This window comes from Acomys russatus, chromosome 2 (assembly GCF_903995435.1).
Source record: "Acomys russatus chromosome 2, mAcoRus1.1, whole genome shotgun sequence".
NCBI classification, from domain to species: domain Eukaryota; kingdom Metazoa; phylum Chordata; class Mammalia; order Rodentia; family Muridae; genus Acomys; species Acomys russatus.
In genome coordinates this window covers 56899523-57021182 of record NC_067138.1, presented here as the reverse complement: position 1 = coordinate 57021182, position 121660 = coordinate 56899523, and the positions used below count along the sequence as shown (strand labels likewise).

The window sequence follows — 121660 nt, the reverse complement described above, 5'->3', positions numbered from 1 at the left end:
TCACTAAGGAAACAAGTACCCAGTCACAGCAGGAGCCAAGAATGAGCTCAGGAGCCTTGTGCCCAAGGCCCTATTCTTCAGGACCTGCATGCAGCAATTTGGAAATGCTGGGTTAAAAGGGGGAAAAAAAAGGGCTACTTTCAAAGTTGAATATCAGCAGGACATGGTGGTCCACGCCTTTAGGCCCAGCGTTTGGGAGGCAGAGGCAGGTCGATTGCTGTGAATTTGAGGCCAGCCTGGTCTACAAAGTGAGTCCAGAATAGCCAAGGCTACACAGAAACCCTGTTTTGAAAAAAATCAAAACAAAACAAAGTTGAGTATCAATTTCATCAAAAGCATTAATCAATGTATAATGTAAGTACTCTATCTGCCTTACAAGTTCTCATGTAACCCAGTGAGGGGTAACAACTTGCTTCCTGGCTTGTTTCACACTTCTGAGGTAGGGAAGTGACAGTTGCCAATTTTACTTACCCGTAGCCATTTACACCTGTTTAATAATGTTACCAAAAGGTACATTAGTGACAGCTGTTAGAAGTAACATTATACATGAAGAAAGCATCAGGACAAAGAGCTGGGCAGTGGTGGTGCAGGTAGAGCTCTGTGAGTTCAAGGCCAGCCTGGTCTACAGAGCTAGTTCCAGGAGCGCCAAGGCTACACAGTGGGAACCGAAAGAAAGAAGAATATCTATGAATTTCCTTAGAATGTAGCTCAAGTAGAACAAGTTGAGATGAGAAAGCATCACCAATGCCCTAAATAAACTGCTGCTTCGGCATGTGAACAAGAGCCATGCCTAAATAATATGTACCATGTTTAAGCAACAGCAAGGAGGCATACTCTTTAATTAGCCAAGGGGGCTATGCTTCATTTTGAGAAAAACCCAAGCTGAGAAAGAGTGGGCATTTTCATCCCTCAGATGCTTGTGCACCTCACTGTCCACATCAGCTGCTGCACATTATACTTGGGGAGAGGCCAAACTCAAGTCAACCCCAAAGAACGTGGGGCCATCATTACTGATTGTTCTTTGGAAGCACTCAGCAGAGAGACTCTGGTTTTCAAGGCTGGTATTTTATATGTGCTGTGGTGTTAGGGTTCAGTAAAATTGATCCTGAACGGGCAGCCAGAGGTGCTTGTAGAGAGAGGTTTCTAGCCTGATGTCAAGAGTAACTGGGGGTTCGGGCTGCTGCTAAGTATTACTACTGTATTGTGGGGAGGTAAGGCATTCCCGAGACGTGGATTTAACTTCCTGGCTTTGGACTTCTTGAAAGTTTTCCTGGGGTTTGCAGGACTGGAGTGAGCACAGTCATCTGTCAGAAATCTGTTGGAAATAGTTAACATGGTGCATGCTGTACGCAGTGTGTAGCAGCTAGTCATTAATGAACACTTACGTCAGGGCCTGACAGTGAGATCTGTTTATCCGTATGCTTCTGTTCTCTAGCTGTATTGATTGTTAGTCCTGGTGTCTAGATGTCAGGTTGGCAAAGGCAGGTCTCGCCTGTACGATACAGTGCTTAGGGAGGCAGCATCTGTCTACCTGACAAAAGCCTGTTTAGGAGCCATCAGCATGACTTCACAGAATTGAGGAGGCTTGCATGCAGTGTGACATGCCACCCCCCCCTGCCTGTGGGAGCATCACCATTCTGCTTTTTCATCTTTTCTTGTGTAAGATAATCTTTCCAGCTGGCAGACCAGGGTAGGGCAGAGGCACATTAATGAACAGTTTCTAGAGACCACCACCCGGAGGAGGAGCAAAAGAAAGGAAGAAAGCAAGTTCCTTTAACATGTAGAGCAAGGATGACTGTACTGCACTGTGCTTCAGCAAAGGCTACCAATGCCTCTGTGGTTAATTCTTTGGCTGCAGGGGGCCAGAGCCATTTCAAATGAATTACAGCGGTATAGATAAATAGTATATTTAGCCAAGTATCTAGATTTTATCTTTCTGAAGTGCCTACCATTTAACCTTGGATCTACTGAATTTAAATGATTAAATAATACTCCTGCTTTTAATATGCTATTTAAAAAGCTTAGGAATTCCTATGTATTAAGAAATTATATTGTTTTCTTTTTTGGTTTTTTGAGACAGGGTTTCTCTGTGTAACCTTGGCTGTCATAGACTTGCTTTGCAGACCAGGCTGGCCTCGAACTGACAATGATCCACCTGCCTCTGCCTCCAAGAATGCAGGGATTAAAGGCATGTGCCACTACACTCAGCTAGAAATTATATTCTATAGCCATTGAGATGTATCGTAATTAAAGACCCATATATCCAAGCAATCATAATACATATTTGCTAGGGTGTAATGTGTACAAAAAAATAGCAAATGCACAAAATTACTACCAGTAATCGTATCATTATTAGTAGATTTTTCTAAGGTTTAATGAGAAGTTAAAAAAATCCTAGAAATGTGGAATGTCAGGTAATTGTTTATGCATTGTTTTACAAAACGCTCCTTTCACTTTGCCTCAATAGGCTCAGGGATCAATTATCTGCTCCAGGACCTACAGAGACAAGGCCCAAGCCACACTGAATTCCAAGTCCATGTGAGTTCAGTCATCACCCATTCCACGTCAGCCTGTGGTATTACCGGATCTTGGGCAAATCCTTGGAGATGCAGGGCATGACAAGATGCTTTTCAACAATGGCTGCCAAACCTGCAATCACCTGAGAGGTAGAAAAACTGCTGCCAGCTTCATTATACCTTGAAAGACTGCAGTTTAAGATAACTTTCAAGATTCTGGATTGCTTTTATTTAGAGAAATTTGGGGATTAGTGCTAATAATAAGATGCCACTTAAAAACAATATTTGCAAGAGACAGCTTTGGATAGAGACTAAGTGCACTGTCAGTAAGAAAAGAGACTATGATGATAAATCATGAACACCAAAGTTTAAAAAACATAACTTCCATTTATTCCAGCCATGTTACCCAGGAGCAGAGGAAAACTAGGCTCCCTGGTGATAGCCTGGCGGCCACATCACTACTTTGCAAGCCTGACCTTGCATTTCACACACCTCAAACATGTTTTGAGCCCTAAGGAGAAAAAGTATCAAATTCATCCCAGGAAAGTTGTGCCTTGCATATGTACAACTCTGTGGTTACCATAACACCGCTGTCATAAAGCAACACTTGCCCTTCAGGGCGACGAGGAGTAGTGTCAAACTTCTCACTCTCCTCCCGTTTCCTTTAGGAGTGAAAGGCTACAACAACAAGAAAGCAAACATTCAAACCATCAAAAATAAGACAAATTATTTCAAGATAATAAAAAGAGAAAACGCGTGACTGTTAGGCCTGCAGAGCGCAGAACTGCTGGAACACAGCCAGGATGTGGGGATCTAACTCGGCAGTGAAGAGCAGGTTCTCCAGGGTCACCATGTACTGCTGGATTATCTGGTGATGCTGCAGGCACAGAAAAGCGGCTTGGGTCAGGAAACGAAATGCAAGCAACACTGTGGAACATTTTCCCCAAAGTCCACCCATACTGGCACATTCCCTGAGAAGCCTCAGCATTATGAGACTATGTGGGGAAAGGAGTGGAGGGACACACAAGCTAAAAAGCAGTTCTTACGGCCTTCACAGGAACCGGATCCTTGATGCAAGGCACGGCGAAAACACTGCCCACAGCTACACTACTGACAGCTGCAGAGAGTGTCCCGGAAGTCAGGACACAATATATTATAGTGTTTTAAAAACCAGCTTGACTAGGGAGCCAAAGCATCAGAAACTGGGAACCTTTTCTCTGTAGACTAAACCACATAGGACTATGGGCTCTTGGTAACCTCTTGAACAGGCTAGTAACTGCAAATGTATGGGGGAGATTTGGAGGCTTAAAGAGTTGAACTTTAAGAATAATTAAGTCTGCATTAGTCAATTTTCTAGAATGAAGACAGACTTAGGGAGTTAATGCCTGAGTGGGAAAAATGAACTTCAGTCCCCTGCATACCAGGATATCTAGCTGCCCCTGGGGATACATTTTACCATGGGAACACAGATGTTACATAACTTTATAAACCCTACTACTGTTGAGTGAGTGGACTTCTTTCCGCTCTGTATTTTGTGCTGGGCTCCCTAGCACAGAAATTGGCAACCCAGAGTCTGAGTGATATCAAACCAGCTTTCTGATAAACAGTAGTGGCAGCAAGTGGACTTAAATTAAAAGTCCCACAAGAGCTACAGAACTTCCTGGTAAACTTTATGAGGACTTTTTTTTTTTTTTAAAACAGTGGTAAGGTTCAAAATTTGTTGTCTCATGCATAACAGAGAAGTGTTTTTTTTATCACCAAGCCTACTATAGGTTTTTAATTGGGAAGCCTGTGTGGCTGAAGACAATGGTGTCTTCCATCTGATCACAAACCTGTAGGAAGATTTGCTGCAGCCTCTCTATGCAGTTCTTATACCATGGGGTTAGGATACTGGTCCCATCGGTTTCACATCGCACCAGGTGTTCCGTCAGGATCATGATGAAACGCTGGAAAGGATGGACAGGTTGAACAAACACTAAAGGAGAATCTTAATTTCTGAGCAAATCCAAATCAAGATTTCTCAAAAGTCTTGTTGCTTCACACGGTGTATACTCCTGACTTTCAGGACTCCCCCACGAACTGTCAACTTAGCAGGGAGAGATTTAGTGTTAAATCCTGTAGCTTCTTCTAGAAATATGACCCGGCCTTGTTCTAAGAAAACAGCATTAATAGCCATCTATGTTCAAAACGTTCACAGGAAAGAAAACAATCACCTAAATCACCAACCACAGGAACAAATGACATGGCTGTTTAAATGATGAGCAAACAGCAGACTTACGGTGGCCTCCAGGTGGTGGCAGTGACAATATTCTTTTTTTTTTCAGACAGGCTTCTCTGTGTAGCCTTTGCTGTCCTGGACTCACTTTGTAGTTCAGGCTGGCTCGAATCCACAAAGATCAGCCTGCCTCTGCCTCTGCCTCCCTGAGTGCTGGGATTACAGGTGTGTGCTACTGTGCCTGGCAGTGACACTGTTCTTTTGCAAAGTTCTGTATTCTTAATATTTTGTGATTGAAATGGCAGCTGTTCAAACTTTCACATTTCATACTCCAAGCTAACTTACCTGGAAGATGACCAGGAAGAGGTTCTTCTGTTCACTCTGAGCAGACTCTACCTTCTCTTGCAGTCTTTCTATTTGCTCCTCGAGGGCCCCATCCTTCCTGTCACTGCCTCGGTCATCATCATCACTTCGCTACAAAAGGCCCAGGAACAAAAGAACAATGTATAACATCTACCAAGAAAGGGGAATGATTAAAACAATCTAACACCAGGTTCTGCTATGAGGCCCAGGTTGGCTTTGAACTAGAACTTCCCTGAGTGCTGTGGGTGGGGGATGGGTGGTACTAAGACTCAAATCCAAGAGCTCAGAGATGCTAGGCAAGTAATTTTATGACTGAGCTATGCCCCTGCCCTGGGGAAGGATCTTATACTAAATCCTTTTACTCTTGTAGTGATAGCTGTAGGGTGATTTCGTGGTATCAGTGCTGATAGCAGCAGTGGGTGTCACTACTATGGCCACCTCAGTCATTAAACACCAGTAATGAAGACTATCTACTATTATAAGTCAGGCTCCAGCAGGCACACTGCCTCCCTTTAAACACAATCTTCGTTACCACGGGAATATTCTGTCAAAACTGGGACTTGAGACTGACTTGTCCCACCTCTCCACACAGCATCTCCAACTACATCTCCAACTGTGTCCCTTCTCTTTTGTGCCAGACTCAGAAATACACATACGTTTTCTTTGAGGAAAGCCTAGAGGTGGTAAATTAGGGGAAAATAGTTGGTTGTCGACATCAGTGCCACAGCACATGACAGTTTTGGATAACTTGGAATTGGGAAAAATAAACCACTGTCAAGGCAGCGGACTGACTTCTAAGCCCTCAGCTTACTTACTCGTTTGTGCTGCCTTGCCAGTTTCTCTTTAGCTTCTTCTAGCTCTTTCTGGATCTTCAGAACATGTTTGTTCATCTTACGAATTGTAGAGTGCAAAATTTCCCACACAAACAACCTTAAAGTAATGCAACATTTGGTTAACTATGTTAAGCACACTTTACAGAGGAAATGCCTAGCGTTTTTCAGACTGTCATTAAGGGCAGATGGGGCCGTCTAACCTCGGGGGAATTAGGCGTTGTTCTCCAGCAGCCCCTCATTCACACTGCAGTGACTGGGAGCACCTCTCTCCACTCGTTAGACTCGGGTGGGCGCCCAGAGGGCAGTGCCATGCACACCCTGTATTTGTCTATCCCTTAATAAAACACCAACATTAGAGTTGGCTCTCTCTTTCCACCATGTGAGTTCTGAGGATCAAACTCAGGGAGCTCAGATCATTAGGCCCTGTAGAAATCCTCTGATCAGCCAGGCAGTGGTGGCACATGCCTTTAATCCCAGTGCTCAGGGAGGTAGAGGCAGGGGGATCTCTGTGAGTTCGAGGCCAGCCTTTTGATCATGTATATCACCTCAGGGCTCAGTACCTCCCAGACCAGTGTGCTCTGGCAATAAGAGGTGTAGCGCAGAAGTGAAAGACTGCCATATAGTTTAGTTTTACTTCATTTACTTTCACTGTATGTCAACCCCGGCTGTCCTGGTCCTGATCATCACAATGTTCTAGGTGATGCAAACTATTCACATAGACCATGCTCTCTAAGCACTGGCAAACACAGGGTCTTATATGTGCTCTAAGTTCTGATCCAAACCTAGTAAAGTCACGAGACAGCTCCGATGAGAAGATCCAGTTTGCTACTGCGGCACAGTCCACAATCTGTGTACGAATCATCTTATCTACCAGTACAGCAATCATCTACGATGAGAAAAGACACAGGGTCAAGTTTTACTGATAAATAGGCATAATAATTGAGATAGATGCTCAAATCGTAATGATAATGCTATGAAAATAAAGAAGCCGGGCTATAAAATTTGATTTTAACAAAAATGGAATTGACCAGCTTAAGTGGTAGGTCACCTTTTTATTTTTTCTTTTAGATAGGGTTTCATATAGCTAAGGCTGGCCTTGAACTCCTGATTTGCTTGCCACTGCCTCCCAAGTGCTACAATTAGAGGCATATGCCACCACTCCTGAATTAACTAGTCAGTCTTTAGATTTATTCTGCCCTTTGCTAGGCTCTAATATTGTAAGAAATACTATAAGAAAATTTTTGTTGATAGCACCTCCATAAAAAGTATATATATACAATTTCAACTGAAATACCCTCCAGGTGAACAACATCTTACGAGTCTTGTTTGTAGAAATAAACACACATAGCTACTTCCTACCAAATACTCCTGTCAAACAACACTTTCCTTACTTAGCGTCTAATATGTAGAAACACTACAGCACAAAACCCATCAGTGCCACCTGAAGAATGCTACTGAGGGCTGGCGAGATGGTCAGTGGGTAAGACGCTTGACGCTAAGCCTGATGACCTAAGTTCAATAGCCAGGACTCAACATGGTAGAAGGAGAGAACTGACCTGAAATCTGTTCTCTGACCTCACACAGGCCACAGAGCCAACAACTCAATGTAATTGAAAAGTTTACCAAAAAGAATGTATCAATAATTATTTACACGACACCCAGTTTACAGATTTAAAAGCCATTCTACTGGCGGAATCACATGTAATTAACCTCTCCCCCACGTATCTACTAACAGCTGTTACCTGTGGATGATTCCTCCAGACCTCAAACATAACTCTCAACACGTGCAGCTTCCCCTTGTCGCTCTCGGCAAGAGTTTTGAAGACTTCATGAAACCTTGGGAGAAAGGTGAAAAGTACAATTACTCAGAAGCCATCTTAGTGTGTTCAAAGCCCCTTTAATGTTACTCAATTTAAAATACAATAGGTAAATTAAGAATAAACAGAGTAGTCACTAGGCACATAAAGCATCGGAATTCACCAGCAGGGAAGCTGTCACTGGCTTATGAGAGCACTCTTTTCTTCTGGAGCCTCACCAAAGTTGCTGTCCCTTCAGGTGCCAACCTCCGAGCAGGCTTTCATTTCTGCTTACCCACTTGGGCAAGCTGTCTAGATAGGCTGGACCCCTCTGCCTGTGTAAACGACTGTCCCAAGGACCTGGGCTTGTACTAGTTTACCCACCACATGCACATCTGCACTGCACACACACTGCATTCCTAGGAAGCCACAGGAAGCATGTTAGCCACCGCAAACTGAATCTCATTCTATTAAATTATATAGTAAGATCTTCCTGCTTAGCAATTTTAGCCCAAAACTACTACAACATTGGTGTTCAAATGTGCATACTTACTTTGCAAGAGCACTGAAGGAGTGACTGAAGGATTTGGCAGCTAAGTGCAGCAGAGTCTGTACAAAGACCTCTATTTTCAATGGGTTAAATCTGAACCCTTCATCTGAAAAATATTTTACAGTAAGAATAAAAAAAAAATGTTAAGCATAGTAATTCCTTGGTCCTATGCTTTGGAATGCTAAGCTCATAAGACATTTATAACATGATCCAGTAATGGACTATTGTCCCAGTTCTTCTATAGAACTCAGGGTTGTTTCTACTTATGACAGGCTGTCACTGCACTGTGGCCAGCCTGGAACCTCAAACTTGTCTGGATTAGTAACAGGCTTACAGCACCACTCCTGGCTTATGACCCACTTCCTTAAAAGCATCAGACATCCTTCTTCCATATTCTGTCTACAAGATGTCAAAATGTTAACTAAATCAAAACCAGCAAATCCTTTAAACCTACAACATATAACTTTGGTCAAAGTCTAAACTTCCTATTGTTATGGCTGACGGCCACCTCCTAGGTGTCCTCTCCAAACAAATGGTTGTCTTTGTAGATGTGTCATCTGTTCTACTTTTGATGCAACACACTTGTTTAGTTATTCTAAATAACTGAATATTTCACAGTATGTCTTAACAAGTATTAAAACAACCCTTTCATTACTTCTTTCCTTATCCAGTCATAATTCAGGTAAACTTTTATGTCATTCTGTCAATTTTTCTATTCATACCAGGAAAATTAAACAAAGCTAAGATGCTGGCTGAAATATAAGGTACATACTAAGTAAAGATTAGGCAATAGTATCGTAATAGCTTAAAATTTGAAGAAAATATCAATCGTACCCCAAATATCCAACACATTCAGCCTTCCCATTCAGGAAGCCGTTTATACTAAAAGCAGAGAGATCTAGAAAGCCTTGAATGAGCACACATGACTTATTTCGTATGTAGAACATGGCTAATGTTCTTTTCCTAACTGTTGTTGTTTTTGAGACAAAGCCTCACTATGTAGTTCTGGCTGGCCTGACAGTCATTATATAACTAAGCTGGCCTGACTCATGGAGACCTGCCTGCCTCTGCCTCCCAATGCTGGGATTAAAGGTGTGTACCATACCCAGGATGGTTTGTTTATACTAATATAAGCTCCCACAGGAATCTCGGGGCCTCCTAGATGAGGGGTGATAGGCAGCCTTGAACAGAACTCAGGGCTCATCAGAGTTATGCTTATGCCTCAACTTGGCCCGTGCAGGTCAGCTGAAGGTCATTTTCTTACCGTCATCGTCAACCTGGTTAGGATTCGGTACGTCTTTCAGAATGCTGAAGATTTCGTCATTAGTCGCCTTGCTTTTAAAAGCAACAGATAAACAGAGTGCCACGGAATGTCCAGGAAGGGAATCTAAACACAGAACAGAGGGGAAGGGAGACCGAGCTGAAAGGCTGTTCTATCCTTTGAGAACACAGTGCTCCTCAGCCCAAGGGCAGCATGCAAACCATGTGCTACTACACATGAGGGCTTCTCATCGGGGCCAAAAGAGCTGATGCTCACGTCAGTATGCATGAGCATACCAGTCCTCAGGGTGCGTGGACATTTTAAACTCAAAACTTCCCAGTCATCTCTGCCAACATAAGAGGCCCTGTGCTTAAACCTTACATGCTCACTACTGGGATTTTTGTGAGTGAGTGCTTATGGTATAGATTTTAGGTTAATGTAAAGGCACCGTGAAAGCAACAGGAGATCTACTTTCAATGTGATGCAGACAGTGGTAACAAAAAAGGCAATCTTGACTAGGACCGCAGGACACGTGTTCCCAAGACCCGTAATGACTGATGTCTACCACAACAGGCCACGCAAGGACAGTTATATATATCTCGTATATCTGCTGTGAGCCTGTCCCTGAAAGTAGAAGAAAATTCTATGAAAAAAAAAAAAAAAAAAAAAAAAGAACCCTCTGTCACCAAGGAATTTATACACTAGCTGAGAAACTGAGAAATTAACTTTAGAAGTAGACAGAAAGCATTTTTATGAAACAGGTTTGTTAAAGGTTAAAATAACAAACTTGGGCCAGACCTGAGGAAGAGAACTGGAACTAGAGAAAAGGGCTTCCTCTTTTTACTGTGGCACTGTGGTAATGCAATGGCACACAGCAAGGAAGAGCAGCGTTCCCAGTCATAGGGAACTTCCTTGCAGCGCAGAATGGGAGGCCTGGGAATGGGCGGCACTCAGTGTGATCACAACAGCAGGAACCCTAATGTCTAGCTCTGACACTGTCACCATGCACACACTTTTGATTCGTGCTGCAATCCCAGAGCCCATGGGGCTGAAAGGCCAAAGTCATGGTTACAAATTTACTTCTAGAAGCAGACTGCCATGTGCCCCAGTGTTCCCAGCATCAGATGTGTGCTGGCTGGTCTTATGTCAACTTGACACAAGCTATTTACCTGAAAGGAGGAAACCTCAAGTGAGAAAATGCTTTCATAAGATCCAGCTGTAGGGCATTTTATTTTAATTATCGATTAATAGGGGAGGGCACAACCCATGGTGGGTGGTGCTACCCCTGGTCTGGTGGTCCTAGGTTCTATACGAAAGCAGGCTGAGAAGAGCAGGCCAGTAAGCCACACCCCTCCATGGCCTCTGCATCAGCTCCTGCCTCCAGGTTCCTGTCCTGACTTCCTTCAATGATGAGCAGCTATATGAAGTATAAGCCATAAAAACCCTTTCCTCCCCAACGTGCTTTTGGTCATGGTGCTCATCATAGCAGCAGCAACCCTAACTAGGACAAGATGATAGCCAACTCAAGAAGTCTCCATTGTAATAAATGCACACTTTCTGTTTCAGTACATCCTAGGAGAAAATTCATCTCACTATTCTTTGTACCGTATTAAAAATGTAATGTAAAAAACACCATGAACAATATAAAATAGGAAAACGCTATAAGCTAATAGTAACTAGTTAGATAACAACAAAATCCTCAATCTTGGGCTGATGGGTCACTTTTCAAGTAAAGAAATACAATTCTAAGAGTACCGTGGATCAGCACTTTGTAAGGGGAGATTTGTCGTTTCATTACTTACTGCTACTTTCATCTCCATACTTGTAAGTGCAGGTTGGGTTTGCAGGACACAGAGCTGAGAAGGTGGGAGGAACGATGTCTAATATATGCTGATGGTACGACAACCTGTAACACAAACCAGAGCCTTGGAAAAGGGCTCATGCTTTCGTCCTTGATAACACTCAGCTTGCCCAGAAAGCCAGATCCAACACCCTACACTCAGCAGACAACCAAGAACAAAGAGGGGACAAAGTCCTTCAGGCTGTTCAGTAAGTGAACACAGGTGAACTCAGGCCCGCTGCAAACACACTGACAGCATTGAGGTGTGGGCTGAAGGCCCCACAGTCTGCTGGTGGAAGAGGTGAGGTGACAGTGGGTCAGGCGGAGGAGGTAAGTTGGCTTGGCTGGGAGGTTATATGAGACGCACTAAAGAAATAAACAGAATAGTAAGAGCCAAGCTTCTTATTGCCCGACAAAGTGTTCAGACATCACAGTATAGAGGATGGCAAGAAACAATGTTGGGCACGCACGCGGACACATACAGACACACGGACACACGGACACACACACCTTAAACTCAACTACCTCTAAAAAAATACACATTAAGAGCTTAGATCAGTTCCCCAAAACATACTCTATTCTTAGAAACTAAGGCTTTAAAATAGAGGGGAGGGATGAGAAAACACAAATTAGAAAAAACACAAGCTTAGAAAATGAGAAAATGTATATCAGTGTTGGGGAACATTGAAAAAAAACCATAATAGCTTAATTTATATAAAACCCATATGGTACAGCCAATTGCAGTCCAAACCCTGATTCAAAGTGAGGTGGGAGATGGACAAACACGGAGACTTAGGAAAGAATCCCGGGACATGCTTTACACACGCAAAGGAGAGAGAAAGCCTGTCAGATAGCAACAAAGTCAAGCAGACTCCCCCAGGAGAAACTAAGAGACCTAAATCAAGGAGAACATGCAAAGCATTTACCTCATACATTTCTCTAGAACTTCTCTCACAAACTTTGGTTTGGGACTTTCCAGGTCCTGAGAGAGACAATCTGACCTACGAGGAAATGTGGTTTTGTTAGGGCCACATACACAATCTTCATCTCTTGCTTTATACTAGAGCTTTCTACCTATCACCTTATCACATATAGCAAATAAATATCCATGAAATAAATACTTGAGACAACAGAGTATTTTAAAGTGAATTTTAGGGGCTGGTGAGATGGCTCAGCGGTTAAGAACAGTCTCCTAGAGGTCCTGAATTCAGTTCACAGCACCCACAACGGTGGCTCATGACCATCTAATAAAGGGATCTGATGCCCTCTTCTGGCCTGCAGGTGTACATGCAGACAGAGCACATACATTTAAAAAGTGAGTTTTAAATATTAAGATTCTGCATGTATATGTCCACATGCTGCGTACATGCATATGATGCGCACATGTATGGAGGCCAGAGGATAACCCTGGGTGCTGTTCCCCTGGTGCACCTACCAGGGTTTCTCACTAGGCCTACAACTTATCCATTAGGCTAGGCTGGCTGGCCAGAGAACAGGAGGAATCTGTCAATCTCCGTGTCCCCATGCCTCCATGGCTAGCTTCAAAACAAAAACAAAAACCAGGGTCTCGTGGCATAGTGCTGGCTGGCCTGGAACTTCCTATGTAGGTCAGGCTGGCCTCCAACTCAGAGATTGGCCTGCCTCTGCCTCCTGAGTGTTGGGATTAAGGTGTTCACTACCACACCGGGCTCAAATGGGCTTTTAAGCATGAACCCTGGAGATCAAACGTGGATGTTTATGTTTGAGTAGCAAGCACTTTACAGACTGAGCAATCTCCAATAGTAACTGTTTTGACTAAGGACGGATAAAACATGGTACTTACCAATCTTCCCAGCTCCAGCGAAATTGAAAATTACTTAGATGATGAGAAAACCAATTAATAAACCTACATTGGGGAGTGGGGCAGGGGAGAGGAGAAAAGGAACAGTGCAATTTAGGCCAGTATTTTATATAATCCTTTACACAGCTAAACAGCTTTACACGCACAGCCCACTCCTGGCAGCTTCTGTAACTGCTCTCTCAGCAGAGCCCCTGCTGTCTGCAGTCCCCGGCTATACCAGCTCTCTCGGTCTGTGCTTCCTTTTACTCTTGTTAGGTAGCAGCATGATTTAAGCTCATAATGTGTGCAAATTGTTTATGTAATTCGCACAGCTATAAAGAAGCCTACTAGTTTTCTCATGTAACTGTTGATGATATGGAAGCAGTTAAAAAATTGTAGTTAAATGTACACAAATAATTTACAAATGGCAGACCCAAAGCAAGCCTCTCATGCTTTGCTGGGAACCGAGCATGGGTCCCTGGGACAGCAGCCATTGCTTTTCGCTGCTGAGCTTCTTCTCCAGCTCTTAGTCACTCACACTGTGGTCTCTTCAAGACTTTACTTCGTCATTTATGTGTTTATGTTGTATGGGCATGTGTATGCAGCACCAGAGGTCAGACAGCTGTTAGGTGCCCTGGAGCTGGAGCTACAGGTGGCTATACAGCTGCTGGATGTAGGTGCTAAGAACCAAACTCAGGTCCTCTGGAAGAGCAGCAAGCACCTTTGTTGATAAGCCACTTCGACAAGCCCACTATGACCTTTTCAGGACAACCTATATGCATAAAGTTGCCTTCCTCAAAAATACACTTAGCTCTCAAGACAGGAAAACACCTCAGCGTGTTGAATAGTGTTGTGAAGGCCATAAGTATGCAAAAATGTTCACAGAACTGGTATTCTGATTAAAATGGAGACACTGAAGACACTTTCTTACACTGAAGACACTTTTTTAAAAATTTATTTTGGTTTTTTGAGACAGGGTTTCTCTGTGTAGCCTTGGCTGTCCTGGACTCACTTTGTAGACCAGGCTGGCCTCCAACTCACAGTGATCCGCCTGCCTCTGCCTCCCGCCCGAGTGCTGGGATTAAAGGCATGCAACACTACTGCCCGGCTGAAGACACTTTATTACAGCACATCCTTCAAAAATCTCTTGATTTCAATCATTTGAAAAATGTCAAGGTCACCAACAGAGATAGCATTCACTAATAATTTTCAGATACAGAATTTGAATAAGAGATATGACAAGCATTGGTGGTGCACGTCTGTAACCCCAGCATTTGGGGAGGCAGAGGCAGGCAGATCACTGAGAGTTCGAGGCCAGCCTGGTCTACAAAGTGAATCCAGGACAGCCAAGGCAACATAGAAAAACCCTGCCTCGAAAAAAGAGGCTGGGGGGGTGGGGGGAAAGGGGGGGAATTTTGGCAACTCTTGAATTCTAGCTCTAATTTGAGAACTACACAGAAGAAAAAAAAAAATAGTTGGTAAAGGTAGTCACACAGATTTTCACCAAAAGAAATGATCTTGGAATGACCGTACTCTAAGAATCCAAGACAGGTTTTATTTATTGATTTAAAAACAAATGGACTCTTACAGCTGCAGGTTAGTTTCAAAACAGATTATCTATAAATGTTCATGCATAATAAATGCAGTATTAGATTCATCATTCAAAGTAAGTTTATCTTCAGATGATGCTTAAGCATCAAGTGCTTAGGCAAGAAATAAAAGTAAAGAGAAGCAAGCCTTGGCACCACTAGAAACTGAAACAGATTAGAAGCCATGGTGTTCTAACAAGTGAGCTGCTATTGCAAAGGGGTTCTAGAAAATGGAACAGTTTGGAAACCATTAAGACAGCCTTCTGAAAACCCTTGAAGGCGATGACATGACCCTTAGTTCAGAAGCAGGCAGTGGCTGTACCTGTCTACACATGTGGTACTCATCGAGTCCAGGCGCATGTAGAGCATCTCAGTCGCCTGTGCAAGCTGTCAATCGTTAGATAAGGAAAACTATGTCCTACTCCCCTTGAAAATTAGTGTGACACACAAATGAAAAATAAAGCATATCCTCTAAGTCTTTATGACTAAGAATGCTGTGTCTTTTGACCTTTCACATAACTGATCTTGTTTTTCAAGTTTAAATTGTCAATGATGTACAAAAAATTGACTGCATTCACATTTGTAAAATCAAGATATTTTCATCACCTCTATAATTTCTCCAAGCGCCTTTGTAATCCACTCCTTTCCCAGTCATCTGAGACCTTCCCACAAGCATCCACTAGTCTTTTGTTACTAGAGGATCTTTGCATTTTTCTAGAATTTTACAAAGTAGCATCATGTTTTGTGAATCTGTTATCTTTCCTTCAGTATAAATGATTTTTCAACCTATGCTGTTCACTGCATTAAAGACAAGTCCTTTTTGTTGCTGAATTAAATATTACCATATCCATTCACGTATTGTTGGACACTAGGTTGTTTCAAAGTTGGGATGATCTTTTTCTTTTGTTTTGTTTTTGTTTTTGAAGACAGGGTTTCTCTGTTTTAACTCTGGCTGTCCTGGAACGATCAGGTTGGCCTCAAACTTACAGTGATCCTTCTGCCTCTGCCTCACGAGTGCTAACATTAAAGGAGTGTGCCACCACTGCCCAGGCTATGTACTGTGTAAAGATTGTCCTTGCTGGGCTGGAGAGATTGATCAAGAGGTTAAAAGCACTGTCTCCTTTTCCAAAGGTCCTAAATTCAATTCCCAGCAACCACATGGTGGCTCACAGCCATCTATAATGAGATCTGGTGGCCTCTTCTGGCAGGCAGAATATTGTTTATGTTAAAAAAATAAAAAAATTAAAAAAGATTGTCCTGTATTATTTGAATGCTGATTTCTGTTGAGTTGAGTTAATTTCAACTCTTCTCCAGAGAGTTGAGCACAGGCCGGACTTTGGTAATATTAAGCATCACCTGCCTCAGTATTGTAAACATTGTTTACAATCACCTTCTGATTGGTTGAATAAAGAGCTCTAAGGCCTGTAGCAAAGGCAACAGAGGAAGGCAGAATTCTGGTACAGACAGGAACTCTGGGAAAGAGTAAGAGATGGGAGGATTCACCTCTGAGACACAGAGGAATGAGGAAAGTGAAAAGCAGTTTCTCCGTGGAGTGTCACTGGGTATACCAACCACAAGCCAGGGCAGGCTGTGTGCAGAGCAGCTGGCCAACATCAAACAAGTTCCGTGTTTGTGTGTATGTGTGTGTGTGTGTATGTGCATGCACGTGTGCACTTTTTATTTTGATATTTTCTCCCCACTCCCACCAAATTTTTGTATACATTTTTTTCTTTTTTCTTCTTCTTTTGTTTGAGAGGCATTACATTGAGTAATGGAAAGAGTTGGGGAAGCTAGAATCATTTCAGAGTGGTAAAAGTCCATTTAGCAAGGACACAATGAATTTGAGCACACTTGTACCAAATATTGGTGAAGCAAAACTGACAGAACTAGAGAAATGAGCAAACCCACAGGTATAATGGGAGACTAGTACCACTCTAGTAACTCATAGAAGCAGTGTAACGGGGTGGCACGGGGTGAGGTGGGGTGTGGGCTGGGGGGAGGGAGACAAGTGAGCTACAGATTTGTAACTATTTATTCAAATAATGGAACTTATCTAATAGGCTTATAGAAGACCTGAGGTCCTGAGAAGGCAGAATATACATGCTCTTCACAAAACTATTTTAAAATGCAAAGGAATAGCTGGACATGGCCTCAGACCTATAATTCCAGCACTTTGGAGGCTCAGGCATGTGGATCAGCCTGGGTCTGAGGCCATCCTGGGCTACAGAGTACAACCCTGTCTCAGAAAACAAACAAAAGATACTCCCGGCATTATTAGTGGCATGAAAGTAGTAGGACCCTACCCGGGAGAAGGCACAGCATGGCTTCTGTTTTACAGGGGAGATGCTGTATGTTCTCTTCACAACATGCATCTCGTTCAAACTCTCAATTTACTTAAAAACAAAGCAAATGAAACCACTGTCCTAAAACCCAAAGCATAGAAACAGAATGGTGAGCCAGGGAAAAGATAGCTCCACAATGCATCTATAATGAATCTGTAACGCACAGCCAAAGGGTGTACACTTAAAAAGGATACAACTTGGGGCAGAGAGCCCGGCTGAAGTTTGCAGAGCTCGATTAGCAGTGTGGTGTACATCACGTCAATGTGAGGGGGCGCTGGAAGCTGAAACAGCTCTGCAAAGATCACCTGAGGAACAACTCACAGTCACAAACACGCAGTTCGTTATCTTTACATTTCTACTTTAGGTAGACCTACACATTACAACCTAGCCATAAACCCTGCGGCACCTACAATGGAACAAGAATTATCTTTTACTCTTGAAAATTATGCTTTCTGAGAACAACATAATGAGCACCCCTTTTCCTACATCAAGAGTCCACCAGATGAGGGCTGCTGTGACCCACATGCTCAAGTCTCAGAGTGGACTGAGGGAGGCACCATGTAGAGGGGCTCAGCTAAGGGAGCTGCATTCCTGTGGGTAATGAGAATGCTGAGTAGACCAGCGGTGGAGACAGCTGAGTGTTCTACACGGCCACTCAGACCAGATGCCAGATCTTTTTTGGCAGGCTACTTCCTACCCATTTCTAAAAGTCTGAAGTCCTAGTCTTCATTCTTTCCTTTTAATGCATGATGAATTCTACACACTTTCAGATTTAAAAAACTGACTTAGAGCCATGTGTGGTGGCACACGCCTGGAGTCCCAGCAGCTCAGGAGAGAAGGCAGAAGCCTGGCCGTGAGTGCCAGGCTGGGCCAGGTGATATGGCAATACCCAATCTTTTGTTTTGTTTTTGTTTTTTGTTTTTGAGATAGGGCTTTTCTGTGTGGTCCTGGCTGTCCTGGCACTCACCCTGTAGACCAGACTGGTCTCAAACTCAGAGTTCCATCTGCCTTTGCCTCACCAGTGCTGGGATTAAAGGACTGTGCTACTTAAAAAGAGAGAGAAGGCAGCTGAGGCCTGCAAGGGGACTCACCAGATAAAGGCTCTGAGTCTCATCTCCCTTTCTTCCTCTGCTAGCAAGGCTAACTGAGAACCCACACTGCTCCTCTAGTCACTCTCGGAGCCTGGGAAGCAGCCAGCAGATACCTTACAGTCATCAGACAGACTGGGCAAACCAGAATTAGTGCCACATGGAATGCATACCTCAACTATGTGGTAGTTCAAGGGGATCTTGTTCTTCCCTGGATAGCTCACCAGCTGGGCAGCACTGTAAAAAGTATGATTTAAGTGAGCAAGTGTACAAAGATATGCACAAACAGAACAGCTTCAATGCAGTGAGCTTAGTTGAAAACAAATCTCTGCTATAATGTTCTAGTGTTCAGTTGTTTGTTAATATGACATAAATTGTTTGTCTTGCACACAAAAAAGAAAAATCATCACCTGCAGATAATAGCACATTCTTAGGTAGTCAACTCCTAAATACAGTATTTCTCTTCAAAATCAAAGCTAAAGTTTCCTGGCTCTATAAAAATTTATTAACACTCAGGTTTCTAAATGCTAGAAAAAAAGAACAGTAGTACAGTAGTATACTTTAGTTCCATACAACCAAACTAAAACCAATTTTAGCATATTTGGTGTGTGTGTGTGAAAGAGAGAGAGAGAAAGAGAGAGAGAGAGAGAGAGAGAGAGAGAGAGAGAGAGAGAGAGAGAGAGAGAATGAATATGCCAGAGGTCAAGAGGTCAGAGTTGAGTGTCTTCGTCAATTGCTTTTCCATCTTACTTCTAATACAAGGCCTCTCACTAAACCTGAGGTTCGGACACCAGAGGGAGGGCTCTACTAAAGGCAAGAGCACTGGCTCTTTTAGACAACTCAGGCCCACTTCCCAGCACCCACACAGAAGCTCATAACTGCCTTGCAACTCCATTTCCAGATGACTCAAAACACTCTTCTGGCCTTTGAAGGCCATAGATATACATGCAGAAAAAATACCCACACACATAAAAAAATATTACAAACAAAGCACCTAGGGGCCACAGATTGGCTTGACTGGCAGGACAGCAATCCCTGAAGATGCTCCTGTTGCAGGGTCTCCAGAACTGCATTATGGGTGAGTGCCAACACTTGGCCTTTTCACATGGGTGCTAGGCACCTGAACGCTGGTTCTCACGCTTGCTGGACTACCTCTACAGCCTAACACCCCTAAATATATTTTGTTTTTATAAAATCATCAAAATGTTTTTCTTCCCCTTTTAAAGTACCACGGAGGGGATCTTACCAAGTTTTCCTTTCTTTCCAGTAGGATTCTATGATGCAATGAAGATTCTCCTCTATGACAAACCTCTCCACTGAATGACTCCCTGGCATAACAGGACCCTGGAAAAAAAGACCAACTGGAGTCACATGCATAACCACAAAACAAATCCTTTCATTTATTCAACCAATACTTGAGTCTAAGACTGAACTGTTGTGTTGAATACCCACCACAGAATTAAGACTTATGGTGCACCTGAGATATCTAGTAATACCACCAGGTCATCTTTTTTTATTTTTAATTTTAAAAACTCTTCCATCCATCATCCTTCTATCTGTGTCCATCAACCCATCTATCTATCCATCCGTCTCCATCCATCCATCCATCTATCGTGTGTGGGTATGTGTGTGCCATGGTGCATTTGTAGAGATCAGAGAACAATTTGTGGGGAATTGGCTCTCTCTTTTTATTATGCAGGTCAGACAATTATGAGAGAACTGTGGTGTCAGTTTCATGGCCCAGGTTTTTATCCACTGAGGCATCACTCAATTTCTAAATTTAATAAACACTTTTTAAAGACACTATTTTGGAGTATTTATACTCTCTGACAGAGGAAAATAGGCATAGTGTGTAGCAACAGCAAGGAAGTATAATTAGCACAGGAGAAATGAATTCGGAGGTAAAATTGTTATTTCTTTTGCTATAACTAATAGTAACTAACCACAAAGACTAAATGCCATGAACATAATCTAGATTTTCAGTTGGTTATCCTAATTAGGTCATTATGTAATTACGAATCAAGGTGCTTTCTTATTATTTTAATATAGCAAAGTTAGCAATCAAGTCCTCCCACCATACAGGGAAGGCCAGACTACTGAGTGGGAACCAAAGCCAGGCGTTAAACTGATCCTGACCAAGCCTTTGCCACTACTGCTCTGGCTCTGCTCTGCTCTATTTCTAGGCTGATCGAGGGAGCACGCAGATTCAAGAGCAGTAGTGCTGCTTGGAAAGGGGACAGTTGGAATCTCTGCTTTATTTGTTTGTATTCTTTAAAAAATATTAAACAATAAAGTCAATCCAAACCAAAGTCCTGTGCAATGGTATTTCACCCAAAGACAGCTGGTTTTGATTATATATACTTTATATTTCACTTGTGCTAAACATATAGACTTTAAAGTTCCTCTCTTGGAATGCATTTGTCTTCTAAGTAATCACAGGCAACCAGGGGTAGAGCCAGGCCAAGCACCTTATAATACACAGGACAGTGTTCATCCACAAATAAATACCTTGAAAAGCCCACTGGGCTGGGGTTGAGGTTGAATTGCTATATGCAACCGGATGGAGGAAGTAACAGTTTCGGTACTTTCGCTAGCTTAACTTTCCAGAAACAATTTAATAACTATGTGTTTGTTGCCCGGCTCCAAGACAGACATATACACACTGAGATATAAAATAATTGGTGTGTGCTTAAAGTGTTAATTTTCACATCCAATATTCACAACAAAATCATTTTCTCCTAACTGTTAAAAGGTTGCCAACAATTTGGCTTCATAATCAAAAGAGTATAAAAAGTATTTTGAAAAGTAGAAATGTTAAGTTGGGAGGTTAACAAAAATACTTTTAATAAGTGTACAATATGATTAACTTAACTTGAGTTGTTTAAAAATATGGACAATTTAGAAAAGGAAGCACTTCAAAACACATTAACCATAGCTAACTAGGACCTGGACTGTAGCTTGGTCAGCAGAGTGCTAGCTTACATGCATGAAGCCCTGGGTCCAATTCTTAGCAACACATAAAACTGGACATGGTAACGAGTGTCTGTAATCACAACAGAGGCAGAGGCAGGAGGGTCACAGTGAAAGGTCACCTTCAACTGCATACCAAGTACTGGCCAGCCTGGGCTACATGGGCAACAGACCCTTTCTCAGAGAATAAAATAAGCTAAAATGTTCAACATGGTGGTTCAGAAGTACTGCCTCAGAACTCAAGAGGCCATGGCAGGAGGATTGTCACAATCAGGACAGACTGGGCTACATAGACAGACATACACTGAACAAACAACACAAACTAGCTAAACATGGTGCCTGGGAGGTGGCTCAGTGGATAAAGTGCTTACTGTGCAAGTAAGAGGAACTGAGGTAAGAACCCCAGAATCCACTAAAAGCTAAGCCAGGTGGCATCCGCCTCTACCCGAGTGCTATGGGTGAGCAGGCTCAAGATAAGATTCTGTGGGGCCTACTGGTCAGCTAGTACAGCTACAGTGTGACCTGCACGCACATGTGTACACACACACACACACACACACACACACACACACACACACACACACACAGGTATAGAGCAATGAAAGATAATCTGAAATCAACCTCTGGTCTCCCCTGCCCCCTACACACACACAGAGAACACCCCCTTGCCTAAAAGCTAACATTGAACATTCATCATATGAGACATTGTTCAACTTACCTTCCATGTGATAACAACTGAATCTTCCTACAGATACCTACTATTATTATTCCTTTGGGAACTGAGGTATAGGAAGTAAATTACTTACTCATGCTCCTAAGGTAGTATTTGCATTAAAGGCTAACCAAATTGGCTCTCAACTTACCCTCTTGACTGGTAAACTATGTTGTCTCTCTTATTTATATGAGTAAAATGAACTTTTTGCATAACAAAGTGACATAGTTTGCTGAATTATCATATTAAATTAATTTTTCATCAATCTCATGTTTTAAAAAAAAAAAAAACAACCCTGAAAATTAAAAGGTTATTTCAGAGCTGGGCAAGGTAGTACAAGCCTATAATCCCAGCACTCGGAAGGCTGAGTAAGAAAATTTGTGAACTCAAAGCCAATCTGGGCTCCACAGAGAGAAACCCTGTCTCAAAAGAACCCTGAAGAAATAAAAGAAAAGAAAAGAAATCACCTATGACACAAGTTAAAGGAAACTAAGTCACAAGTAAAACTGCAAGCCAGGCCCTTATGGAACTCTGAGCCACTCACATACCTCTGGGTCATCTGTGTAGTCAAACATCCTGAAGATGACCCTGGGCATCGGGTACACGGAGTCCTCCGTGTGCGGCGGCGGTGTGAAAGGAGGCAGATTGTGCTGTAGTGCTTCACAGAGGATGCTGTCAAAGGCAAGGTAGGGCCTCAGGATATGCCTTTCCTGCCACCGGTCTTTTTTCAATTTCTGAATCTGGGCCCACAGGCAATCTAAATACTAAAAAGAGATTTTAATATTTAATGTACACATTTTGGCTAGACAGTCCAGAAAATGCCCACCCTCTAAAATACAGGACAAAGTCAACTAGTTTGGCATTTCATATAGAAGGAAAGAATCACATTAAGTTTTTGTTTTAATTTAAAAGTTCAAAATTATTTTAATGTGCACACACTAGCCACAGCATCACGTGAAGGTCAGACGACAACTTTTGAAAGGTGCTCCTCCCTTCCACTCTCTCGTCCTGGTGCTCCAACTCAGGCTCTTTCTCCTACTGAGCACTCTTACTCTACATTTTTTACTTTAGCAGCTTGTTTTTGGACGCACATTTGGAGTTGTTACTTCTGCTATTTTAAAATTGAGTATTTAAATATAAGTTTAGTCAAGTCTGTGAAAACTGGTATCCTAAAAGCAATGTAACTTTCAATTCCATCCTAATATATATTCAATACTCTCCTTGTGCTGAGGACCCTGAGGAAATGAACCCCTCACTGAAGTTTCAGAACACTAGCTAAGACGCGCAAGTGCAACAGTATGACCAATTTTTCAAACTGCAGTTTTGCTTATTTGTGTGGCACACGGGCCACAGTGTACTCGCAGAGGTCAAAGGACAACTCATAGGAATCAGTTTTTTCTTTCCACCAAGTGGGTCCTGGGAACTGAATTCCAGTTGTCAGGGTTGGTGGCAGCACCTTTACCACTGAGCCATCTCACCGACTCAGTCTGAGCATGTCACAGAGATAAAACTCCATCAAGAGCTGTGTTTGTATCAGGAGAGGAAATCAACTCACCTCCTCTTGTGGATGCGGTTTATCGGCAGTCCATACTTGCAACATGGGCACATGAGTCTTCTGGCGTCGTCTAAAGATAAAAATGAAAATCTACACTTAGGTTTTAGAAACATAAAGACACTCAATGGTTTGCATGATTAATTAAAGACTTGAAAAACATTTTATCCACCAGATCAGCAGACAGCAACACTTTTGATAATGGTCTACATATCAACAGGATGTAGGCATATCTGCACCTCAAACACCGGTGGCGGAGGGTTAGTTGGGACAACTTGTATTCCGGAAACTAGGTCTCTGGAAGATAGCGTGACTACATTTGTTAGTATCTCAATTGTTCTGAATCTTCACCCAACAATGCCATTTCTGTGAATTCATATCCCCATAAATACACCTGCTCACGCATGTATGAGCGCGCACACACACATGAATATTCTGATACTTGTTTATAGTAAGATGAGCTTGCACAAGCTGAATCTCCACAGCGAGAGGACTAATGAAGAGAAATTATAGCACATTAAAACCAAAAACAAAACCAATCAAATAGAACAACATACTTTTATACAATTAGTTAAGTAAGGAAAAAAGCATGTAAATAAATATAAATGATGGATTATCATTTGTTCAAAATCAAGCACACACACACACACACACACGCGCGCGCGCGCGCACAGATCTGTAAAAATGTCTTTAGATGCCATGTTTATTTGAACCCAACAAAGAATTATCAATGGTATCCAAAGAAGTATGATGAAAATTAATTTGTGAAAGCTGAGGGAACACACAAGCATCATCACCATCAGTTGTGAGGTAATTAGGCATGTTTACTAACACGGCAGATTATTTGACTGAATCTAATAAGATAAAGGAAAACAATAACCTAAAATCAAAAAACAAAAACAAAACAAGACAAAGCAAGCTTTTTTTACACTGGCGTGGGAGAAGGGCTTGGCTCAAATTAACACGCATGAAATAAGCCAGGGCAGTGCTCCTACTCAGAAGACATTAGTAACCACACGCCTGAACTTCTTCCAGTCAACTGAGTGGCCTGGAGGAAGCCTAACTGTAAGCCTCAAGTGACACTAGAGGAGCTGGCACACCATGGTGTCCTATGCCTTTCACAACCACATATGAAAGAAAATAACTTAAGAGACACGTTACCAACTTCTTGCACTGGCAGAGTACTGAGGTCTTGTGAGTTACAGCAACAGGAAGATGAAATTGAATAGAGAACATTCTCGTAACTTTATGGTTTTGTTTTGTTTTTTAAAAATGGAACTGAAATGGTGTTGTTGCTAACAGAGAACGTAAGACATTTACTGTATCAATAGGACATCTTTATGCAAACAACAAAGACCACTAAGCTATGCTCTTACTTAAGATAGCTTTCAGTGTTGGAGAAGATGCGGTCCATCTCTGCATCTTTCTTTTCATACAACTCTTTCCCAACCCAGGGCAAGGATGACAGAAATGCATACACATACCAATCCCGTCGCACCTAAAGAAGGTTTAGAAAGGAAAGTTTTAAAAAAGTATGTATTAATTATTCTTTCTTTCCAGTGTTAGGGCTCAAATCCTAGGCCCTACAGACGTTAGACAAGCACTCTGTAACTGAGCTATATAACTCCCCACTCCCATCTCTTTTTACTCATAAATGCAACACTGGGAAGGCTTTTCAATAGAGCTTAAGTAAAATATCTAGCACATCACAGAATTTCTAGATATATATTTCTAATCTTATCAAAATCATTTGAGTTAACACAAAGGTGTCAAGAGAACCCACAAGCAAGCCAGCCAAGCTGGCCTTCAGATATTAAGCAGTATGGTGTGACCAACTGTTGTATTTTGTTTATTGCTGCCAAAGAGTTATCAGCAGGAAATAAAACTCCAGTACAGTACTTCATAGGAAAGATTCGACATAAAGGGTAGCTTACTTGAGGCACATCTTCTTCCTGAGTTACACTTACAAAATTCTCAAACATAGCAACCATAGATGGGGCAGCAATCACATGACAATTCACAAGATCAGATAGAAAACGGACCTATGAAGGCAAACAATATGTGCTTTAAACAAATTATACAGACTGAATAGTTAATACAGATAACCTGCAGGCATGAGGTTACTATGTAATTCAAATGCTGATTTCTGTAAACCCCTCACCCTCTATCTCCGGTTACAGTCCTTGTTCTGAGAATCTGTCTCAATGTTATGTAAACTGCTCACCAGTTTTCCCCTGGCATGCCAATAAAGCAGCTTACAGCCTATCGCTGAGCAGGGGAGAGAATAGGGAGGAGGAGTTAGAGGAGGAAGTAGGCAGATAGAGCCAAGGCAGAGGTTGGGAGACATCAGGAGCTGGAGCAGGGAAAGCTACAAAGTACCAGTATCTCTGGGATGTACGCTGGGAGGAAATCAGATTAGCTTAAGGGTTAAGAATAGAATAATAACTGCTCATTTCTTGTGCTGTGAAGCTCATTATTAAACAAATATAAAAGAGTCAGTTATTTGTGTAATAGTTGGGTTAAGAGACAAACTGAGAAATACACAGTTTTATAAGAATAACTTTAACACCCGTGAGCCAAGAAGTCTTTAAATTTAACACAAAATAATATTCACCAAATAAGATGAATTTCAATTTCAGTGTCTACAAGCACACTTGCAGTGAAAGACAGTTTATGCCCATTCAGTTACTTTTTGACCATAGTTGCTTTTATGCTGCAATGGTAGAGTTAGGAAGTTATGATGAAGATCTTATGTTGGATAGGAATCTGTGACTTTTTCGGTTTCCATGCTATGCTAAATTAAGCACCCAGAAATTCAAATATTCTAGTTAATTTATTCTATTGAAGTGAATTTGTCTTTCTGTTTGGCTAGGAATAATTTTCGTTGAAATATGGAAATAGGAATTTTAAGTAAAAGGGAGATTTGCTGGGTGTCCTGTGTTCAAGGTACTGTTTTAGAGAATTCAGTCTATTTGTGGCAAACACAATCTCAACAAAAAGGGATGACACCTCCACTAAAAGGTAAATTAAATTGTGCCCTTGGGCCAGGAACAAGGAAAAAGACTAACAAGGAGAGAAAACTGTGTAAGGTTTGAAGGGTGAGTAATGCCCTCAGTGGGGAGCAGGGAAGGCATTAATGGCAGAGGGCCGTGTAAGTAATTTTATATAGCTGCAGAGCTTACAAGGGACACGAGAAAGCATTTAGACTGGGGTAATCACAAAAGACCAAGTCTTTAATTCTACATCCTACCAAGTGTCCAGTTTCCTGAACTTGTCTTCAGTAAAGAAGAACTTGATCCCGTGCTCTCCAGCATGTATGTATTTATTTATGGTAAATACTGGATTACTTACTACCAATCTATGCATTAGGTATTTGTAAGGCTTAATTCCATTTCCTTCCACTCAGGACATTAAGGTTCTAGACTGCAGAAAGAATCTAAAAGCCAGAGGTTGGGAGAAATCTGTGAAGTGCTGGAAAAGACATGGCCACAACTCTCATAATCTAAGAGCAGCTACACAAAACCTACACAAGAGCTGGCAGGTCAATGCTCCTTTATGGGTGGGGGTGGGGCTCATGAGGCCCCACCACTTCCTGAGGAGCTATTGGCAGTGAACAGTTTCTGGGGAAGGAGGCATTTTCCTCACTTGTGTAACCACTAGACTAGTAAGGTGCCTGTGCTCCAACAAATAACCTCCCACAGGTGTGTGCAAACAACTCCAAGCTCAGTGAGTCACAAACGTACAGAAAGACATCAAAGTAGAAAGGGAAGTAGAAAGTGTACAGCAAGAGGAGGTGAGGAAGAGGGAAGATAACGGGGACCAATGTTAGAGTATCTTACACACATACCTGAACCTGTTTTAAAAAAATGAAAAAGACAAAATTTCTAATATTTACTCTCTGTGGCCCAATGAATCATTTTTTGTATCAGAATTTAAGACCACCCACCATAAAAAGCAACAAGGGAATGCAGCTTTTAGCCAGTGACCAGTATGAGCAGAGCCTGGTTATACAAAGATCACTCTGCTGTGATTACTAAAGACAGACTCAAAGGCAGAGAATTTAGATGGGAAAATGTCAAGTAAGGAAGCAGCTAAGAACACAAAAAAGTTACAAATTGTGCCAGAGGCCATGGAGACACGGGATTTTAGAGATAGGATTGAGAGAGGCTGGAGACATATAAGGAGGCAAAGAAAAGCTAAAAAGTAATGTCAGATTTCTGGATGGCTTGCCCAGGAGACCGTGGCCACTATGAATAAGCTGGTGAGTACAGAGAAGAGGGATATAAATGACACATGAATTTCAGGACTTGCAGACACAACATCTCTAGCTTTATTTGGGACATAGGTTTAGAACTCAGGAGAGAGGCTGAGGTGGGAGATCGTTATAAATTTTGTTTATGCATCTATGAGGATGAATGAGAATGATTCAGAAGAAAAGCTGAAGTAAAGCAAAGACAGAATCATTGTAATACAAACATTTAAGGGACGAGAGATGACAACCTAGTGAAAAAGAGACAAGAATCAAAGACAGGAACAATACTGACATTGTTAGTAGCATTAGTAGCAGGTGTTCAAGAAGTTGTGCTACAGAAACCAAGAAAGGAGAAAATAATGTAAGGAACCATGACTGCAGGAAGAAGAGTCAAAGTAAACACAAGCACCACACTCAGCAGTACGTGAAAACGGCTTCCCATAAAACAGCTACAAATGAGCCAGGACTCCACTTCAAAATTAACTTATAATATATCAATGTGTTCTATTTATATATACAATAGATATCTAAATATATAAATATTATATATATATGACACATACATGTATCAAACTTACCAAATATACAGCTTCGTTATAGTTATTGGCTTTGAGTGATTCTTTAAGTTGACGAATCATAGCTTCTACAAATTCTCCTCCAAAGTTGTAATTTCTTGCATTCAGCAGTCCAACTAATGTTGTATAAATTGTCAACTTCTCAGGTAACAGACGTGCACTGATTTGAGAACCCATACAAAACAACCCCAAAAAAAGGTTTTATATTAAGCTGTTGAATTGTATATGAAGCTTTTAACATCAAATAACTTTGGAACAAAATTAACTTTTAACTGTGTTTTGAAAATGATTTTAGAAAAGACATATGTGTCACTGAAAAGTATGCAGACACAAACCCCAATATTTTTCACTTTAGTTAATCCAAGAGTTAAGGAACATTTATTTGTGAAGTTATCAACCAAAACTAATGCAGCTAATGTTAGACCAGTTTTTCTTCAAATGTGTTGAGTGGAAGTAACAATTCCACAGAAAATGGTTTCCATGGTAATCTCAGAAGTGTTCCAAGAAACAAGATTTGTTAATGCAGAATCATTAAGGGGGAGCAGAGCAGTCAGTTTCTAAACTTAGCTAGCCAAATGCCATCGGACCAGAATTACACATGGAAAAATTGGATTTCTTTTCTTTTCTTTTTTAGTTTTTTATTATTAATTTATTCTTGTTACATCTCAATGGTTATTCCATCCCTTGTGTCCTCCCATTCTTCCCTCCCTCCCCTTTTCCCCTTATTCCCCTCCCCTATGACTGTTCCTGAGGGGGATTACCTCCCCCTGTATATGCTCATAGGGTATCAAGTCTCTTCTCAGTAACCTGCTGTCCTTCCTCTGAGTGCCATCAGGTCTTCCCCTCTAGGGGACAAGGTCAAATGTGAGGCACCAGAGTACGTGAGAAAATCATATCCCATTCTCCACTCAAGTGTGGAGACTGTTCTGACCATTGGCTAGATCTGGGTAGGGGTTTAAATTCTACCGCCTGTATTGTCCTTGGCTGGTGCCTTAGTTTGAGCAGGACCCCTGGGCCCAAATCTGCCTATATGGATTTCTTATAAAAGATAAATTAAAATCAGTTTTAATCAAGTTCCTATAAGAAATGCTTAAGACAAGCCGGGCGTGGTGGTGTACGCCTTTAATCCCAGCACTCGGGAGGCAGAGGCAGGCGGATCGCTGTGAGCTCGAGGCCAGCCTGGTCTACAAAGTGAGTCCAGGATGGCCAAGGCTACACAGAGAAACCCTGTCTCGAAAAACCAAAAAAAAAAAAAAAAAAAAAAAAAAAAAAAAAAAGAAATGAAACGCTTAAGACATGCTGTGCTAATTGAGTTGAGAAGATGCTGAGGACAGCTAGATGACTCATGGGTTAAGGCTCTGGCCAACCTGAGTTAATCCCAGAGCTCACATGGCAGGAGAGAAAGGATTCTGCCAAGTCATTCTCTGACCTCCATATATACTATGGCACACATGTGTCCACACATGCACACACACACAAAATAAATAATAAAAGGGATAGTAAAGATAAGCCTAAAACAGAAGTCAATGCCACTTCCAGATTGAAGAGCCTTTAGCTATAGCTCAAAAAGAAAGGCAAACAAGTCACGAGGGTTCTATGGAGACCTCTCAGATTGCTCTCCTAAAGTACCTTGCCGAGTACAGAGGAAAATCTAGGAGCTCAAAAAAGATACTTGTATTGAAAGTACACCATGCTCCTTAAAGCTTTCTCCAAGTGAAAAAATTTAAAAGGACAATGCAGAGCAATACCCAGCCTTACGCAAACAAGCATAGCTGCCAACCACTTCGCCAGCATAACAATTCTGTAATACATTCTATCAAAACAAAGGATACATATGGATAACTGTAATAAAATGATTGTTTTCATAGTTTCTGAGTCTAGATACACATTTTTTGAATTGGTTGGATTCCTTTGAAAACAAAATTTAACTCAGGGTCTGGAGAGCTCAGTAGTTAAGAGCAACTTGTTCTTGCAGACGACTCAAGTTGGATTCCCAGCACTCACATGGTGGCTCACAACTGCACATAACTCCAGTTCTAGGGCATTCCATGCCCTCTTCTGACCTCTACAGGCACGCACGCGCACACACGCACGCGCACACACACGCGCACACACACACAAAACACTCATACAAAAAAGGAATCTTTAAAACAATTTTAACTATGAGAGGCTAAAAAGGGATCTGCTTTATATGTATATTTTTAAAGTTAAAAAATGAGCTGCAAACATTTAACCATTATTTTAAAATTGCTGAAATGATAACTACAGCATCAGGGATGATTATGCTCATTAGAAGCCTCAAAAGCGTCCTCATTCTGAAGGAAGGCCATTCACTTGATTTATAAGTTTTCTATTACATCTGGCCTTACTGATACACACACACACACACACACACACACACACACACACAGCTAAACTCTACTAAGTATGCAAATGTACATTCCTTGGTAGTGGTGGGGATCTCTAAATGAAGACATCTGCTTTCTCATTTGAATTAAAAAATTAACTCAAATATTTTAAAATTCTAAGAAATAAAAAAGAAGAAAAACACTTCATTTTAGTACTATTTGTCCCTTTAAAAAGTAAATTTAGCTAAGGAGGGCCCAGATGAACATTTCATGAGCACGGGTTTCAGGACAGAAGGACAGCCAGTGACATTTAACATAAGCACGTCCTCTGAACACTCCCCAAAGCACGTAAGAGTAGATAACACATCATCACCTGGATCCACAAAGCTTTTACATACATACACTGTACAAAGTAGCCTTAAGATCTTGCTCTTGTAGTTGGGCAGATCAGCTTCCAAAACACCAGCCAAGCTTTCGAGATTGCTCTCCAAAGAGCAGGCACTCTGCAGAGGACATCATTATTAATTATCTGTTACCACTCAAGCAATCTGTGAGTTAAAGTTAAAATTCCTAGATGACCATAAAATCATGATGGTCTTCTGTAAGGTACTAACATTCTGTGGGAAAGAAAACAAAAACTAATGATAATTTCATGGAGAATTCCCTTAGCATCAATCAATTCCAGTAGTTACTGTTCTACATAAAGAGAGTCAACGAAATCTTCAAAGTAGTCTAAGCAGAATGTGCATTCTAAGTGGGAGGAGAGCATGGGCTGCATTCTGCCTCTCTCAACTAATCTACCACTGACTCAGGCATCCAAATCTGCTTCAGGCCAGCCATGTTGAGAGGACTGCTCCCGGCTCTGTTTTAAGACTTAGCTAAGGAAAATTACTAACTGAAAATTCTTAATCATCTGAATCCCAGGAGTTTCAAAACACTTTCACTTCAGGATACGGATAAACAACAATAATAATAATAATAATACAAGCTTTGTCTAAATCCTATATTGCACAGTACAACTAAGAATTCATCAAAGCTGTCAGTCACAACCCTAACCCTGGGCTTGGTACACACCTTTTCCCCTAATTTGCATATTAAAGATTCCAAATGATCTTCAGTTCCATTTGCATCAGAGGTCTTCCTCCTTTTGTGAGGCTGTCCACCTATTTCAGCAACATTAAGGGAAAAAAAGCAACATTACACAATGAATATAGTATGCAAATTCTGTCATCTTTTAGCCTTTAATCCCTTTTCTATCAGGCTGTATTTTTTAGAGTAGCTCTTAACCAATACTGTTTTAACTAGGCTGGGTACCTGGAAAATATCTATCCTGCAGTATTTTAAAGACCTGTCTGTGTGTACCTGTAAGTGAATGCACACATGCGTGCAGGTCCCTGTGCCAGTGTGCTCACATTAAAGCCAGCAGAGGGGTGTTGGGTGTCCTACTCCACCACACTATTCCTTTAAGGCCAAGGTCTCCCTGAACCTGGAGCATACTTTTCTTAGTGAGGCTGGAAGCCACCAAGTCCTAGAGATCCTCCTGTTCTCACTCTCCCTAGTAGCTGGGGTTAAAGGAATGCATGCCATGCCCAGCTTCTGAGCATGCGCAGAACCAAACCCTAGTTCTCAAGTGATTTCAACTGTTGAACCATCTCTCCAGACTCCAGTCTCTCTCTTTTTCGCATACCCTCTACCCCAGATAGGCTAGATATAGACATGTAAAACTGTGTACCACTTGTATGCCTAAAGCTCATGGAGGCAAGAAGAGGCCATCAGACGTCCTGTGACATCTGTGATACACAATGTGAGTGCTGGGAATTAAACCCAGATTTTCTAAAAGAACAGCTGGTGCTCTTAACTGCTAAGACACCTTTCCAATGCCTCACCCCTGTCTCTATTATTTGGGTCACTATAAACAAATAATGCCAGGAGACATTATTTCAGTTAAATTTTGTATATATAGTGTCCAGGGAACTATGTCTATTTCTGTTACTACACTGAAAACGTACCAACATATTAAACGCCAGTGATCTGAACACTGCGGCTCCTGTTCTTTCAGCTTGTTTACTGACCCTCAGTTGCTGGCTCCTAACCCTGAGAGTGTCATGAGTACTTATTAATCTGGTGATATAAGTAATGTACTGTGTAAACTGATGAAATGAGGCTGCAAAGCCATGTTGAAACCTTTGGAAATTCTTTATTTAAAATATGCTCCTAAACATTAACAGTGCTGATGCTGAGAAGGCTCCAGAATTCAAAATGCACCAACTGTGTTCTTCATTATTATTCAGAATTCAGGGTGAAAAACTAGCTAAATGAGAGCAGCTGTTTTCTAACCCTTACCGAGCTCTTCCCTACCTTCTGGCCCATCTACTACATATACTAATACTTTGTCCCATCCCCAAAGCTCTCCTAACTGTATGGCTAACTTGTCTCAGTTTGCAACCATTCCTGTCTTCAGAACAACCCTTCCAGGTCCTCCGGTAAGCCTGACACATGGAAAACCCTGCTTCAGGGAGACAGGTAGCTTTCTAAAGAAAACGAGAAAATACAGGCTCATAGTTACATCTCTGAACTGTAAACCTCTGTGTTACTGTGGCTATTCGGCTAAGGTTTATTTGGAGAAAAGGAGATGGCAGAAAGTAAAAGGTATTTCACTTGTCTCACCTGGTACTTGAGAGAATATAAAGTGTACATATGAGTGCTACAGATTACAGTCTGAACCCATGGACAGTAACAAGACACTCAACTCAGCAGAGAGCCAGGATGAGAGCAGAGAAGCAGAACACAACACCTTCATTAAGAATACTTTGGGTGTGGGGCTGGGAAGATGGCTCAGTGGGTAAGAATACTTGCTGCACAAACATGAAGACCCAAGATCAATCCCTAGCATCCACACCAAAAAGCTAACAAATGCCTGTATCTAACACATGCCTTAACACTCACCACTGGGAAGGCAGAAAGGTAGGTGGATCACTATGAGTTTGAGTCCAGACTGGTCTACATATAGAGTTCCAGGACAGCTAGGGCAAATAGTAAGACGCTGTGCTAGCTAATTTTATGTCAACTTGACATAGGCTAGAGTCATTCTGAGAGAAGGGAACACCAATTGAGAAAATACTTCCATAAGATCAGGCTACAGGCAAGCCTATACAGCATTTTTTAAACTAATGATTGATGGGGGAGGGCCCAGCCACTTTAGATGGTGGTCTTGGGTTCTATAAGAATGTAGGCTGAGCAAGCCATGGTGAGCAATACACAGTACTCCTCAATGGCCTCTGCCCTATTTGAGTTCCTGCCCTGACTTCCCTCAATGATGGACTGTTACCTGGAACTGTAAGCCAAATAAACCCTTTGCTTCCCAAGTCACTTTGGTCATGGCATTTTATCACAGCAATAGTAATTCTAACTAGGACACCCTGTCTGAAGAAAAACAAACAAAGGATGAAAGAAGGAAAAAGAAAAAGTCCGTACAGCTATGCAAGTGCCCTCCAACCCCAGTACTATGGGAGGCAGAGACATGTAAACTGTTGGGGCTTGCTGGCCAACCAAAATGGTGAATCACATGTTCAGTTTACTAAGGCAGAGTAATAGAGGAGGATACCCAATAGCCTCTACATGGCACACACACACCATGTGCATATATACAACTTCCATACTGTCTGTGGAATGGGGTGGCTCAGTGGGTAAAGTGCCTGCTCAGCAACCATGAGGACCTGCCTGCCTAATTACACCTGCCAGTAACCTGGAGCTCCTTGATCAACTAGCCTAGTCAAATCCATGAGGTCCAGGGTTTTGTTGTTGTTTGTTTGTTTTTTAGACCTTTTCTCAAAATAAGGAAGGAAGAAAGAGAAAGAAAGAAAAGAAAAGAAAAATCAGCTGGAGTAAGGTAGACAGATAGCTTAGGCCAGAGGTTTTCGACCTATGTTAACCTTTATATTACCATCCACTTTAAGGGCTTTTACGTCACCAATAACAGCCAGGCATGGTGGTGCACGCTTTTAGTTCCAGCACTCTGGTGGCAACAGGTGGATATCTGAGTCTGAAGCCAGCCTGGTTTACACAGGCAGTTCAATGACGGCCAGGGCTATACAGGGAAACCAGGTGGGGGTGGGTGAGTGGGTAACAAATATCAGAAGAAAACAAACAAACAAGACACCAAATAATTTTCTCATTGCAACACAAATCTAATGTTACAAGGATACATTGAACTATTTCCTATACCTTTATTAGAATCAGATATGTTATCTGAATCCACAGAGTGGACGACAACAACAACACTATAAAAGAAAAAAGTAACAAAACCTAGCAAAGAAAGTAATATACTTAGACTCTACAAATTTAAAACAAAAATTTTAATTGACTAAAAATATTCCCTCTGAAACAAAGTATACTGTCCCTTAGCATAACAAACCTTTCAGCTTTCTTCAATTTTCCCCCCTACAGTTAAGTAACAGTTTAAAATGTAAAGACCTAAGTGGAAGTAAATTAAATAAGCTTTCTGGACTTTTGACTAAGATTCTGAACAATCTAAATTCCTTAACAATAAAACAGTATACTCAACACTGATAAAATGTATATCCAACAGTAACTGAAGAGGGTCAGAGATATGTTAAGGGATCTAAGACTGCCAGGCCTTGGGGGAAGCCAGGGGCAGCCAGCCTGATCTATACAGCCAGAACATAGTTCCAGCACGAACTATGTAGGATTACATATATAGACAGCCACAGAGACCCTGTCGCAAAAAAATAAACAAAAAGACCAAGACTGAGTTAGATTTGGTACTTTCTATTTAGGATAGCCCTCTCTGTTTATTTATCGCTAAATAAACTAAGGAACTTTATTGATTAGCTATACTATGTCTTTGAATCCCTGTTGCAGGATATTTGATCCCAGAGATTGTGAATGGTAAAAACCTGTCTTTGATCCCATTGTGATCCCTGAAATTGTGGACTGTAGAAACCTGTCTTTTGTTTAGCATGGTTGAGCCCTAACACACACCTTAATCCAAGAACTTTGTTTACTGTAAACAGATGATTATGGTGTAGTTCAGCCAGCCCTAGCACACACCTTTAATCCAAGAGCTTTCTGTACACAAGATTTAATAAAGTTAAGCCTAAAGTCAAGAGGTGGAGCAAAAAACAAACTGACAGGGATTAAAGAGTAGGAGGGACTTTGAGTTGATGGGTGTTTAAGACAGCTTGTAGAGAGCTCTTGGGCTTTTAGCTTTAGGTCTTTAGCTTTTGAGCTCTTCAGCTCCTTGGCCTTTGGCTTTTTGGGCTTTGAGCTAGCAAGCCTTTGGCCTTGGTTTCTTGGTCTTTTCTTCTTGGGCAGTCAGCTGATGCTAATGAGCCTTCTGGGCCTTTCCATTGGGATGTGAGCTGAGTAGGAAGGTCAGCTGGGTGCTTTTTCTCTGCCTCTCTGAGCTAGCAGGCTTTCACCCCAGCATCTGGCTCCTAAGTCTTTATTGGTAAAACAGAATGCTTGGGATTTTCATCTAAAACAACAAATCCTCCATAGTATAGTACTGACAGAATTGTTTAAAATGGCCCAGTAATGGCCTCCTCTAAACTTCCTGGCCTCATGTCTCCTAACTTCTACCTCCACTTCCTCTCTTCTACCAACAATGGCCTCCTTCCTGTTCTCTAAACATGACAGAAATGCTCTAACCTTAACCCAGGCTTTCCTTTGGGCCTCTCCTTTCTCCAACCATCCTTACCTCACTGAAGCCATAGGCCATCTGCAGGGAGGCCTTACCTGACCAGCTTCTCTCTCACATTGGTCTCTAGACCCTTTACCTCCCTTTATTCTCCACAACCATATGATGAATTACACTATACTTTATTGGATTTTGTTTTGATGCATGGGAGGGAACCTCCACTATTTTACTGGCTACTACTATGCTACAAGTAGTTAGGAAATTGTTCAGCAATTCCAGATTGTATTACATAGTTGTCCTTGGTATCCATGGGGCTTCAGCTCAGATACCAAAATCTGATGATGCTCAAGTCTCTTATAAAATGGTGCTGGTATTTGCCCATTATCTATGTATATTGCAACACTTTACATTATCTCTAAAATACTTGTCATATAATACCTAATATAAGTGTTATGTAAATAGTTGTGACATCGTAACGTTTAGGAAAATAACAAGGGAAAAAAAAGTAACTACAGCTTCAGAGCTGAGGCCTTTTTCTTCAAATATTTTGTAGCCAGAATGCTGAATTCCAGGATAGAATGAAGATGCAGAAGGCCAATTATACACAACCCAGGGTATGTAAAGTCAGAGCGAAGCTGACAATAACCCAGAACTGCTTAGATCTATTGAACTTTGATTCCTTTAAAATCCCTAACCAATGCCGGGCATGGTGGTGCATGTCTTTAATCCCAGCAGTCGGGAGGCAGAGGCAGGTGGATTGCTGTGAGTTCAAGGCCTCCCTGCAGATGGCCTATGGCTTCAGTGAGGTAAGGATGGTTGGAGAAAGGAGAGGCCCAAAGGAAAGCCTGGGTTAAGGTTAGAGCATTTCTGTCATGTTTAGAGACCAGAAAGGAGGCCATTGTTGGTAGAAGAGAGTCCAGGACAGCGAAGGCTACACAGAGAAACCCTGTCTCAAAAAACTATGTTTTTTAAAACTGTAGATACTTCACTGAAAAGCAGCACAATTTTTTTATTGAGATCACTAACCTCTAATGATGTATATTTTCATATGTGTATCATTAGAGGAACTATAAACAGCCTTTCTACTACTAAATGATTTGCTATACTAAATTTTGATTAACAAATACTTAATTTTATGTCATTTTGTCCTATTTACTCTAAAGTTTCTGTAGCCAGACACAACTGGGAAAATGATTTAGCTGCTAGCTGGGGTAAAAAAAAAAAAAAAGCCAACTATAACCAAAGAGTTACGCAAGCCTTCTAAAAGAAAGCAAAAGAGGTTTTCTATATATTTATATTCTAATTCTCCTGTTGGCTCTCCAATTTCCTTCTCACTTTAGGGGTACCCTGGAAGTGGAAGACGTGAGAGTGTCAGGCAAGCACAGAGATTGGGAAGAAGAAGAGATGAAGACCAAGGACAAAGTCTCTGATCCAAAGAAGTGTAGTCCACTAGTCAAATAGAAAGCAGAGTAAAATTTTATTTCCTGTGATCTATACATGCATTATACAAGAAGCATCTTGTTGGGGAAACCAACAAACAAACACACAAACACCACAGAGCACCTATGCCTATGTGGTGGAGCTCGCTGCCTTGCACTGGGGCATCGGGGCACTGACTAGGAACAGGACATTCTCTCAGGGACTCCCTAGCAGAAACTCGGTGTTCAGCTGTTAAAAGTGTGATTCTACTCGGTTGTCTTATCATTCAAAGAGAGAAAGCTAATCTGACTAAACTGGTTTTTGTTTTGTTTCTTATGATGTTGGCATTTATCTGTGTGTATCACCTCTGAGACATTAAGAGTTGATAAAATAAATATCATCAACTATCGGTGAGCAGAGTATCTCATTTAACGCTCATAGAAACCAAACAGCTTAGTTTTGCTCCACATTACACAGTCAGGTTGAAGGAAGTCACATGACCCTGGCCAGATCACATAGTAAATAGATGTCGCGCTGTGAACCTAACGTCTTTCTTGTCTTAACCATTTCAACCATACACACTCTTCAAAGAATAATTCACTAATATAGCAACAGCTCCACGTTTCACTCTTTTGTATGGCTGTGTCCTTGTAAGGCAGTAATGGTGCAAACTTGAGTTTGGTAACAAAACTGACGGCAAAACAACGACCTCCTTGCTGGTGACTATCAAAGTCGACGAGAATTACTAGTCTGCTCAGGTTAGTTTTCTACACTTTCTTCCCCACTCCACGCCGAGACAGGGTTTCTCTGTGTAGCCTTAGCTGTCCTGGACTCCCTTTGTGGACCAAGCTGGCCTCGAACTCACAGTGATCCACCTGCCTCTGCCTACCGAGTGCTGGGATTAAAGGCGTGCACCACCATGCCCGGCCTCCTACACTTTCTTATACAGAGAAATAGGCTTAAAGCCAATCCAACAGAATAGCATGTGTCTGTTTATTGCTGACCTCTGAAGTGTTGGTAAGAGACAAAATTCTTCCCTTGAAGCTTAAAAGAGGGAAATCAACCGGTGGCAGGTAGAGGAGTGGGGCTCAGATTGCAATACACCCGACCTGTCATAGCTCTCTTCCCAGGGTCCTTTCCAGTTGCACCCTGGAGGGCTAACACGCCAACCCTGGTCCACAACATCCCCGCCACTAACTGACTCTAAGGGGCGGCAGCAGCAGACACACGTCCGTTTCCAAGCTCAGCAGTGGAGGATTAAGCCTTAAGTGTTGGTGGACGCCAGGTCGGGTTTGCCCACGGGGTTCACCAGGCCTTCCATCCCCGTGACTAAAGGATTTCGGGCAGCGGGGGAGACCATCGCTTTCCTGAAGCTACTAACCACACCCGAGCCGCGCCTGCTGCCTCCCATCGAGGCTCGTCGAACCTTCCCGGGGGAGAAAGGGTTGCCTACCTGTCCCCTGGAGACCCGAGAACCAAAGCAGCCCGGCCTTAGCTCTCACCCGGGCGCGGCGGCCAGGCCGAGCGCACTTACCGTCGTTCTCGTAGCTGTGCCGCCTCCGCGACATGCTGCTTTGCTACGGCGCAGCCGAGCTGAGCTGCGAGTCGCCTGCAACACCAGAACCGTCGGGGTGCTTGCCTGCCTGCCTGCCTGCCTGCCGGCCGGTGCGCGATCACCAGCGAGGCGCGCGGACTGGCCGGCGCGCAAGCGCACTCACTCACGACGCCTGCCGGAAGCGCGAGCGGAGAGGTACCAGGCGGGTTCCGCGGTGGAAGACCGGCGTCTGCAAGCCCACGCGCGGCCGCCTCCTCCCGCCTTCCACTCCGGGACTTTCCCGACGGAGAGCTAAATTATCCCGGCTGCAGCGATTCCACTTTTGCTTTGCACTAGCCCGGGTCGTATTTTCCCGGCGGCCCCTGCGCCGACGGCTTTGGAGACTTCCGGAGCGCGGTGACGTTCCAGGGGCCTCTTGCGCACGCGCGCCGGGGTGGCGGGGGGCGTGTGCTCGAGGGCGGGGAAGCAGCGCCAAGTTGGTGAAGGGAGACCGTGGAAGGCCTAGGATCGGCGGGTAGGTGTTCTCACTCTCGCTGCCCGGCCGTAGCCGCCTCGGGAACGGAGAGCGAGCCACTCCCCAGCGGTAGGGAAGACAGCCCAGCCCGGCCGTGCGGGCTTATGGTCGTCCTACCGCTCACCTCCCCCAGCTGATGGCCGCCGCAGAGCCGGATCGATCTGGTTCCAGTTGTTCTTCAGTCCCTCTGCACGTGTACAGTATGTGAGCCCCCGGAAGTCTTTGATAGGCACCAAAGTCCATGGTCCGGCCGAAACTTTCCCTTCAGTTTTTACCTTCAGTAGTACCTGTTTCAGTAAATGGCCGTTTCTGTCGTTTGTTTAATCTATGAGTTTAGGGAGGAGCCATTAGATCCTTCACTTCCTGTGTCACAGTTTATTCACAAACACTGCCTGCTGCTGTACTTTCAGAGCAAACCCATAATCAAATTTATTTACCATGCTTAAGATTCTTCACGGGTTTAGAAAAAAAAAAAAGTCTTACGTGTCTGTGCCTGGGTGTTTGTACACCATGTGGGCTGGAACCCATAGAGACCAAAAGAGGGCATCAGATCCCCTGCAGCGGGAGTTTCAGACACTTGTGGGGTGCGCAGAGGGCGTGGGGGATGTACTGAACCCCAGATCCTCTGCAAGAGCAGTAAGCGCTCTCAACCACTGAGCTCTACTTTTCTTTTCTTTTTTCTTTTTTTTTTTAAAGAATATCTTTTACCTCATTTCATCTCTTCATACGTGTAAGCAATCCATCTCTCCAGGAATTTCCATTGCAAACTCCAAACTATGGCTTCCTGGGTTCTGTCCCCATGTCTGTGTGCGAAGCGCTGTGTTCTTCTGAGAAATCCAGCCTGCTCACATGTTAGGAGTCAAGACTTAATATTGTTTCCTTTACGTGATGGTCTCCGCTCTGCAATCTACATGGCTGACCTCGGTACCTGCAGAGTTATTTCTGTGACTCTGCAGCTCTTGCTTTACTTCACTCAACAAGTACTGTGTTGATTCAGCCAATGTTTGTCACCTTCTGTTCACGAACGTTCAGGATACTGAGGCTGGGCGGTGAAGAAAGTGGAGCCTTTGCTGGTTTGGAGACGAAGCCCTAACTGACCCTCTCAGGAATGGTTGCAGGCACTGTAGTCTGCCCTGATAGCAGAGGGAGAGTGGTACAAGTTGAGATCAGCAGGGCACGGATAGATTATCTGAGTAGGTTGAGACTTGGAAAAAAGTAATTCAGGCACAAAAAGCGGGGTGGGGGGGGGGAGCCTTGTGCTGGGGTGAACGTGAGTGTGGTTCAAAGTGGATTGCTGACTTTAAAAGGAAGGCAAAGCTTAGGGTCTGGTAGGGTGGAACAACATTCTGGAAGTAGAGGCAAGGGGAAATCTCAAATTCAAGATTACCAGGAGTTCAAGGTCAGCCTCAACTACATATCGAGACCTAGTCTCAGAAAACTTAGTTTAAAGATAGAGGTTAGCAAGGTGGCTCATCAGTTAGGCGCCTGCTGCAGACGCCTGACAACATGAGTTTGATCCCTGGAGCCTGGGTAACTGTGGACGGAGAGACCTGGCAGGTACCCAGGCCTAAGTAGACATAGAAATTATAATGGCTACAGTTTATCCATTTGGGCAAGAGCAATTTTGACACCTCCCAACACATGCTAAGGAGGCAGAGGCAGGTGGATCTCTGTCAGCTCAACACCATCCTGGTCTACAAAGCAAGTCCAGGACAGCCAAGATTACACAGAGAAGCCCTGTCTTGAAAACAACAACAACAATAAAATTGAAATGTTGGCTCTGAGATTTGAGAACAGAAGAAACAAAGTCATAATAACACTGGGGTCGGTTGACTTGGCATGTACATAGTGCTCGGCTAAGATCTTTCGCCCTGCATTTTTTGCATGACTTGCTTACTAATTCATGTTTCTTTGAAAATGCTATTGCCTCCGAAAGACTTTTCTTACCCCTTTATGTATAAAGAGCCCTTTCAACTCCCCCTTACTCGGCTTATTTTTCTTTGGAATATTAAAAAAAATAAAACCTGGGGCTGGAGAGATGGCTCAGTGGTTAAAAGTGCCGCCTGCTCTTCCAAAGGTCCTGAGTTCAATTCCCAGCAACCACATGGTGGTTCATAACCATCTGTAATGTGATCTGATGCCCTCTTCTGGCAAGCAGGTAGCTGTACATGCAGACAGAGCACTGAATACATAATAATAAATAAATAAATCTTTTAAAAAATTCTTTTAAACCTGACTTTAAAAAAAAAATCAAGTCACTGGCACACCCTCCCCACTAGATTGTAAACTCCTGACGGGCCAGCCTTTTTCGTATTGATTTGTGTGTAGGAGAGTGCTTGGCTGAGCATAGTTGTCACATAAATACTATGGAGTGCGTGGGCGAATGAACGGATAGCCTGGGCTGGGAGGCTAGTAGCCATCTGCACGAGTCACTGGCTTCATGTTTCGTTCATTAGCATTGCATTCTCTCTCCTGCTTCTGTCTCAGAAGACGCTTGACTGAGAGGAGCCTGCCCCACCCAGCAAACCAGATGCCGTCTTCTAATGCACCGGATGAAGATGGCCTGGAGACCTATGTTTTAAAGTTTTCTGATCTGGATTTAAAAGAATCGAATCTTATTCACCCCAGCAACAGCCTCAAAGTGGAGTTAGATGGCAGAACAAAGAAGAAATACTCCTTTGCAAAGAAAAAGGTAAAAAACTGCTGCCGCGTCTTCGTGCTCATTGTATGTAAAGTTAACGGAGCACATATAGAAGTAGATTCTTGAGCCTGCCTTCCTCCTCACAGTGAGTCTAGCCTCGTGTCATGTAGTCTTGGAACAGTTGTGGGGAAGTATGTGAGGTTGCTAGGTCCTAGACAGGAAGGTCGGACTTATTTCCTCCGCTGTAGAAAGAGTTTCCGGAAGTCGGAGCTGTAGTGGAGGGAGAAGGACAGGGAATGGGGCAGCAGACATCTGCTGAGGCTGGTACTGAACCTGCTGCTGGGGGGAAGAGTTCAGCCAGCTCAGTGCTTTGAAGACAGGACAGAGCACCGCAGGATGCGGCAGGGTTCCTAAGAGCTCTGTGATTGGGCTACAGAGGGTTGGTAGTGATGCCATGTATCTTCTTTGTTGTTGAAACCATTGGCTGAAAACTCTGAGGCTCATGGGCAGGAAAATGGCTGCTGAGGAGATATAGCTGGGACCTGGCTTTCCGCCCTTCAGCCTGTGGACCTCTGGAGAGCCTCTTTTTGGCTCCATGTCAGTGAAGAATAAATGTTTAACCTCCCAGCTGCCACCTCCTATCAACCTCATACAGATTTCCTTGAAAATGAAATTCAGAGGTTACAAAAGTCCTGTACCAGTATTATTTTACAATAATTTCAAACTTAGAGAAAAGTTAGAAGAATTTTATAAGCGACTCACATGCTGGCCTTACCCAGAGGTTCTGTTCATACTCACCACTGTCTTGAGAGCAGGAGACTCACCTGGTTACAGAGAAGCAGCTGGTTATAGCACCCACTTCCTAGTGGTCTGTGTACTGGGGCTACAGGCATGTGCCAACTGTGTCTGCCTTGCTCTGTGAACTAGAACACTAAATTTTTGCTCTCATAACCATAACATTTTTGAAAATTACAAATAAGGTTTTTTGTTTTTAAGATGGACCCTCGGTTTGATTTTGACTTGTATTTCCTTACATGAGATTCTGAGTTAGTTTGCTTTCTTTAGAAATACTATCCTGGAAGAAATGCTATGTTCATTTTGCCACATTCTTTCAGGCACTCCGCAGTGTTGATTCTCCTCACACTGATGGATAATTGGTGGGAATTGTCTGCTAGGTTTCCTCACTGTAAAGTTTCCTTTTTCACATTTAATTCGTCTGTGGTTGGGAAGGAAGTAATAGTGCTGTATTCTTTTCCTCTTGCCTCTTACGAAGGACCAGCTATAAGAAGCACTAAAAAGGCCCAGCATGTCATTTTAAACTCCTTGTGCCCCACCCTGCGTGCTGTAGATCAGCCATGCACAAGGAGGGCCCATCAGCAATGTGCTTCCGTCTAACACAGCCTCACAGCGCATGGGTGGGGAGGAGCCACTCCAGAGTTGTTCCTTAACTTCCAAGTGTGCACCATGGTGTGTGCCCTTCCCCATTAGCATAGAGTTTAAAATTTTAAAAAGAGAAAACTGACAATGCATATAAACGGACAAATCAGAAAAAGTAGGAACAGATTCATCTTTGGTACTAAGAAAAAATATGCAAATAAAGTAGCATTTACATTGCTTTTTGGGAGGGTCCATTTTTTAAAAATACTGACAATAAAAAAATTAAATAGCGATAAGACTTAGGCTCTTCACACTTTTTCTGGGAGTCACAAGTGTAGTTTCCAACTTCATACTTTTTGGTCTACAATTTTCCTTCTAGACACGTACCCTGAGTGGATAGGTGAAGAAAGCAGCATAGGCCCATGCTGCAGGCACTGAGCGCAGCCTCGGTGTGCTGCGGCTGGTAATTAGTCACGAGAATTTTGTGTTGATTTTTTAACAATGGTCATAAATAATTTTAATGAAAACAATGTGATACTCAGCTGTACTTGCCACTTTGCCCAGTTGCTGGGAAGGGAGGAGATGCAAAGAGAAGTCCCAAAAGCACTGCAGTCAGTTTCCTGGGGACAGCAGGACACTGAGGCATGTCTTCCGGTCCTTCCCAGTGTAGCTAAGGCGTCGCTAAGGCTACACTGCATCAGCTGGGTCTAGCCAGCGCTTTCACTCACGGTGTCAGAAACAGTTTTTCATGAAAAGCTTCATATGAAGCTTGAAAAGTACTTAATTGCTCATGGTAAGTAGTGCTCCATGGTTTACCACTGCCCTTTGGCAGCCTTTTACTAATACTTACCTGAAATTCAAATCCTTCTTTCAGAATAGTTCCTAAAAATGGGTTAAAACATTTGAATATTTTTGAAGTTCTTGATATCTTTGTTAGTCAGTAGTGTCCCAGAAAGAGAATATATACTCCTTTGATAGTATGTTTTGCTATTTGTTATGTGAAGACTTTATATATAGGTAGTAATTATGTCATAGAAACGTATTACTGAAGTAATGCAATTATAAATGACTGTGATATATTGAATGATGTAAGTGTTATAGGCAAAAGTTAGAGAACTTTAAAGAGATTTCAGCTTGTTTTCTAACTTAAGTAGGTTGTTCAGAAAAAGTCCTTGTCACTAGGTAACATTTGAAGATGTAAAGAAGGACAAAGCACATGGCTGCTGGAGGGAGGAGCATGCGGTGCAAAGGCTGTTGTGTAAGGAGGCCTGTGTGCCGTGTGTGAGCCATAGCCAAGCAGCTGAAACAGGCTGGAGCAGGAGCAGCAGAAGGAACTAGAGTGGGGTCTTCTTAGAGAACAGGAAGAGATAGATATTCCATAGCTAATCTAGCTTTGATTTACTGGTGGTGGTGGTTGTTGTTTTGAGACAGGGTTTCTCTGTGTAGCTCTGGCTATCGTGTAACTCACTCTGTGGACCAGGCTAGCCTTGAACTCAGATCAATGTGTTCATGCCCAACTTGATCTCGATTTAAAAGAAGCATTTTGGCTGAGTGGAAAACAAATGATAAGTATGGAAAGAGGGAGTCTAAAAAGCTATTATAATAATCCAAGGATTAATGGCGATGGCTTGGATCAGTGTAGTGGTAGAAATGGAGGTGATGAGAAGTGGTTAGATTCTGGGTGTGTTTGGACATAGAGTTGATAGATTGGATATAGGCTGTGGAAGAAAAGACTTGAAAATGCTCTGGGTTTTTTGTTTGTTTGTTTGCTTGTTTTTTTGTTTTTTGAGGCAGAGTCTCACTGTGCAGCTCTAGCTGGCCTGGAACTCACTCTATAGACCAGGCTGGCCTTGACATCACAGAGAACCATTTGCCTTTGCTGGGATTGCCTTTGTTTATATAGTTACATGTGTGTCATTGCCTTTGCTCTGTGTTCTTCCTCATTAGTGTTGTAGAAATTCCTAACGTGTTAATTGTGGTGGCCAAGGCTACAGTAACAAATAGTCTCACACCTGCAGCAGATAGAGGACATTAGGAGTTTGGACTTGGGGCATGGGAGATGAGGTATCTTCATTAACACACAAGCTGCAAGGTCCCAGGCTGATGTCACTTCTGCAGGACTCAGCACATTTCCAGAGTTCCCACTCCAGTAAAGCTAAAGAGGAAGAGAGCATAGAGGAATACACATGGGAGGCTTTTATGGACCGGAAGTAGAATTGGAACGTCATTTTCATTGGAAAACAGTTGTACAGCCCTAATTGCAAAGGCTAGGAAATACAGTGACCCAGGAAGAAAGGAAAATGGATTTTGGTGGTTGCAAAGTAGGAGGTTGTTACGTTAGAACAGGCATGTCAGTTTCCTGAAGGGTTGTACCAGATTTGGGCTGTAATTGCATTATAAATGTTTGCTTTAAAGGGCGGGCATCTTTTCAGTAAGATAAGATTTTGGTGACTTACAAAAGAGTGTTACAGACACTAAGCTGAGCATAGGAACAGTGAGTAGACAGGTTCATTTGAACTAAGATTGTAAAAGAAATGGCTTGCAATGAGGCCGGAAGCCGATGGGAAACACTGGGGAGTGCATTATGACTCCTCTATTAGATGAGGACATAATTCTAAGTATGCTGTTTAGCATTTATGTAATTCTTTGATTTGCTTTTTCCAAGTAGAAGTTTGGCATATACAGGATACATAACTTCCTCACATTTGTTTTCAAAGGTAAATAGCAGAGCCAATATTTACAACTAAGTGGAAAAGTGAAAATAAAAGATTTTATATCTAGAAAGTATAAAAACAGCATTTAGTTAGGAGTGCCACAGACTGATGTCAGGGAGGCCTGTGCAATGCCTTATGAGTGTTTAAAAGTGATTCAATAGAGCAGCAGTTCTCAATCTCTGGGTCGCGACCCCTTTGGGGTGTCCCAGCATTGGGAAGGTTGAGCACTACTGTGATAGAGAAAGTAGCATCCACCTCAGGGAATAGTGTGTACAAGCACAGGAAGGTGGAAGCAGTAAGGTGTCTCTGTCCATGTCTGTGGCATGTGCAGAAGAACGTAGATGCTGACGGCTCACATTTGGAAGGCCTGGGTATGAAGCCTTACCGTACCCCACCAGTGTTAGTGAGGGTCGCTAGAAGCAATACACTGCCCGGTGCTGTTGCTCTTGGAATTCTTTATAGACCGGCAGGGTGCTAAGCTAGAATCCCCACCCCCATAAACAATATAATGATATAGAAGAGTAGAGTGAAAGCTAATTACTGTAATCACTTTAGGAATTGTGTTACCCCTAAACCTAAGGTGTTAAACAATGGTGATAATTTGAAATGTTAATTTCAGGCCTTTGCCCTTTTTGTCAAAACCAAAGAAGTTCCAGTACCTTCTTATGAATTTAAGGGAAACCAGTGGCGATGCTGTCAGCAACTATTTGCAGACCAGACCAGCATCCACAGACATGTGGCAACACAGCATGCTGAAGATGTTTACCAGCAGACTGCTTCTGTTCTAAAGCAGCTAACCGCAGCATTGAGTGCTTCACAGAGCCGTGCTTCCACAGACAAAGAGAGCCCTCCAAAAGACCATCTCACTCCTAGTCATGAAGTATCTGCTTGGCTCCCTGATATAAGCCACTTTAGCCCTAATGAGCTGAGGTAAGGTTTCCTTCTGTATTTTGGTTTGCTTTTAAAATATTTTCCAGTCACGATGAAGTACTAGTTAACCCACTAAAATGGGCAAAATGAGAAATAGTAACCCTGGCAAGTACAGCTGACATGGTGAAACAACTGAAACACCCAGTCATTGCTGGTGAGAGTAGAAATGATCCCACCACTCTAGAAAAGGGGTTGATAGAGTCTTTTAAAATTCAGACATCTTCCCAGTGATCCACTCCTGGGTATATATAACCAACAGAAATAAACATATGCCCACAAAAGCCTAAACACAAATGTTTGTGGCAGTTTTATTTATAATGACAAAATATTGGGAACAACCCATTATTTTGTATGCTAACTAAAAAATAAACTAGTTATATTTTAAATTATAGGGTCTGGAGGAATGGTTTATTGGGAGAAGTGCTCGCCATGTAAATGTGAGGACCTGAGTTTGAATCCCCAGGACCCACATAAAGCCAGGCATGGTCGTGCTTAGGGGTAGTCCTAGTGCTCCCACAGCAACTGGGAGGCAGGGACAGTGCTCCCCACACGCTCCCAGCAACTGTTGAGTACATGGCAGTGAAGAGCAAGAGACCTTGCTCAAACAAGGTGGAAGGTGAGGGCTAACACACAAGATTGTCCTTTGACTCCCACATATACACTGGGACACCCAAGCATACCATATACTTACATACATGCATACATATGTACAAACATACAACACACACACACACAGATTAAAAAATGACAATAATTCAAAAAGACAAACTGGAAACAACTGTAAACAGCCATAGCAGGAAAACAAAAGAGTGTATGTAGTCATGTGAGAACACTGTGCACTGCTTGTCAGGATGGTGCACACCTTTAATCCCAACACTGGGAAGGCAGAGGCAGTTGGATGTCTGAGATCGAGGCCAGCCTGGTCTGTGGAGGGAGTTCCAGGACAGTCAGGGCTACGCAGAGAAACAAAACAAACAAGCAATGGAATATTTGCAGTAAGAGCCGTGGACAGCTGGTAACACAGGTGTGTGTGAATGGCTTGTCAAATCTCTGTGCTGAGAGACCAGAAGCCCCGCAGCAGAGTGTGTGCTTTGTGGTTGTGTGACTGGAGGGGAAAGCCCATTTGTAACGACAGGAAGCTTCCTTCTGAGGATTTGAATGGGAGCATACCCTTGAATTTCATTTGTAAATTATACTTTGATTTAAAATGTCTAAATAAGTGGAGTGGATAAGAATCAGACTTGTTTGGTCCAGGTACTGATGAATTCAGAAATGTGCATCCGGACAAACAAGTTATTCATCAGAATTATTGGAAAGGGCTTGGAGAGATGGCTCAGTGGCTGCTTTTCCAAAGGATGCAGGTTCGATTCCCAGCACCCACACGGTGGCTCACAACTGCCTTATAATTCCAGGGGACCTGATACTCTCTTCTGGCCTCCATGGGCCCTGCATGCATGTAGTACACAGACATACATACAGGCCTGCCTTATAATTCCAGGGGACCTGATACTCTCTTCTGGCCTCCATGGGCCCTGCATGCATGTAGTACACAGACATACATACAGGCAAAACATCTATACACATAAAAATAGCAAATGCATAAAATGCTTTTTTAAAAAGATTATTGGGGAATACAATATTCCATATACTGAACTTTCAGAATCCAACTTTTTCTTTGCTTTTAATTTTTTAAGTCTAGTGTCAAACTATATTACACTCTTCTCTGGTCTCCTAAAGTACTGACATCTCAGTGGTTTAGCGCTGCCACTCTGTGAGCATGCTGACATAGAAAGGTTTGTCTTGTGTAGACGATAGTAACATGTCTCATAGGTAAGTGAATTATATGAAAAAAGGAAGTAAAATGGTTTCATGGCGGGCCAATCAAACCAGATACTGCCTTGTAATTGAGGATAAGCCACAGTAGGCTCAAATTTCCAGCTTGCCTGTAAAGTGGGGTTAATATCATCAGTCTCTTGGGCGTGCGTGGTAAGTGAGGACAGTACAGTAAATTTGCTTTTTGTAATGTAGGGAGTCTGGCTCAGATACTGTCCTGTGTAAAGAAACTATGAAAGAAAAGTGCTCCTCTGTTAGGAGAGTGGTGACAGCAAAGGTGAGACTAGTTCCACCTTTGTGTTCTTCCAGTTCTACCTAGATAGGCTGGGGCTGTGACCTCCTTGTGGCTTAGGTGCTCTTGCCCTCTGACTTCCCTTTTTATAGTGGCCAGGGTGACAAGGAAGGGGAGGTGCTCCTGTATTACTGCTACTGTGACTTGGAGGACCCTCACTGGATCTGTGCCTGGCAGACAGCTCTGTGCCATCACCTGCACCTTACAGGCAAGGTAAGCCCTGCTCCATACACGCCATGCACAGCCCCTTGTCCTTAACCTTGGACTTCAGGAGCTGTGCTCTCTATAGACGTGAAGGTTCTTGGAAGGAAGTCCTGCTTGGCATTCTAGTAAAATGCTAAACAGCTGTTGCTGTGTTGTAGACCAGGAGCCAGGCAACCTACACCTAAAGGCTCAAATAGTAAATATTTCAGACTTTGTAGAAAGAAAGAAAGAAAGATTACTCACTGCTGTTGTAGACTGAAAGCATTCATTCATGGTACATAAAGGGGCAGATATGGCTGGGTTCTGATACATCTGTGTGCTGAAGCAGGGGCATTGTGCTGATGAAGATAGGGAATGGTCTGAACTCAGAGACTCCGTGTAGAATCTGCATGTAGGTTGATTCCAAGTTGCACCTGGGTTTTCACAGAATCAGGATTTTGACCAGCCCAGGTACTGACATCTGTCCCCCTTCCCTTCTCTGAGGCTGTTCCGTCCTTGGCATGCCTCATGCGCTCTCAGAGCTCTACTCCAGTGCTGTTTCCTCAGAAGTACAATGTGATGTGTCCTCACCACGCTCTGCCTTTGCTGATGCTTGAAGACTGTTAGGATCTGAGAGTAGAGCCTCCTTCATAGTATACAGGCGCCTCATCAGGCAGGACCCTTGTCCTAATTTATGTATTCTGAGTGTCCAGCATTCAGAATACACACAGCAGGCTGTAAAAGGCTTCTGTGCCCGCCCTTGCTCTCAATAATGACATGGAGATCTGTTAGATTTATTCAAAGCTTCAGGTGCTATAGCTGGGGAGATACTCAGCTATTCAAATGCCTGCCTGTCCCACTTCCTGCCATGTGGCCTGTTACCTGCCATCTCGCTCTTGTACCTGCTTCTTCATCTGTGTTCGAATGGCAGCTCTCCTCCCTCTGTCCCCACCTGGGACCCCCTGTGTGGGCCCAGAAGGTCTACCTCCTCTCCTGCCCAGCTATTGGCTGTTCAACTCTCTATGAAGGAGATGGAGAACAGTGTTTACGACATACCAAGGCAGGAGGTGCTTCATAAAAATGACAGTGCCATAGTCCAGCCTATAATCAGATCTGCACCCGCATAGAAATCAGCATTTGAATAACACAAGGATAATCTTTGCACGGTGCACAAAAACATCGATCCAACAGCAGACACTCTTAAGGGTCGGAAACTGTTGAATAAAGGAAAGAAAGGCTGCATGTTCCTCGGGTGTCACGAGTAGCTTGTAAAGATTGAGGAAGCATATTCCCAGATGGTAACAGTCATCTCTGCATGAGAGGATGGCATTTATTTTCACAAACCTCCCTTTGTGGTTTATTCTCCATTCATATGGATGCATATTAAACAATATTCAAAATGTAAACCAAAAGGAAGTAAAGTAGGGACCTTTTGAGAACTCCATGGTTAAGTTCCCCAATGTTCCAGTTACTAAACCCATTGGCCAGTGCCACTTTGCACGCCCATGTTGTTTGACAAGGGCTGTATCACTTACCCTGTTCAGCTCATCACCACACTTTTCCCTGCAGTATTCCTTGACTCCGTTTGCTTCTCTTTTCCGATGCCACTACCCTAGACCAAGCTGCCACTCTGCCCTGTTGTCCATGTGGTAACCTCCAGACAAGTCTCCAGTCCCCAGCATTTAGTCATGCAGCAGCCATGACCTCATTAGGACAGGACCAGCAGCAGGTGGGTGAAGCTCACCCCCTCAACACAGCCTGGGCTGCTGCAAGACCAGAGCCCTTGGCCTTCCGCATGCTGCGTGCTCCAGCTTCAGTTTCTTGAACCCACTAAGGCTTGTTTTGTGCGCCCATTTTTCTAGGCAGATTCTCTTCAGTGCTCACTCCCACACCCACTCTGATTCTCTGGTCTAACTTTACTGAAGCTTCAGTGCTCAATTTAATGACTCAGAGATTTCTCTTGACCTCCCATGAAAATTCATTTTCCTCAGTGTATCCTCCAGGGGCACCTGTGATACTTTCATAGGACTTGTTTGTTTTTAACTCTTAGCACCTTGATCTCCTTTAGTCTGTGCCTGGGTGTGAGGGTGGGGGGCCCTTTTCGACAACTATATCTCTAATTCTTAGCTCATAGTTTTGAAAACAGTAAGTATGCTCTGAATATATATCACCATTTCTATTCATTCAGTGAGCTTTCTCACTGTGAAAGATGTTTACACAAAATGTGCATAATTATGAAATCAATCTAATCTTGGTTTAAAGCTAGATGTGATGGTACTCACTTGTAATCTCAGCACTTAGGAGGCTGAGGCAGAAGGATTGCTGCAATTCCAAGAGCAGGCTAGGCTACATACAGAGAGAAAAAAGGTTGGTCAAGGAGGCATTTTCTTTTGGCCCCGCCTGTGGCACGCTAGCAGTGAGCAATTCTGTCCACCAGGTGGCAGCATCTTCCTGGTGCTCAGATCCAAATTTCCAGGTTTCAAAGATGGCGAGTTTAGTGAGATACTTGAGTGCTGAGATTTGACATTATTGGTTCTTAGGCAAGGAAAGGGGGAACCCGAATGCTCCTTCCTGTACATCATATGACCTAAAGAAATTTGAGAGTGAGCTGTAGAGATGGCTTAACAGTTAAGAGCTCTGTTTCTCAGCAGGTGCTCCACAATGCTATTGCTTGTCCCAGTTTCCTACTCACAAGGCCTTTTCTCCAAAGCGCATCTTTGGAGGGTTTGTTGAGAACCTAGATATTGCTAGTCTGGTGAGTTTGGAGACGCCTCTGTAGGACGTAGATGTGCATGGCATGTATTTGGCTTCTGAGATCAAAATGAAACAGTAAAGAACTTGCCTGACTATAGTCACATGAAAATGCACATTCACCATCTAGCCAGTCAGATGGATTTCCTGACTGTGCTGCTCCCAAGCTATTCTTTCCATAGTCTCCTTTGGGTGATAGGTGCGGTGGCCTATAGAACAGGTGCCCTGTGCTCACCGCTTCCCGTCTCACACCCAGAGCAGGCCCTCCTGGGCTGCAGCCTCTATTTAACTTAATTGGTTTTACAGGACAGGGTTTCTCTGTATAGCCCTGGCTGTCCTGGAACTCACTCAGTAGACCAGTCTGACCTTCAACTCTGCCTCTGCCTTGGCCTGCCTCTGCCTTCCAAGTGCTAGGATTAAAGGCATGCACCACCACTGCAGCCCCAGTCCTGTTGATACCCCCATCTCCACATGCTGCAGCCCTCTTTCTCAAGAAGTCACTGGTAGCTGGGATACTTAATCTCTGGGTAGCTGCTACTAGTCAGTTGGCTTGGCTTGTAGGATGAATCCTGTTGTTTAGTTATGCCCTAAAGAGTTGGATAAAATGAAACAACTTAATATCCTCTCTGGACACTGAAAATGAACAGCCACATACAGCTTTCAAATTTTTCTGCATTCATGTGTGGTAACAATTCAGGCCCTTGAATTGAATCACTTCTCTTGGGAAGCTGTGTACTTCCTCAGCTGGCATTTTCTAGCACCTTGCTCTTGGGGTGGCTCCTTATAAAGCTGCTCCATCTTAAAGCTCACCTATAGGATTTTACTCTCATCAGGACACCCAACTGTGCAAGCCTAGCCCAGGCTCTCATGGTCCACCCCTAGTACAGCATTTCAAAAACAGTTTCGGATTAGAGGAACCAGAGAGCCTCAGATGTGGGTACATATTCACTTACACATGAGTGACCAAGTGGCAGGCATTAATGCAGACATGGGGTACTTCAGTGAGCAAAGTACAGTTTGAGTTCCAGCCCATGGTTTGGGATGGTGGCTTTCTCTCAGCCTCCATGAAGAAGTAACATGCGCATTCCCACTGTCAGGTAAATTCCCTTTTCAGGACTCGGGTAAAGTCTCTTCAGTGGGCTTTTTTATTTTTATTTTTAATCCACCATTGGCATTGTTGTAGCTATGTAAGCTTCTTGGGCTGCCTGTGAGGAAGTGGAGCTCATTTTCTTCCCTGAGCCTCTGGAAGCTTCTATCTATAGCCTAGGTGTAGACTCATCTCAGGATCCCCTTTGACTACAGGGCCGCTGGAGCTCTGGAGCAAACGGGCTTTCCAGAGCTTGTTTGGCACAGATGGACAGAATTCCTCAGCTGGACAGTGGCCCATGCTGCTTCTGAGGGACATACGTGCTCTGTCTTGTAATACTACGGTGGCCACAGCAGGGCCTCTGCTTTTCCTGTTATGTTCATTGACAGGAAAGGGACCTTTAGTTTATCTTGGAAGGACACCAAGCTAAGACGGCACTCCTCTCCTCCTTGTCTTATGTCTCAGATACGGATTGCTACAGAAGGAATCAATGGGACTGTCGGAGGAAGCAAAGTGGCCACCAGACTCTACATGGAAGGCATGCTTTCTTGCCCATTGTTTAAGGATTTCCTGTGTGAGGACGATTTTAAGGTAAGAGAATGGAAAATGAACAAAAGCTTGAGCAGTCTGCTTCTGTGGGACATTGAAAAGCGCATGCAGAGCCAGACAAATCCCGTTCCCTTTGAGTTCCAAGCCAGGGCCGTTAAAACAAACGTACTTGTTGTCACTGTTTCCAAAGTGACCGTGTCACTTGCATGTCAGTACCGTTCCTAGACCCTAGTCTCTCTTGCTATAAGGACATTTCACTTAAACAAGCTTGTATCTAAAAACTGGATGTTTTAACTGGTGAGGCTGTTTCCCAGATCTCTGTGGTAGAATATGGTTTAATAAGCTTGAAATTAAAGTTGACACCACCCGAGAATAAAGCTGTGGTTATTTCAGCTGAAGTGCTGTGTCTGAGTACTACATGCTTTGTCCCAGTAAGTGGTAAGCTGGTGGGAACACCCGGCAATTCTCATGCCGGCCACAGTGAAACGCTGGCAGTCACTGCTCCCGAACAAAAGCTGGCATGTAATCGTATGTGAATCTCTCAGTGGTGCCAAGTTACATGCACATAGCCATGCAAACACAGTGTTCCTGCATATGGAGGAGGCACAGCAAACATTAATAGCATGTTGAGTTATCTGGAACATTCTAGACCATAACTTTATCTCCATTGAAAGTACCTTTTGTCCCTCTAATTTGAGGTTTAAAAGTTTAGCTGTCACACTATAAAACAGAGCACTTGTCTTAACATGGCAGTGGGACAAGTAAACTCTGTCTTGTTTCTCCTTGGCTAGAGCAGCAAAGGAGGGGCGCACTGCTTCCCGGAACTACGAGTCGGTGTGTTTGAAGAGATCGTGCCTATGGGGATCAGTCCCCGTCAGGTCTCCTACAAGAACCACGGTATGTTTATGTTTAAAGGATTGTGCTTTTTTAACATAAAGATAAAGCATAATAGACAAATAAGACAGAACTAGACTGCGTCTTCTCTTTAAAATAGCCATAGGGATGCTAACTCTTCAACCATCCAGCACGTAGCCTGGCTTCCGTGGTGCTTGTAGTAACTAAAAGCTCACCTTTAGACCCATAGCAATTTTGAGACAGGGTTTCTCTGTGTAGCCTTGGCTGTTCTGGACTCGCTTTGTAGATCAGACTGGCCTCGGATTCACAGAGATCTACCTGCTCTGCCTCCCGAGTGCTGGGGTTACAGGTGTGCCCCACCATGGCAGCTAGCATATTTTTCTTAGTGATGGTGTGGGAAGAAGTTGTTTTCTCTTTCTAGAGAGAGCATTTTGAAAGCAGTGTGGTTATTACTTGCAAATAGTTCATCAGCAGGATCATGAACTATCATGGGCTTCTGCCGCAGCAAGCAAATAGCTTTCAAAACCAAAGCAGTGTTCTAGAACATTGAATCCCTGCTGCTCTGTGGTTACTATAGATAACTGAGAGACATTTGTTTGGTGGGGCGTCCTGGTTTTATTTTACTTTTTCCCATGAAAATTTGCAAACATTAACTAGTGTACAGAGACTAACAGAGTGAGCTTCCACATGCTTGCTACATAGCCTCGGCAACTCCACATTCATGGCAGCTACATTCAACTGTCACCATGTCTACACAATTTAGCAATGATTACTTAATAAGTATCTTGTCAGTGAATTCCAAGTTGTGTAATGATTTCTTAAGTTTCCATTAAGATTAAATAAGAGGGTCTGGGAAGATGGGTAAAGCACCTGTCACTCAAGTGTGGCACCTGAGTTCCATTCCACAGAGCCCATGTAAAACTGGACATGGTAGTGAACACCTGCAGTCCCAGTGCTCTGCTGTGAGACAGGCAGCAGAGACAGGAGGCTGCAGAGGCTCACAGGCCAACGAGCAAACAGGAGTCCCTTGCAAGCAAGATGCAGGGTGAGCATTGATACCTGAGCTTGTCTCTGACCTCCACACAAATAAAAAACTAGATTTAAATAAGATCCCTTTAACAAGGAAAAAAAAAAGTGTCTGCGCTTGTACAGTCAGCACCCTCCTCTACTGCAAACTGGCTTTCAAGGACTTCAGTGATTTGCTTGTAGAGTTTCTCAGAATCTGGAGGGCGATCCTCAGGTGACTATAGCTCTTGGAGTTTCACCTCTCAACTACAGGTGAGGTTTCAAAATGTACACTTCCTCACTTATTCATAAGTCTTGGGGGACAGGGCTTGTGAACTGCAGCGAGCATGTGGAAGTCAGGATAACTCGTGAGGCCCAGCTCTCCCTCCAACATGGGGTTCTGGGGACCAAGCTCGGATCATGAGGCTTGGGGGCCATATTGCTTTTCCTGCTGAGCCATCCTTGCTGGCTATGCCGAGTAGTTTTGAAGGCACTCAATCATTTGTCTATAGAGTTCCTTAGTCTTGGCACAGTGCTAGTTACACTCCAGTAGTCCTCTGCTCACTCACATTCAGACAGTTGTCAGTCGCAGGTGACTAGCAACATCTGTGCTAGGCAGCTCTGGGCCAGAGCCTTGATCACGTCAGGTTCGGTCCCTTTCTTTGCCTCCACTCACATGGCAGCTTCCTAGGTCATACAGTCTTCTCTCAAGGAATGAGACGATGTCTGCCTCCAAGGCATTCATTTTTCATTGGTAGATATCAAAAACAAGGCCAGGAGTTAAGCTGGAGGGAAAGGGGTAAGATACAAGCAACTTAGAAATACGCTCATGCATGAAGAGATAGGAGCCAGGCAGGCCTGTGTCTGCTTGGTGTCCCCATTTAGCAGGAGGCCGTATGACAGCAGCCATCCTTGGTGTGTCAGGACACTGCTTGGGAGCTGTGGGGAGGACGGCCTGCAAGAAGAGTGCAGCAGTAACACAGCGCAAAGAACACGCTTGGCTCCCTGAGGTCCCTGCAGGGAGAAGGCAAAGAGAGCACCCATGCTTCTCGTCATAGTTCTGAGCGCCACTGTTTTGGGACCCATGTCATTATGTGACACTGGCCTGAATAACATCAGAGTTGGGAACCTAGACTGTGCTCAGGGATCCCTTTTCTCTCCATGTTTGGAGAACTGTTGAGTGGTATTTAGGGTTCATGCCCAGCACAGTGAGCTCCTGTGGTGTCGTAAAGCTCTGTCATGATTGGTGGATAACTGTGTCACCAGAGAGGCCCCACCCTGATGTGTAATTACCCCATAGTGCCAGGCTCCCTCCAAGTTCTTCACAGTAAGATGTCTGAAAGTCAAGAGCAAAGGCCCTTCAGGCTAGAGCCCTTTCTCTCAGCCCTCCTGCACTCGACTGCTCATCTCCATCTGTTTTCTTTCCAGTCAGATAGATTTTTTTCTCTGACCTTTTTTTTCATGTTTGCTTGCATTGTTGCCCTGCCTACCCTTTTCTCTCCTCCATGCCCACAGATTTAGATGCATCTTCTTTTACTCGTGTAGCAAGCACGCGTATGCTCAGACTACTTGGGTCTTATCTTTCAGTTTGTGCTCAACTTTCTTACTTGATGCTCTGGAGGCTGTGGTGAACCCTGGACACCCTGAAGCTCCTTTGTGCACACTGACAGTAGGGCACTGTCCATTTCCTGACTCATGTGGACCATATGGCACACCTTGGACTCGTACTCCAAGTAAATCCTCAAGTATCTGCTTTAAGAAAAATCGCTGCTTTCTGAACTGCTAGGACTCTGGTCTCAGATAGAGTAAGAAGACAGCAATGCCTGGGATGCGGAGATACCTTACCCTGGTCATCGGTGCTGTCATTCCTGTCTGCTGTAATTGTGAGAAGAGGGCTTGATGGCAGGGAGCGAGCCAGCATGTCAGTCAGGCTAGCACAGCGGTGATGACATTTCCACTTTGCATTTTGTCTTAATGTAATGGTCTGGCTTTGTTTTAGGAACTCATTTATCCCCTGGTGAATTCCATAAAGAAATAGAAAAGCTTTTATCACAGGCAAGTCAGGAACAAGGTGACACCATCCTACTGGACTGCAGAAACTTCTATGAAAGCAAAATAGTAAGTAAGAGCAAGAACTGAGCGGCATGGAATGGTGGGCGGGCCTTACACAGCACAGTGCATTTCCCGTGTGAGCCTTTAACCACATCAGTTTCCTTCTGGTACCAGCAGCACAGGCAAAACCTAAGTCCTGAACTCAGGTCTGTTGGGAAAGCTTAGGAAAACAAAAGCTAAAGACACGTTAGCACATAAAAGGATTTTGCTTTCCATGAACCTACCCTTGGCCTGTGAAAGCTGCCACCATAACCTCGACCACACCACTGAAGGATTCTAAGAAAGGGAGCCCACATCCCCAGCTCTTGAGGTCTAAGGGTGAGAATGGGATGTGAACCTCAGGTAGCAATCTCTTTGCCAAGGTGGGGGTTGTTATCCAGAAAAGGCTGGGCTCCCAACAGGTACATTTTCTATTCCTTTCCTTCTGTCCCTATGTTGTAGGGACGATTCCAGGGCTGCTTAGCACCAGACATCAGGAAATTCAGTTACTTCCCTAGCTACGTTGACAGAAACCTTGACCTCTTCAGGCAGAAGAGGGTGCTGATGTACTGCACTGGGGGCATCCGCTGCGAGCGGGCTTCTGCCTACCTCAGAGCCAAGGTGAGCCACCGCAGGCCCAGCACACAGTGAAGACCGCTCCACCACCACCAGCCCTCACTCCCGCCCCCTCACCCCTGCTCACCCCTAGCCTGCTGAGGGATTTCTTTTTCCCTGGTACAGCTCCACCATGGGGTTTGTAAGCCTAAAGCCTGAGCTTCTTAAGTCTCCAGCACTTAGCAATCTTGAAGACTCATCAAGCACAAAGGAGCAAGCTTAGCTGAGCAGCCCCCTTTCCTAATCCTTGTGCTTGATCTTGAGGAGAGCAGACTCGGTAGCTTACATGTCCCGGCACATGCCTTCCTATATTTAGGGGGTAGCAAAAATAGTTAGGCTTCTCAGGGCCTTAGAGGGTGAAGCCTGCTCACTGTCATCACCCAGCCTGCAGCAGGCAAGGGCTGGCAGGTGGTTCCTTGACCCTTTGGTCAGCATTTTCCACACCCTGCAGGGGCCTTTGGGAGCCGCTGGCTGATGGGCACAGGCGGTGGACGCTCCACTTTGGCTCATCACCATGGGACTACATCTCAATCTCTGTTTCTTTCTACATGTTGATTTTTCCCACCCCCAGGGAGTGTGTAAGGAAGTGTTTCAGCTCAAGGGAGGCATCCACAAGTACCTGGAAGAGTTTCCTGATGGTTTTTACAAAGGGAAGCTGTTTGTTTTTGATGAGCGGTTTGCCCTGGCCTACAACAGTTCTGTGGTATCAGGTAGGTCAGCCCAGGTCCAGAGTCCACATTATTGCACATCAGAATCATCGACCATTCTAGATCCCCTGTCCAGGGAACTGTCAGGACACCTGAGCAAGGCGTGGAGAAGTGAAGGTTGCTGTGCTACCATTTTGTTTCTCAGCAGTTGGAAATGCAGGAATGAAGCAGGTGTCAGGTGGTGCTGGCCATGCCATATACTGGTGGACAAGTCCTTTAAAATGGTCATAACCCCACCGGCCTTCCTACCTAGAGGTGGAAAGACGGGCTAAATCGGGGCCTTAGTCTAGAGTTAGTATATAGAATTCAGGTGTTCTGAGAATTTGAGTGAGAAAATAGGTAAATCTTCATTTTCAGTAACATAACAAAAATGAAACTTCTCCATCAATCATGAATGCAGACAGTCAGTGGACCAGTTGTGCCAGATGTTCTAGACCTCTATCTCTAGTAGAATTCCCAGTTCTGCCATATCCACTGCTATTCTATAGGTAGCTCAGATGCCATCATGCTCATCCCAGTCTCACACAGGGCATGGTTGCCCCTCCCCCTAACTCTTGTATTTAATGTGTTAGCATATGACCTATCTCCTGCTATAGCAAACACTTTAAAAGATATTTTGCTATTTTGTATGTCTATATAATTGGTTCCCTTTGGAACACTGTGCTTTTGGTTTTATTCATTTAAAATTGTTTCCATAGACAAGTCTATAGTTATTGTCAGGCAGCAAATATCCATGGCAAGAGTCAGCAGAGGTGAGCACATGTGCACCTGAGGTCTAAACAGGAAAGCACAGCAGCTGCTTGTAAATGTTTTTATTTCCTCAGATGAGAGCTGACCCAAGCTGTACACATACATGGCTTGGGCTGAGCCTAGAGGATTTCTCTTTTTGTTCTAGCTATCCCTTGGCCTAGGCTGGAAGCTCCGAGCCTCCGTACAGTCTAATCTTCTGCAAACTCAAATCTTGAAAGCTTCAGCTTCCAGCCTCTGACCTAGGCCTAGAATGTTTCAGCTTTTCTGCTGAGTAAACTCATCCTTTCTAGCACCTCTGAACACTTCCTAGCTGGTTCAACTGAGCTGTTCTGGCCCAAGCTCCTCTCCAAGCTGACTGACTCAATCTGGCGTCTCTAGAATTCGTACTGAATTGTTCTCCTTGGCCTCAAACTAACTCTGACCATGTGTTCTAATCTAGTTCCTTCTCATTCTCTCTACAACCTGTCTCTGAAAAATTTCCCTGTAAAACTGCCACACATCTCCTCATCCTCCACTACTACAGCTCTCCCTGCACAGCTCCTAAGTAGGCTCTCTTTCCTGTGCTGTTCTTGTGAGAGTTGGGTGTGTCCTGTCTCTGACTCATTCTGTCAGGTCTTTCTCTGATTCATCACTTTGTCTGCTTTGAAACATGTCACTTTCAAACATTGCTGCTTCCTTCTATAAACTCATCTCACTTTCATTGTTTGGGCTAAAGGATGTGTGGTAAGGGCATGTCTACATTACAGGCAGATCACACTGTAATCCAGAGTGCGCCTGCATACCACACACAGCACATAGACCTAGAAGGTCCTCACATGTGATCCCTTGCCAAAGCAGCCACCTTGCTGGATTACCAGCAGCTGCTAGTATACTCTGAACCAAAACTGGTCCTCTTTTATATGGGGAAAGTCATCCTCATCAGTCGAGCTGCAGTTTCAGGAGGGACACACATGGAGCCATGAGGGTGGAAAGGGACACCTGCTTAGACAGCCAGATCAGCCGAATCAGTCCTGGTGATTGGTGACATGACAAATGCGGTCAGAGACTGAAGAGCTGGGGCAGGGCCATGCGGGTGGCTGGTGCAGCCAGCTGATAGTTTGCCTGCCTCACTGAAGGGTCTTGCTGGATAGACAGGAAAAGGAGAGACAGAACCCAGAAGATGAAGTACCCTGGATACTATAGTTCAGTAGTAGCTGAATAAAAAGTCCTAGGTAGACAACCATAATGGCAGCTACAGTTTTTAGAACCTTATGAATACAGACCTCTTAGGAAGATCTGCTCATCTTTTCTGATCTTTGTTTTAAAAAAAATTACTTATCTACGTATGTGTTCATGTACATTCTACAACATACATGTGGAGGTGATAGGCTAACGTACAGAAGTTGTTTCTCTGCTTCCATCAAACTCAGGTCACCATTCTTGGCAGCAATTGCCTTTCTCCACTGAGTCACCTTTCCTGCCTGCCTTTCTTTTTATCAAGATGGTCTAGTATTTGTCTTATTTAAAACTTCAGATCTATTTTGTAGCAAGGTATAATATAAATTATAAGTAGAAAACAAATTAGGATTTTTATAGTGCAAATAATTGCAGGGCATGAGTGCCTGCATGTGATCGTGAGGTGAGGCTCAGAGGTAGCATAGCATAGCCAAGCAAGGGATTCTGGTGTTTTCCAAGGTGATTGGAAGTTGGCTAGGAAATGCAGGCTGGTCAGGTGTCCTGGCAGTGGCTTCTGGTGGTGGCCTGGCATGGGAAGTTGTACATTATATAAATTGGATGTAATGTGGGATTGCCTGTATTCAGGTATGTCATCCTCCTGGGAAGGGAGATTGTCTCGGAGAGGGACCATGTAACAATGGGTAATGAGCTGGTTCCAGAAGCACTCAGGAGAAAGAGATATACCAGTATTCTGCATGGAAAGAAGACAGTGGCTCAGTGAAGGTCAGTCAGAACATAGTTCCCAGAAGCAGCCTCTCCATAGTCCACTCCCTGCAGTAAAGGGCATGTTTCTTTCTTAGAAGACAGGAACAGTATTTTCTTTTAATCTTATTGTTTCTATTTTTAAGACAGGGTCTCACTGTCTCAGCATGTAGCCAAGGCTGGCCTTGAACTTGCAATCTTCCTGTCTTAGCCTCTCCCAAGTGTTAAGGTTATAGTTGGTGCCACCATGCCTGACTTGGAAATGTTCCCTTGGACCAGAAGAATATATTAGATTCTAGTGAACTAAGGGTTGTTTAAGGAATTGGAAAAGTACATGCCTCGTGTGTGTGTGTGTGTGTGTGTGTGTGTGTGTGTGTGTGTGTGTGTGTGTGTGTGTGTGTGAGAGAGAGAGAGAGAGAGAGTCTGTCTGTCTGTCTGTGTAGAGACAAGGGAGAGGAGAGAGACTTAATAAGTCCTTTTCTTCCCTAGAATGTTCATACTGTGGAGCCCCGTGGGACCAGTATAAACTCTGTTCTACTCCGCAATGCCGCCAGCTTGTTCTGACGTGTTCTGCCTGCCATGGACAAGGATTCACAGCCTGCTGTGTCATGTGTCAAGACAAAGGGGGCGAGCAGGCTTCAGGCCCCACCCAGGGCAGTTTTAAAGAAGAGTGTGAGTGTACAGCCCAGAGGCCACGCATCCCACAGGAGCAGCGTGCATGATGCCCTGGGAGCCTGGAGCAGGGGCTAGGGAGGCCAAGTGGCATCTTCTGCATCCCCTGAGCGTCACAGTAGAGGCGTAAGTGGCCATGTACAGATACAAATTGGGAGCATCCATGTTGGTCACTACCACCACAGCAAGTGGCCACAGGCAAAGGGGACAGGGAGTCCAGTGTCAGCTACCTAATTTACCCATTTTGATTCAGAAGGTGCTGGAGCCTGGAGAAGAGTGACCCATGTGAGATCCTGAAGATGGTGAGGGATGGAACTTGGGGCTGAACCTTGTCTTCTCTGCTGCGCAGCAGAGTAATAGTCTTGTCTTTCTTTGTCCACAAACCCTTTTATCCTGGCAACAAAAATAGGATAGTTGGGCCCTGGGTGTGGACTCTTCACAAGGGTAGCGGCCATCTTCCCCTGCCTCAGCCTCCTCTCTAACTGCCTGAGGCGATGTGTAATCTGGGCCCTGACCACCCTCTGCTTTGAAGAATTTACTGAATCAGCTTAAGCTGTCCTTTATGTGTGATCATGACACTGCGAGTTGGTAGAGACCAAGTGGCCTAAAGCGTCTACAGTGTTTACACTCTGTCCCTTCACAGAACATGCCGCTCCTAGCCCACTAACAGCCCTTCCTGCAAAGCTGTGCATAAGGAGGTGGCCCTATCGTCACTGACTTCATTTCTTTGTCCCCCTAGCAGCCCTGCATTACCCAGCATTCCCTCTCTCTGCTTCTAAGTGTTCTTAGGGGTCCAGATGAGTTGCAGGCTTCCTGTCAGCACCTGGAACACAAGGCACTTTTCTTAGTGAGGTCATTCGTCATGGTAGCCATCCAGCCTTTTGGCCTTCGGACACAAATCCCTATCACAAGATTCTTAGGAAGCACACAGAGCCACACATAGACCGATGGCTTTAATATTACTTTGCAGTTTCCAGTGGTGCAGAATGCAGCTGCAATTGTGTTTCAAGGAGAAGCTGAGTGGGGCTGGCTGTCCCTGCAGCTTGGTGCCACTCCTGGGCCGGTGTGTGGCCTCAGTGGACACTCCATAGTGGTGAGGCCCTGATGCCACTTCTAGTTGCCCTGTAGTGTCCACAGTGTTACAGTTCCACGTGCAGGACTTTCCCTTAAGTCAGAAGCCCCCGGGCTATGCTCAGCAGTTTTTGAGCCTTGTCATTACTGTATTATTGCTGGATCCCTAAGGAAAATAACTCCCCAAAGCAACAAACAAAACACTGGTTTACCTGGCACTGTGGTCTACTAAAAGGCACAAGAAGAGTGTGTTTTAACATCTTACTGGCTCCCATGGTGTTAAAAACAGGATCCTGTGGGACTCCAAGGTTAGGTTTCTGTGTAATCACTTGTGTCATTTGGCCAGGATCTCCTAATTCCTTACCATTGGGAGGTTGTGCACTGCTGTCCTTCAGAGGCTTCAGTTGTAGGTGAGAGAGAGCTCTGTGTAATCTGATTTATCTCATGAGTGACCAGGCAGTCACTTGGTATCTATAAGCAGTGCCAGAAATTCACCCGGTGCTGTTGATCTCACATAAGCTGTTTGTCCACTGTGGTATAGGAAGGTGTTTTCATGTGGCTGTTAAGTTCTCATCCATCATGGAGTTGGCATTCAATAAAGAATGATTCTGACTGCAGTGAGTTCACCCCAGGTGTTCACAGAGTTCACTCAGGAATATGGCTGAGCCTGGGCTGCTGGGTTTGAGACTTGAAATTTCACCATTGCCTTTTCCTCCTCCTTTCTCTTACCTGCCAGAAGGAATCCTGTGTCTCTCTGACTCTTAGAAGAGTCTGTAGCTTGTCTTTCATTTTTTTTTTTTGGGTAGGTGGGGTGGGGTGATCCTGGAATCAATTTGGCAACTTTAATCTTGAGGTTAAAGTTTCAAGTGAGATTGAAAAATCATGATTATCTGTTCTTTTTACTGAGTTGCTACAATCCAATCTAATAAAGTGTTTCATAGCTCTTCTAAACTAAGTGGGACGAGTGCTCTGTGTTGATGCATTCCATGTTGTAAATGCACCTAAACAACAAAGTGTGGTCACCAAGGGGACTCCCAGGCTGTTAACTGCCATGGTCATGCTATCTGCAGCAAGATAGGCCAGTTTAAGGGCTTCTTCACTTTTAAATAATTACCAGATTTAACTTCTGTGACTAAAAAACTTCACATTAACCATACTTTATAAAAGGTCCAACTACAGTCACTAGTTAACCTAAACCTTAGTGCACAAAGAACTGAACCACAAGAGTCCACGCCAGTGTTTGTTTGATGGTCTCCATTGGGGAACACAGATGATCAGCAGAACATGTCCAGTTCACAGGCGTGGCTTCCCTTTGCACCCTAGACACCGCTGCGGCACTTGGGAATAATAGGCCCCGTCAGGTCTGCGAGCCTCCTCTTCCTCACTGCAAAGGAATAAGAGATGTGAGCCAGCTGTCCCTACCAGTCCACATGGTCAGAATCTGCTTTTCACACACAGTAACAAGAAGGCTGTAAAGTCTGTCCCTGGTTGCTAGTGAGGTCTGTGGTATGGTGGACACAGCCTCACATCTCTTCTAAGTGGCTGACCAGACTGTCCTCTCTTCCCTCCCTTCCATTCACCCTCCCTCCTTCCCTCCCTCTGTCTCTCTCTCTCTCTCTCCTCTGTCTGTCTCTGTGTCTCTGACACACACACAACACACACACACGTGCGCGCGCACGCTTCAGGACATGGATAGAGAGGGAAGTATGAGCCAGGAGGTTGCAGACAGGAGATACAAGCCCAGCGAATGGCTGGGGCCGAAGGGACCCCTTTTGTGTACTGGCAGATAAAGACTAACAAGCAAGGTGTATTCACTTCAGAAGAACACAAGGTCAGGGAAGGCCTTCGAGGGAGATTACAGTCAAAGGGCCTGCTGCTGTGGCGTGCGGTGGTGGTGCATGCCTTTAATGCCAGCACTTGGACCAAGGGAAGTCACTCACCATAAAAGTTCTAGCAAGTGGCTTGGAATAGGAGCCAGGTCTCAAACTCAACGCACTTGTTACTTTCTTTAACAAATATCCCTTGCTCACCATGGCAACAGCCACAGGCTCCCTTGCTTATTGGCAGAGCTGGAGGAGATCTCCAAGCAACAGGACCTACCTCCATCCATTGCCTGAGCTCCCTCCACTACTTGTGGCCAGATGGATCTTTCTACCATGTCTAGTGCAGCGCTTGCTCTGCTCACTTATGTAAGTCAGTATTTGCCTGGTGCTGTGTGCCATGCTATCCTTCAACCAAGATGAAGGTACAGCATGTCACAGGCCAAAAGTGGATAAACAGTAACCTTGACAGAGGATTACGGATGTCCTGGCAGACCTCTGAGATATGAGAGGCATGTGGGTGAAGTGGCCCAGTCTTCCTAGGATGGGCAAGAAGTAGGTCAATTAAGTTGTAAAGGAAGAAGGGGTACAGAATGGTAAAATAGGAAAGCCTGTTTGTAAATAAGCCTGTTGGTGGGTCACTTCTGAGGCCACTCAGACTTCCAGAATGAGTGCTTAGCCTAACAAGAAGATGGCTTGTCGGGATGTCATGAGGATCTCCTCTCCTCCCCTCCCTTCCTCCCTCCCCCCCTCCCTCCCTCCCTCCCTCTCCCTCCCCCCCTCCCTCCCTCCCTCCCTCCCTCCCTCCCTCCCTCCCTCCCTCCCTCCCTCCCTCTCTCTCTCTCTCTCTCTCTCTCTCTCGATGTAGAACACAAGGCTTTGGAAAGAGGCTTCTGTTCAAACCTGGGTTCTGCCAGTGGGTGACTTCCTGCCACAGACTGCATTGTTATTAAAAGGTGGGGATAATAATAGCAGGCAGTGGCTGGTCGAATGGCATAAGTTAGTGATATAGGGGTGTTTAGTACAGAGCCTGGTGCCTCAAAGTGTGTACCATGTCTGTTGAGGAACATGGAGGCTGAGCCTGGCAATGGGCGCTGGCAAGGCATCTAAGCTGTGAGTGGAGGGACCAGCTTTGGGAAGTGCCCATCTGAAGGAGCTGGAAGTCAAGGAAGCGGCAGGGGAATGTGGCAGAGATGACTGGCTAGCAGGAGTTGGGGCAGCATCCCGGAGGTACCCAGATGTCTACAGGGAGAGCTGTAGGCAAAGTAACCCCTGCCCAGGCTAAGAAGAGAAACTAATGTGGGATCCAGTAGGTCCACAGTTAGGCATTATTATTATTACCCCAAAGATCCAAAGTCAGTGTGTCACCGAAGTGTCACAGCACTACTCACAGCTGCCAAGGTAAGGAATCGAAAATATGGGATCTATGCACAACACTGTCTGATCTTAAAGAACACCAAACTCTGCCATCTGCCACAGTGAGGATACCATGCCAGGTCAAACAGTCGGATGCAGAAAAACATCCTCTGATGTCTCAGGAATCTGAGGAAATCCAGCAACAGAAGCACCCAGCAGAATAGTGGGTACAGAAGTTGAATGGGGAGAGAGGAGCCATGAGAGGGGTCAAAGGCCAAAACCCCAGGAAGAATCAGGGAGGTTTTTGTTTCCTATGAGACCCTCACACAATATGGTAAGTAGTTACAAACAAGGTATTGAACATTTGAAAATTGAAAGTACATCTCAACAGATTTTACCACAGAAAAAAGTTGAGGCCGATCTGCTTACCAACGTGATATAATTGTTCTGCTTTTTAATCTTGAATTAGAACACGCACCTCATAAATACATGCAATTATAACCTGCTAGTTTATTGTTAAAAATTAAAAGCTGCTTTGAGGTTTGCTCTGTTTGAAGTGCTGGTTAGAAAGGCGTTGAGAACGTGATGAAGGGAGGATGTTCTGCTTGTAAATACGCTGCTCTTCGCACATTTCCCTCCACTGCTGCCTAACTTAACTGCCGTGCCTCAGAATTGGTTAGTGTGCTGGTGTCGGGCTCAGCGGACCTGCGAGCCACCCTGAGCCTGGCCTGGGCTATAAATAGCATGGAGACAAGAGTCATCTGAGCTCAAGGTGGAAAAGGTGGAAAAGACCAAAAGATGCAACCAATAGGCCTTATACAGGCAGTGGCTCAGGGCCCCCAAGGCAGAACCCACCTGCAGGCCTACATAGTGCAGCGACCCTAGCCATGGACATGGGAGGGGCCTGCTTTACCACAGCATGGCAGCAAGAGGGAGCCACCAAGCTGGAAGGATGGTAGGCATTTTTCTTTTGCAGGAAGAAGCCAATGGTTAGAATCCAAAGTTGTTCTCATAATGAAAGTCAGCAAATGTGTACACATTTGGTTTTCAAACTGGAAGTCATATATCAGTACCTGGCACTGTTGAGTGTGGCCCGTGTCACTGAGATGATCCTCCTGAGAGAAACATCAAGGGGGCAGCTACACATAGGCCCCTGGGGTTCCCTGAGGCAACTGTCATCATTTCATCTTGGCATCCCTGGTCAACAAACTGCCATGGTTCCTACTTCCCACCTGCCTTCATGTCCCACGTCCCAGTTCATCACTGAAGGAAGCCAATGCAGGACCTCAAGCTAAGAACCTGGAGGCAGGAAGTAAAGCAGAGACCAGAGAACACTGACTCCCCCTGGCTTGCTGCCCCTGGCTTGCTTAGCTTCCTTTCCTATACAACCCAGGACCACCTGCCCAGAGTGGTGTGGCCTTCAGTGGCCCCTCTCACATTAATCAGTAATAAAGAGAATGCCCCCACAGGCTTGCCTGGAGGCCAGTCTGACAGAGGTAATTCCTTGGTTGACCTTCCCTCTTGCCAGACAACTTTAGCTTGTGTCAAGTTGACACTAAAACTAAAAAGTACAACCACCCTGTAGGCCAGGGCCCCTATTAAGGCTTGTACCCAGTCCTTCCTTAGAGCTCCTGCAAGGTCACCTAGGTCACTTGACCTTCTCTGTCAGCCTCTCTCTCCCTTTCAAGGCTGGCCAAAGATACTCCTCACCTGGACGCTTTGTTCCACTGGCTTCTGTTCTCATAAATCACTTCCTTGTGTTATTTGGACAGAGCTTGCGGGCATTCTTGAATTTTTAAGCATGCCTTTGAGTCTGTTTCCCCTAAAAGGAGGCACGGCTTCCTACATCCAAGAACTACCCTTTCTATTATGCCAGCTCACCCAGCGCAGCCTGGTCACACCAAGGTTTCTCAGAAAAGTGACTAACAATGGTTGTGACCCAAAACATGGTCCCCTACCTCCCCAGGCATTCGTCTCATGTGGGAAAGTGGATGTTGAGCTTGCAATCCTGTGAGCTCTAGCTTTGAACCTCCCACAGTGGCCTTCAGGAACCCTTGTGATGGGAGTCGGGTCTGTAGCCTGGAATCCGAGTCTCAAAACTTGTCTGTCTCATCCAGAAAGATTCTGCTACACCCCTCAGCACCCCTGACTGTCATCTGTCTGCGATTCCAGGGAAGATGAGCCAGGTTAGCTGTGAGATGGTGGGTGTGATGCTTAAGCTATGCCTAGGGGAAGTCTTGGGGTTTTTAAGTGCTGGTCCATGCCCAGATCACAGCTGGGCCTGCAATACTCTGATAGCTGGCCTCATCCAATGGTTCCGTTGAACTATCTCATCTGTGCTATGGTAAGAATTTTGCATATTATTTATGTTTGATCTCATCTTGTTTCAAATAATGGTACCTTGGATAAGCCAAGACAGAGGCTCATTTTTCTCTATAAAAAAGGCCTGTGAGGTGAGCAATGAACAAACAGCCCTCAGGCTATGCTATGCTTAGGAGCAGGAGCCCGAGTCCCCAGGAGCCCAGGTCCCCAGCACCCTGACTCCAGCACTCTAGCTGATGGGTCCTGAAGTTGAAGGACATGATTGGAAGTGTGTGTTAGCCTGAGTTCCATGGCGCCGTCTGTGAGCGTCTGCCTTTTGTATGGGCACGCTCAACTTGATCGTCCATGGGCACCTGAGAGCCTCCAGTCATTACCTGACTCTATGCTTCAGGGTTTGGCTCTTTGCATTTTGCAGAAGGTTATAGGGAACCCTGTGTAGACACGGTGAGGATTTGATGAAAACCTTGTTTGTCTTGGCTTTATGACTCTCAGGGTAAATGCCACGATCAATCGAGTTAACAGTATAGACCCGCTGCAAGCCTTGGTTTTCATTCTGACTCTCCTACAGGCTCGTCAGTCGCACTGTCTTCATTTCACACCATCGTCTGTCCTCCTTAGCATCGTCAGGAACATGTAATGAGCACCCACACCAGGACTCGTGAATGTTCAGCAAGTGGGCGTGCGTAGATGATTGGCGTCGCCTTTCATTCTGTTGACAACTACATGTATTTGGTGTAGCTCATCATCAAGAGAAACTCTTTTCTCTTTCTCTTTGGAAAAAGGAGTCAAAGGATGCCTTCATCAGGGGCTAGGGAATGTAACTTGCTTTTACATTTTAATTTATTATTAGTGGGGTGTGTGTGCGCATATGCATGTGCGTGTGCGTGTGTGTGTGTGTGTGCGCGCGCGCGTGTGTGCGTGTAGGTCAAAGGTCAACTTTGTAGGTTCTAGGGATTGAACTCAGTTCCCCAAAGCTTGTTCACTGAGCACTTTTACTCACTGAGCTGTCGTTCTGGTCCTGCCTTTTCTATGAACCACACATTTCTAACTTCTCCGTGGGAGCCATGTGGAATCTCCTGGGCTGTGGCTTTTGGTGATGGTGTTGGCCGAGAGCTTTGCGATTTTGAACGGAAAATCAGTGTGACCTAGAGAAGGGTCTTCTGAAGATCAGACCAGGATAAACCTGTGCACCCCCAAATTTCATTTCCTCCATCGACATGCTGAGGTAAGCTCTGGGCCTAGCCTATGCCGAGCTGGGCTGGGGGAGGTGGGGCATTCTCCCTAGGTCCTGAAGGCAGGCAGCTCACAGAGTAGGGGAGATACGCATAAACACAGAACAAGATATGATGCCCCTGAAAGTCAGGAGTTTGATCCTATAAACCTCTCCTGTAGAGAGAGAGAGAGAGAGAGAGAGAGAGTGTGTGTGTGTGTGTGTGTGTGTGTGTGTGTGTGTGTGTGTTGGGGCAGCTGTGTTATAGGATTTTCCCTGACATATCCTGCAGATCGTGTGGAGGAGTGGGAAGATGAACAGGCAGCATACAGACGTGTACTCACCAAGGTCATTGTTGCTCATCATGGCATTGGATGCGCGCAGCCGGGGCCCCTGCTGGGTAAAGTGGTAGCCAAACTTGAGTAGCGTTGTATTTTTCTCCAACATGTTCACAATCTCCATTTCTACTTTGTTGCCCAAGGGCTGGCTCTTTGGTAAAGAAAAAAAAAAAAGACCAATAATTACACATTTGCTTTATACAAACTGCCTCTCCACATGGAAGCCCTGAGTGTAATGGGGGATGTGTTACCTGCTCTCTAAGAGTGACACAGTGCAGAGACACTCACATAGAAGGCTAGTGTTATACAGCATGCTTAAAGATGGAAAGTCTCCCAAATCAGGAAAATGCCACTGTGGCTGCTTTTAGCAGCATTGTTTTAGAGGCCCTGGCCAAGGCAATTCAGTAAGAAAAGAAAGACATCTAAACTAAAAAGGAGGGTGTATATTAAGGTCATAGAACATTGGACCTAGAGAATCCTAAGACAGCCTCCACCCCTGACCACCACATACACACACTACTGCTGACTGGTTTGGCAAGCTTATAGAAAATAAGAATAAACAAAAGCCCTCTGCATCTCACTGTAGGGGTAAGCACCTAAAACAGCCCCTTTATAATTATGTCAAAAAGAACAAAAAACATAGGAATATGTTGATAAAAAAGAAGACATTGAAAACTACAAGACAGCATTGAATGCCATAAAAAACAAACAAACAAACAAAAAACCTATGATGTGTAAAATCAACAGCCCATGGTCACAGGCCAGAAATCTGTTACTGCTCGTGAGGCAATGCCACCAAACTGATTTGTGACATCAATGGGATCCTTGTCAAAATTTCAACTTTCCTTCCCCCTCACCCCCCAGAAATGGATGAAGTGATCTAAAAATCACATGTCTTAGAATAGTCAAAACAATGTTAGAGGGCTCAAATTCTCTGATTTCAAAGTGACTCCAAAGCTATGGTAGCTTAGACACTGTGGTGCTGGTGTGAGGCAGGCATGATGTGGAACGGAGCAGAGGGAGTCCAGCCCGCACACCTGTTCAGACTGCTTTACAAAGGGACACCAAGAAAACTCAATGAAGCCATTGGTGACACACGCAAAAGGATGAACTTAGACCCTTGACCCGCGTCATACATGTTCACACAGGGCGGAGGAGGTGGCTCAGTGGGTAAGAGTGCGTGCTGAACAGGCGCAGGGGCCCGAACGCAGATCCCCAGCACCCGTGTAAATGGCCAGTCATAACCACCTGTTTCTGTAACCCCAGCACTGGGTGGTGGGTGGAGACAGGAGGATCACTCCTGTCTCAAAGGAATAAAGCAGAGAGTGGTAGAGAAGGACACCCAAAGGCGGCCTCTGGCCTGTGGATCAAAGACCCAGCGGTAAGAACTATAATACGCTTAAGACAAACACAGGTGCCATTGTGACCTTGGCAACGGTTCTTTAAGTATGACACCCATAGCACAATCAACAGAAGGTGAAAATAAATGAACTTGATTTCATCAACATGTAAATTGTTTATGCTTATAGAATCAAGGAAGTGTCCATCCACACTCGTGCAAGCAACTCTGAGTAAGCCCAATGGGTTAGCCGGGGGTGGTGGTGTACACCTTTAATCCCAGCACTCAGGAAGGCAGAGGTAGGAGGATCACTGTGAGTTCAAGGCCAGCTTGGTCTACAGAGCTAGTCCAGGACAGCTAAGGGTACAACAGAGAAACCCCGTCTTCAAAAATAAATAAAACCAGTAGGTCACACTGATGTAAAGGCCACACACAGCAGGGAGCATGCTCGGAGCCCCAGTGCTGAGGGGCAGACACAGCAAGATCCTGAATGGTCACTTTAGCCAAAGTGATGTCACCAGATTCAGTGGAAAACCCTGTCTCAAAAGATAGAGAGCAACAGAGAGACCAGTGATGTTGACCTCTGGGTCTATGCATGCATGCACGGACAGATGCACTTTCATACACACATGCACACACACACACATCTCACACACATGGGGGGTGGAGAAGATAATATGGAATAGAAAAAAGTTGTAAATCTAGAGCGTATCTGATAAGGACTTGTATCCAGAATATATAAAGAAGATGCAAATAAATAAATTAGAAGTGGACAAAGTATTTGAATAGAAATTCCTTAAAGAAGATGTACGAGTGCCTAGAGAGATGGTTCAGTGGTTAAGAGCACTGGTTGCTCTTCCAGAGGACTTGGGCATGGTTCTCAGCACCTACAAGGTAGATCATAACTGGGGATCCAGTGCCCTCTGGCCTTTATGGGTACCAGGTATGCATATGTGCATTCGTATGTATACATTGAGAGTTCAGCAATGCTCATGTCCAGGGAGGGAGGAGACCCCTTGTCTTTGGAAGCATCTAAGTAGAAAGTAGCTGCCTCTTTCTCAAGTCTTCCTCAGCATCGTTAGTAGGGAAGGCTAGGGCTCCATGACCTCTAAAACCTCATGGGGCTGTGGGATATGACCCTAAGAATAGCTTGCTTGGGTGGCATAAAAAGACCAGGAGAGTGACCTCAGACCCTGACCATGGGTGAAAGGCAATAAGAAGTCCCCAGGGAGAGGGCTGGCTGGGCTGCCAGGGCTGTGCTGGCAGAGTTTGGGCAGTAAAGAACTCTGGCCTCCTTTCAGATTTACTGGAGGATTAACTAAATCACTTGTGGATAAATATAATGTCATTTTAAATACTCAAATGATTGGATGGAGAGAAATGAACAGTATTCCTTCATACCACCCTGTTCCCATCACCCCTGCCCCACCATCCACAGATGTACCTCACCCCCTGACACCATCCACAGATGTACCTCACCGCCCCCCCCCCCCATGGCCAGTGGCTGTGCTTCTGGTCATAAGATACAGGGCAGAAATAGAGAGGGCTAGGTTGTCTGTTGCTCTTTTCCCTTTGAATAGATTCATATTTATTTTCTGAAACTTCGTGTTCCATTCACTGCTCTGTAGAGGCCTTCCCAAGCTAGTACGAGAGAAGCTCCACCTTGTTTTGTAAATGCTTCTTGGGCTGCCCCTGATGTGCTGCAGCGCAGACAGCTGTCTGTGTCCACACTCTCACCACAAGTGGCAGTACAGCAGACTTTGTAGGGAAGAGAGACTTGTCTACAGTCTGCTACGGTTGTTGAGAGAGGGACATACTTTGAATTGGCGTTGTGGCATAACGGCAGGCACACCTTGGACACCATGTAGTAGCTCATGTCCTCACGTGCTCACAGTGACTGGGGGCTTTGAACCTGATGAACATATGACAAACACACACACACACAAAAAATGCCAGGCATGGTGGTGTACGCCTTTAATCCCAGTTCTTGGGAGGCAGAGGCAGGCAGATTGCTGTGAGTTCAAGGCTAGCCTGGTCCACAAAGCAAGTCTAGGACAGCCAAGGCTACACAGAGAAGCCCTGTTCGGGGAGAGGGGGAAGAAAAGCCTTTCTTACCAAAGTGCTACAAGACAGAATAATACAGGGGACACTTACGATGGTGATTTAAAGTAGCAGAGAGAACTGGAAAGGGATAACCAAGGCTCACTATATTTTGGAGAAAAAAGTCACGTGATAATGCTCGTCCCAGAAGCCTTAAGTCGCCAAATAAAGAGCCTCTAAGGCCATACATGAAGTACTCCCTCTTGAGTTTTTGTTCTGGGTGTCTCAGAGCCGCCCTCAAAACAATAGAGGCTGGTGGTATTGCTCTCAATTGCCCACCAGAACCTGACGGTAAGACTCTATTGCTGAAGACGCTACACGGTTTGGTCACAGGCCATGGAGAAATCAAATCGGTACTGACCAGGGACACTCTTGCTGGCCAGCTTTCACAGGACCTGAAAGTGCCATGAAGGCTGCAGAAGGGCAGGGAGTCAGCAACCATCTTATGAGCTGTGAATCCCGGGGACCATGATAATGACGATCCTGGCGAGGCACAAATACTGCGGGTAGCCAACTGCCTTCTGGTCAGATTTAAGGCCCACTCTACAGGAGGAAATGCGTGTCTGGGGCTGGAAGTCTGGCTAAGAGCCCATGGTTGGTGAGCTCCCAGAACCCAAGGGTGAACCTACTGTTCTGCCAAATGGCCAGGCACAGTACTGTACTGCCCCTCTAAGCTTGTATCTCTCTATCAGTATTAGTACAGCTTTCATGCCTCATCAGAGAAGTCTCTTTGCGCACCTGATGGTGGCTAAGGCAGAAACTCAGAACCATTCAAAGTACAGAGAACAAGTGTCATCGGAGTGCTCAGCCACAAGTGGACATCTACATCACGCCCAAGGCTCAAGGGCTAGCAAGGACGAGGGAGCTGAAAGACTAAGAGCCAGAGGCTAGGGAGGGCCAGACGCAGCAGGACCACTGCACGCATGAGCTCACAGCAGCCATGGCTGCCTGTGCAAGATCAAGCCAGTAGGCATGCTAGCATGGAGGAGGAGGACTCACAAGCTCCCACCCCTAGCTGAGGAGCTGTTGACAGCTGATGTCTGAAGGGGGAGTAAGTTCCCTTTAAGGGTGGTGTTCTGGGTAGGTAGAGCACCCTCCAGTGGTTGGCCCCATATGCATGAGTTTATGTGCAGCACAAACTGGGTTCAATAGGATGTATTATGTATGTGTGCATATATGTATGCATATATGCATGTATGTACATATGTGTATATGTTTATGTGCATATATATTTTTTGAGACAGGGTCCTACTAGGTTACGCTTTATTTTTTTTTTTAATGGGGTGGGTAGGGGGCTAGAGCATGAATCTGGGAGGAGTTAGGTGTGCATATGTTCAAAATGTATTATATGAAATTACCAAAGAATTAGTAAAAATAGGCCTGAAAAATTATTTGCTATGCTTCCTTCAAAAGGTAGACCCTTGCATGCCTCCTCGTGGGTGTGTGGTGTGCCTACTGACTCACTTCTAAAGTGTCAGAATAGGCTTAGTCCAGATTCCAAAGTTGAGCCATCAAAGACAGTTGGGAATTTCTTCTTTGCCTTGAATTGCATGCTCCGGGGGAAGTTAGTTAGCCAGATCAGCTGCCCTGGATTCCTGCCTCTTGGAAACTGAGCAAATTTGTTGAGTGTTGGTTTATCCCAGAGCTCTAAGGCTAAGCTCTGGGGCCATTTGTTATATTGCTATAGATAACAGACGCACTCCCAGACAGTGTTAAATTAGAGAACAACCAGACACAAGTAAATTAACTTGGAAAAACAACATGAAGGTGTAATCCATTTCCTATGGCTTCTGTTCAAAACACCAAGCGGTCTCCCTCTCACGTGTAGTGGAGGGGAAAGAGGGAACTGTAATTGATATGCCCAGATGGTGAACACATCCTCACTGGGAGGGGTTGTGTTTCCAGGTCCTCTCCGACCCACCCGAGGAACACCTTGCCGTAGGAAGGCAAGGGGAGAATCAGGAAAGCAGGGAAGCAGCGTAGTGCTGGCGGGTGTCACGGTTTGGGATAGGCTCTTAAAGCACCCTGTGTTCGAGCCTGCTTCATGGCTGGGTAGGGTTCCTCCTCTCCAGCATGCAGCCAGGATGCTCACATTCCAACCCAGCTCTGTCTTAGACAATGTCCCCACTTCCTCTCAGGTCCTCAGTTTCCCCCCACCTGTAAAAGAAAGCTGGGGAGATACCCCCAGTGCTTTTTGGCCCAGCCCAAGGCCCCCCCTGAGGCTGCTCCCCACCCTTGCTGGGTGTTGGGCAGCTTCAGGCAGAAGCAGAACATTGCCTGGAGATAAGGGGAAGCAGTGAGTAAACAAACCGCCTCAGACTCCATGTCACCCGGGGTAGAACACCGGCCCGGAGTCCCTTTCTTTGGCCGTAAAAGGAGAAAGAAGGAAAGTCTCTCAACACAGGTTACAATTCCAAGGACTGAGGCAAACACTCTGGCCTTCACAGACCTCCGTGACAAACCAAGGAGGAGGAATAAATCAGTGCCACTTGTCACCTCCTCCTAGTCCCTCCCTCTTACCCAGGCCACCATGAGAAGACAACTGTTTGTCCAGGCCTCCTGGGACACACTGCAGCACATGCATGGGCCTCTGACCAGAAGCCATCTTCATCCATTCTGCCCTTCCGCCACTTAGGTAGGAGTGCCACCCCAGGGCCGGAAATCTTGCTTGTAGCTCCTGTTGGCCTCCTTAGCTCTCTCTTTACTCCTGACCCTTCCAGTCCAGGCAGGGGCCATCTTGCCAGAGCAGAGGTTGGCAAAGGCCCTTTGTCTTTTAATCCCTAGAAGCTTCTTCTGGGCCCTCCAAGTCCTGCCTGGATGGGCTCCAAGCTCTCACTAGATTTCACTCTATATTCTTTTGTCCCTTTTGAGACACTTACCACTCTCTGGGTTTATTCCAATACTGTCCTCTCCCTGACCTATTCCTGACTATGGTTGCTCCCTCCACTGGACCTCACCCATCCCACCTCCACATCCTCGTAGCTTGCAGGCACATCTGGTCATTTCTGTACCTGTCTCTCCTTCTACCCAGTGTGACTTTCTATAAGGCTCAACTGGAGCCTCATTTTCACAGAGGCCAGCATGGCCAGGGGGATGGATTGGGAGAGAAAGGCCAGGCAAGGCTCACAAAACCACAGCCATTTCAAGAACCCCACAGGCACTGTGTGTGGGCTTTAGAGTTATACAGACCGGAGTGAGGAGTAAGGTCACTTACGGTGCAACCTTAGGCAGGTTACACAGCACACTTGGCAGTTACAGTCCACTTACAGGGTGAGCACTGAATGGGCCCAGGGACACAAAGCAGTCAGTGTCCATCTGGGTGAGATGCCCAGACAACCTGCATAGCATTTCTAAAAGTCACCAATGAGTCAGATTGGTAATTCCCTTAGGAGGAGAGAAGCTAATTGTCCTGATTTGTAAGGGGAAACTGAGGCTGGGGCAGTAAATGTTTTTACACTAGGGTATTTGGCGAGGGTGAAGGCAATGGTCAGCACAAGCTCTCTCTTGGGTGATGGGGCAAAGATGGCACATAGCTGAAACAGGGAAGGTAGGCACCTTGATGCCCAGTGAACCAGACATCTTTGGCTAATGGTTTGGCCTGGGAGTCAGGTTTCCGTGGATGCTGTGTAGGCCCTGACTCCTTCCTGGCCAGGACAGAAGTCTCATGACTAGCCACACTGAGAGGGGGGCAGGTGGTGCTAATGCAGGCTGTGATCCATCCATCTGCTCTGCCTTTCGCACCTGCAGGGGATTGGAGTCAGCAATGGCCCAAGGACAAGGCAGAGATGGGCAGGGTCAATGTAGCATCAAGGCTACCAGCATATATGAGATGTCCAGTCCAAAGCCGCAGCAGGGAGAGAGAGGGGGAAAGGCTTACATGCAGTGTCTACCACTTCCCACAGTGGCAGGACTATTCTCCTACTCGCCAGGGCTAAGGGCTATTCAAGGCCCACCAAGTACATTGCTAAGGTGCAGTCAGGCAGACATGTGCACATTGCCCTTTATGCTGGTCCAGGAGGAGGTTTTTCCTAGTTGGGGAATGGGCAGGGTGAACACAGGATGCTCCAGAAGTCGATGACAGGGGAGCAGAGACAGGAGTAGGAGCAAGCCGGGAAGTTTCCAAAAGCCATGACTAGGATGAGGCAGCCCAAGGTCCCGAGACCTGTGGAGGCTGGTGATGCCTAGTTCTGAGTGGGATGGGGCTACAAGCCCGTGATTGTTGGGATTAATCTGTTGTGCATCTTAGATTTATGTTCTAAGCACTTTCTGTCTGTCTGCCACATCTTACAATAAGAAAGTTACTAGGGGTCTTGCTTTGGCACAACCATTTCACAGCGTCTCCTTCCAATCTTCTCTCCACTCATGCATATACAACCATTCAGCCAAATTTTCCATGCAAAGAAAATCCCTGAAGTTCCTCATTTGTAAAGAAGATAAGTGTCTCAGGCTTGGAAGCAACGTGTAGTCGTGGGTAGAGTGGGCTTTGGAGTTGGGAGATGCGGATTCACATCTTGCCTCCTGAGTGCCAAGTCACCCTCTCTTGGCTCCTTTCATCAGAGACTGACCACACCCACACCCCACAGGGTAGTGATGGGAGGATCAGAGATGATGGGCACATCATAGCAGTGAGCCGCCTAGCAAACACCCAGGCTGCTGCTACCCACAGCTCTGGTTATTAACTCTTTCTCAGACAACCAAGACCAAAAGAGTTACCTCAGAAGAAATGACTAAAGCACAGAACTCAGAGAGGCAGGAGCCCAGCAGGCTGAAGAGCAGCCCATGGGCGGGCATTGACTGCCCTGCGTAGGGAAAGACATGAGCAGACCGCTGCCTCACTCACCTGGTTATCAATCTTCAGTTCCACCAGAGAAGTGTTGTGTGGGAGCGCTTCCACCAGGCGCAGGACCCCAGCTCCAGAAATGAAGTTGGATTCCACGTTCAGTGTCTTTAACACCTTGTTCACTTTCAGCATTTCAGCAAGAGCCTGGACCACAGGAGAAAAGCGGGACCTGTGAGCTACCCTGGGCGAGGGTTGAGCATTGATCCACAAACACCAAGTGGCCCGGGCCATCTTCCGGTACTACCTCCCCAAGCACGGCTCTGCCTCTGCTCTCCTGAAACCTGCCGTGCCTCCCTAACATCCTTGCAGGAGAATGCTCACCTGCACGCACTCGGAGCTGGACCCGCTTCTCCTCCCGTGCAGCCTTGGCTCTCTGGGCGTACTGCACATGCTCAGTGCCTCCCCATGCCTTAGCCTTTCTCTGCTTCATTGGACCACTTGGAAAGTTCTGTTTTACTTGGCTAAGCCTCGTTCATCCTTCAAGGCCATTCTCAATGCTCCAGCTACCCAGGGCATGCTCTCTGGAATCTCACAGAACTTATTCTCATATATGTTCAGGTATGTGTGTGCATGTTCATGTATGTGCAGGCATGTGTATGCATTCGTATTCATGTGTGTGCATGTGCATGTGGAGGTCAGAAGACAACTTCAATGTCATCTTCATACGTGCCATCCACCTCCCTTGAGACAGTCTCTTATTTGACCCGGAGCTCATCGATCAGTCTAGATTGGCTGGTGACAGGGCCTCAGAGACTGTCCTGTGCCCACCTCTCTGGCACTGGGATAACAAGTGAGCCATCATATGCAGTTTTGACATGGTGCTTGGCATCCGGCTCAGGGTCTCATGTTTGTAAGGCAAACAGTGTACTGACTGAACTATCCCCTCAGTGTTCCCATGCCCTTCCCACGTTTTCTATTGGTGTGCCTCCACTACTAGACTATCTTGTAGGTTGAAAATGCACCAGAATATCTCTTTTACCACACAGTGCCTGGCACATAGTAGGCCATCAAGCAGGAATCACTGGGGTCCCTGGGGAGTCTCCATCTCCCCATGTGTATGCTCAGCTTGTCTCCTCTGTGGCCCTGCTGAGATGTCACCATGGTCTTCCCCAGAGAGCACAGGGCAAGCTTTCAGAATAAGGGCTCAGATGGCCCTCAGCACGTTTGAGAGGGATCTAGCCAGGGCGTGTAGATGACAATCGGGGCCTCTGAAGGAAATGAGGTAATTAGCAGCTGGTGGAAACGATGTGTCATAGGGAAAGGCGATACCAGCAGCTGAGAGGCCTGGGACACCGTGATCAGTGTGCCAGGGCGTCAGAAGCGATGCCAGGAATTGCTGTCCTATTGCTCGCCTTGCTTGCTGAACCCTGTCAGAGGCCCAGCTCCCTGGAAGCCTTCATGCTCAAACCATCTTTCCTTCTTTGGTTCCCTCACTCGAGCATGCCCAGAGGTGGTGTGTCAGCTTCTCTGGGACCAATGGCTGTCGCCTGATCTGTGTAGGGTGGCTTCTCCTAAGCCTCTCCGAGCTTTACTAGCAACACTCCCTTCCCAAGAAAAGCCTGGCCTGACCTAACCACCAACCCAGCTTGACAACCAGTGGACAGGGATCCCAGGCCACAGACTGCATATGCTGGTAACTGGACAGGCCCTGGAGTCCTGTCATATTATGTGTCAGATGCTGTGTGTTGGGTCATAATAGAGGAACAGAAGGCAGGAGATACGTGCCAAGGCAGGCAGGCAGGGGGGCTTGCATGGCTCTGGCACCTGGTCTAGCAACAGGCCAGAAACATTTCAACACTTGGTAATAGGTATGCAGGTAGGAGGCGCCTGCCACCAGCTGTCTGCCTGGCATGGATTCCATGCCCCCAAACCATTCACGGCATGGAGCTGAGTGCCAGCATGCCGAGCTTGGTTCCTGACCCATGAACAAGTAGTACACGGGGTTTTGCCAGCTATGTCACTACACAGACAGACTCAGGATCCACCGAGGTCAGACAGAGGTCATTGATCCGGAAGTTCCCACACTGCCTCCCACTGTGAGCACATACAGTTATTTCCAAAACACTGACAGAAACAGCCTCTTGTGTTTTAAGAGTGGGAAGAGAACTCACTGCTACTCCATCCCTCCTTGGGTTGCTAATTCCCCCATCTCCCCAAGCTCCCCAGTGGTAGAGCAGCTGCATTGGGCTGCACCATTCTGCTGCCTTCAAGGCCAAACGGATGGGCATGATCCAGAGTGTGGGCTCTGAGGCTGGCTACAGGCGGATTCTGAGTCTTATTCAGTATTACACATAGGCTGTTGTGACATTTTTACCAGATGTTAAAAAAATTAATATTTATAATTATACTATGTACTTTATAATAAGTACAATTTACTTTGAGTAAACATGGCTTCTTTGTTTGTTTGCTTTTTTTTTGAGACGGAGCCTCCTGTAACTCAGGCCGGCCTCAAACTTCTGACCCTCCTGCCTCTACCTCCTAAATGCTGCAGTTACAGGCATGCACACCACAATACCTGGCTGATTGGCAGTGTTTGTAGCCATCCCAGTAAGAGTAAAGTTGGTCACTGGGATTCATTAATGAAGACAGTGTTTTGAGACATGGAGGAACTGAGCCCCCAAAGAAGGGGGTAAGCACCCCCTGAATGTGACGTGCTGACGGGAGAAGGACCAACTGGTAAGGGACAGTGTGACTTTGTTTGATGTCAACTCTGCTTTTCTCTTTTTATGTGACTTTAGACAAGGCCAGTTGCCTAACCTTCCTGGAGACCCAGTCTTCTAAAGAGCAAGGTGGTTGTAAGGATTAGCTTGGGTGAGAACAGGGCACTGTGGGAGGGGCCGGCCTGGCTGTCTATAGTCCCTCCTGGCTCCTAGCTGAGTCTCCCTCCCACATCGCACAGTGGGACCAGGTCCCAGGCCCCAGCGGAGTGGAGAAGTCAGAGCATACAAACGCCACGGGGTCGTTGCTGCGGGTGCCCACGATGCTGAATTTCTTCACATAGGTGTTCTCTTTCAGGGCCTCCGCATACGCCTTGAGGGTGGGGACCGGGATGTTCTGCAGAGAGAAAGGCAGAAGCTTGAACAGCAGCTCTGCACGGACCAGAGGGCAGGTGGCCCCGGGAGCGAGGGGACAGTAGCTCCCTCCCAAATGCAGCCTGACTCTGTGCTGAGTCCTAGCAAGTCTCGGAATGGGCTGTGTGCCAGAGGGTGAGACTCAGAGGATCCCCCAGTACGCAGATTGATAAAACCGCCCCCTGAAAATGTCAGTCAGGACCCACTCTTCTGTGCAAGGGGAGGCTAGGGAAGAGACAGCACAACGATATTGGGAGGAATATTGTACAAGAGGCTCAGGCCTGGGAGCCGGGCAGGGCTGGACCTTGCCTTCTGCCCAGTGACTGGCAGTGTGTCTGATTTGCTGTGTGACATGGGGGACTCTCTTCCCCTCTTTGGATCTGTTCTGAGAGACAGAATGGGGAGATACACTGACTTCTCTCTGAGACATCTGCCCTATAGGGCCTCAGCACTAGGCTGCACACACGCCTGTGGGTCCTGGGGATAGTTCATCACTCACAGAGCCTCGGAGGGAGGCCTGGGCATCAGCACGGGCTTTTTACTCCCTAGGTGAAAACCTGATCTGCATCCAACTGCCTCTTGGTGGAGAAGGGAAAACTGAGGCCTGGAGGTGTTTAAGCCCTTGGCTGAGGCCTCCCAGTTAGGTTTCACTACTGACACCTGTTTTGAGGCAGTATTCCCTGCCTGGGACATACACATCTGGATTGTGTTAGCGTCTTTCATGTGGCAGGTCAGAGACAGAGGAGGGAGGGAGGGAGACAAAGAGGGGGGGGGGGCAGAACACGCTTGGCAATGCTTTTCCAGAGCTCTCATTTCAAAGTGTCATCTAAGCCCCTGTGGGAGCAGGACAAGGAGCCAGGTGGAAGAGAGAAAACTGGGTACAGGTTTCCAATCTGATTGTGCTTGGGACTGGCAGCCACAGAGAAGAAAGCTGAGAAGAAAGGAGCAGGAGGAAGGAGCTGGCTTCTTGTCTTACCCCCAGCTCTCACACAGCTAATCCCAGGGCCTCGGGGCAGAGCAAGTGGGCAGGCAGCTTCCACATTCCTCCTGAGCCCTGCCCTGGTGGCCTCAGAGCTACAGCATCCAGCTGGAGTATTACTGGGGCACCTGCGCCAACATCTCCCCCTCCCCCGACTGTAAAATGAGTTTGGATAGATGTATAATGCAGAGGGGACAGTGACGTCTCAGGGGTAGTGCCCGCCTGGCATCTGTGACCCCACAAGTCTTGTAGGCATGGGGCTTTGCCAGCCTGGAAGTCCCTGCTGCACGTGGCTCTGACTCACAATTTTATCACAGAAGATCTCTGTGTTTTTAAACAACATGGCAGCTGTCCAGATCAAGGCTGGACTGGCCTGTGGTGGACTTCTGGGCATGGAATTGGCCTCTGGAAGAAACCAGGACCCAGGGATTTGCTTGTCGACACTGGCTACCCCTTCAGTGCTCCTACCTGCAAAGGCGGGGTTTTTTTCTGTCTTTCTCTTTCTCTTTCTCTTTCTCTTTCTTTTTCTTTTCTTTCTTCTTTCTTTCTTTCTTTCTTTCTTTCTTTCTTTCTTTCTTTCTTTCTTTCTTTTTCTTCTTTCTTTCTTTCTTTCTTTCTTTCTTTCTTTCTTTCTTTCTTTCTTTCTTTCTTTCTTTCTTTCTTTCTTTCCTGATCTTGATATACCAAGGTCCAAATACATATTTGGACTCGATGCTCTATATTGCCTGACCTGCTGGCATTAGTATGCCAAGACATTTCCCCCCACATCTGAAAACCTCTACCCCCAATACACAATACGAAGGGAAAGAACAGGACTTTACCCGGATGTTGTTGAGATTAACCTCTTCAAGTTCTGGGTCATTGTTCTTTATCCGCTCCAGCGTTTCCTCTACATCTGTTGAATTTGGCTCTTCATCAGGCACAGGCTTGTACTGTGTGGGCTTAATCACACCTACAACAACGGATAGAAAGGAGCTGCCTCGCAGAAACACAGGGGTCACTTTATCCCAGGATAAAGACTCTCTGAGGGGAAGCATTGGTTGAACTCAGGGTATAAGGGAGATAGCACATTGCAGGTGGGTACCAGGAGCTGTGATGTGCTGGAAGACGTCAGGGAGCTTTGGGCTATCCCTGGATGCTGTGTTTGAGTTCTTACAAGACCTGGTGGCTTACCTACCCCAGCCCCTGACTCTGAAGCATTTGTCTGTCCAGCAGGGACACTATTACCAACCTGCTCATCATGTCAGCAGGCTCCCAGGAGGTAAGATAAGGCCTGGGCTGGAAAGCAATGCAGTTCTCTTCCAAGAGGAAGTTTCCTTATTCTTTTTTTTTTAATTTTAAAAAATTTTTTTGTTTACTTATTCTTTTGTCACCCTCACTTCCCTTTGGTTGAAAAATGTCAGCTTGGAGCAATGTAGATGAATAATTGAGACAATGTGACACAAGCCCAGAAAAGGCCAAAGGGGCTCATGGGACAGGAGAGGACAGTGGCGACTGAAGAGAAAGATAGAGCCCCACAGCGTGGTGAAGGACACATCTTTCAAAAACTGTTGTGGGGGAAAATGAGTGTCTATTAAAAAATTTTAAGTTGGGAGCTTGATTGGTAAGTGCTTGTTTCACCAGCGTGAGAAGCTGAGTTCCACTCCCAGAAGCCATGTTTAAAAAGTAAAAGAAGGGCTGGGGAGGTGGCTCAGAGGTTAAGAACACTGGCTGCTCTTCCAAAGGTCCCAGGTTCAATTCCCAGCATCCACATAATGGCTCACAACCATCTATAAGGAGATCTGGTGCCCTTTTCTGGCCTGCAGTAGTTACATTCAGGTAGAACATTGTATATATAATAAATAATAAATCTTTGAAAAAAAAAGTAAAAGAAATCTGGGAGCAGCAGCCTGTGCCTATAGTTCCAGCCCTAGGGAGGTGGAGACAGGGGCATCCCAGGAGCTCATTGGCCAGCCAGTCTAGCCAAGTCAGTAAATTCTAGGTTCACTGAGAGACTGCCTCAAGAAATAAGGTAGACAGCTTCCATCAATACACACATGGCATTCACACCAACAACAAAGAAAACTGAATCTCATCCCATAGCACAAAAGACATTCACAGATGATTAAGACACCAAACATAAGAAGCCAGTCTCTAAAACCTTTAGAAGAAAACATGTTTTCTTCATCCTCATTGAGACGAAGAAGGCTTTGTAAATTAGACACAAAATCCTAGCAGACTCCAAGGATGGGATGAAGAGCTTTGCCTGCCTAAAATGTGCAGTGAGCCAAAGTGTGAGGGATCACAGTGCCAAGATGCAGGAGGAGGCATCTCTTCTCCAAGGTGCCCTCTGGGAGCCAGTCCTGGGGCCCAGCAAAAAAAGAGGATGCAGCAAGCCGGGCTCTGTACTCACTGTTAAGTCCCTCCTTGTTCACGATGGAGCTGCTGCCCAAGGCCTGGTAGTACTGCTGGTTGCTCATGAGCGTGTGCATGCCCAGGATAGCTGTGGGGACAAAGGGAGGGCCATGACTCTGTTCTTGCAGACAGAGATGCCTCCCCGGGACCCATCTTCCACATCCCGGGTGCTTTGGTCACAGAGATGTTAAGAGGCACATACAGGAAAATGTAAGGCAATGGGTTGTTTTCATTCTAGATTTCACTCATGTGATGCTCGGACATCCAACATCCACAGACCGCTCTTTGGTTCTAGCCACAGATGTCCAGATCTTGTGATCCGACAGGCACACCCACCCAATACAGTCCAACAGAATGAGTCTTTCCAGCAAGCGTCTCTTCCAAGGACGTGCCCTTCCGTCTTCTACCCTGCCCCTCAGGCCCATTTGACCTCCCCTGGTCTCTCAGATTGTATAATCCCCTTTGCCTCTGCCCTGGTTGAAGATCTATTGTTTCCTGGCTGCCATCAACTTACAATGGTCCCATTATTCCAACTTTATGATGGTATTGAAAGTGGCGCACATTCAGTAGAAACCGTACTTTGATTTATATCTTGACCTTTTCTAGGCTAGTGGCATCTAATGTACTCAAGACTCTAGATCAGGTCAGTGAACCTCAGCTCAGTCAATCCACTGTCACCAGGAAGAAAAACCAACATGGCCGCTCCTTCAGCCTGGTGTGCTGCTGTATCCAGCCAGGCATTAAATGCATCTTGATTTATGATATTTTCAACACATGGTGGGGTCATGGGGGAACTACCATCATTAGTAAAGAAGCATCTGCATCAACAGCTGTGGAATCGCTGGCCTGACTTTGGCTTCTTTCTACTTCCTACTTCCCAACATTCAGTACAGAACATCCAGAAAGATCTTTCTGGAAATGTCAACACAATTTCATCATTACATGCTCTTCTTTCACCCATTCATTTCTTTTCCTCATTTACTGAGGGCCTTCACTGTGTGCCAGTTCTGGGGGACTGACATGAAAGACAAGGGCTCCACCCATGTAGTCTACAACCTAATGGGAGCAAGTGGAGCTGAGCATGGGCCGACACTGTTAACACCCTAAGTTCAGCAGGTCTCACGGGTTGGAAGGAACAGTTCTGTGCATCCTGCAAGAGCATAAGTGAGGGACCCAGGAAGGGAAGTATGACTAGTCATTGGCCAAGTCCAGAGAAGGTAGAAAGAATGTTCCAGTGTGGATGGTGGGTGGTAAAGCACAGAAGCAGGCTAGTGGAGTTAAAGATTCTAGAGGCAGGGAAGAGGAACAGGGTTGGGTGGATAAGTGGTGGGCACCAGGGTGACAACACCTCCTCTCCCTGAGTAGTGCAGGCTCTGGGCCAGAAAAGAGCTCTGAGTCCATGATACTCTCTTAGCATAAACAGGCCCCGTTCAATATTTGAGACAAATTATTCTAAAGTTGTAGGCCCTTTTACAGTTCTGGAAATTGAACCCAGGAGCCTATACCATGTGGTGCAAGTGCTCTACCACTGAGATATATTCCCAATCCTCATTTTACTTTCTATTTTGAGCTAGGATCTCACTCGCATTGCCTAGACTGGCCTTTGGTTGACTTTGAACTTTGATGCTCCTGTCTCAGCCTCCTAAATAGCTGACATCACAAGCCTGCACTGCCAGGTCCCATTAAAAAGTTAGTTATTATTTATTTAAAACTCAAATTCAAGTGGGTAGTCTATATTTTATTTAGCCATCATAACTCTACTACTTAGATTCTGCCCCCCTCCTTTCTGTCTCTCCCCCCTTTCTCTCTCTCTCTCTCTCTCTCTCTCTCTCTCTCTCTCTCTCTCTCTCTCTCTCTCTCTCTCAGTACTTGGTATTCTTTCTTTCTTTTTTCCGGAGACAGGATTTCTCTGTGTAGCCTTGGATGTCCTGTACTCCCTTTGTAGATCAAGCTGGCCTTGAACTCACAGCCATCTGCCTGCCTCTGTCTCCCAAGTGCTGGGATTAAAGGCATGTGCCACCATGCCCAGCTTATTCTTTCTATGCTATAGTGTACCTCAGGACGAAGGTGGTGCCAGGACACCTGTGTGCTTTCTCTGCTGGGCTGTGGGGTTCCAGAGGTGGGGCAGGGGGTTATTACTATTCTATCTCTTCTAGAATATAGTAGGCATATGATAAATATTTGGTGGTTTTCTTTTTAAATTTCTAAGACATTTCAATAGATATGCTTTCTAGGTAGAGAAAGAGCATGCAAGTTTTAAAGACTTGGGAGATCCAGTTCTGGTCCTGACCATGTCCTCCTGTGTCACCCTGTGGAAGTTACCCTTCTATCTGGGCTTCAGTCTCCTGTGTCCAGCCAAGGGTGATGTAAGACCCCTAATCACAGCCGCATATACAGACCATCTTGGGGTGGGGCTGCATGTAAAACAGTGTCAGTGTTCTAGACTGAGGGGTACAATTTCTTTCTTCCTTCCTTCCTTCCTTTATTTATTTTTTTCTTTTTCTTTCCTTTCCTTTTCTTTTTTCTTTTTTTTTTCTTTTTTTTGGTTTTTCGAGACAGGGTTTCTCTGTGTAGCCCTGGCTGTACTGGACTAGCTTTGTAGATCAGGCTGTCCTCGAATTCACAGTGATCAGCCTGCCTCTGCCTCCTGAGTGCTGGGATTAAAGGCATGCGCCACCACGCCCAGCCTCAGGGGTGTAATTTCTTTGGGTTACTTTTTTTTTTCTCTTTTTGATGGGGTCTTGTTATGTAGCCTAGGCTGATCATCCTGCCTGGATCTCTAAGTGTTGGATCACAGGAGTGTACAACTATGCCTGGTTCCTTGAGGTGATTTTGGTTCCCTAGTGGGAACTGGGAACCACACGAAGCAGTAATCTCAAAGTCCCTTCTGTTTCTCTCCCCTAGGAATCTTCTCAGCTAAAATTAGCCTTGCCAGCTCATCACTGAGGAGGGTTGGGGAGAGAGACAGCTGCTGCCTTTCCAGCTCTCGAGGTTTTAATTTAGGCTGTGTCCCTGTGGGCTGAGGGAGCGGAGGAGGCTGAGTCAGCAGCAGGTGAGTCAGAGAGGTGCTTCTGCCCAACCCCACACAGCAGAGTTATCAGGTTTGCCAAGGCTGGAATCATGAAATTCACTACTTTTTTTTTGATGCCTGCTTCAGCTCAGAGCATACAGAGAGAGGTAAGGAAATAAATAAAAGTAAAAATGGAAAATGTATTTTGTGCTTGAATTTTGTGATGAGTTAGACAGGGGCGCAGAGGTGCGTGAGCAAAGAGCTGTGGATTGTAACTACTTTGTGTGTATGTGTGACCTTGTAGAGATCACTTCCTCTTTGAGATCCCTGGGTTTCACATCCACAAAACAGCATGTGCCTGAATGCCAACCCCTTGCCTTCCCATGGAATTAGGAGTCACATGCTTAGCCTGTTCAGTGATCCTGAATAAGCATCCCTGGGGTGCTGTCAGAGTCCCCTCCCCACGCTTAACAAGGACACAGCTTGCCATCTGACCTCGCAGATATGCTCCTAGTGCTGTGTCTACTGGGCCACTAAGCCTTCTAACAGCCTCTCATCAGGAGAATTTGAGGACCAACAGCATATTTGGAGATGGTTGGTATGTGCTGACAGGCTGAAGAAGGTAGGGTGCCATTTGGCAGCTCAGAGGAAATTAGGGTTCCTGGAAGGAAGGAAAGATAGAGGCAGGAGTGGGGATCGGGGAGGAAAGGAAGGGAGAGTGTAGCTTCAGTTAAATGGCCACTACCAGCCTAAGGCCTACTGGCCCTACGGACACAGTTGTGGCTTTTTCTCTGCCTTGTTTTCACATGCACGTTATCACCAGGAGTGAGCGATGCAAAGAAAACCCCCTCCCCCGACATCCTGCGATGCTTCCTTCTTTGTAGATCTAGGCTGATTCTAGCACCAGAGATCTTTCTTTCTTTTTTCCTTGCCCTTTCTCTCTGTCTTTTTTTTTCTTTCTAGATCTTCCTCAAAACCCAAAAAGAACTATTTTTGAACTCTAAAAAGGAACACTGAGTTCTGTTTCCTTTCTCCGCCTTGGCAGGCCTCCTTCCCTTTGTAAGTCCACTCGGGATGCAGCGCGATCACAGCACACATCCCAGCTTCTCCAGCTGCAGCGCAGGCTTGAGCGGGCCTGGATGGAGGGCTGAGAGGTGTATTCTTGCATCCTAGGCGCTGGCGCAGAAGCTGGCTCTGGCCCAGACGGCCCCAAGTGCCCTGACAGTTTCAGGAGGATGGGTGTTTCAAGACACAGACGCCACCAACGAGCAGGGGGCAACCTAGGGAGGGCTGGTCAGCTGCCAAGGGGTGGATGCTCCCTCCAAAGGGTGGGGCTTCCGACCCTACCTTTCCTTAGTCCTGCCCTACTGCAAGCAGCTCTGAAACCCAGCTGGGACCAAACCCCTGAGTCAAATGTAGGAGGCATTGATAATCTCAAGTGCTTGCAGCCAACTGACTCCCTCATGGGCCACAAGCCAAGACCTCTGCATCGCCGATGTCCCACAGGCTCTGCTTGGCACCCTGGGTGGGGCGCATTTAAGATAGAAGCCTACAGACTTCTGGTCTGTGCTCCTCTGCACTTGTTGGGCCCCCAAGCGCAGAGGGTGGATCTCATTCTTCCCAGGGAAAGACAGGTGTTCCATAAGGTACATCAGCTCAGTGAGCTAGTGCACGGGTTGTCAGCAATGCGCCTTTCCTGGGTCATCTCTGGGTCAGTGCGTCACACCATCTGTGGCCTCCTACAGGTGCCTGACATTTCCAGGTATTGAGGCTGCTACCTGAGCACCTCCCACTGTGCCTGAGCGTCCCACCCTGGGCCTGCCTCTCCCATGATGCATTTTCTCTAGATCACCCCTCCCCCAACGTGTCTGACTTTGGAATTGGCTTCCAAGTCTTTATTTCCCTTAACCACCCCCACCACCACCATTTAATCCAGGCACCCCTCTTGCACTCCTGTCCTTGTCACATCCAGTGTGACACTCTTACTGGTCATGTCTCACGTGCCTGCCTAATGCTGGCTCCACAAGGGCAGACAGAGTTGTTTCCTTAGGGTATTTTTCCCCAGCACCAAGTCCATAGCCTGGTACACAGTGGGTGGGAAAGCCCTGGGTAATGGGTACCACATGTGAGGAACCTAGTGAAGACTTGGTTCACGGAAAACATCCCGTGGGGAGATGATGGAGACCAGAGGCAGCCTGCAGACCCCGCATCTCCCTCTCCAGGCTTTTCCTCCTTTAATGAAGTCACCCATTCTGCAGAGTCCAACTATCTCCTCCCGCACCAAACTGCCACCTTTGGTGGGCCGGCCAGGCCAGCACCTCTGTCCATCCAGGACAGCTTGCTTCCAGCTGCCGGGTTCTGCTTTTTACCCAAGGCCACAAAGCCTGGCATTATCTCAGCTCCTTGATCCTGACCCAGCTCTAAGACCAGCTGGTGTCTTGGTATAAGCTGGCGACAACAATAGAATTTACTTCGTAGGGTTTGTCACGGTCCATAAGTACAGTGCTGGGTGGGGAGCTACTCACACAGCACCGGGAACATGTTTGCCGCTTAGCAAATGTTCCATGCCTCCTTTCCCAAAGGCATGGCCACCTTGTAGTGGCTGAAGTCACACGGCAGACACCGAAAGACAGTCAGTGAACCCTGGGCTGCACACACGGCTCCTTTCTGAACATCACAGGGGCTTGGGATCTTAGGCAGATCCCAACAGTCTGCCAACAACAATAAGGGAAATGTTTCCAAGACACTCAGCTCAGAGGGTGGCTCTGCTGTGGTTCCTGCGCCCGCTGCAGGAGCCTGCTCTGACAGCGGCCATTTACTAATCCCCGCGTGCCCTAATGAGGGCCATGATGTCATGCAGGGCTCAGAGGAGCAGGCCCCAGATAAAAACAGCTCCTGGAGAGTAAACAGAGATAGGCAAGGTGTCCACTCCAGAAGTCAAGGGGCATGTGGGGGAAAACGGGTGGCTGAAATATATGGGCACACTGAAGAATCTGGTATCACTCCACTGGGTCTTACATAACCCACTGAGCCTTGCAAAGCCCGCCCTAGGCTCCGGAGCTGGAGCTGCGTCTCTGGTTCCTGTTTGAACCAATTAACCCCTCATGGCTGCTCAAAAGGACAACCATTCTCCGGGTCCTGCCGCCTTTGTCCGTCACCGCAGTTTCTTCCTGCTGAGGAAAGGGCTGTCTGGATTGCGACACCGCCTGCCTGCTGTCTGATCTCTGTTGCACTGCCCATGGCGACTACTAGTACACACTTTAAATCACTGCCCCCACAGCCCTGCTCACAGAGGAAAACCATCCTCCTGCCTCAGTGCCACCAAGAGCCACGCACGGCATTCTGAGAGGCTGGCAGGTGGGATGAGGCAGGGACAGACGCAGCCCTGTCTGACCCTGGCCTCGGCTCCATCGTCTCCGGCAGCCTGAAGCCCGTTCTGCCTTCTTGGCTCTCTTCCAGCCAGCCTGCTCATCTTTTGCTCTGTCCTTTGTTCCTTTGCCCGCCTGTGACGGGCTGGTGGGCCCCCATGCTAGCCTTGCCCCACTCCGTTCGCAAACCCGCTCTTTGCCTGCTGTGTGTTTCTCCTGAAGCCTGGCACCTCTGCCCATGTCCAAATGAAACTGCCTACAAGTGCTAGACCATCATGTGCAGCTGCTTCTGCCTGGGTAGCCCATGCACAACTCAGATGGCACAGGCCCCCAAATGGAACTCAGTATCACCGACTTCCCCCAACTGCCCTCCTTCCTCATTAAAGACACAGAACCCATTTGGTCCCTGAGGCCAACTTGCCCTTCTCCCTGCAACACACTCACTGGCATCACCTCTCCATCATTGTCACTGGTCTGCAGTGTCGTCCCCCCCCACACTCCGCACTATGCACTCACTGAGGCAGGCAGGTGGGGTGCCAGGTACAGCCTGCAGTGAGCCTCAGAGAGACAGGAGATGGGGTGCAGAAAGCAGGGGCAGTGGTAAGGAAGGGGTTTGCAATAGCAGACTACCCTCCGGAGTTTGTCTGTGAAGATGGGGAAGGAAGCAAGCACCCGTGAGAGTGGGAGGATAGGACAAATAAGAGATGTGAGAGTGACACTCTTGAAGCACAGCTGCCTTTGCCCCAAGCCCTTTTTGAGGTGGCCTGGGTGGGATTTGGTAGGAATGGCTAGGACGGGGCTCATCCCGGCCCTCCCATGGGCTACATGCCTACTCCTCTGGGGAGTGGTCTCCTGGCAACCACAGGTGGTTCTATGACCAGGTGCGCTTGACTGGTTGTAGCTTTGTTTTCCTCATTTCGGTTTTTGATACTCTATCTTTAATCTCATTATTATATTCCCTGTTAGAAATAGAGGGTGCTCATGTTCAAATGAAGCCAACAGAGGCTTGGGCCGCCCTCAGGGAGACAGTCTCTTACCTGCAATGTCACACAGTTCCGCATCCGAGGCATTCGCTAAGGCTTCCTCCAGCTCTGGCTCCAGGGTAACACTCTCCAGCACGGGAGCCATTGGCTTCTGTTTGGGAACCCAGATCTTTCCTGCAAACACACAGGGTGCCCCATCAGGATGTGTGGCCACAGGGGAGCCTGAGATCCCTTCACAAAAGGTTCTGATGCAACAGAAAAACCTGTAAACATTCTTCAATAAACTAGATAAAACACGCGCAGATTATTAAAAGAAAAAAAGTGAGCAGAGAGCACCCTAGCTTCACGGGACCTTCTGTTCTTGAAGTGTCATGCTAACAAGTGAGGGAGGGAGGGGGGAGGCAGCTTCGAGAGTGGCCACTGTGTGTCCGCCAGTAGAGACTGTTGAAGTCAAGGGAGTTCCGGAAGTTATTATAAAAGATATGGAGGGGCCAGAGCCATGGCTCAGTGGTTAAGAGTGCCAACAGCTCTTGCAGAGTACCCACATGGCGCAATCAAAACCGCCTGTAACTCCGGTCTGGGGGACGCAACACCCTCTTTTGGTTTCTGTCAACACCTGCACTCACACTCACATTCCTACTTACAAACACATAATTCAAAAATCAAAGAAATCCTTTTTAAAAAAATTATCATGGAGAGCATTAAGAAGGAAAACGGCCTAGAGAAATTGTATGTGAAAAGTCAAGTTTGAAAACCATCACGAACAATTTCCTTTCATTTCTGAGAAGCTGCGCATGGTTTGCATGTGTTCCCTCCAAGCTTGTGTACTGGGAACCTCACCCCCGAATTCGTATGTTAGGGGTATGTGGGGGTTGGGCTTCGGGGGAGGTAACTGGGGTTAGCTGAAGTCAGGAGGCTGGGTTCCTGGGTTGGCGTTGGTCACTTTATAAGGATAAGAGGAGCATGCGCTTCCATGCTCGCTGTCTCACTGAGTGAGGCCCTCCACTGCACCACGTTAGCGTGCAGCGAGGAGCACCACCCTCCAGGTCCGCCTCTGCTGCCGGCGTTTGCACTTCTCGGCTTTTGGACTTTCTTTTCTTTATAAATGAACTGGCCTGTGGTATTCAGTTCACGTCGTTTATGATTGTGCACGCGTGTGTGCTATTTTGGGGGAGGGGCAATCAAAGAGGAATCAGTGAGATGGCGGCTTACAGGGCCAGGGCCTCGCAGATGTAAGGACACTAGCCCCCGAGATCAACACGAGAAAAGGATACCCAGCTTTATGCTGCTAATCAACGCGGCATTAGAAGTTCTAGTCAGAGTGAATGGGCGCGGATGAGAGAAATATGGAATTCGAAGAGAAGATGTTTCTGTCACATGGAGAAAAGTCTAAACTTTCACATTCCAAAAGGAAAAAAAATCTAATCAATCAACCAGATAAACAAAAACTCCACTGTACCCCCACCTCCAAAAAACTGTTAGAACTAGTAAACTCAGCAAGGTTTGAGGCAGAGGCTAAAATCAGCGGCGTTTCTGTATAACAGCAATAAGAGGGAATGTGAAGGCAATTAGGAAAGCAGTTCATAATAATAACCAAAGGACAAAATACTTGGGAATAAAATTTGAAAACTTGTACACCAAAATTACAATGCACTGATAAAAATAAATGAAAGGAAATAAAAAGAAATAACTGGAAAAAAATGACTTCATGAATTGGAAAACTTTGTAATGTTAAGACAGCAATACCACCCAAAGCAACCTACAGGTTCACCACAATCCCCACCAAAATCCCAGAAGGCTTTTTCACAGAAACAGAAAAGCAAAGGCACACAAATAGCCAAAACAAGCCCCCCAAATAGCAAAATTAGGAGTCTCATACTCACCGATTTCAAAGCAAAACTACAAAGTTAAACAATGTACTGGTCTAAGGGTGGATCCAATAAACAACAGCATTGAGAGTCCAGAGATGAAGCCAAACTCATATGCCAAGTTATTGTCAGCAAGGTACCATGTCTATTCAATAAGTGTGGGGCCACTAGATATTCACAGGTAGAAGAACGGAATCAGACCCCTACCTCCCACCATATGCAAAAATGAAACCCAATGGATCAGTGACCTGACTATCAGAACTAAAATAAAGAGATTATAAAGAAAACGGCAGCATGGTTAGAATTAGCAATGGAATCTTGTGAGAGCCACAAGTAACAAAGGATGATGATCATCTTAGACTTCAGCCAAAGTAGAAAGTTTTATGTCTCAAAGGATATGATCAAGAAAGCACAAAGACAATTTCTGGAGTGGGTAAATAAATGCTCATGAATCATGTATCTGATAAAAGCCCAGCATCAAATGTTGGGGGATGGCTTGATGTATTTTGATGTTAATTTCTGCTATCTGTGACCCACCTTTTGCTTAATTAAAAAGCCATCCCACCTGGGCAGGGCAAAGGAGATAGGTGGGGCTTAGAGAGAGAGAGAGGAATTCTGGGAAGAAGAAGGACTGCCATCAGGAGAAGAAAACCTAAAGTAAAGAGAGGACGGCCGCCATGGGTTAGCTGGAGAAGCACATGGCCCACGGCGTGGATGGAGAATCCAGCCCAGATAAAGAACATGAGCAAGTAGTTGGGATTATGGATGGGAGATAGCTTGATAGAAGTTATTAGAAGTAGATGGCATGGGATTGAGACAGGGATCCCATGCCTGCCTCACTATGGGAGGTAGTTAGAGGACTGCTATCTGCCCTGCCCCAGGTTAACTAAGGCTATCTTAAAATATAACAAGTGTCTATGTCTTGATTGATTGCTAGCCGGGCCTACAGATAACACTAATAATACAGATAAAATTTAAAAACAATAATCAAAAATAGAGAAACAGGGCTGGCAATATGACTCAGTTGTTAAGGGCCCTTGCCACGAAGCCTGACAACCCAAGTTCAAGCCACAAAACTTGTACAGTGGAAGAAGAAGCAACTCTGACTTATACATGTACGCAAGCATGCATATGACCAAATAAATACATGTAATAAAATTTAGGAACACAGAAATAACTTTGGCAACTCATCAGCAAAAAGCCAAATGGCCCAACTTAAAAACAGGCAAATTACTCAAGCAGACATTGCACCAAAGAGGGTATGTACATAGCCAACAAACACGTGCACAGATGCCTAACTGGTCACACTTTATGGCCATGAGGATGCTGCTGTAGAGGGAATGGGACAAATCAGTGTTGGGAAAGATGTAGAAAGCTGGACCCTTTATGTATTTGCTGCTGGAAAAGCAAAAAGCTGTGCAGTTGTTATCGAAGAGCAGTTTGGCGTTCCTCCAAGACTAAAGAGTTCATCAATTCTATCCTTGGGTCTACACTCCAAAGAACTGAAACAGGTCTTTACACAAATGCTTGAGTAAGGCCTGGTGGTACAAGTGTATCATCTGAGCTCTTCAGGAGGCCAACACAGGAGGACTGCAAGGTCAAGGCCTGCCTAAGCTACAGAACAAATGAGTTCAAAGACAGCCCAAATAACTCAGTGAGACACCTCACTTCTGATCTTGATGCGGGGTGTCTCGGGCATCTTTTCTTGTGTTTGTTGGCTATGTTTGTTATGTGTGCATGCCTATGTGTGTTTGTATGTGTCTATGTATGTATGCATGTATGTATGCGTGTGTATGCATGTCTATCAAATGTCACTTACTGCATGAGAAACTCTATGGTGATGTCAGAGGCATAGGCAAAGAAAGAAACATACGAGAAAAAGAAAATGCCTAAGAGCCGGGGCTGCGGTTCAGCTGTGAGCATGACTGATGTATGAATGAACGTTCAGTAAATATTTAAGGCCTGTGGTTTATTACCCCCTGCTACAGGCCTTTCCCCTGAGGACCGTGAATGCCATGATATTTTAAAGAGGGATTTAACCTCCTTTCTTCCCTTTCCCTCCCTCACTGGAATGGAAACAGAATGGTTGGCACTCCAGAAGCACAGGTCTATGGCTCCTAGCATATCTCGCAGAATCTTGAGGGTGACTGGGAAACCACAGTTTCCCCTAAACTAGCTATGGGCCCAGTGTAGGGGATTAAATTCTCAGTAATGCCTGGGCTAAAGGCATGAGATTATCACCTAAGGCTGGAGGACCTCTGGCCCTAGCCCCTCTGTAGACATCGCTACTTATTTAACCCATAAAAATTTCAACTACCATCAATTACATTCTTTTTAAAAAAAAACATTATTATTTTATTTTATGTGCGTGGGTGTTTTGGCTGAATGGATGTCTGTGTACCATGTGCATGCTTGGTGCTCTGGAGGCCAGAAGAGAGCATTGGATCCTCTGGAACTGGAGCTATAGACTGAGTCACCATGTGGGTGCTGGGAATTGAATCTGGGTCCTCTAGAAGAAAAGCCAGACTCAACCTCTGAGTCATCTCTCCAGCCCCAATTACACTCTTGATGATGCTGTTGGACCTTTTAAGCTTGGTACCATATGGAAACATAATGGATTCCAGCTTCTCTAATGCCGCCCCCCCCCCAGGTCTGCTCTTGACTCTCTCACAGCCTCAGTTTCCCTACCTTTCAAATGTGCAGGTGGGACTATGGGAGCCAGAGAGCCCTGCCCCAGGCCCACATCCTTGGGTGAAAACATCACTAGAGCTCACATTCTTTGTTGGGTCCATTTTGCAAACTTCCTCCCCATCATCACTGCCCCCTCTTACTACCCTCTGCAGAGTCTCAGAGCAGCACTCTTCCAAGTTTCATGGTTCGAATGCCTCCTTGAGTCTTTTGGACCTTCCAGTTTTCAGGAAAGCCTGGAAAAGCTCGGAATCCCTCCACACGTCTGCCTCTCTGCGTTTCCACATTCTGTCATTTATTGGGCAGCCACACAGCAGGAACAGGCACTGTGCTGACAACAACAGGGCTGCGGAGGGGACAGCTCTAAGCATAGACCTGGGTTCAGCATGCTTATGTTCTTGAGGGTGGGGATAGAGAATTCAGCTATACAATTGATTAAGACAAATTCTCTGATTAGCAAATATTCACAAGGCACCTTTTCTGGGTAAGGTGTTAGTCAGGTGCTGAGGGATGTGACAAGGTACAGAACACTCACGGAGCCTGTGTGCTAAGGCAGTATGCCACTGGAGTGGTGCACATTCAATACCTCCAACTCATACTCAGTCCATTCTGCTCAGCCCTACTGAAGGCTAGCCCCTGTGGTAGCTGGGGCCACCAGGTTAGCCCATTCCCTATTCTCAGGGACTAGCTCCTGAGAGAGAAAGATGATAAAGCAGGTGATGGCAGACAGAATGTGCATGGCTTTGAAAGACACAATCAGGTCTCTGAGATGGAAAATATCCAAGAGGGGAGTGGAGAGTGGTGCTACATCTTATCAAAGGAGATGGGGGCAATGTTACTGAAAAAGAGGTCAGTACAGATGGAACATGATGGGCAAGGCAGTCAGAGCTAATGCTTTCATGGTATTTGCTGTGTGCCAGGTGGGTGTAAGAGCTTTATATGTATCTCTGTCCTCCTAACAGCCTCAGGAGGCTGTGGATATTAATTCTTTTCACCTCTCTTTGCTAGAAGAGGAAATAGAAGTAATTCATTGAGCTCTCACAGCTAGTAAGTAGTGGGATCTGGGCCTAGGCTGTTTCAAACAGCCGCATCTCTTACTAGAGAAGGAGACACAGCCATGAGGCCATAGAGCTGGGTCTCACGGAGAGTACTCAATGCTTTGGGACATGTATAAGGTTCCTATAGTGTATGAAAGTCTTCAAAGTTTGAAGAACAGAATTCAGACATCTGGTCTACCCTATTCATTGACCTTCTGCTCCACAGAGTCTGCTGATAACAGGGCAGAGAGCAGGGAGCATGCTGTGTAAGACGGCAATCTAAAAGGCAAAGGTGGATTGTGATGGAGAGCTTCTATGCTCTCTTGGAGATTCCTAGATGGCTGGTTTTTGGCAAGAGCAAAAAAGGGATGAAAAAAGGACGTTACCACTGCCAGAAAAGGAGATGCTTTGGAGAAAGCGGAGTTAGGAGAGAGGGAGTTGGGCTATGTACCTTCAGCCTCATTTGCACATATTGGTCCATATTTAGGCCTCATGTTTTGATGGCATTAGCAACAGCTTCCTCTTTCCCTCAAAAGTGTCGAGGTTTGAAGGAAAAATAACCAACGCACCCTAGTTAGAGGGAATTTGGCAGAGACATTTGGTTGTCTGGGTGAGTTGTTTTCTTCAGACTACCCCCAGCTGATTGGATACACACCACAGATGACGCTTTAGGGGCAGGGACTTTTTCCTATTCAGGTGGGAAGGACACAAGAGAGGCCTAGGTACATTTGGCCCAACACGGAGTAGGACACACAAATGGCCCTCTGTGATGCCTCGGGAAGGATATGCTCATGACAGCTGTGTTGTTTAGTACCTCGTTTCTCCCCTGTGTAGGGAACCAGGTCTTCTCGGTCCTTAAATTCCTTCGCTTGCTTTTCCAAGTGGTCCAAAAGCTCCTCTCTTTTAAAGGGACCTGTGGGTGCCTTGGTGGTCTGATCCTTCTGCCTCAGGCCTGCAGGGAGCAGTGCATTCTAAGATGGGGGTGATGGATGAGAGGGAGAGAGAGAGAAAAGGAGAAAGAGATAGAGAGAGAGAGAGAGAGAGAGAGAGAGAGAGAGAGAGAGAGAGAGAGAGAGCAGTCAGCAGCTATAGGTATGCAATTCTCCAGAGACACAACACAGACCAGCAGGGGCCTCAGAACTGGAGAAACCAGCCAAGTCCTTTCCTTTTCTGTGCAAGGAACCAGAAAACTAGAGAAGGGTTGGGGCTTGTCCCCAGGTCACATGGCACTTAAGGGACAGAGAGGAGCTGTGGGGCTCAGTCCTCTGGTGTCCCTACTGGTAACATTTTAAAACACGAGGGCATTAACCAACAGGGCAGCCAACACAGGCTGAGCATAGAGAGATTCTTATAATCCAGTATTTGAATGTGAAATTATATTTGATACAGTGTGGTGAATGGTCAGAGACAGAAGCTGAAGGGAGCTTGGTAGGGTCTTGGGTGAAAGATGAATTATGGAGAGGAGATGCCCCAACAGGCCCGAGAAAGGCTCAATAGAACTACAAAGCAGGCAAGACACGCTCAGCCCACATTCTCTGTGGCCTGACAGGCCTTCTGGGCTCGGGTGGGTCTGTGCTCATGAGAACCAGTTGTTAAATATTTTGAACATCACCTCTGGAAAAGGGTCTCTCAAGAATGATAGTATTAACCCAATCGCTGTGTTCTCTTCTTCAAACATGGCAGGCTTCTAGGAATGGGCTCACTACCAAAGTATATTCCTAGTTAGGAGGACTGCAACCATTTAAATTGGCTTCACCTTAAGTCAGCCCTTAGCATTTCAAGACTCAAAGACAATGAGAGCTTTAAGGATGCTTAGAGACCAGAATTATGCAGCCCTCCCTCCCTTCAAGGGAAAACTGAGGCCCAGAGCATAGAAAGATTGCCCAAGGAGGTCCAGGGCCCGATTATGAACAAATCCAGAGTATTCCCTCAGAGGTAGGGGAGAGGTAACCTTTATTTCTAGTCTCCATGCTTTCTGTGCCCACCCTTGCATTCAGAAAGCCAGAAGGGGACGCCTCAGAGGCAGGCTTGTAATGCTTGCTGCACCCCACTAAATTGGTATCACTCCGATCTCAAATGTGGGTTCCCCAAGAGCTTATTTCTTCTTACTCACCACACTCTCGGAATCCTTTTCTGAAGACCCCTTGAGGGGAGGATGAGCGACGACCCAGGGGACTTGCATGCCCACGGGGATGAAGCTTGGGTGAGAGGCACTGCAGGCTGATAGCTATGGCACCTCCCCACTGCCTAACACCTGCTGTTGTCGCCATAATAACTGGGCGTGCCCCCACATTACGTCACAAGGATCTACAAATTATAAGGCTGGGGCATAAAGAGCTCAAAGGTGGGGGCTGGGATATGTGCAAAAGGGACATAACATCAGAGGCCAGCAGAGCCACGGGGAACTGGGGGATTTTTATGAGAAGAGGACACCAGTATGCATAAAGACCAAACCTGGACTGAACTGGGGTCAAGGACAAGGGGGCACAAATGGTGCCATAAGAGTCACAGCTTCCCACGGCAGCAGTTCTTAGACAGTATTTGCTGTGATGAGCAGGCCAGATGATGCTCCCAAGAGAGCCATGCTTCTGCAGGCAAGTACACACAGTGCTTAAACCATGTGTGCACAAGTACACAGGTCACATGGTGCTTCCTAAGGCTAAATGTGGGGGATTAGTCCTTCTATCCCACAGCAGGGGCTTCCTGTGGCATAGTGCCTGCCATGGCTATCTATGGCTACCTGTAGCAGGTGACCCACAGAATCCACAGTGGGTGACCCACCTGCTTTGTGACATATCTGTACTATACAGTTGAGGTCACATCAGGCCTAGGAACTGACATGGACTAATGGTGGTACAACTGAATGGCATTAGCCACGCTCCCCCTGACTCCCACCTGCTACGGTTTCTATGGCGACCAAACATGACTAATGATGATGGTGGCTGTCTCATATATATTTGGGGAGAAGTTAAAATTAGGTAATGTGAAAGATTGCCCAACATTGATAAACTAAATGGCCCCAAATGAAAGCTCCCCCACTCTTCTTGTTCTAGCATCAGACAAGGTCCATTTTAGCAGGAGGGCAGCCATTCAAAATGTGAGTTAATAGGAAATAAGTTATTTGAATATGTTTTAGGGGTCAGGAAACCTAGACACACAAGTATGATTCAACCTCTTCAATGTTGCAATTACAGATGTGTGCCATTCCATCAGGGTACCATAGAGGATTTTAATGGCAAAAAGTGGGTGGGGCTCAGTATTGTGATGGGAGAAACCCATGAGGTTGGGAAGGAGTTTCAAACTCTCATCACCTTCAAATCTTGCTGCCAGAGGACCTCGGCTCAGCCCCAGCAGTTTCTCAACTTTGGTGTCATGATATACTAATCTGGACAACAGAGTCATGGAAACGGTGTTAATGCTCTGGTAGGAGTTGTTCTGGTTTCTACCCCATTAGAGGCCAGCTGTACTATGACACCAAACCCATTTTCTCCAGGAGAAACCCTGCTCGTGGCTGAGAGCCATTACATTAAATCAAGGACATATAACATGGATGGAAAGATGCCTTCAATGTGTGTAGGAATACTAGCTATATAACATATTAAAACATGGTTCCATTAACTTAAATACTTAATGACAGAAGTTGAATTTCAAAAACCAACATTTCAAAAGTATTTTCTAGTGATTCTTAGCTAACCAACATTTCAAAAGTATTTTCTAGTGATTCTTAGCTCACCAACTTTCTAAAGTAACTGTGACCATGTCAGCCTTATTAGGGCTCAAAGCTAATTTTCTTTCCATTAAAGGCTACATTGACAAACTATCACAGAATCTTGAGTTAAAAATCAAAGAGAGTCACATCTTTTAAAACTCTCAAGTTATTTATCACTTTATCTTGTTTTCAAAAACAGCATATGACCTCACAGTGTACATAAATATTAACTCAGAGTAGATTAAAGACCTCAATGTAAAAGCCGAAACTATAAAATCCTTAGAAGAAAGCGTAGACATAAATCTTTCAACTCTGAATTAGGCAATGGTTTCCTAGATATGACACAAACAATGAGCAACAGAAGAAAAAAAAAATAAATGTACTGGATGGACTTCAGCAAAATTAAAAACATTTGTGCTTCAAAGGAGACTGGCAGAGAGGCAGATTGGGAGAAATGCTTGTAAATCACATATCTGATAAGAGGACAATATCCAGAATGCATGAATTTCTCTTGGGACTCAATAACAGAGGACAAAACAAAACCCCCAAGCAATTTAAGGAATGGTCAAAGGAGCTGAATAGATATATTTTCTAAAGAACATGCAAAATTCCTGAGGAGGGGACAAAGGAGACAGCTCAGCCAGTAAAACACGTGCCACACAGGCCCTGAGCTTGATGCCCAGCACACACATAAACTGGTGAGCACCTGTAATCCCAGTGTTTGGGAGGCAGGGACAGGACGGTCCCTGGAGCTTGCTGGCCGGCCACCTCCCCTAACTGGAGAGAGTTCCAGACTCAGAAGGAACTCTGCTGCAAACAAGTAGGGTAGATGTGCATATGAGCTACATTAAGGGGGTTATTAATAACAAAAATAAACAAGGGGGGTGAGTGGCACTAGTGGTGGGTTAATAATTAATACACTTTGGATAATGTATGGACCATCCAAAGAACCAAATATACTGTTAAAAAAAATAAGGTGGAAAGCAAACGAGGAAGACATCAGACATTGAGCTCTGGTCACCACATGCACACACATGAACATGTGTACACATAACACCCCCTACATACAAAATAAAAAAATAAAATTTTAAATTATAAGACATTCCTCATAAGCTAGTTGTGTAGCACATGCCTTCAATCCCAGCTGAAGTTGAGGGAAAGAGAGATTGAAGCACTCTGGGCTCTATAGTAAGACCCTGTCCCATAAAAGAAAAACCAAACACCATAAACCTCTCTCAAAGACACCCAATAAGCACACGAGGAGATGCTCAGCACCACTGGCCATGAGGGAAACACAACTCACATTGGACAGGCACTATAAAGAGCACAGACGATAACACGTGTTGGCAGGAAGGTGGTGAAGCTGGAACTTGGCTACTGGCAGCACGTGAAATGATATGGACTCCTGGGAAAGCAATCTGGCAGTTTCTGGAAAAGCTATACATAGAATTACCATATGACCCAGGACTTGTGCTTAGAGATAGAAAAGACTTCAAACCATAGGTTAACCCCCAAACTTGTACACAAATGTACATAAAGGCATGATTAATATAGCCAGGCATGGTGGTGCCTGCCTTTAATCCCAGCACTCAGGAAGGCAAAAGCAGGCGGATCTCTGTGGGTTTGAAGCCAGCCAGGTCTATAAAGCAAGTACAGGACAGCCAAGGCTATACAGGACAGCCAAACCCTGTTTGGAATACCCTCCAAAAAAACCCAAAAAGCATGATTAATAATGGTTCAAAGGATGTACCAAAACATGTTAAATTCTATCAACTGATGGGTGGATAAATAAAATATGGTAGATCTATGTTACTGAATATTGTTGAGTCATGAAAAGGAATAGAGCACTGTAATATGAGTGAGCCAGAAAACATGCTAAGTGAAAGAAGCTAGAAACAAAAGCCATTACTATGTGTTGTAATTTATGTGATGTCAGTGCCAGCACTTACTTATCAAGCCAGGGTCTCCTAACATGGTTGGTGGAAGTCAAAACCAGGTCTCATCAAGACTGAGGCTGAGATAAGTTTATTGCAAGAAATTGGACTTCTTATCTCCTTATAAGAAATAGAATATAATGGTGGTTGCCAGGATCAATACAATGGTTGTTGTCAGAATACAATGCTGTTTGCAAGCTATCTAGATTATATAAGATTAATGTCTGAGACTAATTGTTTGTCAAGCCTCTATTTGCTCCACTGACTTCTAGGGGATGTAGGGAAACACAGCAGCCTGAACGCACCTGAGGGAGTGTGTCAGTTTCTCAGGAACTGAAAGGCACACAGCGCCCCAGCAGTCACGGATGCTAACATGAGAAACCTATGACGCATGCCTCGCAAGGCAGCTAGACTCCATGACTCCCTGCAATGTGACGTCCAAAATAGTCCGGTCTATAAAGATAAAAGGTTCCAGAGCTGTAGCTACAGGCTGAACTGTGTCCCCCAATCCCCAAACCAACCACACACGTAAGCTCCAAACTCCCTACATGACTGTATCTGGAGACAGGATCTGGGTGGAAGTGATAGGTCAAATGGGATCAGGAGGCTAGAGCCCTGATCCAATAGGATTAGTGGCCTTCCAAGAAGAGACACACTTGCTGTGTGCCCCTCTTCAGCCACCTGTCACAAGAGGTCATAGTGAGAAGCAGCTGATCCCAAACCAGAAAGGGGTCTTCCATAAAAAGTCTATGCTGCCAGACTCCATTCTGGGGTTTCTGAGGCTCCAGAACTTAGCAAATATGGTTCTGGTGCCGCAATCTGCAGTGCTTCGTCACACCAGCCTGAGCTAGGACGGCTGAGCAGCGACAGCATGTCAGGAAGAAGTCCCTTTCAAGAGGTGATGAAAATGTTCTTAAATCGACTGTGGTGGAGGTCGGACAACTGTGAATAGACTTTGAAAACTGAATTGTCTACTTTAAATGAATAAATTGGATGGCGTGTGAGTTATATCTAAAAGAAAGCTGTTTCCCCCCACCGCTTCCCCCCCCCTGCCGCCACATGAGAAAATATTATCAAAATATCCAAAACAACAGTCACTAACTCAAGAAGTCTTGGGATGCTGAGGAGTGAGGGTGGTCGCGGGGTAGCAGGCAGCAGTGAGGGAGCCAGCTGGATGCAAAACGCAGCTGTATCCTACGGTGCGATGGGCCGTAAGCAGACATGAGCCACGAAAGGATACACTGGGTTTGGGTCATCTACAGTGCTTAGAACCCAAACCTGACTCTCACACAGGAAGAGTCCCCATCACGATCTTGGTGGCCAGGAGAAGACGTCATGGCCATGGATATGTAGAATGTATCTTTCATTACCTTTTTAAAACGTGACTCAATGAACATCTACTGAGTGAGTGCTATTAGTATGTGTCCAGGCAATGTGCGAGGAGCTAGAGCCATGGTCCAGCCACGCTGAGCAAAGACACTGGGAGTTGACGAAGGTGGAGCAGACAATGAGGAGACGACGTCTCAACCACTCGTGGTCCTTCCCTGAAGACATCTTGGTCAAGGTGCTAAAGGGGGCACGCCACTGAACAGTAAAGCATAACCCGTTGCCGGGCTGTAAGTCACCTGTAGTGGTGGGCTCTATGACACCTGCAGGCAAGGGGAGCCCGCTGTCCTCTAAGGGACCTGAATCCCATCCTCCTGTAAGTGTGCCTACACTAAGTCTAGCGCACAAGCACTCTGGTGTCATCCTTTGGTATTAGAAGGGAAAGTCCATGTGGGTTTAAGTAATGGGTTTATAGGCACTCTGTGATATCAGCTTAAAATGACACCTCTGGGACCCTTGAGAGAAATGCTGACTGGCACATGGTTTTTAAGCCCTCTATTGCCCACACCTTTGTAAACTGATGACAAGTACAAATGCGGACAGGCTGGTTAAACCTGTTTATTTTTATGGGAACGCTTCTGATTTTAAATCATCGACATGTAACCTAAACATCTGCAAAACAACATTTAGAAGAAATAAAACATACATACTTAAGGAGGCCTTGGCCATGGCTGCCAGGTTACCATGCCTGCTCTAAGTTTGTCATCAGACTGAAATTCCACAGAGAGGAAGTCAGAGCATCCCCTCACGTAGTGTTCTGCCCACTCCTTGCACTGGCTATAGAAAGAGGTACACCCACGTGCTTTTAACTAAGAATGTTTTGAGTCTGGAAATGGTGGTGCACATCTTCAATGGCAACATTTGGGAGGCAGAGGCAGGTAGGTCTCTTGTCTGCTTGAGGCTAGCCTGGTCTACATAGCTAGGGCTACTTAGTGAGACCTTGTTTCAAATAAACAAAAAAAAAAAAAAAAAACCCACAAGCTAAAAAACAAAGAATGGGGGCTGGAGAGGTGGCTCAGAGGTTAAGAGCACTGTCTGTTCTTCCAAAGGTCCTGAGTTCAATTCCCAGCAACCACATCGTGGCTCATAACCATCTATAATGAGATCTGGTGCCCTCTTCTGGCAGGCAGGCACACAGGCAAGCAGATATGTATAAATAATAAATAATAAATAAATTTTTTTTTTTTTGGTTTTTCGAGACAGGGTTTCTCTGTGTAGCCTTGGCCATCCTGGACTCACTTTGTAGACCAGGCTGGCCTCGAACTCACAGCGATCCGCCTGCCTCTGCCTCCCAAGTGCTGGGATTAAAGGCGTGCGCCACCACACCCGGTTTCAATAAATATTTTTTAAAAAGCAAAAAACACAAAGAATGTTCTTAAATTATAGATGCACAAACTTTTTTTTCTTCTTTTCTTTTCTTTTCTTTTTTTTTTTTTGGTTTTGTTTTTTTGTTTTTTGAGACAGGGTCTCTCTGTGTAGCCTTGGCTGTCCTAGACTCACTTTGTAGACCAGGCTGGCCTCGAACTCACAGCCATCTGCCTGCCTCTGCCTCTCAAGTGCTGGGATTAAAGGTGCGTGCCACCACACCCAGCTTTAGATGCACAAACTTTAATATATTATTGGAAATAATCCTGGAAGGAAAACTAACCACATTTCCTATGGTACCTTTTAAAAGATTTACTTATTTCCAATACAAAGTCTTCAACTTGCTATATAGCCCAGGCTGGCCTCTCACTAGCAATCTTCCTGCTGCTGCCTCCAAAATTCCTGGGATTACAAGCGTGTGCCACAACACACAGCTTAGCAGCCTTAGCTGTGCAGCATCTTCCCCTGACCTTCACACCTGCATGCTGGAGTCCAGTCACCCAAAGGACAGCAGAGATCCACAGAGCCTTTACCTGGGAGGATAGCAGCTCTCATAGCCTGCAGACAGGCACATGAACCTGCTATACACAGTCAGGGTTGTGTTAGAAGCCTCCCAGGCCAGACCACGGTGGGTTTAAGATATGAGCATGTGCACAGCTGGCCTGGGGCACAATGTAACAAAGGGCCACAGGCTCCTGAAAACTCCGTTAGGGAACCTAAAAAGATCCTCTGCACTAATGGTTTCAGGCTTAAAAGCCACAGGGTTGGAGGCCCAAGTTTGCATACAAATGACACTGTTTATAATGAGTGTGCTGGGGATCTGCAGATGCTCCTGCGATGGATGGTTAGCCACGCACACAGAATGGCCCTTAACCCGATTCTCCACGGTAACAAAAATAAACTACTGAATTTCTTTTGCCAAAGAAATCAGTTATGTCCAAAACCAAACCAAAACACAAAAAGCCAGGGCTGGGGGTGCACAGCGTGCCTCCATTGGTTTCAGTACTGCTCTGCTACTAAGCCCCACAGCCCCCCACATTAGAGGCCAGGGCAAGGGGTGCAGTGCTAGGGAACAAGCCTAGGCTTCGCCTGACAAACAGACCATCCTTCCTCGTTGTGCCCGAGGAGTAGATCCTGGGAGCCAGGAGCTAGATCTGAACACCGGAAGTCAGGCTCCGTTTCAGGCAAACTCTAGGGAGGCCTTACCGTGTGTCCTGAGTCTTGGAAAGCTTAGATTTTAGTGATTTAATGAATCAAATATTCCGGTGTAACAAATGTTTATTAGGCCCAACTGGGTGCCAGGCAGTGTCCAGGGTTCTCTTTTGTTCTTTTTCTTGTATATGTGTTGCTGTATGGGTGTGTGTGTGTGTGTGTGTGTGTGTGTGTGTGTGTGTGTGTGTGTGTGTGTGTGTGTGTGTGTAAGAGGCCAGAGGCTGATTGATTCTGGGATGTCTTCCTCAGTCACTTCACTATACTTTTTGAGACAGGGCTTCTCATTGAACTTAGAGTTCACCTGGTCACCTAAACTAGCTTCCAGCAAGTTCCAGGACCCACCCATATCTGTTTCCCAACCCACAGTACCAGGATTACAAGAATCCATGTTCAGATCTGTGGGTGCTGGGGATCTGAGCTCAGATCCTTGGACTTACACAGGAAGCACTTTATCTGCCGAGCCATCTTCCCGGCGCCCAGGGTCCCTTTGACATAAATATATATATACATACACACATATACACACACACACACATTTACATGTATGTATGTTTGTGCATATGCTCATTAAACAAACAAACAAAAAAAAACCCAAACCTTGTTGTACAAAGCAGCCGAAAAAGATACACCTGCAAATGGAGAAATCTATGACCCCACGAAACACAGAAGTTTAGATTTTGGGGGGTTGGTTTTAAGTGTTTCAATAAATTGCCACTGTTTTAAAATGAGGAATCTGCACATAAAAACAAACAAACAAACAAACAAAAAACCCAAACAAAACAAAAGCTCCCCAAACCTCTCAAAATATGACCTGGCACGGCAATACTGAACCTGCACGCTCGCACTGGCACCAACTGGCAGAGCCAACAGCAGGTGTCCGTTAGGCAAACTCCTGCTTACCTCAGTCCCCACAATTCCCCACTGTCTAGGCCAAAGCCAGCTACTCTGTGTAACTATTTTGGTTGTTGCTTTTCTTCCTCAAAGACTGTGGCACATGACATTTCTTTTTTCTGTACAGTGAGTCTCTTTATACACTGTGGATTTCATTGAACACAAGTCTTTCCAAAGGTGGGAAAAATAGGATGAACTACGGTGGCCACGGATTCCTCTCTTTCATCTGCATCCCCAGCCTGATGCTGTGGGTACCAGGGTTACTGCCTGAGGGGTGGAAAGTGCTGGAGGGGCGGGGAGATAGAGAACAGGCAAAGGGTAAGATGTTGGCTCCAGGATTAGCCACAGAGGTGTATTTTTAAGGATGGCATAAGTCAAAGAAGACAAGATGTAAAGAGCTGGTCAGTGTGGACAGTGGGGAAGTAGGGGCGCATCCTCCTCTGCTAGTAAATATGTTAAAATAGAAAACAAATGTCCTGTTTCCTGTAGAGGAGGCGCTATGCTGAGGGCAGCAAGGCTCCAAGTGTTGAGGCGGCAGAATGGGAGGATTTTGAACTTAAGGAATGGAAGGCTTTGGTTCTAGAGGCAGAAAAGAGTAGACACTGAGAGCACAGGACCATGGAGAAAGGGCGAGGGGAGGTATCAGGACAAGGGTTGGGGTGGGGACACTGCAGCCTGGCCTGACTTTCATCCTCAGTTCTGCACACACTGCCGGGCAGTGTTTCTAAGGATGAGAGTCTATTTTTAGAGGAGAGATTTATTTCTTTCCATTCCAACTGTTTACTTCTGTCCTGGCCTTGCAATTCTGCCGGTTTGTGTTACAAGAAAGCACTACAGGCCATGGACCAAACCTGGCTGCTCCTGGGATGGCCAGGCGAGCCCTGATCCCTACAGGACCTGAGCTGGAAGCCATTCTGCAGAGTCAGACCTAAGGTGCGAGAGGTAGGCCCAGGTCCTCATGACACGACCGCCACCCAAGCGATGTGATTCATAAGCTTTTCCCCTCTCTCAGGCCCATCACTATGGTCGTGAGACTCATGGGACTGGTACAATGGCGGCTTGGTCAAAGACAGCAACCAAGCAGTGTGTTCAGGAGGTTGCCATAGACAGGGTCTTACTCCTATATTTTGTATGCATATGGTAGTGTATGTGTGTGTGGGGGGGAATAGCATAGACTCCTGCCACCATGAGGCTCAACCACAGGATCTTTGTGGAGATATTATGAGACAATCCCCCACGAAATGGAGCCCTCAACATGTGAGAGCATGTCTGCACAGAATCACATTACCTCGAGCCTTGCAGACAGCCTGCTTCCATTAGCGTTTCTGTGGTGATACTGTGTCACAAATTCCCAACAGCTGACTTAAAAATTAGCTCTTAGGCTCCAATTCCTTTATAAGGTTAGGATTAATCTCCCTTCTCTCCTTCAAACTGTTTAGATTCTTAAAAATAGTCATTTTCCCCTCTAAGCGTCATTAACAAATGCTATTAATAAATTATTTGTTGGTAGCCTCTTAAGTTTTTCTTCATATGCTTAATTGTGTGTGTGTATGTGTGTGTGTGTGTGTGTGTGTGTGTGTGTGTGTGTGTGTGTGTGTGTGTAAGCACTCCTGTGTTGGCACCCTGGCCTGTCTGTTCCCGTGTATGTGGAAGCCAAAGTTATTTATTGACACAGCATCTCTCACTAAACATGAAGCTCACTGATTGGTTAGACTGCCTGGCCTATGAGCTCTGAGAATCTATCTGTTTCTTTCTTCTCACCCTCAAGCACTAGGAATTCAGGGAAGAGCCTCCCCCTCCCCTGGTATTTTTATTTGGGCTCTGGGGAATCAAAATCAAGTCCTTGTGGTCATGAGGCACTGAGCTATCGTGACCCAGGTCTCATTCCTCTAGGCCTCAGTTTCCCCATCTTAAGGTACAGCTAGGTGCAGCTGAACCCACTCGGAGGACTAGCCAGTCCCTGTCCACCTGACCCATGTGAGTGGCATAAGAACCTGCCCACTGTTGCTGGCTCACGTCCCTTGCACGGCTCGCCATCCCCTGTGCTCATTTCTCCCACTGCCCAGCTCAAAGGTGATCTGAGTGAGGAGTTGGCTGGGCTTCAGTGCAGCACCCACTTAAGTGCAGAGAGAGAAAGGGCAGGGCTGGGGAGTCAGTCAACAGCAGATACTTTTAGCGCATGAGGCATTCCTTTCCCGAGGGAGTCCGAGGGCAGCAATCTCATGATAAGCTCGAGATTTTCCAGAGCGCGAGACACTGAATTTTGAGTACCTTTTTTTTGAATGTGTACAAGTTTGGAATCCTCTGTGGCAAAGCTGCTTTTCAAGTGTTCTGCTCCACTCTTCACAGGACACTCAGGCTTAACAGTTGCACAATCGCACAGGCTACCCTCTGAAGTGTTTGCTGCCATCAGGTGCCAAGACAGCTAGGAGGGGCTCAGAAAATTGTAAGTGGATAGAGCCCTAGGAGGCTTCCAAGCCATCTGGACCAACTGGGTGTACTGAGAGGGGAACTGAGATGCAAACAGGAAAGGACACAGGCCTGAGTAGACCAGACCCCACTATCTGTGGCCCACCTCCTTCCAGAAAGAAAAGGATGATTTTTATGTGCTGCCCCTGGAACCACAGAGCCAGAGCACATGGGGCGGGGAGGGGGGGCAGCTCCCTTCCCTCCAAATTCCCATGAGGCCTTGGGTACACCAGGTGGGCAGTACAAATTACATCCAAGGGACAGATGGAGCTCACTGGGGGATTACTTCCTCTGGCTAGGGTGTGACCTCCTGGACCACAGTTGGGCTCTGCCACTGCCTGCTTGTGAGATGGTGGACAAGTTAGTCCCCTTGCCTCTCAGCTACTTCATCGGCAAAGCTGAGATGCCAAGAGTACCTGCCTCCCAGGATCATGGTGAAGTTAATCGAGCCACGTCTTCCAAGTCCTTAGAACAGCTTGTGCATGTAATATGTGCCACATCAGCACCGGGACACAAAAATAAGTGCAGGAGCGTGGAGGCTGCCAAGGGGCAGTGCCTGGGCCCTGAGGAGTCTGCTCTGGTTTGGTCTGGACGTTGGACGTCAGCTGCAGGGGCAGCTTCCTTCCCCTCTCTGGGCTCTGATCCTGGTCTGTAACAGGGAGACTAGACACCTGTTGGGCTCCCCTCCTCTGGGCCTGCATACCTCCGGCCTCTCCCAGAGTCCTGATTACAGAGCTGGGCCCGGGGCCCAGTGAAACTGGAGCTGCAATGTTCTGTTCTGGGGTGACGGGAGGCCCGCTTGTCTTTCAAAACTCAACTGTCTTGTAAATCAGGTAAGGGAGAGCATCTCAGTGAAGGGGTCGCTTGTGTGGCTGGCACACTGGCCCTGCCACCCCCATCATCGGCCCTCCTCTCTGGTTTCTCTTTTCGTCTCCCTGGACTGAAGCAGAGAAGAAGAGAGCCTTTGAAAACGCCACTTTTGAAACCACAGCAGTTGAAAATAGTGGGTCTCAGGTGGCGGAGATCCTGCTCTGAGATCTATGCGTCTCTCCAGTCAGCTTGCAATTTGACTCCTGGCACCCTGTTCTGTGCCCTGGCAAGCTAAGCAGAGATCTGAACCTCCTGTGTCTTCTTCCTCCCTCCCGTGGGCACCCACAGAGTGGCCTCTCCCACTACCTTCCAGGTGAAGCAGGCTGAATGGTACCGAGGCCCCTGGGGATATCTGCTGAGGCCATACAGCCTGGTGTTTGAGTAAGGGGCTCTTTTAGGGTTCTTTATTGGTGGGGTAAAGTGGGAACCCAGCCAGCGCCTCAGCACAGTCATTGGAAACTAAAATCTTGGTTCTGAGAGGCTCCATCCTCCTGGGGCTGACACAGGATTGTGACCCCTGTCATCACTGTCCTATTTGCAGCCACTGCCTTATCTGACCTCATCCCAACACTGCAGCTCAGGGTGACGCTAAAAGAGCACAGGGCCAGTCATAGCAGGCATGCAGGAGTCTGGGGTGGAGTGGATGGTCACACTTCTTCAGGGGAATAGTACAGACTCAGTGCCCTAGAAGGCCCGCCCTGTGGAGAGGGCCAGCAGCAATCCTTCCTTATCTTTAGGGAAAGCATCTGCCTGCATGAGCTCCCAGAAGGCAAGGTTCCCAGGGCAAACCCCTCTCACCTCTAGCACTAAGCCACACCGAATCACCACTGAGAGCCCCACCCCCACCCCAACTTTGCCGCTACAACTCCATTATGTTCCTCCTTCCCTTTTCCGATCACATCCAAGTGTCCAAAGAAACCTCCCTGAGATTCCCCCCACCCCACCCCCGACCCCCAGCGAGTGAACCCTGACCCAGGCACCCACACTCAATTGGAATTCTTTGCTTTTAGTCTTGACTTAGAAAACCTAGGGCTTGGTTCCAACCTCAGCGGCTCTGAGGAACTTTCCACCAGGAGGAAATAATCACCAGTCTGAGCTCAGTCTCTGCCCTCCTGGCGTACCCTGAGCTAACCGGAAGCAGTATCCGTACCACACCATCCAATGGCGTGACAGTACCCAGCACTAAGCTAACTGTGGACATCCATGTGGCTTTTATTCTCACTCTCAAAAGCACTTCCCTCTTGTAAGTCTGTGGAACTATCTAGAACAGTTGGAACAGAAAAGCTCAGTCTTTCCTTTGCTGTTTACTCTGAATGGAGGAGGCATGGTAGGAGGGACCTAAGACTCTCCACCAAAGGCCTCTTGACAATTAACGAGCAGCACCACCAAGGAACCATCTGATGGTTGGGACAGTTGGGAACGGCAAGATGAGGACATGCTACTTAGATGAGTGTCATTCTGTGGGGCTAGGGTCAGCCCTTGAACAAGCAGACTGGCTGAGCTATCCAGGAAGAAACCTAGTCTATAGATTAAAAAAAAAAAGGCCCCTGGAAACTGGGCCCTGAAAGGGAACAATCAAGTCCAAAATTCTATGGGTGGGACACACCGAGGCAAGGAGGACAGAAAGCAGCCTAAGACCCTGTGTCAAAGCCAGGACCAGGGTGGCCTTGGTCCCTGTGCCTCAGCAGCAGTGGAAGAAGGTGGTAACAAATACAGGCCATCTCCATCTGTCTGGCCAGAGAGCAGGGCTACAGCTGACACGAGTTTCTCCAGCTTGTTGAACGTGTATGTGGACAGCAAAGCTCACCATCCCCCACCCAGTCCCAGCACGCAGCCTAAGCTGTGCTGACATTTGCCGGTACCTACGTAAGCAATACTCCTCCACCGCGGGGTTTGAGTAAACCTCCCTGGAGATCTTACCTTCCCTCCTGGAGAAGAGGGAGGAATTTTTCTGTCGTACATAGCATCGTGTTGGGCACAGTTATGACACGCGGTTGTCTTTGTTTGCTAATAAGCGCCTGTGGTTTGAAGTGATACATGCAAGTGCCAGCTTAACAGAGGCAGACTTGTGATGGGTAATTGTATGAGTCGGTTTGCCCGAGCCACGGGGTGCCAGGCATTTGGTCGGATGTTATTCTAGTTGTCTCTGTGGGAGCTGCATTTGCCTCTGTAGACTGAGTCAGGCAGATGGCCTCAGTGACGTGGGAGGAGGGTCCATCCCACCTGTTACAGGCCTCAACAGAACAGAACAGCGGAGGCTCCTCCAAGATAGAGGACTGCCTTTTACCTAAACAACTGCTGCAATGGACCACCATTTTTGTTGTTGTTGTCGTCGTCGTCATCTCCCTCCCTGTGTTTTGGACTAAAAGCATGAGCTGTGCCTAGGTCTTGGGCCTACAAGCATTTAGACCAGTTTGGAATCACCAGCCCTCCTGGTTTCCAGCTTGACAATTGCACATCTCAGGGCTTGTCAGCCTCTAACTCCATATGAGCCAACTGCTTATAAATCTTTCTCTCAGTGGGATATACATTCTCTCTCTCTCTCTCTCTCTCTGTGTGTGTGTGTGTGTATCTTCTTTCTCTGTGTCTCTGTCTCTCTCTTTCTCTGTGTGTCTCTGTCTTTGTCTCTCTCACACACACACACTTGCACACACATGTACACACATGCACACACACACACACACACACACACACACTTGCACACACATCTTACTGGTCATGTTTTTCTGGAGAATCATGAGTAATCCAACATTTTAAAAATAGCCCTGACAAGGCCACATCATCCCAACACATTGTCATATAAGGAGAAAGACACTGGTGGCTTCGGGAAGCACCTACCTGGTCCTCCACAGTGTGGCCACCACACTGCCCTTCCACCCCAACCCGAGACCAGCGCTGTTCTTCCCTGACACTCACATCTGGGTCCAGCTCGTCCAGCTCGTTCTCCAGCGTCCTGAGCTCTTCCTCTGTCAGGGCCCCCAGGATTTCATCTTCATCCAGGTCACGGTATTTCTCCAGCTCTCGTCTGTAGGACATTGTGGGAGGGTATGTCCTTGTCTGCTGAACTTCTGTGCTGACTGGTGAGCTGTCAGAAAGAGGGAAAACTCTTAAGATAGACCCTTGTCAGAGTTTGTCTCTAGCAACAAGTGTGACGTGTTTAATAGTGGCCAATTTGAATTAGTAGTCTGTCCACTTCCCAATAAATGGCAAGTCCTGAAGGTGTGTGATTTAATGATTTGTATTTTCTTCCTTTGATCTGTGTGTGATATGTGACTGCATCTGTGTGTATGAGTGTGGGTGTACACACATGATGGTCAGAGGATGACCTCCCTCGGGTATCAGCCCTTGCTTCCTGCCACCTTGGAAAACTAGCCTAGCTGGCCTTCAAGATTCCAGGGTATCTCCTGCCTCTGCCTAGAATCTCACCATAGGAAGCCTGAGGTTGCAGGTGTGCTCTCACTACAAGGGATCGGAGGACTTGAACTCGGGTCCTCATGCTTGTGTGCAGGTGCCTCACCTCACCCAGGTACCATTTCCTCAGTCCAATTTAACAAACATTACTTGGTTGCAATGGGCACTGCCAGTAACTGGAAGTAAATGGGTGGCTATAAATGGTTTGAGTACTTGATGATAATTTTATTCTTACATAGTTAAATATTTTCTGGACAATCTTCCCAATGTCCCAGTGGGAACCATCAGTGCCAGCAACTGTCAGGTTCACCCTTTTAAGGGGAGGGTTAAGTGAACATCTGCTGCATGAAGCGCCTCACCTACCATATCTCAATCAATTCTTTTAGAAAGCAGTGATGGCTTTGATACAAACACAGAGCCATCTGCTAAGCCCTGCACGCAGGAGTCTCCAATTTAACCTGCGCATGCGTGTTTAGTGTTATCCACCTTTCTCAGGTGAGGACATCTCAAATTTGAACTCAGGTCTTCGGGGAGAATCTAGCGTCTGGGTCGTAGAAGCCTTTTGATAGAATCACAGGACACCATAGTTGAGAAAGCCACGGACCGGACCCTCCAGGGAGCCGCTTGCTTCAAAAGAAGTGATTTATGCAGGGGAACAGTCTGTGCCTGCCACTTCCAGGCTGCTTTCTCCTGTTGGGTGCTACCCAACACCCCTCACACAACCCTTCACACATGTGAACTCCTTCCAGCTGGGGCTGTCAATGAAGAAATTGAAAGATGGCCTTGAACTTGGCTCGGGATCCCTCACAGCTTTGTTGCTCCTTCACCGGGCTGCATAACCTCTCTCTAGTCTGAGAGGGACCGTAAGGCTGTGAGCCTTTCTGCCCTTTAGCCTGACTGAAACAGTAAGGTGATAAGCTGGCCTATCTGTCACCTCCCTGAGAAGTTCTGGCAACTTCTCATGAATTTGACCTCACTGTGGCTCCAGTCCTGGGTCCACACCTCTTTGAGCAGTGTCTTACCCATGAGCACCTTGTTTCTGGTTTTGTTTTGTTTTGTTGGTTTTTCGAGACAGGGTTTCTCTATGTAGCCTTGGCTGTCTTGGACTCCCTTTGTAGACCAGGATGGCCTCAAACTTACAGCGATCCACCTGCCTCTGCCTCCCGAGTACTGGGATTAAAGGTGTGCGCCACCACTGCCCGGCCCTTGTTTCTTACTCCCAGGGCCCAGCTCACAGGAGGAAACTTCTCACTAGACCAGCCCAGTTCTGGTTGTCTACTTGCCTCTGGTGTTCCTGAGGAGGAGGCACCTCTGCCTGTGAGACTGTCCCCTGTCCCAGGCCTCTTCACTGCCTGAGCCTCTCCACCCTCCATCCTTTCAGAAGCTGATGAGCAAGCAGCCGAGGGATGCCTTGAATGTGGCAGAGTACAATCTAGTCCTGTGCAGGCAGTCCGTGTAAAGAATCAACCTATGCCTTGGGCTTCCTCTGTGGCCGTTCTAAGCCCCAGCACCTCAGCCACACAGGGGCACACTGCGTGTTAAAATGAGGCCTCGCTTGGAAATGTCTCTTGAAGGGCCGCTGAGATCTAACTAGGTTTAGACAAGGTTAGACAAGAATGGAATGGGCTGCTACCAAATATGGCTGCTGTTCCTACAGAAAGGGGACATTTGGGCACAGTGTCCACACAAGAGTAGTAGTGCCAGTCACTGGTGCAACAGGCAGCAGGACGAGCCTTTTGCAGGGCAAGGCTTGCCAGCAAATGTCCGAAGCCAAGGGAGACACCTGGGCCTGTTCTTCCATTTAATTTTCAGAAGGATCAAGAGCAGCTGGGCATGGTGGCACACACCTTTAATCCAGGCAATGGGGTGGGGTGCAGGGGAGAGCAGAGGCAGGTGGAACTCTGTGAGTTCAAGGCCAGCCTGGTCTACAGAAGAACTAACTCAGTTGACACATTGATCTTTGCTTCCAATCTTCAGACAGGCATTTGTTTAAGCTGTTAGCGTCCTGGTTTGGGGTACATTGTTCCAGCACCCCAGCACACTTGTATGGTTACCACCCCTCGTCACAGCAATTCTCTTTAGACTCCCAAACAAACAAACAAACAAACAAACAAACAAGAATACACCCATGGTTCATTTGTGAAATAATGAATGGAATTTTCCACAGCAGAGAAAAATGAGAACTGAAAGAACACAATCAATCCATTTAAAACCTGCAGTTTTTTTTGTTGTTGTTGTTTTTAAATTAAGGGCAATTGGAGTGATTTAAAACAAATTAAAGCCAGGGTTCACTAACTACCAGAAAAAGCATCCGCTCTGGGGAGCAGGTTCACACTGCATTAATGTAAATCTGCATGCATGGACATAGCTGCAGGGAAGGCAGTGTGATAGCCTCCTCAATAAGAAGGACGGGCTTGCCCGGCAGGCGTGGCACACGCCTTTAATCCCAGCACTCGGGAGGCAGAGGTAGGTGGATCACTGTGAGTTCGAGGCTAGCCTGGTCTACAAAGTGAGTCCAGGATAACCAAGGCTACACAGAGAAACCCTGTCTCGAGAAAAAAAAAAAAAAAAAAAAAAGCTTCCTAAACGCAGAACCCCAGCACTATCCTATTTTCCAAGAGAACCTCACTTGGTCTGAAGTCCTCCTTTGACCAGGCCCACCAAGCATGCCATGTTCATACCATAAATGCATAGCCCTGCTCATTTCCTTTTGCTTTGGAGGGGCAGGGGCTGCTTGTAGGTGCAACAGCTGGATGCTGCCCTTGAGCAGCAGCCTAACTTGGTTTGTCCTACATGAAGCCAGGAAACAAGAGCATCCATGGCCTCCCTTACAGGGCCCAGAGGGACTCAAATAACGACTCCAGAATGAAGTCACAAGGACGTCCAGCATGCCCGCCAAACTCCCACCTCTGAGATGGGCTTCAAAAGAGCAGCCTGGTGTCCGCCGTGCTGCAGTTTGCTTCCCCAGAGGTTCTCGCGCTAGAACCTGCTCTCCAGTGTGGCAGTGCAGAGGTAAGACCCACTGCATGCCAATGGATGGCCCCCCGCATCCGGGAGTATACATGCTACACAAAGTAGACTCAAGGGGTTATTTTTTTTTTAAATGCCATGAAGTTGGGGGCAGGTAGCAGGGTGGGGTAGACCCAGGAAGAGCAGAGAGGTGGATGTGACAAAACTGTATTAGTTGGAGGTAGTTAGGTCGTTGCAGGTGTTGCCCTCTGGAGGGACCAATTCTGGTCTCATGGAATGGCTTATTTATTACCTGAAGGAGTTGTTATAAAAAGATTGGTCCTTTCTCTTAAGAGTTCCTTTTGCTATGATGAAATTCCCTGACTAAAAGCAGCATGGGGAGAAAGGGTTTATTTCATCTTACAACTCTCAGGTCAAGCTCCATCACTGAGGGAAGTCAGGGCAGGGACCTGGAAGCAGGAACTGAAGCAGAGGCCATAGAGGAATGCTGGTTTTACTGGCTTGCTTGCTCCGCATGGCTTGCTCCCTGGAGGGTCTTGGTCTCCAGTGTGGCAGTACTGTTTGTTTTTTAATACCACCCAGGCCCATGGGTGGCACTGCCCACAGTGGACTGGGCCCTCCTATACCAGTCAATAGTCATCAATCAATAAAATACCTCACAGGCTTGCCCACAGGCCAGGCTGACGGAGGCATTTTCTCAACTGAGGCTCCTCGTTCCAGATGGCTCTAACTTGTGTCAAGTTAACAAAAGCTAGACCCAGAATCCCCTTCCCTTGCTGTCTGGGTCATGGTCTTGCCATGTGATTTTTTTACTTCTGGTGCGTCTTCCCTCCATGTGGCCGTGGTCATGTGATGATGCAGTCAAGAGGCCTCTCCTCACTGTAGGGGAAGAGGGGCTGTCTGACAGGATTTTCACCTCCAGAACTGTGAGCTAAATAACGCTGTTTACTTTGAAAAGTACCCAGCCTCGAGTATTTGGCTTAGCAATAAAAAGTGGGGGAAAAGACAGTCCTTACACATTTTAGATTGTATTGGTTCCACAAGGACTGGACTACAGGACACTGTTGTTGTTTTGTTTTTTGAGACAGGGTTTCTCCATGTAGCCTTGGCTGTCCTGGACTCACTCTGTAGACCAGAGTGACCTTGAACTCACAGTGATCCGCCTGCCTCTGCCTCCCCAGGGCTGGGATTAAAGGCGTGCATCACCATACCCAGCTTTACAGGACTTCTTTAAAGGTTTATTTTACAGTTAGCCAGATGTCTCCACGAATAGAGTGCAATAGAATCCAATTCTTTTGTTGTGACATTAGGCCTTATTCATAATAGCCAGACCTTGTAAACAACCTAAATGTCCCCCAGTTGAAGAATGGATAAAGAAACTGTGGTACACTTACACTATGGAATACTACTGAGCTATTAAAAACAAGGAAATCCTGAAATTTGTGGACAAATGGATGGAACTAGAAACGATCATACTGAGTGAGTTAACCCAGAAGCAGACTTACTTATAATTGGACACTAACCTAAAAGGGATGTCCCATGAAAGTCTTCACTTACCAGGAGATTGGGATAGATGTGAGGACATCCTATTGGGACTTTAGTGAGAGAAGTATGGGAGAATGGGGAAATAGAAGGATCCAGAGGGTCCTAGAAACCTACAAGAATATCATGATGGGCAGATCTGGACCCAGGGGGTTCTGCTCAAACTACTGCACCAACCAAGGATAATACGTGCAGTAAACATTGATCCCCTACTCAGATCTAGGCAATGGACAGGACATTCTCCACAGTTGTGTGGAGAGTGGGGACTGACTCTGACTTGAACTCTGGTGCCCCATATTTGACCACTTCCCTGTGGTGCGGAGGCCTGGTGGCACTCAGAGAAAGGATAAGCAGGCTACCAAGATGAGACATGATAGGCTGTGACCATATAGTGGGGGAGGAAGTTCCCCTTATCATAGACCTAGGGGAGGGGAATAGGGTGAAAGTGGGAGGGAGGGAGAACGGGTGGCTACAAGTGAGGGGAAAACAACTGAGATGTAATCTAAATAAATTAATTAAATAAAAAAAGAGTGGCAGCTGAGTGGTGTTGGTGCACGCCTTTAATCCCAGCACTCAGGAGGAAGGGGCAGGCTGACCTCTGTGATTTCGAGGCCAGCCTGGTCTACAAAGCGAATCCAGGACAGGCAAGGGAAACCCTGTCTCAAGAAAACGTGGTTAGGTGGCAACTCTGGGGCCTGCTGAAGGAGAAATTTGGGGCCTGGCAACAGGCTACCCCCATGATGCCACTTGAAGAGCGGACATCTTCAAACTTCCCAAGGAGGCCTCCTCTTGCCGCATCCAGAGAAGTTTTACTCTGCATCCACCAGAATCGCTGCTAAGTTCAAAAGCGCTGATCCACAGGGGTTAAACCCCTTTTGAATGTCAAGCACAGTGTGACGAGGCACTAACTTTAAATAAGCCAAGAAGAACCAAGAACTCCCAAGGTAAACCACGAAGCTGCCAGCTGCAAGCCACACTCCTCTGGTTGGCTCCTAGGAGTGGCTTCTACAAGGAAGGGTTCCCCTCCGAGTGTGGGGCCAGGGGAAACTGGTGGGGAGGGGGTAGGGTATGGGAATGTGAGCCGTTAACAGATCCGCAAGCAGCCTCAGCCTTAAGACAGGGCTTAGGAGAGATCGAATTTATAATTGTTAATGCAGGGCCCCTGTTTCCTAGCAGAAAAGGTGTCGGGATGGGGACACCCAGTTGGGGAGCTAGTTTTAATGTTAACTGTCAGAATGACCATCGTTAAAATCTTGAGGCTTCTGTTTACTCAAATGTGCAATGACAGAACTGGATTGCACAAGTGGCTTGGAAACCGTGCCCAGAGGTGATCTCTGAGAAAGTGTCTCCAGGTGCCTGGAGAGGACCAA

At 46.0% G+C, this 121660-nt stretch overlaps 3 protein-coding genes across 4 annotated transcripts; 1 reads left to right on the top strand and 2 right to left on the bottom strand.

Moving 5' to 3' along the window:
* Positions 1-2372: 2372 nt before the first annotated feature.
* On the bottom strand, positions 2373-39644 carry Ncbp1 (nuclear cap binding protein subunit 1). Of its 2 annotated transcripts, XM_051161631.1 has the most exons (23): positions 39234-39644; positions 31696-31784; positions 31024-31124; positions 28277-28433; positions 25381-25488; positions 24823-24944; positions 23450-23519; positions 22443-22658; positions 19459-19556; positions 18386-18449; positions 17319-17429; positions 15105-15169; positions 13197-13259; positions 12301-12375; positions 11337-11440; positions 9538-9660; positions 8277-8379; positions 7670-7763; positions 6710-6813; positions 5910-6024; positions 5077-5205; positions 4349-4462; positions 2379-3393 (listed from the first exon to the last, which is right to left on the bottom strand). In XM_051161631.1, exons 1-23 carry the CDS (start codon positions 39265-39267, stop codon positions 3280-3282), a joined length of 2373 nt encoding a protein of 790 aa, XP_051017588.1. In that variant the 5' UTR covers positions 39268-39644; the 3' UTR covers positions 2379-3279. The 2 variants fall into 2 exon arrangements, with proteins under 2 accessions (XP_051017597.1, XP_051017588.1); XM_051161640.1 differs by lacking the exons at positions 31696-31784; positions 39234-39644 and having other exon boundaries at positions 2373-3393; positions 30995-31124.
* A 2388-nt stretch (positions 39645-42032) lies between these two features.
* On the top strand, positions 42033-62813 carry Tstd2 (thiosulfate sulfurtransferase like domain containing 2). The gene is made up of 9 exons (XM_051161620.1): positions 42033-42460; positions 47120-47430; positions 49648-49768; positions 54042-54167; positions 54917-55022; positions 57985-58103; positions 58539-58697; positions 59263-59401; positions 62555-62813. Exons 1-9 carry the CDS (start codon positions 42209-42211, stop codon positions 62785-62787), a joined length of 1566 nt encoding a protein of 521 aa, XP_051017577.1. The 5' UTR covers positions 42033-42208; the 3' UTR covers positions 62788-62813.
* Positions 62814-64294: 1481 nt separating this feature from the next.
* Positions 64295-115474, bottom strand: Tmod1 (tropomodulin 1). The gene is made up of 9 exons (XM_051161608.1): positions 115284-115474; positions 99346-99502; positions 92993-93112; positions 85576-85665; positions 84005-84135; positions 82080-82187; positions 79134-79277; positions 70861-71005; positions 64295-65192 (listed from the first exon to the last, which is right to left on the bottom strand). Exons 1-9 carry the CDS (start codon positions 115401-115403, stop codon positions 65128-65130), a joined length of 1080 nt encoding a protein of 359 aa, XP_051017565.1. The 5' UTR covers positions 115404-115474; the 3' UTR covers positions 64295-65127.
* Positions 115475-121660: the final 6186 nt, after the last annotated feature.

Excerpts from the sequence above, each read along its gene's own strand:
- Tstd2 (XM_051161620.1), top strand. The coding sequence starts at position 42,209 with ATGTTTCGTTCATTAGCATTGCATTCTCTCTCCTGCTTCTGTCTCAGA. Across the intron at positions 54,168-54,916 it reads TGTGTGAGGACGATTTTAAG|AGCAGCAAAGGAGGGGCGCA; the intron begins GTAAGAGAATGG and ends CTCCTTGGCTAG. Across the intron at positions 58,698-59,262 it reads CTGCCTACCTCAGAGCCAAG|GGAGTGTGTAAGGAAGTGTT; the intron begins GTGAGCCACCGC and ends TCCCACCCCCAG.
- Ncbp1 (XM_051161631.1), bottom strand. The coding sequence starts at position 39,267 with ATGTCGCGGAGGCGGCACAGCTACGAGAACGACG. Across the intron at positions 15,170-17,318 it reads CGGGCTCTCTGCCCCAAGTT|CTTGCACAGGCGACTGAGAT; the intron begins GTATCCTTTTTA and ends AACGATTGACAG. Across the intron at positions 7,764-8,276 it reads TCCTTCAGTGCTCTTGCAAA|GTTTCATGAAGTCTTCAAAA; the intron begins GTAAGTATGCAC and ends CTTTCTCCCAAG.
- Tmod1 (XM_051161608.1), bottom strand. The coding sequence starts at position 115,403 with ATGTCCTACAGACGAGAGCTGGAGAAATACCGTGACCTGGATGAAGAT. Across the intron at positions 99,503-115,283 it reads TGGACGAGCTGGACCCAGAT|AATGCACTGCTCCCTGCAGG; the intron begins GTGAGTGTCAGG and ends CCCCCATCTTAG. Across the intron at positions 93,113-99,345 it reads CTACACAGGGGAGAAACGAG|GAAAGATCTGGGTTCCCAAA; the intron begins GTACTAAACAAC and ends GTGTGTTTGCAG.